The sequence below is a fragment of the Streptopelia decaocto genome (genome assembly GCF_964273445.1).
Source record: "Streptopelia decaocto genome assembly, chromosome: 2".
Classification (NCBI taxonomy): domain Eukaryota; kingdom Metazoa; phylum Chordata; class Aves; order Columbiformes; family Columbidae; genus Streptopelia; species Streptopelia decaocto.
The window spans coordinates 113,818,192-113,962,370 of NC_138655.1; the positions used below are offsets into that span (position 1 = coordinate 113,818,192).

The following is a 144,179-nucleotide window of genomic DNA, read 5'->3' on the forward strand; positions in this document are numbered from 1 at the left end:
TTTTCTAGACTGAGCTTTCCTCATTATGCTTTTAATCAATAAACCTGACAAATCTTGCTCAAAGCCAAAGCCAAAAACAGGGGCAGGTGGCCTGTTAGCATCCCTCCTCTGTGCCTTCTGCTACTGCCGGTGGCATCCTCCTTCTAGAGCCAGGAGCTAGCATGACCTAACAAAACCTTCAAGCCACCTTGCAAAGGAAAAAGGCTAGCAGGAAAAGAAGAAATGAGATGGAGGCAGCAGATAAAAGAGTGACTGAATGCCCTTGGTGGAAGGGGAAAGCAGGTCCTTGGTGAAAAGGGACACATAGACACCAGGGAGAAGCAGGCAGAGGATGAGAAACATGGGGAGAAGGCATTCACTGGAGGAAGCAAGGAGAGGGGATATATGTGTAAAATACACATCAAAACCTGGAGTTATCAATTTCATTGCTATGGCTTCAAAGCATACATAAAGTATCGTATCTAAGATAAGAATTTAGGGTCCACAGAGCAAAATCCTTGGGGAGTTGTGGTAAAATGGTACATCAGCTTCACATTGTAGCAGCCATTTATCATTTCTTCATCTGCTGTGCTGATGATTTGCAGTGTTTGAGATGATTCACTGTTTTTGTTTTCTCTAATTGCTGTGTATCACAAGCAAACTCTAACCCAGCTTTGTCTCTCTAAGTTTAAAAGTGTTTATTCAGTTCCTGCAATTTGAGATTTGGAGACAAGCCTGCAGCTTCCAGATATTACAGCATTAGCAAAGTACTTTAGAGGGTATTTTAGGTTAAACTTAGACATGTTGACAGAGTATATATCTTCTCTGATCCTCAAAGAATTCAAGTTAAAAGGGACATCATATTCATCAGCTAGGTAGAAGTGTGTTTCAGCACTAGCTCTTCATTAGCAGACTGAGAAAGATGACACCTCAGTCTTTTCATAGCTGGTCTAAAGAGTGCTTGTCTTTGACTGTGTGCGAGGGAGTACTAAATAAAATGAAAATATGTCCTTTAAACTCTTTTTTTTTTAAATTATTGGCTGTGAAGAGTGATATGAAAGCAGACAGAACTGCCTGATCAGTGTCCACTCAGTTGTATAATTGCATATGTGCAAGTGTCTAAAAGAAGGATTAATGAAGTTCAGTAACACTTTTCCAGGTAGAACACAGAAAAGGGTTCTCAGAAGCATCAACAAGTTGTGATCTGTGGACTTCCCATCCCTGCTACATGGTGATGCAGCCAGATCTCATTCCTTATAGGACAATGTCATGGAGAGACTGTACAGTGCATAGCAGATATGAATTTATTGATGGGACAGAGGGTGGCACACATTTAAATTATTCAACCAAAGCAGTTCACAACTTCCCAGCTCTCCTCTCTCTGGCAGATCGCTACATTCACACAATGTATCTTGCGCACTATTGTGCTGTTAAGTCACTTTCAAATAAATTGCTTGCTCCATTAAGTGTTGACCATTCAGAAAGGTAAATGCATTACCATGCTAAAAAGTATTCCTGTGTAATATGACTTCAGTAATGCCCTTAAATCTGCACGAAGAGTACAAAATCTTCCTACGCCATACCAACATTACACAACTGTAATTGCTACAGTAGAATAGCTTGTTCCTGTTTCATGTTTACCAGGCATTTTAAAACACGCAGATTAGATTTCAAGGAGTGAAAGGTTTCACAAGGAAAGCAACAGATTGCACAACTAAGGCAGAAGTGTGCAATATAAAGTCTGTCTTCTCAATTCCATTTATTACAACCTTCTCAATTAGTAAAACAAGTTATTGCTCCAAATTGTTGCTTTGATGCAGTTCTCCCATTCTGTTTAGGAAGAGATGATGGCTCCTTGGGGTAGAACATTCATACACCTGCTGAGCGCCCTTGTCCCATGCAGCCCTTTCTCTGACTGCCTTAGGCCCGGCAGATAATTATCAGTTATACAAATTATTATCAATTACAGCAGTGATGATAATTGATAACCACCAACGTACTGCAATGCAGTCGCTGTATTTAGTGCAAGTTATGCCCGCTAGGCTCCTGCAAAGGATGATGCTGAAAACCCGTCGATGTTGCTGGCACCTCACGCCAAGCCGTGCCGCTGTGATAAAGCGGGCTCTTTCGGCGATATTTTTGGGTGCAGCTCGGTGCCCGCCCCGCCCGGGGCCATGCCAGGACGCCAGCCGGGCCGCCCCTGTACTACAACTCCCAGAATGCAGCGCGGCCCGCACGCCCTGCCCGCGCCAGCGCTTGGGGTGCGCGAGGCCTGTCGGGACTTGTAGTCCGCAGGTCAGAGCGGGTGTTCCGCTCGCCCGGCTCCTGCCTGCCGGGCTGGGGCCAGCCGGGCTCCCTCGGCCGCGGCGGGGCCGGGCCGGCTTCGCTGAGGTGTCGAGGCCGCCACAGCCCGCGCCGCGCCCGGCGCGGTTCGCTGCCTCCCTCCCCGCCTCCCCGCCCAGGAGGCAGGAGCCCGCCGCCCGCCCCGGCCGAGCCCGCCGCGCAGCGGGAGCCGGCGGGACAGAGCACCATGCTGGAGTCCATCCGCGTCACCGGTGAGTACCGTTCCCAGCCCCAGCCGCTCCCGGGGCGGCAGCCTCAGGCAGGGCCGGGCCCCGACTGCCCCTCCGGGGCGGCTGGGGCGTTCCCGGCTCGGCCAGGGGCTGGCGGCGGCAGGAGGAGGCGCAAGGTGGGGCCGCGGTCCCCTCCGGCGCTTCCCGCAGCACCCGCGGTCCCCCCGGCGCCCACAGCTGCTCCCGCGCGGGAAACAAATCACCCGAGGGGTTTCTCTGAGCGCACCTGCTCAGTGGGGCGAGGGGACGGTGCTGCGCACCTACCGGACCTGACAGACGGCGACGCGGGGGTCCCGTCGGTGAACACGGACACCGTGTCCCCGTCCGGGGACACCGGGGCGGGCGCGACACCTGCCCGCCCGTCCGTCCGCGGGGCGAGGGGCAGGAGACGCAAACCAAAATGCTGATAAAAATACTGCTGATGGCATCGGTGTCTTTCACCCTGAAGCTCTCCTCTTTGCCGTATTTTCAGAGAACTTTACAAATCTTTATAATACACGTATGTAAAAACCTGTGCTATGACTGTATAACCATAATGTGGAATGGTTTTATGCGGTATCAAAAACTTTCACCTTGAGTGCTGAGTATGTGGCATGTAGGAAAATCTGCAATACAGTTGCTGCTGCATAACAAGTTTTTCACTCGGATGTTTTCCTTGTTTAAATTTGATGTAATTTCATGCGTCGTTTCTTCAGCTGCTTTAAGACAATGTTATTTTGTTACAGGGGAGTGTAGAAGAGATCTTAGGGTCCCATCATACAATACTGTTACAATCATAACTAAGATTTCTTGCAGTTACTCTTTCTCTGTGTAATTTATATGCTGTTCTATCTGTGTGTGGATATAAGTGCGGTGTTACTTCTGGTAATGGGAGCAGAAATAATGTTCATGGAATCAGGCGGAGCATCCCTAGAGATGTGCAACGGTAACTGTAATCTTAAAGGATTAATATTTCTTAAAAGGAGATATAGTTGTTTGGGGTCCATCCCCCTCCATCAGACATTCCTGAACACACCTGTGCTGCAGTAGAGCAACCTAGAGATCTCCTTGGATGGAAGTTTCTTCCTGGGCGGGTCTGTCTATAAATCAGTTTTGTGATTATATCTTGAGTCTATTAAATGAACAGGTGCTTGTTACTTGATTTCATTAGGGCCAAGTCTTCACTATTATTGATTATTACTGTGCTATATAATTTAATTTGAAGAATCTGAATTTGGAGTAAATTACGTAAGGTCATATTTCAGTGTAGAAACATACATGCAGAAAATTGCTCACATGTCAGTTTTTACTTTTTAAGGCAGAAAGACTACATTTTTCAATATCATTGCAATTTTAAAGACAAAAACTACAGTCTAAAATCATGCCAATGAGTCCTGTAAATGGTAGATATTTCAGAGTTATTTACAAACATTGGCAGTTAAAGAATCAGACATACAAGCTGGCTCATAGTTGAATCTTGCCCTTGGTTTTGGAGCTCAGAATAAAAGACAGATATGCTGTTGCAGGAGGAAAGCAAATAGGTGGATAATTTGGGGGGGGGAAAGATCTTAGATAAATGTCAAAGTTCCCAACATCATATGGACACAGCTGGCTGTCCTACTAACCCACCTCTAGGGTAGCAGAAACCAAACACAGCTGCTGTCTCAAAACCAGGGTCTATTCTGTGTGCAATAAGCCAAATTTAGCACAGATTACAGAGTTGTGCAAGCCTGGATGCTGGAACAAATCTGGCATGCCAGAAAGAAAAGTAACAGCTATTATATACAAAATCTTATAGCTACTCAGGGCAATCCTATAGAGCCAATTGGTTCCACATTTGCATATTGGTTACATCATCATTTTAACATATAATGAGCAATGTTCAGTTAAAGGACACTTTATCCAACAGTCTCAAGATACATGTTAAAAAAAGACTCAACTTTTCGTGCAGGTTCCAGAATGTCTAAAGCTGTGAAGTCAGTAGTCTAATCTAGTTTCTTCATTAGGTATTTTGCAAGTCACTCTTGTCTTTGTTAGAGGAGCAGACTGACTTAAAATGGAGAGGATTTATATATTTTTAGGTTCACAATTACCAACAGAATTCTTTTAAGTGGTAATGGCTACACAGCTGCAGCAAAGAGGGGTAGAGCTCTACTCCAGCCCAAGACAATCAGACTAAATTTCCACCCAACAGGAGGAAAATCCTGTCCTTTGGTACATTACTGATGCCAAAATGGAGACAAGCAGCTCTTGCCCTCTCCTCCTTTCTACATCACCACTTTCCACTCCAGACCTGGCAGATTGTTTCATTTAGTAATTCACCAGTGTCTCTAGGACCTATATTTTTATTACTGTGCTGTTGCAGAGAGGAACAAAATACCAATAACTGGAAGTAAACGTGATGGGAAACACTAGTTTTGTTGTGGTTTGTTTCAGTGGGGTTGTTTTTTGTGTTTGTTGGGTTTTTTTATTTGTTGTTTGGTTGGTTTTGGGGTTTTTCTTAGCTTTTTGAGGCTTTGTGACTGAGTGTTTGGAAGCGCAATCAATGAAGAGAACTTGTGTATTTAGATTGCACATTTTTAGGGAGGTTCTCAAAGGTAACTGGAGCCTTGGGCGCGTGTTCTTTGACTGCTTGCTGTTGCAGAAACTGAAATGCATAAAGTCAGTAAATTCAAATTTTTACATCTCGGAACGCATGTAACACATGAATGAGATTAAAAAAACCCTATATGATATGTGGGATAGAGTTATGCCATAGTGTGGTGATTTTTCAATTTGCCTTTACTAGACCTTTTAGAAGTAATCTGTTGACATCTGTCCTAAGGTATCCAGAGGTTAAAAGCTGGAAATCACTGCTAGCCAGTCTGTATAATTGATGGATGTTGAAAATCCATTCTCTGACTGGCTACTTTATAGCAGTATGATATCTCAGTACTTTTTGAAACACTGAAGTACATTTTCAGAACACAGGCTGTGCAATGAATTGGTTTTACATTCAGAATACTAGACCCCTTTTTCAATGACCAAACATTGCTAAACCTAGGAAACTCTTGGATATAGTTTAGTAAGTTGAGTTTCCTAGAAGACAGTGTATTTTTATTTTGGATGATGCTGTCTGACTTAGAGATGTGAGTTTGAAATGGACGTTACAGATTAAACAAATGTATCGGAGAAAGAACTTTAAAATTTGGTGTTTTGTGGCATGATCTTGATATCTCGGGTTTTATTTTCTAGTTTAGATTGTAAAAGAATGATGTTCACAGGACCAATCAAAAAAAAAAACTTTAGAATGGCAGTTAAATGACTTTTGTGAAAAGTAGTTACCTAATATAATCTTTCAAATCTGCTGGATTATCTATTGATTCTATGTTTTCAGCACAAATATGCATCAAAGAGTATGCTCCATTGGTCAGAAGAAAATGAAAGAGAGCCACATTAGATTGGCAGCTGAAAAAAAAAAATCACTTTACTATGAGATTGCACATATATAGCAACTACAGATTTGAGGACAACTATTTTTGACACAAACCATTTGCATATTAAACCTGCCAGTACATGTTCAGCACTCAACCACCATTTGTAACACTTGCAGGAGAATTCTGACTTGTGATGTTCAGAAATTATCTAGATATAAATGCATGTATAGCTGGCCAACTGTACTACTTAGCTCTGGAAGTCTGTCATGAGTTTTTGGTGTTGGATCAACGCAAGACCTTGGAGGGGTTTTTAAGGTCATTTTTAGTTGTTTCTTTGAATTCTGTTTCTGGCTTATTTTTTTTTTTTCTTTTCTATTTATCACTTCTTTTAAACACGTGTGGTATTAATTCAAATTATTCCCTGTGTAGTAGCAATTTGAGGCTGCTTTGCTCTTTGTGACTTTTGAGAATTGATTCACATAGAAGGTGAAGTGTTACCACCTCATTACGTTATCATCTCTCATCTGTATTTTAAGAAGCAGCTCTTTAATTTCTGAATTCAATTTTGTCTACACGAGCAAAGTGACATGTTCAGAAATGTAGTATTTCTGTATTCAGACATTCTGGAGACCTTGCTTTTCATTTATCCTTAAAAGTAAGGATTCTCATAGTGTAATACTTGGTAGGGGCCTGAAGTCAGTCTTAAATACTTGCCAAGAAAGATGTACAAGCTGTCATCTTATTCTGCAGTCCAAAAAAAAATGCCTCATTTTGTAGCTGTTGTTTGTAGATAGGTACACATAGAAATTAATGCCTCCTGCACAGTATTCTGGCTGCATATTTGATGATGTTTTCCTTATGATGGGAACTGTGGTTCCTCACCACTACAGCTCATGGTAAAGCAAGGTAAGCCAGGTAGGCAGGTTGTCACCTGTGTGATGAGAATGGTCGGGCACAATTTGAACAGGAATGGCAAGGAGCACGTTCCTGCACCAAACATCAAAAGAAGATGCGCAAACTTACCGTGAAACAAAACCAAGCTTGCATAAGAAATACATGCTTTAGTGGAAGAGAATAATCTAATGCTTCTATCTTTCTCTCTTTCCAGTGGAGGAAACACTCAGGCTGCAGATTTCCCATCATATGTTGATGCAAATAGGACCCCTGTTGTTTTGGTTTAGTGGTTTTTTTGGGTTTTGTGGTGGTTTTGTTTGTTGTTGTTGGTTTTGTTAGAACAGCATCTTCAGGAGAATCGAGGAACACAGACTGTCATGGAGCTGACAGAGGTCCAATAGCATGAAATACAAGGTCATGGTGCCTGTGTTGGGAGGAAAACCTAATTTTACTGTGAAAATAAAGCTGAAATTAAACTACTATCTTTTCCACCACCACCCCTCCCCCGGCCTTGGAGGCATTTAATGTTCTTTCGCTAATGTTCCACTCAGAGTATAATTACTATATGTAAAATAATTACAGCTTAGCTATGTATAACTGTGGGCTGAAGCTCAAATCCCTTTTGCTAGCTTTAATCAAGCTCTGGTCATATCTCCTGCGCTCTGTGAATTCTTTCATTTTAGGTGCAGAAGGAAGAAGCTTTTCTCCGTGGCAGGATTTATTTGTGCCCTTTTGGCTCACCTAATGTTCTAGGATGAGCTGGTTGGTGAGAAAAGGGGATGGTTAGAACCAGTGAAGAGAGGTCAGTTCTCTCTAACAAGCCTGCATAAACATTAAATACATTTTTAGTCCTCAGTGACTTTTCTGTGCAGCTGCTCTACACCAGGGACCCATCTCCCCTGCAGGCTATGCCAGGGGTCAGAGCAAAAAAGGAGGGCTCATTCACTAAAGGAAACTTATTTGCTTCTTGCATTTGGTTTAGTTTGCAGTGATTCTTTTCAAATGTTTCTCAAATCCAGCTGCTACTGTAGAACAACTTTGAATAGATTAAATGACAGTGTTATCTAAGGTTTCTTTGGGGTGTGTTTGTAACTAGCCAATCTCTCTTTTCCTCTTTAAATACAGCTCGCAGTCTGTGTTAAGGAGTACGTGAAACTAAAGTCTTTTAAACTTAGATTACTATTTGTATGGCGGTGTAAATTGTTCACAGTAGCGGGCCCATTCCGATGTTCTCATCCTTTCTCAGAGTAAATTCTGTGAATCAGATTTTGCAGATGAGACCACGCCAGACTGCTTATATCACAGCACAGATCCCTGTGGGACTTCACTGTAAATACTGCTCATATACTCCTGCTGTATAGTTTCCTATTTTTTTAAGGTTTGTTGGTTTTTTTTTTAATCCATAGAGAAAGCCTTGCATGATAAAGATCAATCAGATATTGCTCAAAACTAAAAACTTGTTAATGTGACAGTAAACATGCAAAAAGTCCTGCACAGAGTCTTGTTTTAAACAAGTTACAATAGTTCTTAGGTTCAAACAGTACACCTGTGCCAGGAGTTGCAAGCATAAAATACTTGTTTAGCTGGATCTTACAAGTCTAATTGTTCAAAAGTGATATACGCACACAATTCTTCTGTATGTCTAGAAGTCAGGATTAACTTGATGCGACTGCAGTTAGGTTCTGTGTTTCATTTATGTTGCAATTTTGAGTTCTTAAGATTAGTGTTGCTGTGTGAAAATCAAATTTGTCCTCAGCTTTTTTTCTATTTTTTTTTTCCCCATCAATGCAGAAAAACTTCACTGGCCTAAGACAGAGCTTTCTAAGAAAACAGTCCTGAGCCCAGAAGAACATAAGCTGAACATTAATAACGAAAACAGCCTCCAGCACCCACCTTCTGGGATCCTTAAGGACATTTTCACCACAGGAACCAGCAGCTACAATGTCCTTCTGCAGAGCAAAGAGGAGAAGAAACACCACGCTCAAAAGCAGTCAGCTGCTCACCACAAGAAACACAGAAAAACTACCAAGTGTTCTGCCACCTCGCGAAGCAACGAGCACCGCAAAATCAAAGTCCCGTTGCCCTTGCTCAGCAGCGGCTGGTACTGCACGAACAGGCAGCCGCCCGTCATCCTCACCAGCCCCGTGTCCACCAGCACAAAGTTTACAAATGGTATTTCAGTTGCAGGGTCACCGCGACCCAGAAGTAGAGCTAAGAGGCATTTTAATCTAGCAAAGCCAAAGCAATCCCAGTCCTCAAAAAGTCATGGAAAAGACAGGGAGATCTCTGGCCAAAAACTCTGTTTACTGACTGCAATCAAGCCTTCCAATGTGGAGAAAGAGAAGATGAAATTCTTCCAGTCGGATTTCACATACAATCCTCAGTTTGAATATGCAAACCCAGCTTTGCCAAATGTGTTAGCTAAGCACAGCCATGCAGATGACAGATTTCTTAAGCAGGTATTGTTACTTTTGTCCTCTCCTTTTCCACTGATTGTTGTTTCCTATGCTTGTAAAGGTGCTATTTGGCTTTGTTTGTAGCAAGTGAAAATTGTTCCTGCTTATCATCCTCCCCTGCTGTTTGAGAAATGCATCAATGATAAGAATAAAGGAGCGGAACTGAAAGAAAATCTTCTTGAGTAAAAATTAAAGCCTTCCTAATATTTACAGGGCTCTATGTAGGATAAAGGCACAGTTCATTACAAAGGGGTTTACATGAAACATAATTTGAGGCAAGAAAGCTTTTTAGTCAATGAAGCAGAGTTGAACACAGGAAACATACAATGTCTGAATATGTTTAGAAAATAGATAATAGAGGAAAAAAAGCAGTGTAAAAATCCTGCCAATCCTTTTGGTGACGCAGGCTTTTGGAGAGGTAGCAATTATTTGAGGTCATGATTATTGGATAAGCATATGTTGATGTTCCTTGTTTTAATCAAATTTGAAAGGATATTTGCATATACATTAGGCTCAATCAAGCAGCAGACAAATTCCGTTCCACAGAGAGGTAAAATTTAAAAAGACACCACCACCACCACCATAATACGCAGCCCCACTGGTAACATAGGCACAGATTTTCCCATTTTGTGTAACTACCCTGGCTTCCTACCTGTCTTTGAATTACAAAACCCCCCAAAACCAATAAGAACAACAATAACCTTTCTTTCAACTTCGACTTAAGTGACAAAAACAGTGCTTGTCTGTATAACAGAACCAGTCATCTTCCCACTCTTGCTGTTTTAAAAGTGGTTTAGAAAGACCTTATTAAGTCTGACAAGCTTTCCTAAATAGAGAATCTTACATTTCAAGTGATATGTGACCTGGAAAGAGATTCTGCTGTTCCATGAGTTTCGCTTCTTTGTGATATGAAACCCCCCCAAAATTTCTTGCGAAAGGGATATAAGAATTGAAGTACCATGGAGTCTAATAACTGATGCTTGACTTGTGAATAGTCTGACTTTAATTTTTTTTTTTTTTTTTTTTTTTAATCCTAGAGCACACACAGGTGTTACTACCTGTTAAGTCATTGTATTGTAAGGCTTGGTCTGCATTTTCACATTAAAAAGATCTGTATATTTTAAAAACTCACTAGCTGGATTTTCATTAGGAAATTGGTTTTTTTATGAGAACAGCTGTTCTGTTCTTAAAATCAGGTTCCATACTTCTAAACAACCAACTAAATCATACTGACACCAAATAAAACCACTCCTTGACTAGAGCTTTTTAGCAAGTTTTCCTTGCATTTTTATAGCAATATTAGCAGCATTAATCATAGATTACAACAAATCAACAATAACTAACTTGCCAAACTGAACTGAATACAAATTGTCCCTTTCAGTATGAGGTAGCAAAGCCTTAAAAATTATTTTTGCATGATGATTTTGTGGAGCAGGCTTGTCATTGATTTATTCTTCTTTTAATTAAAACCCCATACACACCTAAATAATCAACATTTTAAAAATGAATGATTTCTCAATATTATTCTGATTTGTAATTTTAGATTTTCCCTTTACATATAAAACATGGAAAAATAAAGGCTTTATAACAACTTTATAAAGAGCAGTGAAGGATTTAATATTCAGTGAAGTATGATATTTCTGAAACTTAGCAAGGAGGATGTAAATTGTCTCGTGACATTTAGTTTAAGTTACAGAAGTTCTTAGCCAGAAAAGCATTTCTTCAAACTTCAGCTATTAAAAATACCGAACAAGAATATCTTGCACTTCATATTAAAAAAAAAGGGCAGCTTTAACACAGCTCCAAGCCCAGCAGGTGGCACTCTCTCTTTTTTTTTTCATCTATAACTAGCTTCAGAAATTTTCATCTCCACGCAAATTTGAATTTCATTTCATGCAAATTTACTATCCAGGAAAAGCAGCATTAATCACTGTTTCAATCAGCAAATATTGGATGAGCACTTGCTCTTCCTCAGTGCTATCTTTTTTTTCCTAATGCAGGTTTTACTTATCAGAAGCAACACATAGGTATCTTATAGGAAATGTTAAGTTCAGGGCAGATTACTTCAGTTGCAAAAAAAGTACTCACAGTGTCAAGTTTTGTGTCTGCAGTAAAAACACAACCGCATGTAGTCATCCTTCTTCCTGCAATAAGGATAAATTAAATTTTGTTTATTGAAACATTTTTGGCTTTAATTTGTTGCTGTACTTATTTTAGGAAGCTTTGTTTCTGTGAACAGAAACTGAACTATTCCTATTTTATTCTGTAAAAGGTGCTTACAGCAACTTACACTTGCTTGCTCTCCTATGACTAACATCTCTGTAAAACCAGCTTTTTACTGACAGAGCTCACCAGCTTTAAAGGGGCTTTTAGGATACTTCAGTGAAATGAGCTGAAAATTTTACAGGATTTTTAATCATTTCAAAAATATTTTTATCCACAGCTGTGCATAGCCTGCTAGGACATTAAAACAGATGGTGTTTTATTGCCCTTTCTACTTTTGTGCATATCTGTGAAATTAGTTAATATAGCATTGCTGCAACACATCTGGAAAACGAATCACACCCTGCCCCATTTATTTATTTTATTTTTTAAAGGCAAAGAAAACTAGATTCGCAAGATGTTAACACAGCAGTGCTGCAATGGGGAATGCACAGGCTTGTGAGCACCCACTTCACCCCCAGGCCTCTAGTCAGATCAAAGATTTTAAACCTTGAGCACAGATAACAGTTTTATTGATTGACCTTTCACAGACAAACACTTTCGAATCATTAATATATTTGAAAAAATATTTTTAATCTCTGTCTTCTGCTGCTTTGTTCTGTTTCTTTGTTTCTGTCTTTCTACGTTATCTCATTCTCTTCATGATAAGATTCTTTCATGAGTCACACAATCTGTGTCTTTAGGGAAGAGAACTTGAGAATAAAAAATAGTATGCAGACTTGCAGCTTTTCACATTGATTGACATATCTGATATTACAAAAATTAATTCTCTTATTGCTGTGTTTCAAGGTCAGTGCAGCAACTGTGTGCTTTAAGTGCTATGAAAGTTTTCTTACTGGCACTCCTTCTGGCTCAACCTTCTTGTCCTTCATTGTTAAGTTTTCTCAACACTTAAAGTGTTTGTTATTTTTGCTCAGATGCTAGAGGTGGCAATACTGAGCTAGAAGTAATCGTCCCCAGTGTTTACAGAGCAGGTGACTTAACAGTTGCAATTTGCTGAACCAAGATCAGCAAGGAAGTTGCAGCTTCAAGTAACCTGTGTGTTAAAACCCGTTTCTTTGAATTGTATGTGAAGGCAGGAAATATATTTATATATATATATATTTTTTTTTTTTAATCATCATTTTGTTGAATTATCCCCTATGAAGGAATTATACATCTTCTTCCCTTGTACTCATAAAAATATAGCAGCTTTGAGGTAATAAATAAATCAGTTGTGCCACATTGTGTTTGTATTACACACCTCTTAAGTCATTAATACAAGTAGTCTGCAATTAGTAAAGTTATCAGATGTTGGAAAAATAGTTAGTTGGGACTGGAAGGCAAAACAACAAGGCATTTGACATGGAGTAATCCCTTGCAGTGTCCAGGTGATATCACAGCTTAGGCATGTTGAAGATTCAATGATGTGTCACTGGCTATAAAACCACTTAATTGCAAGACAACTCATTCTTCACTAGTAACAAACTCCCTCCTACGCTGAGATCCACAGATAAAGTACATTAATATATAACACAAAGCATATCAAGCTATCCAAGTAGCATAAGTTCTCAGGGTCCTACACAAACTTCCTCTTCCACTAGAAGAGACCGTAGATCACTTCTAGTGATGCCACAGTAGGACCATAGGCTTATATCAGGACAGTCTCCTACAAAAAACAAATAAGTATTCATTTTTAATTCCATGCAAAGTATTTGAAAAGTTTTTCATTAAAAATATTTCTGCCAGTTCTCTAAAACACACTCTTTATCATGCAGATAAGAAGAATGCAAAGACACTGTAAAAACTGAATAAGCCCCAAAACACTACAGCCTGAATAGACTAACCTCAAAACCCCACTCTTACCTCTTTCCATTGCACTTTACCCCAGAAAGAAGGGCAGCCACCATTTTCTGGCTGCTGATTAGACTAACAAGTTCCATCTGGTACAGTTTGTTATTACCTAAGGATGCAGCTGGGAAGTTTTTCCCCTCAGCAAATAAGCTCTGCAGGGAGGAAAGCCAAGGTGCCTGCAACCCTTGGCTTTCTCACAAATCTCAACAGACTGCAACCCTTTTGTAGCAGAGTTGCTTCTGAACGTAGGATGAGCTGACTGAACTCAGCGGGCTGACTCCGAGGTCACTGAACCCTTTTTCTAACTTGATTTGCCTTAAATAATTCGTGAGCATGTCTTACCAGCACGTATATCTACAATAACTCTCAAGTAACTAAGCCGTGTTGCTGCATGTGGGTGACTTGGAATGCAGAGACATACTTGGCTGCAAATAATTTGTTTAAAGACCACCCCCACCTGAATCTGTCTTGTTCTTGTTAGTGTTTCTGTGTCATTACTTTCTTGAGCATCAACAGGGTTTGCTGCTCAAGGGGACTTGTCTTAGGACTGCTGCTTCTTTTGACACACTTCGGTAGCAATAAGAGGGATTAAACCAGATCTTTTAGATAATAATGAAAACAATAGGAATTACTCCTACCTAGAAACCTGGTACAGCCACATAGTCCTTCTTCCATTTTTTCACCTGTTGCTGAAGAGTTTACACTTTGGCCTTGGGTACTGTGGCAATATCAGTACCTTGCTTTCTGTTGGCCCAGAGGCAGGAAAATAAGCTCACAGTTGGATGCTGGAACAGGCAAGAGCTGGCATGCTGGTCTGGATTTTCCCTTTTTCCCAGAAAGTGCTTGCAACACCCAACTTTGAGTCATCTCACCTCAGAGACAGGTGCAGAACCCCAAATGAAGGGCTCCATGTTATATTCAGTGCCTGCTATCTGAAAATAACCCCCCAAAAATTATCCCTGTGCTGCTTTCTTCATTCCTGAAAAATAAATTCAGATCTGACCAGGAGGCCCTTCTTATTTAATAATAAATATAATATAATATGGACAAATAAATGCTAAACATTAGATGCAGTATTTCGCTGGTGTTCAGATAAGTGATATTTCTCTCATCAAAGAGCTACAGAACTTTGAGATTATATCTAGCTAGTATTTGTGGCTTTCCGTAGCAGTTACTGGGAGTATTTTAGTTGCAGCTTGAAAAACAGGATTGTTAGTAGCAGTGAGAGATACAAAATGAATCCTATTTTTGTGGATAATAAGCCAATCTGACCATGTCAGAATTTCATAGCTGGAAACAACAACCACATTATCGGTTTTATGCATGGATATAAGTGTACAACATAAAAAGAGATTCAATCTGCAAGATTTCACCTTCATCATTAGTAGCATTTTTTTAGCAAGAACCTTCATTTTTAAGGCAATATCAGTAGTATTTTTTTTCTCTCTGTGAGATTCTTCATAGCTTCCATTATCATATCTATGAAAAAAGCCATTTAGTGTAGCTGGGCTTTTGCTGGACAAGTTATTCTATGCCACATGTTCTTTTAAGGGTGTGAAATGACATGTGGGGAAGTAGATTACTGGGGATGAGCATTTCACATCCCACCAGTAACATCTTCAACATGCAGAGTTGAGGTCACGTTATAAGCATCATGATCTGCTTTCCACCCACAGGGATTTCTTCTAGCAGCAATACGCAAGACAGTTGTTGGTACCACTTTATTTGTCTCATGAAACATGCCTTCTTCATTTTGGGGGATAATGAAGTATTGTGATTTAAATGAAAGATTTAAATGAAAGTTGTATAAATAAAGTTCCTGTTCTCTCTCCTCCTTTCTGAAACACAGTACACTCATAGCACAGAGGATTTCATTGTAAGGAGACATTTTTGGCAGAAATATTGTCATTAAAATTATAGTTACACATCTGCGTAGTGATGGTTCAGCATTCCTAAATCAGAAAATACCAAGAAATGACGCAAGATGACAGTAATGGTTGATCTTTGCAAAATTCTGTGGAAAACCATAAAAAGAAACAGGCTGGCAACTTAAACTGCAAATGTCCTTGTGACCTGTTATGTCTGATTTACAAGGCAGTTGTAAAAAATTCCCAAAATTAAAGAGAAAATGGGTATTGTTTTGCTAGACTGATAATCATCTTTGTCATGCTGATGGATGTGGGTCCAGAATGAGTTAATCAGAATCTTTTTTTTTCAGTACTTTGGCATTAATGTATGTCTGAAGATGGTATAAATTGATTACAGAGTGTGTCAGCCTGTATCTAATGACTACAGTTTGATAGTGACTCCCAATGAGTTAAAAAAGGAAGATTGAAAAAAGGGAGAGCAACACTAAGAGTGAAAGAATACACGTGCCAGTCTGACGGAGAGCTCTTACTGCATTCATACTTGCTATGCTTTTGTATTTTATAGTCCATTAACATTATGGAGCGGACACTGCAGAAATATGGAAGCTACGAAAAATTTGAGCAGGCCACTGGAGGCAGCTTGCTGACCAAAAGTCGCATCTGGAATCATGTCAGGAAGTATATGGTGAAAGAAGGCTGTCTTGGTGAGGTAAGTCATACACTGCATCAGGAAAGAAACATTGCATGTAGATCTTAGAAGTTACACATGGATGGACCTGGGGGGAGACCATTTTTGAGGCCTTTCCTCCATAATTACCAAAACATTCCTTACATCATATTTTTCTCATGGCCGTGCCCAGTCTCATTTTTGAACAATTGAAATGATGCAAATTCCTTGTGAATGCTTCAGCCGTCTCTCAGCCTGTTTCCTGATTCCTATATAACTGCTCTTAAATTTGCCACTTTTGGGAGTACCCAGGAATGACACCCTTCCTTCCGTCCTTTTTTCAACTACTTGAGAACTAGCACATTTCCATTTATTCACCAGTTCTGCCATCCGTTCTCTTGTATCAAATTATTTACACCAAAGGAAAGAGTTAAGAGAAGGCCAAGAAAAATAAGCACCAGTGCAAGGGATTGATTTATAAGAAGCAACACAAATGAAAGTGACATAAGTGAATAAAAATGTCTGAGAGAGGGTGGCTTGTTGAGCTGGTTTGAGTGCTGTTTTTTTCCTGACTTTAACCATCTAATTTTTAGAGCCTTGTGCAAAAAACTTATTTCCTATATGTAGGTTTTTAAAAGTCCAATATGATTGAGTTATATAGTCAGATGAAATCGAATATATAAAAAGAGAATTATTTCAAATGAAAACACCAGCTGACACAGTCCAAGACTTGGATGAGGTTACTGGCAGTGAGCAAGAGGAATCTGGAATCAGAGATCAAGAGACAAAAATTAGTTTCCCAGAAACCAGGCTTAATTAGTAAACTTAATATTATTAGGATAAAAGATTAAACGCATCACACTTTTTAGGAGACTATAATTTGATGCTGATACTAGACTTTACCTGTGTTCCTAAGAGTGGGTTATAAAACTACAGGTTAGAGCAAGCAGATAAAAAAAAACCAAAACCCCAACATTTTTGGTCTCTGCTGTGCTTTTATTTTCCTTTGCATTCATTTTTGTCTTGGTTTGCATTCATGTAAGCAGGATCCTACACCCTTATCAATTATCCCATGTCCTTCTTAATGAAATGCTTTAAATGCTTTGCTTTTTCTACAAAAATTAGGTTAATACATCATTCTTAGTATGATCTTAAATATTATGAAACTACTTCTTTCCAGTTGAAGAGATGTAATAAAACTAAGTGGTGCCCATGCCTTAAATCTAAATGCTTTGGGATTTACCTGTCTTTTCTGCATCTTAAATATGAGTTTTATGGGACTGATTACTTGCTGTTGAACTTGAAGCTGAATGGTGGGTTTTGAATACAGGGAAGTATCATGTTAATGACTTTGATCCCTGGGTCCTTTTTGTTAAATTTGTTATTAAAAAAATGCTCTCTCTTGTAGGTTCCCTCCCTTGTACTCTTCTGAGCAGTGCTGTTTCTTTAGGCATTATATGAAGAGGGAAAGGTGCTTAGTTTTCAACAAAGAGAGTTTCCCATCTCCCTCCCAGTTATTTGTTTGAGAAGTCTTTTGAAACTCAAAAACCAAAATATATCAATATGCATTAATTACCTTCTCTGGAAGTTTTTGTTTTGATTACCAATTTTCCAAGAGAAAACAGGAAAACAACTACTACTATCCTGTATAAAACAAAATAATACTGGTATTTTAATAATATTTCAAGTCTGCATCATGTGTCAGGAAACGAAGTACATAGTGCTTCCTTCTCTCATTCTTGTGGCTTTATAATTGCAACTGAAAAGGTTTCAGACATTAAAGTGCATAGATACCTAGTCCATTTATGTGTGCTTATCTAATATTTTTCAATTCTCAGTAGTACCAAGATCATTAGACACAGTTCAAAAAGTGGAATTTTGTCTAATTTACTCTGCATATGATTGCTACCCATCCCCCCAAATCCAGTCAGTGTTACCATTTTAAATTTTGCAGGCTCCTGTCTGTCTATCTTAACCCTGATGCTGAGTCCCACTGAAGTCCAAGGTTTTGTCACCAGCACAGGGGACTAGGGTAGCTCGGAGGGGTCAGAAGTGTCTCTCATAGGTGATGACTGGTAGCAAGGAGGCGTTGTAAAGGGTAAGGGACCAAAGAGAAGTTAAATAATGGAAGAGCCAATGGAAAAAAAAGCAGGAACAGAAGTGAGAAGAGAGCTCTTTACTACCCAAACTCTCTCATCTTCAGATTGTGGTACATCTCACGGAGGACCTGTTGTCTCGAGCCTCAATGACAGTAGTGAATGGCCGCCCCACTCTCACTATCAATATCTCCACTGCACGAGAGCACTGGCTGGAAGGGATGCTGAGACATGAAATTGGTATGAGTGTGACATCAGTTCTCCAGGCAAAGGGGAGTACTTGCATGTGTTCTTACTTATTTTGTGATGTACATGTAGAGAAGGAGGAAACGTGCCTGTTTAAAGAACCTGTGCTGTAGGTGTGCTAAAGGGAAGGAGAAACCTATTTATCACTCTGGCATGAAGTAAAAGGAAAAGAATCCACTTGAGGATTCCTAGGGTTCACTTACATTAGCATTTTAGGCCCACTTACTGCACGAAGGTTCATACACCAAAGGAACCTTGGAGCAGACGATGCGAGCCCAGATGTCATTCTCTAGGGCATACCTTCAGTGCTGTCACCGCTCAGGGACATTTTGCTCATGAGAGCAATTTAGAGGTAGTCTGGAGTGAAAAAAAAGGGAAGCAAAAATAGTGTGACCGTTCAGCTCCAGCCATTTCACTTTTCAAATCTGCTTCATTGCTTGCAAATGTAGGCATGCTTTAGGGATGAAGAATTTACCCAGTGAGCTCTTAACTGGTGTAAGATTGCACTGATTTTGCATTACATGAGGTTGACCCAGGCCTGTGGAAAATTTCTACAAACTTTTCAGTGAATCTGTTTTAATTAAGTACATCAAAACTGGATAAACTTGGCTGGTGCCTGAATTTCAACTGAAGAATAAGCCCTGCGGTTGCCTTGAACCACTGTTACTCACGTTGTGAGGGTTCACAGCCTCTTCCAAGGCTGCAGTACGGCTGTTTAATCACCTTCAAGAGGCAACATTTCTGCCCCTGTACTTTGATTCTCCTTCCTTCCATTCACTACAATGCCTAACCTGTGCTAGAGGCAATCAGCATGTAAGACACTTCTGCAAATTCCTTTCCACAGATTTGGGAATTCAAATACTGCTGACATTTTTATTCCTCAAGCATTTTTGGGAGTCCCACTTGTAGTCAGCAGGTGAATAATTTCATCGTGTATCCACTTCTGAAAAAATTCTCTCTTGTAGACAAGGCTAAAGTTGCCACTTTTCCCAGTGCCTAGTCATAACAGTTCAGAGTTCTGAAATGGGCATCTCCTTCCATACTTTATAATTTATTTTTTAATCATTTGATGCTACTGTTCTAAGTCCTATATTCCTTTATTTTCAGGAACTCATTATTTTAGGGGTTTTAACAACAACAGCCAGCCTTGGTGCAACCGGAACGGACGCAGAAAACATGGGTTAAAACCAATCAACCCTACAGAAGAGGGGCTGGCAAGCATTCACAGCGTCCTATTCCGCAAAGACCCTTTTCTATGGAGAGCTGCCCTGCTCTACTACACAGTGTATCAGGCTAGCCAAATGTCCTTCAGCCAGCTCTTCCAGGACGTGGGGAAATTTGTCAAAGACCCCAATACTAGGTGGGATTACTGCGTACGAGCCAAGAGAGGGTGGACTGACACATCACAACCAGGTGGGTTCCCTGTTTCTTGTCTCTATTTTTGTACTTCAGGGAGGTTTTCAGAACATTCACAGGGCTCCTTTATCCTGTCACACAGTAAAACCTTTGCAAAAGGGTGAAGTGGGGCTCTGCACTTTCTGAAATGAGGCAAGCAGGATTTCTGCTATTGAAAACAAGCAGAAAATGCACATCCATGAGACTTTGAAACTGAATCAGTAATGCATTTTTTTGTTGGAAGTGGGAATGTAAATTGCAATACTGAAGAAATTCATACTCATAGTTTCACCTCTTTTCATGTTTATTACAAGAGATGTAATGTTGCTGTGGATATTCATAGACACCATCTTCTCTCTGATTTCTTTCTCTGGCTAGTGGGTTTAGCCTTCTGGTTAGTTTTTGAGAAGGTTTTCAAAGTCTGGGTTGTAAATATCTAGTTTTTAAAAATAAAGTTGTTCTGCTCATAATGGCTTCTGAGAATATGCCTTGTACAAACCCTGATAGAGTGCAACGCATCTTGATTCCTTTTAGGCTGTTTCAACAAGGATCAGGTATACTTGGATGGAATCCTCCGAATCCTGAGATACAGGGAGTCCATTGATTTCCATCTTCTGACAGCCCTTGGAAAGGTGAGTGGACTCATTCTTACCAAAGGATACAGTTTTATCATTTCAGCAACCCTGCCTGTAAAGGGCTGTGAGTCAATGTGTCCTGTTTTACTTTGATTTAAAGATCTCTGTTCTGTATAACACCCTGTATTACACAGTGCAAGTTAGAACTATTTTGAGGTCCTAAAAATGTCTACCAGCTTTTCCTCATTCCTCACTTATCAGATTGAGATTTTATGGTCATATTTCTCAGACTTTCCTTTCCACCCTTTACAGGGTACTACCTGACTTGCAGTACAATGGACTGCCTTGGGCAAGTGGGACAGGTGCTACATAAGGTCGTGGTCCCAGTAAAAAACACAATTAACCATTTGATACTAACAACCCCTTCCACCACAAAGAGTTTTTAATCTCAAATTTCTCGCACTGATGGCACCTCTGATGTTTTTAAAAATTCAGTTGGTATTTTTTTTCCCCAGACTACATAGTATTTCTACATTCACAGAACGTATTTTATGTCCTTTCTAACCGTCATTGCTTATTTGTTCTCAAAATCATACTAAGAAGTGCAGAAACTTTGTCACACTTCCTCAACCAAATCCTTGGGTTGCTAGGTTTTCACAGTTCATAAAGCAGGATTCAAATTGATGTTGTTATGCTTGCATTAGAGCTGGTATATTGACATTTCTGCCTACTTGGCCATCAATGGGTGATAAAGGGAAGTGGCATGTTGTGATAGAGGGTTTAGGTCCACATTTAAGAAGTTTTGCCTTTAGTGTCAGAAACATCCATATTGGGTAACGTCCTGTTTAGGTAACTGAACCAAGTTAGGAAGCTCTGAAAATAAAATCACACTATCAAATAAGTCTCTGCAACTTTATTCTCTGAAACTTCCATTTGCTTTAAGCCTGTTTAACTCCACACAGCCTCTGCCCGCTAAACTACTGAGCACATGCTGTTCCTGCACTGCTTTATCCCTTCCTCTCTTCAGGGAGTCTGCAGGATTGTCAAGCCACTTCAAAAACATCATAAGGCATTCCTCACATAATTACAGAATTTCACTGTGATCCATATGGCAAAGCATTGACATTAAGGTTCTACAAGCAATTTAATTTTAGCAGTATAGTAATTTATAACTGCTTGACTTTACAACTTCTAAAATCAAGGGATCTTAAAAGCTACTCTGAATGGCTGCTGCACACGTCTTCTGCAGTCAAGCTGGAAATTGTGTGTCGGAACAGTGCCCGCTCTCAGCATCACAGATCGGCTGATATCTGCAGGAACCTCTCAAGATCATCTAATCCAACCCCCATGCATAAGCAGGGCCAGCTAGAGCAGGTTGCTCAGGACCATGCCCAGCTGGGCTGTGAATATCTCCACTGATGGAGACTCCACAACCTCTCTGTGCAGCCTGTGCCATTGTTTTACCACCCTCCCTGTAAAAAAGTGGTTTGTGTTCAGATGGAATTTTGTGCATTTTAACTGGTGCCCATTGCCTCTTGCCCTGTCAGTGGGTGCTGCCGAGAAGAGCCTGACTCCTTTGTCATTCCTTCCCATCAGGTGTTCATAGGCACTGGTAAGATCCCCCTGAACCTCCTTTTCTCCAGGCTGAACAGTTCCAGCTCTCTCAGCCTTTCCTCACAGAACTGAGTGCCTTTATCATCCTCCAGTGCCTTAATCATCTTAGTGACCCTTCACTGGACCCGTTCCAATATGTCCATATATTCTCGGGAAAAACAAGTTCTGTGAGCATAGAGAAATTTGAAACTTGCACTGAGATCTAGCCTTTGGTTAATATGAGTTTATCACCAATCTAAAGGGTGATTTATTTGTTTGTTTAGGGTGGAACAGAAACATCAGGTTGTTCCAACTGGAGTATTAAGCTCAGCTGGCATGTCTTCCAGGTTAGAAGAAAAAGCACAGGACTTAAACATAGGGAAGCCCAGCATTTAGTGGGAAAAATTACACTACCTTTTGAAGATTATCTGTGTTGTAACAAGTGAGCTCATCGTTCTCAGGATGCCTACACTGGGCATATTTTCATTGGAAATACAATAAAGGTATGAACATAATAGGAAACGAAAGCAGTCAACTATACCCTTGACAACAAATTCCTTCTGTGCTTGAATAGGCACTTAACACAGTTGTAAAACAGGAGCACTGCTTTCTCATGTGAAAGTATTTAAGACAGAGCCACGCTGAAGTTTCTGTGTCTTCTGTTCTCATCTGAGAGCTAGAGATCTGGCTGATGGAGGCAGCCGTGCCTTCCTAATGCTTCTGACGTCACTTACAGTGTAGAAGAGAGCGGTGCGTGGAAACAGAACACAAACTGTTCAGCATACCTAAAAGTGACTAAGGAAAGAGCTCAAAGCCTGAGAAAAGCTGCTTTTTAGAAGGAGCAGTTTTAAAACTTTTCAGCAAAGAACTGAATATGGGAAGCACTGCAAAACGCTCATGCAGCTCATTGCATGCAGCTAATATTAAAGAAGAGAAATAGAACACAGATATTTGGTGCAGTTCAGTATAGCCTAAGTACCAGAGTTTTAAAAAGCGAAAGCACCTGTCCCTACTGTTGTGTTTCCCAAAAATGTGAACACATTACAAGGACCCTAAGTAAGCCCATTTTAACCTTAGTCTTTTTTACCTTGTACATTGATTTTAATTGTATGTGCTAAGGAAGATAACCTGTTGACACGGTAGGATGAGGTTATGTTTTTGATCTTCCTCAGGATATCAATTTTTGTCATTTTTTAGCAATTGCAAGGACTGGGGAAATGCATCTTATGCAAACTATACCTCAGATCACAGATAGTTGTTTCTTGGTTGCAGTAGTAACAGAAACCCCTGAACATAAATAGGAGAGGGAAAAGGTCATTTTTCTTTCCTTTGTTTGGGAGGAAAAGAGGTGGAATTTCAAGCTGGGACAGGAGCGAAGGTCAGTATTTAATCTCATTTGGTGCTGTGACTCCAGGCTGAGAGGAAATGGTATGATTTTGTATAGCTCCTCTGTATCTACTTCTAAATACATTAATTGGGTGTAATGCCACACCATCTTCAAACAGCAGTATCTTATTAACTTGAGTAAGCTTGGCCGTGGGTGTACGTTCGTGGGTTTTTTTTAATCAGCATGCATCTTGTCATTGCAGCTAGAAAAGGACATGTGTACTCAGGGGAAATTCATTCTCTTTACGGACTTTGTTCCCATTATCACCAGTGAGTTACGCACCCCATGTCTGACCACCTGTAGGGATCAAGTTTAGCAATCTGGCTTACACTGTCCTGTCTTCCCAGAGAGCCCTTCCATGCCCCTTACAAATCAGTGGATCATTCACTCTCACAATAATCTTTTCCAAATAGCGACCATCACCTGCTAAGAGGGCAGGTTGTTTCCAAGAAGCCCTGACCGCACAGTGCTCAGCTTCTTAGAAGAAACGTGGGGTCACAAGGTTGGAAGGAGCAGGCTCTGCTCCCAAACCACCTGGCACAGACCTGCTGTGACGAAATAGGATGTGCCAGTTCATAAGCACAGCCAGGCTGGTGGGTTTTGCCAGCACATATGCTGCTGTCTGTAGGGTGCCCAGAACACGCAGCTTGTAGACAAAGCAGCAACCACATACATTTCATCACACTGGAGAGCTGCCCACGGAGTCCTGTTCTGTGCTTGCAACGCAGCTTCTGTAGCTATTGAACAACCAAAGCATCCATCCTTTCTGGATGCTGGATTCTCAAGACTTGAGGTCTTAGCTTGCAGAATCACAAGACTATGGAGATAAACCTCAGCTTTCATTAGAAAAAAAAAATGTAGGGCCTGTAGTAGCTTGAAAATGTTTGAGAGTGTCACACATATACGCAGACAGCTCTGATGCCCAGAGGCAAATCCAATATCCACCTTGCTACTGAATGGGAAAAAATAAAATTGGGATGCTTATGGGTTGCCCGTGCTGTAGTTAGTTACTAGAAGAGGTGCATTTTAATGTAACTTTGCATAAGCACATTTGCTAGTGAAAACGAAAACATCAGAGGTCAGGTGAGCTGGCACCAAGCCTTTCCGAAAGCTGGAGCCTGCCTGCTCCCTGTGCCAGGCCTGTCCTGCACTCCCTTTCTAGTTCTTCAGTCTTTGGCACAGTGTTTTTTCCGTTCTTATGTTAATCTTTCCATCTCTTTGAGAAGAGACTCCAAGACTCACATGTGCTCCATCCTTTCCATCTATTCCTGCAGCTGCTGTAGGTCATTCTCATTCAGGTTCCTACAAGTCTATTCAGTGACTGAATCAAAAGCAGGAAGTATGGAGGCATTTGCTAAAATTACATATTTTTTTTTGCATCTTCCACTAAAGCATCCTCACGTTTTCAAAGGATTCTCACAAGCTTTTACATACCCCTGGCACTGAATTTTTTTCTCATCTACAAAACAGAATTTAGATCCACAGCAGAGAAGTAACAGGGCTATAGTGCAAAATTAACCCATGTCCTTCCTTGCAGATCTCTTATGAGGATGTGGACCGCCTGAAAGGATTAGCTGTGATTGAGAACATGAGGGTACCACACTTTCTGCAAGACCATGCCCGGTATATGGAGCACTTGGAAAAGATCATGGAAGTCAATGAGCTAACTGATGAGGAGCTCCAGGATCTCATAAATTAACAGTATTAGCCCACCATTCACTTATTCTTTGCAACTGAGGATGTAAAACTGGACTTCCCAGATCTTACAAAAATGAACTTAGGAGGGTGGGACTGGAGGGAAGGGTGGCTGGAATTTGTGGAATTAAAAAAAAAAAGTCCCTTGATGTTCCTTTTGTATTGTGATTGTATACTGATTCTTTTTTAAAGAGTTTGTGCATTTTTAAAAATTTGGCTTAGGGATTCCTTTGCAGTGATCTGTCCAATCATCTACTCTGTTTTATATGCTAGGTATAGTGCTTGACACTGTCTTTTGTAAGATACCGCCTTTTCCCATGCAGGTTTAGAGATGGAGGAAAGGAGAAAGAGCAGAAATTCCCCCTTAGTTCACTTGTTTTAGCCCTGTCTTCAGTCATAGTTTTCACAGTTCGTAGCAGTAGAACTGCTGTAGATTTTGCTACATCACTATCTGCATAACTCTTTCCCATTTGGTCATCATTGCAATGAGAAAGGAAAATCTATAAAACACTGTGCACTGAAGCAGGTCTGTGTGCCATAGGATCAAATATCTGTAATGCTATAAAAAGATTTGTTTGGTTGGTTTTTTTACTGGGATCTGTAGCTTCTTTTTTTAAAGTTAGTTATTGCTGTTTTAATGACTGTAAGCAGGTAGCAAAGTTATCCCATTTATCCCCTAAAAAAGTTACACTGTTCCCCGTCTTTATCTGTATAGCATACGTTTCAGGAAGCTGAATTCTGGGAAGGGTCTTTCTCCTTTGAGGGCAAGCATAGCATGTCAAGGAAGTTTAACACGGCAGTGTTTTGGAAGAAGGATCGGACAGAACTGCGATTTCATGACTGACATATTTTAAATAAATTCAGGAACACAGGGACATGACTCAGCACAGCAAGCGGCACCAAGTTCATCTGTGGGTCACCTGAGCCTACAGGGGGTCAAGTCACTTTTTGAAGCAGCACCTCCATGCTACAGCAAGCTTGAGCTTGCAGAGCTTGTTGAAGAAACAAGATGTGAATGGGGGGAAACCTAGAAACACAAGTGCCCTATTCATGTGTTCCACCAGAAGTGCTGCAACACTCTGAAGCAAGCTTACCTCTATTTTAACTGCCGGTGCTATATCCAGAACCAAGAAGAGAAGGCACCTCACTGTGAACCATGGCTAGTCACATGAGAAACAGCTTACATGACGCAGGAGGGCTTCCTACATAAACTACATTTTCTGATATCAGAGTATTATGGAATTATCAAGGCAAATTGAGTTTCGCACATATTAAGTATTCTGACAAAGGGTTTGTTTTTGTTTTTTTAGTAGACAGCGTTTTACCAGGGCTTCTCCAAACTCCTGGAAAGCAGCTATGGTAGAAGAGTCTGGGCAGGAGCTAGCAAGAGCCTCAGAAAGGGCTTCAGCTGTTTCTTCCCCTTCTGCCTTGACCCACTAGTAACAGGCCCAGTATTGGATACGGAAAGTAGATGGAGCCAAGGTTTCCTCTACACCACATTCGCAAGGAACCTGGGCCCTGGTATCCCCTCCCTGCTTATCCTGTTCTTTAATGAAACTGATGGAATAACTCTCCCACCCAGGACATTATCAGCCATTGCAGCAAAGCGTTGAGGATGCGTTTTATGATCCATAGGAAAATCTGTGAGGAAAAGCTCTAAGTTGGTCGGAAGGTTTTTGAATAATCCCATGAAAGCAGCTTCTTTTTACATAGGAGTGCAGGTGCATTTGCAGTGGCTGGCTGACTGCTTCAAGAAAGAAAATGCACTCAACAAGCATAAATTTACTAAATTTGGTTACTTTCAAGGCAGGGACCAAGAACTGCTCACAGCAGCCTTAATTTTGTATTGTCAAAATTCTACATGAGCTGAAAGCCTTTCAGCCTCTGCATGCTAAAATAAAAGTAATTTTTATCTCCCTCCCCGCCTCAGGCTGTCTAGTTTGGTCACTGGTAACTTTGGCTGCCCAACTTTTAGAGCTGCCCTGTGCAGACGTGGTGTTGCAGCAGCCTGACAGGAATCATTTGCAGTCACGCACCCAGATGCTCCAGGCTTTGGTTGCTTTGCCAGAAGCAGCGAGAAAGCTACACACGGCTGAGGTTAAGTCAAAGATTGCAGTCAAAAGCTGGTTTTGGAGTAGATCAGGCGGAGATGATTTGAGCTACACCATGAAATAATCTGGCTCACTTTGCTGACCCAGGGTATGTGAAGGGCCAGTCCTTTCTGAAAGGGACAGTTTTGAACTTATTTTTTTGCCCCCCTTACAGGAGAGATACTTGCCTTCCCCCAGTGACTTCTACATAAGCAAAGTGCTTTTCCCTCCCCCCCACCCCAGTAGTAATGTCTTATAATCTAAGTGTATGTACATAATGTGTCCTTGAAACCAGGAGACAGTGCTAGTCACCCTGCTTTGCCACAAAATACAGTTCCTACAGCCCTTTGTCCATCAGCCAGTTGACTCTTTTACCACTTTGTAGCCCTAAACACTACTACAGAGATTTTTGCTTTACTCTAAGAACTGTCACATTTTCTCCAAAGCAGTGGGTGCCATTTAACTTCTTTTCTGTTCTGTTTCTGCTCTAGAAATAGATTTTTCTTGTGCAAGGTTCGAGTCTGGAAGTGGTCCATATCAAAGTAATACTGTAGCCATAGATAAAGATGTCAGCTTCTGTTTTCGGCATCAGATTTGTCATTCCTCCTTTGTAAAAGTGTTTAAAATTTTGAAGTGTAGCTTTTGTAAATTTTCCTCAATTTTTCCACTGTGAAGAGGCTGGTTACTAAGTCACGATACTGAAGTTCTGTAATGAAGCATATAGACAGCAGTGCACATGAGCTCATGTCACGCGGTTTCAGAATGTCAGTGATGTGATGACAGCCTTTACGAGCAGTCTGGCTCAGTTGATTTGCTGTGTATCCACATGTTGCTACTTCGGTGTTATTCCTATACAGAAACCTGATCAACATTGGAAAAGCCTCCCCATTTCACCAGACCAATTTTAAAAGGTGTTTTATACAATTTTCACAAATAAAGATAAATGAAAGAATGACAGAGATGGGAGTACTGAAGTCTTACATCATGGCTGTGTGTGAGAGTTACTCTCGATGGCATTGCCTCTGCAGCTAGTTGCACATCCCAAGCTGTGCATGGAAACGATGGTTTTCTGACACAGTTTTGAAAAACATCACTTGGGGTTGAAGTTATGAAGGGGCTGTTGAAGTCTTATATTGGGTACAGCTCACTCTGCTCTGTCCTTTTTCTATGATATGGTCTGCAGCAGCATTGGAGCCACTTGGCTGCGATGCATTTCTCAACAACATCCATGTGGGAAAAGGCAACTCCAAATGTTATGCTTTAACACTTTGATCCACCTCCCTCTCGCCCGCTGCTTCATTTCAGGGCTCCTGGTCTCCTCTCATATTATAAAATGTGCTTCCTTATCTCCAGGGAGTCCTCTCATCTTCTTATGGTTCAGCTGCCTCATGTGTAAGTAAGGATAACATTTAAGGTCTGTGGGTTCTTTTTTATAGCAATACTTTAAAAGTCATTAGCTAATGTGCCTTGCAAGACAGCTAAATTATTATTGCCTTGCATTCCCCCTTCCCTTGCTAGCTAGTTCGGAAAACTCAGCCTGAAATTTCTCCCCTCTGCAAGCTCCCAAATCACCACTGTTCTCCCTCACCCATTTCATCCCAGATACCCCTTCTACAGTGTCAGCATCATGAAACACAATGCTTGAGCTTTGCTGGGGAGGTATATTTCAGTACTGAATAAATGTCACATTTGTTACAGGTGATCTGCAGGATTACTGCAACTCCAAAATCCTTTCCCCTGCACTCAAGTGCCAGGTTTGTGAAGCTGGATGCCCTGCAAGCAGGTTCAGGAGCAACTCAAGCATCAAGGGTCTCAGTGACGCTCCTGCCCGCGTGGCAAGGAGGGAAAGCTGGAAATCATTTACACTAGAAACCAGGCTGGAAGCCTGACCATGCACAGAATCAGGGTGGAAGTTGAGAGAGACACTGTCCAAGCCAAAAAAAAAAAGGCAAAAGGAAACCGCCTGACCAAATTTTTTTTAAAGGAAGTGTTCATTTAAAAGTCTCTTAATAATTTTCATAGTACGTTAGCACCAAATGAAGGACTTGAGTTCTTTTCAATATGCAGTTAAAAATGAGATTATGTATCTTTAATATATAGAGGGGAGAATCCATTTTGGCTTCACTGATCAATTTTATCTAATGTAATTATGGACTTTTCACAACTGAAAGTCTATATTAGATTAAATCCGGAAAATCTAGATATTGGATTTTAAAGCCATTCATTTACAGTGATTTGATAATAAAAAATATGCCATCACAATTACCTTTCAAGGCACAGCCATGCCCTTCCCATTAAAGCTGTCTAAATGAATTCCTTATGCTGCTGCTGAAATGCTTTTTATCTTCCCTAATCACATAGTGCCTCCAAGACACTTTAAGCTCCTTTTCCCAAAGTGTCTATGGACATGGAGGGCAAAGTACAGCATTATTTTAGCTCTTTAGATAATGCAGAAACCAAGGCTGAAGTTAGAACCATGCTGGCCACCATACAAAGGAGGAAAGAACACGGATGGAGCCAGGCCTCACACAAGCGAGCAGGCCCTGGTTGGACAGACAAGATTTTAAGGAGGAAAAAACCCAATTCCTAAGAAAACACTGCGGTGAGAGAAACACGGCTGGTGTCAGGGGGGTGGCTCCAGGCCACGGAACTCCTCTGGTGCGGCAGGGTCGGAGCAGGGTGGACACCTCCCCGCAGGGACCCTCTCTGCTGGCCTGTGCAATGCTGTGGGGCTTTGGAGGAGAATCAGAGGGCACAGGCCAACACCAGCCCGCCTGCACAGCTCCTCTAAATGCAGCAGGGCTGGGATCACGTTCAGACCCTGTCACAGCAGTTCCCAGAAACCTGCACTTGGAGGGTCTCATGTATATATTATACATTAGGGCCCAATTTCCACCCCAAACAAGAGACACATCAGGCTGTCTCCTCCAGCTTACTTGCTTGTTTCTCCTGCTTGGATTTTGTCCTGGTCTCTAGCACTTCAGGCTGTGTTTATTTAATCCCAGTCCTTCGCCTTCCTTTTTACCTCAAGAATACGTTCACTACCACATCATCCATCTCTGAGCCTACAAAGTCAGTCAATTCACTCCCACCCACCAAAAAAATCCCTACGTGATCTATGAGTCAACCTCTTCTCCTTCCTCTCCCATCTAGCAATATTTTCAAGCTGAGGTCCTCTGTATTTTTGATCTTCCTTTACAGCTTTCAGAAAATAAGCTTTTCCAGGTTTGGGCAAGATTTAGCACCAGACACACGGGACGATGTGGAGAAGCCTCCATCTCTGATGGTCTTCTCCATCTAACCTCCCATCTCCATCCTCTGTCCTTTCCCAGCCCCTCTCTGCCCCACAGTCCTCCATCTCCCAGCATCCTTTCTCAGACATTTCTGCACCCTTCTCCTTAGGAACCTCTGTGTTCCAGCTATGTCCTAGACGTGCATCACTTAGAGAGCTCCTGCACCATTCCTGACTGTCCATTGGCATGCTCCCACTATCCCCCCACTCACTGTGCATTGGCCATCTCTCACACATCTCCCTCCATACTCCTGGAGTCTTTGAGGCTCATTCATAGGTATTCAACTATCCCAAGAGTAAAATAAATATTTTTCCTTCTGTTTTGAAGTAAAAGACATGGTTAGGTGTAGCTCTGGTCACACCTTCCTGATCCAGGGTCCTGCCCGTTACGTCGCTACCTTCCTGCTGCAGAAAGAAAGCTGCAATGGTAGATCCCACTAATGCTTATTTCTAAGCATAAAGCAAAACGTAGTGCTACAAGGATACTCACTATTCTCTCTGTCCCACGGGGGACAGGCAGGGAAAAGCACAGTGTGTACAAGCTGACCAGTATTGCCACCCTTCGGGTTTCCACAAACAGCTCCACACATCCCTCCAGGCACAGGGAGGAAACCTAGCACAACCGCTTCTCCTCCAGCACCTTCCTGACCCGAGGGAGCATTCCATGGAGGATAAGATTTCACTTTAAAGCAGCTGAAGATACATCACATGTAAAGGGGAAGAGTAGCATGACCACAGAATTACTAGGAAAATGAGTAATGACCTAGAGTTAAAACAATCAGGTTAAGCGAGACTAAACAAGAGTACCAAGGTGCCCAGCCTTGTGTATACTGGGAGTGATCATCAGGGGAGTGGGCTGATAACCTCAAACAATAAAAGAAGAGAGGTAAAGTAACCACCCAGCTGCAAGGCAGTCCCTCTTGTCTACCAGCATGCCCAGGGATAAACAAGGTCTGAAGGGTCAGTCTGGAGAAGCAAGAGCTTCTTTGAAGGCCACTCCCTAAAAACTGGTGGGAAACTTCAGCGAGAGCTCAGTGCTGATGCTTCTTGTGCTATCTCTTCACTCAAAGTCTGAGCAATATTGCAATTCAGGTCTGTGCACATTCCATTTTATTTTCTTTTCAAACAAGGCCTGTGCTCACAGCCAATAAAGAGGCACCTTTGGATGTCCCTCAGACTGGGAGCATCTCATCATGCAGGGTTACAAGATGGCCAGAATGATGACTCATTGAAGGGTCACGCAACCACATATTTCCTAATTGTTCACGTAACCATGGGTACTCTGGAGTAAATACTTTTAGTTACTTTGATCCTACACAGGAGCTTTTTAACTTCTAGGTATGGATGTAAAAATGACTCAAGACATAAAACCTAAACATGAAACAAACAGGCATCTCATAACCTGATGATAAAAAGGTCTGCTTGAAAGTGCATGTGCCTTTACATTATATACTGTCCTATATACATGTGGTCACTCTTAAGAGGCACCTGATTGCAGAATCACAACCTCCTCACAGTCCTTATCACCCATGCAGCAACTGGCAGCAGCCACCATGTTGCTGGGAACAATGAAAGCATTGTGGAAACACCTATGGGAGGGTACCTGCCATTCCCTCCTACAAGGCACGTTCTCAGTGGCTCCAAAGTTACAAGCTCTTAAGCTTTATTATCTCCTAAAGTGTTTTAAGGAGAGGGAGGAAACCCAGCCCAAACCCATGTGGATGAGCAGCGGCACAGGCCGGGGTGAGCAGCCAAGGGCTCCATCTGTAACTGCAGTCATGTCCTGTGCTGCGGGATGTGGGACACAGCCCGGAACTGCTGAGTGGTGACAGTGAGAGTTGTGCAGCCTGCTGGCAAGGTGCTTCTGTCATCCCTGAGAATGGCGGATTCACAGAGTCGCTACTGCACCTCTCCTGAGAACGAAGAAAGCTGCTGCAGGCTGTTTTTCCCACAAGAACCCTGCTTCATAGTTGATGTGACTCCTTACACAGGGGAGAGCTTTCTGTCTTGCTTCAGAAAAACGAAATAACACAAGCCTCCAAAGAAGTTTTTCCCCAATCTAGAAACTCTGCATGAAAGTATGAAATCTGAAAAGTTAAAGGCTGGGAATGCCTGCATGGCTTTGACTTGCTTCCTGCAGCTATGGAAAAGCTCAAACCCCAAATATGGGATACTTCCACCCAATTTCCTCAGCGCTTGAATTTACAATCTGAAGTGCCCCCAAGCAACAGCAGCTGCTGCACCAGAGGCTCTGCTTCCCATTGCATCCAGCTCCTGCTGGTGCCCAGCATGCTCCTTTGAGGCACCAGTTATAAAAACAAAAAAATAACTCATTCTCAAAAGAAGGCATTTAAATGTCTAGGAAAACCTTGAAATCCCCTGGCTGACCCTTTTCTGTCATTTTCTAAGAACACTGAGCATCAATTCCCCCAAAGGCTCAAGAGTGACTAGACCAAGGCTGGTTACCTGCTGCAATCAAGCTTCTATCTGTGCTGCTCTAGGATTCATTCAACCCCCTGCTGCCATGGCCTGGTTCTTGAAAGTTCATTTCCAGGACAGTTATTTAGTTGTGTTTAGCTCCACAGAGGTTTTTAGCAGCTCTCCATGATACTCCTCCTGCATCGTAACTCCGTTTTTTTTTAGCCCATATGCACCACCGCTTGGTATGACACTGCAAAGCCAAGTGACCAAATGGACTTTTGCCAAATAAATCCTCCTAACAATCCCACAGGATAAAGCAGAGGTTTTGCCCTGAAGCAAACAGGTCAGAGCAAATAGGAAAGGAGAATAATTTGGCTATGGATATCTTAAAAGCCTTTGCCACAGTGAGCAAAAAGGAGAAGCCAAACAGCAGATATGGCCCCCTCAGTGAGGGAGGCACAGCTTTAAGCTCTTATTCCATCAGATGCTACAAGGCAGAAACTCAACCTGAAAACTCAGTTGTGCCCCACCAGGAGCCACCTCTCAGAGGCTGCCACGATGAGAACAGAGGTCCCCTGCAGAAGCCACCGCTGCAGGGCCTCACCAGCCACAGCCACCACAGGCTGTGCATCAACTGTCAACACGTCACCTGGCTGGGAAGGTCTGGGGCTGGCACATATCAGGAGGAGACAAGAGGTAGTGCTTAGTTGTAAGAAAGCAGCCAGGCTTCACGTGCAATGGGTAGAGAATTGCTCTACCACCCTTTGCTGTGCACTGGTGAGCTGAATTGCCTTCCAGAAGTGGCTGTACTTCAGAAAAAAAAAATATACCAAATATACCAAATCAGTGTGTAACCGCTGGTGATGTTACTTATGAGGCAAGACCCAGCCTCACTAAATTTGGGCTACTGAGGGGAGCTCAAAACATGCAAGGTGTAGAGCCTATATCAGGCCTTTTGCAAGATAGACTCACTGTTTTATGCCACCTCCATCACTACTGCCTCCCTTGGCACTGCCGTTGCAGTACAGCCACAGAAAGCTGAGCTAGCCTTGCTTCTACAATAAGCATCTTGGAAATAAAATTGCTATTCAGGTTTGCTCCCACAGTCACAGGAGGAAACCAGTCGCCACTTCACTTTTGAACCAGCATAACATGACAAACAGTCTCAGGAACTCCAGAATCCATCAGGCTCACAACCACCTCATCGTCCCCCAAGGATGTCGCACACAAAAAGCAAAGCAAGCTTTTTAAAACTAGCAAAAATATCAAGGTGGTCAGGTACTGCTCCTTACCAACATGAAGTAACTGGACACATATGTTGTTCTGATGCTTCATGCAAGGCAGAACTCCACCAGTAGACATCAAACTCCTCTATACTCCTCCCTCTGACCCTGTAGGACCCATCTTACTCCAAGACATCTTTCTATTCACCAAATTATTGCCTTTTCAGAGCTCCCAGCAGGCTGGTTGGAGCAATCCCCCGGTTACAGACCAGACTCATTAATCTTTCCTACAGCTCACACCTGGGTTACAGGAATGGCTCAGCTCCTCTTCCCTGCCAGCAGCCCGTGCTAATCAGCAACTCATCAGCCAAAGCACTGCTGCTTGCAAACCACCACCCACACAGAAGACTGCAGGTGCTTCTTCAGGCTCTGGTGCTTCTGCATTTATCTGTTCCTGAAGCAGATTAAATAATGTCTGGTCCTCTCAAGCAGTTTTTCTAGACCTGTTAAGTCATTTCAGCCTTCAAGAATGTTATACTGGGAAAACATTACCAAACACTAGATGGTGCAAGACAGCAAGCAAGCATGTTCTTGGGGATTTTACTACTGCCTACCTCACGTGATATTCATTTGACTAAGGCAACTCTGTTTCATCTTCACCTATAGTTTGCAGTGGTCCAGTGAGAGTTGCTGGGATATTTGGTGTTGCACAAATTAAGGGTGGGGTGGTGGTGGTTAGCAAAATCATGCCTGCTGGAAAAGGACTACACAGCAGCAGCAAGGATCCAAAATGAAAGCTGGGGCCAAGCTCTCCTGTGGGCTTCTTTAATGGCCCAGGACAAATACTTACACCTCCCATTTTCAATGGGCAATGCTGAGTAAGCAAAGATGCATTTTTGATTTGGTACTCTGAACTCTTCATCATTTGCTTAACCACTTGAAATGCCAATGAAACCTCCCTCAGCCTGAGAGGAGAGTCACACCCAGGCTATTCCACCTTCCTCCAGGTTTGGTTTTGCATATAGTCAGAAAAAATGTTTGAATTATTCAAGTGTGTGTCTTTTCATGGGAATTTATTCAGTTGTTCCTACCTGAAATGAGACAACATTTCAGAAAGTTACGCTAATGGAAATACTATAAGAATATTAGCTTGTTTTGCTGTAACTCCCTCAGTTACATCATCTCCCTTGCTGCGTCACCTCTGTGAGGAGCAGTTTTTCTTTTAGAGCCCAATGAGTCATGCCAGAGAGCTTTCCTGTCCACCCAGCAGCAAAATGTGTGGTCATCTGCAGCCCAGAGCAGAAGGCACTGGGGTAGCGGGCTGCTCAGTGCCTTTCACACTCCTCCTCTTTCTTCTGCAGATGCTGAATTGCCTTTTTGCTGTCATTATAGGTTTCCCTTCTAGGTCAAGTATGACCTATTTCTTCTCAATGCAGAGGCCTGCTCCTAACAGACTCCTAGAGAAAGATTTAGGGCTACATCTCCTCGATCCTTCCTCCTTGCTCCAGCTGCAGTGCTAGTTACAGAGCCAGAGGATAAGGACTGCTCCTGTGAGATCCCCAATATGGTGCAAAGCATCAGGCTCTGAAGAAATGGACCAGCTTCTGCCGAGGGATGAACTGGTGGTTTCCCAGCTCCCCAGAGCCAGTATGAAGGAAAAAAACCAACACTGTGTGCTGCATACTGAACCAAGAGCAAAAGCCAAGCTTCAGGAAGTCTTTCTGGAGCAAAATACACCCTGCCAGGAGCGTAAGGAGAGAGGAAGAGGAGGACAAGAGGCACCCACCACCACATGGGGCTTTGGGGGAACAGGCCTTCTCTGGGCTGGGCTGGAGGGAGCACTCAGGCCTCATTTCAGATCACGTAGAGACCAGCTCTGGCAGCTTTTGCAAGTGCTGAACGGCATTTGCGACTTGCCAAGAATTTCCACAGTGTCTGTCTTTTTGGGGACTGTCTTATTCCCTCAGTTTACAAGGAGGCAATGGAAAATCAGCATCGCCCCCCCCACCCCCTCGACCCTCACAGAAAAGCCCTGCCTGGCTGCATTTTAGCAAAGATCCTGTACAGTATTAAAAGTACACTTTATTTTCTGTACAATTCTCATCGAAATCTCCAGGCATAGAAATGTCCACTGTGTCCCCAGAAAAAGCTGCAGATTGCTTTGCTGCCGTCAGACACCCCACAATTGTCCAGGAGGGGCACAAAGCCAGGGGCACCAAAATCAAGTGCTGATGCTTTCTAGGCATGAGGAGGAGAGTGGGAAGGAGGGAGAAGGGGAGGCAGTCCTGCTCTGTGGAGCCATGAGCAAACAGAGCCTTCGACTGCTCCATGGCGAGCAGAAAAGACACCCTCAAGTTCACGTCATCGTTCGTGCTTAGTGTGGGAGTCGTTGCGTTCGACCGTCACCCCGTTTCCATTCCTCGTCACATCCTTCTTGCTCCAGTCCTTTTCCAGGTAAAACTCAGCAAGCACAGGGCAGTGGTCCGAAGCCACCCCACCCCAGGACCAGTTATCGGGGATCCATGGGTTTGTGAGACCTTCTCGCACAACAGCCCAGTGGCCTGCGTGAAAAAGAATCACAGAGAGGATGATGAGTAATACTGCCCGCATTTGGCACACAACACTAACCTAACTAAACGTTACACGACTTCACTAAAAAGCAACTCTACCTGTGAAAACCTTTTTCAAGCTCCGACTGATCCAGATGTTATCTAGTGACTTGGACCCTTGTGGGTTCTTCGTGCTGATGTTGGTGAAGGTGCTGGAAGGGACCAGGTGATGAAACTTCTCCTTTCTCAGGATGTCATGGTCACTGCTGTCTGGGGCCTGGTTAAAATCTCCAAGTATTATTACATCTTTTTCTCCTAGAAAGCAGGAAAGATAGAAATGAATGGGAGGAATGGACATCTATTGCCTATGTACAAGAGGGTGAGAGGATAAATGGGAGGAGGAAAAATACAAATACTGAGTAGCAAAACTGACTACTCTGAACTCCTGAAAGAAATGCTGTTTAAAGCCTTTTTCACTGGTTTACTCATGACCATTCTCTTCATGACAATAAAAAAGACCCAGTACACACTTCATGCTTGTTTTTAAATATAATCTCACTTATATTGACATTCTTTGCTTGCTATTCACTGATAGTGACAAACTCAAAAACAAGCAGTTCTGGTCTTATAGGTTTTTAGAAGTCTGTGAGTTTGTAAACGTTTTGTTTTGGTTTGTTTCTGCAAGAAACATATATTAGCTTTAAGTTGTCCTAACATTGTCTTTTTATAGATTTGATGTAAGAGTCAAGGACACTTTTGTGAGGATCCAGGAAGACACAGCCTTATGCTGGCATAAGCAGAGTCCCAAAAGCATAGTGCTTGTTTTAACCCTGTGCATTTAGGAAATCCCAAAGAACAAGCCTGGGGAGCAGCCTCCAAGCCTGATGACAGAAGATGTGTTCACAAACCACACAGATACTCCCTGACTACAGAAGCTTTCCTCTGCCTGCCTGACTGAAGGGATACTACTGAACTTGCGATGTCTTGGACTTTGTTTAGGCCTGGACTTTCAAAGAAATGAAGGGAATGACTTGAAATTCTCATAAAAAAATCCTGTCTTCATGTGAATAGAATTTTATTTCTAACCCTAACGAGGTGAGAAAGGAAACTCTGGACCCTAATTTCATATCCACAATATGTGCTCTCCTAGATCCACAGCTGCAGATGGAGATATCCAAAGTTCTGCACTGGGGTAAGAGGACAATGCACATGTCCCAGTGCCCATTTAAAACCACTGCCAGAAATGTTATTAATATTATTATCTGATAAGATAATCTCAAGAATGCTGATAGCTCATCAGAGATGTTGCTGCACTGCAGCTTGGTCCTGGAGAAGGAGTAAGATGCTAAAAGGAGGCACAAAAGCACGAAAAATTATCCCAAAGCTGACTTCAGAGATGAGAACTATGCGATTCTGTAGGCTCTTTCCTTTCTGGGGCTGAAGTGTGGAAGGAGAGGGATGGACAGACAAATGGATGGATTGCTTTACCATACCTAGTGCTCACAGGTAAACCTTGTTTTGTGCTGTTGCTGTAGAAGTAGCTAGCCAGGAGAGGGAGTGCAAGTCAAGAAACAAAATCTATTCCACTCCTGTCTTGACAGACTATTGGGAAAAGGCAGGAGAGAAGTGAAATTTATAGCGTATGACTTTTACACCCAAATAATTCAAACCATGTTGCTTGCTAAGATGCAGAGAGGTGATGAAACAGTAGTGAAACTATTTGTGGTTTCTCCACCCTTTGCGGGTGACAAATCATATTGGAAATGACAGAAGGTTTAAGTATTATTCTATAAAATGTTGTGACAGTGGCCTTCCCACCTTTAAAAGAAACAAAAACCTCAAACTGAGAGAGAGGCAGGGATCTTAACAGCATTATCTTGATCCCACACAAAATCTAATCTATTCTACTCTATTCTATTCTATTCTAGTCTAGTCTAGTCTAGTCTATGCTATGCTACGCTACGCTACCCTACCCTACCTTATCTGTACCCACAATTCTTTTAGCAAATCCTCAAGCCTATTTCCCTTGCATGAAAAACTTATGAAAAAAACATAATCACAAGTGAAAATTTTAACTGACTGCTCCATTCTGGACAGTTTAGAAAAAGCACAGGCTAGAAAAGCCAGCACCCAGATGTATGCTTGGAAGGAGGTAAGAAGTCAGCCTGCTGTGTGCACAGGGAGGGAGTCACTGTATTCTTCACCCACTTAAATATTTGCATGAAGAATAACTAAGCATAAAATCAAAAGGCAGTGTAAAGTTGCCAGATGGAACAGTCTGGGGTGTGTTAAAGAAGCCGAGACCCAATTTGCCATTGAGGAAGGAAAGGATTGCTTCTGGTCCCCCTTCACAGATCCTTCTGGAGCTCCCTGTGATTGCGAATCACTGAGAAAAAGGCTGGGCAGCCCTGTGCTAAGCAGGGAAAGCAGGCAACAGCAATTTTCTAGATAACCACCAACTTAATTTTCCCTTGTGCTGGCTCGCTCTCAGCCCTGCTCCTGCCTCTGCCAGCTCCTGCGACAGCAATGCCATGCACGGTGGCTTCCTGTCTCGTCTGCCTGCTGCAGCCCTCGACAGACATCAAGCAGGGAAAGAAGCAAACCTGCCTGGATCCTCCTGGGTGTGTGACTGCACCTAATCGGTCACCCCTGGGTCCCTCAGCTGGGGCAGGGAGCAGAGCTGCCAAGCAGTAGCTGCAGCTTTCAGGGGTCTCATGGATCAGCCCCAATACCTTTTGGCCAAACTTAGAAAAAGATCTAGAAGAATTAATGCCCTTGCCCATAATGAGGGATGATAAATGACTGAAAACAGCAGTCACAATGTCCACAGTTAAAATCAGGTGGGGTGAAAAAAGAAAATGGAGACAATGCTACTGGTGTTGTGACATGATTTTCCTGCTTTGGAGGAAATGAAAGCTAGAGATTGGCAGGACTTGTTCCTCCTCCTCCTCCTCAATACCAGGTAGCAGAGGCTGCCTGAGCCAGAGGCTCCTCAGCTGATGCAATCAGTTCCTCCTTCTCCTCCTGCAGCACAGAGCAGCAACCGCTCCCTTACCAACCCATCTTTTGCTGTAAAGGTCCCCCCCCACCCCCAGACTGTTATTGCCCCACAGGCACCCAGAGCATCCATCTGGTGGGATGTGGTAGCACACAGCCTGCAGCAGACAGGAGCGTGTCCCGTCATCTGTCAGGGGTGCTCCCACACACACTCATATGCATTGAGCTCAAATGAACCCTGCCCTTGTCAATGAAGAACTCTTCAGGTGAGGAAAAAGTCTGGTCTGTTTGCAAATGCATCTGCAAATTCCCTGAAGCGCCAGCGACTTTCAGCAGTGTCTGCAGGTGGCTCTCGGCCAGAAAACCAAAGCGGTGCCTTAACTCATCCCTGTGCCGCAGTGGCTGAGCACTGTGGTGCCAACACAATTAGCTGAGGGACTTCCAGTGTCTGCAGAAGGTCTGCAGTCTTGAAATCTGCTTTCCTGCAGGAATCGGGAAACCCTCCTTTGCTTTGTGGCAGTCCAAAGAAGCACCTGTAGGACACTCTTCCTGACTTTCTCATGCCTTGAATGAGTCCACTCATGAATTAAACAGACTCTTAGACCCCAAAGTCCTTCCTGCAGAGAGTGAGAAGCAGGTGATAAGAAGGATGTGATGGTCCATCAGCTGCTAGGAGGCTCCCCACCACTGCTCAAAGGTCTTCTAAGCCTAAGGCCTGATGCTTTGGTAACCCATGGGATATGGCCAAGCTGGACAAGAGAAGAGGACAAAGCCAACACCCTGGTCTCTGGGTCCAGGCACCACCAGCACATCCAGAACAGCATCTGTGTGCTGGCCACAGTCACCACACTGACGAACTGGTGGGGTTCTTGAGAGAAGGCAGAAGGGCTGCTGCAAGGAGTTGGCTATGAGCAGCCGACAGCCACCATGTCCCTCCAGTACTGCTGGAGGGAAATAAAGTGGGGAGGAAAGGAACCAAGACCCACTGTCTGATGGGAGAAATATGGAGACTGTGGATAGTAACCACATTTCCTCAGACGCTCGCGTGCCTCTCCATAAGAATGAAAGATAACAGAGCAGGCGTACGTTAGCCAAATGGGAGCAGAAATGCAAATTCACTGCAGTACCCACAGGCAAATCAGTTCGTGTTACCCATATTTTATGGATTGATTTGGAAGAAATTGAAGGTTGGTGGTAATTTTAGGCATGACATTCATTTTGGCAGGGTAATTCAGTACTCCAAAGTAACATGTGCACACTGCTGTTTGTTTAGGAAATAAGATCTGCATCCCACAAGTTTGGAGGAATCTGAATATTTTTCTTTTGTGAAAGACTAGGCCAAGAAACAAATATGCTCCAGTAACGTGCCTACCATGTGAAAATAAAAACATGAAATAAAGAGAAGCCCTAACGCCAACAGTCTAAATTTAGACATGGTGGAAATGCAACTCGGTTGACTTCCGAAGAGCTACACATTTATTTGTGTCTCAGTTCAGCCTTTGGGGATTAAACAAATGATCCTTTTATTTACCTCCATCCTTTCCAATTTCAAGGTACGTGGACAAATACTTAAATCAGTAGCACTTAAAAATAGCTCTGACTGACTCCTTGCAGCTCAAACGGAAAAACAATAGAACACGCATAAAAACTGCAAATACCTTGTGTTATACAAGAGGGATATTAAAGCTGCCAAGTGATCAACCTTGCTAAATAGAGCCAAGCTGAAAATCATCATGCATGTAACCTTGTAACCCTTTTGCATGTTTGGTTAAGCAGTAAATAAAGGGCTAGATTTTTCTATTCCTAACACAAGACCAGCAACATTTAGAATCTGAAACATGCTGTTCTGCTTCATAGGAAATTGAATTTAATTTGCAAGCTTCAAAGTAAGAAGCAAATTCTCAGAAATGAGGTAAAGAAATTCAGCTGCCTACTTTATTGGTCAAGTTCAGATCTAAATTCTGGTGTCCCTTATACTGGTGTAAAACCAGAGCAACTTATTGGAAATCATCAGAATTATTGTGCGTATTGCACCCAGATAACAAAGCAGGATTTAATCTCTTTTCTCATTAGCATCCATCTCCTGATTTGCATTGAATTTTATAAAAAGTGCTTCCAAATGTCCAAAAAGTAAATATATAGAAACTTTTTCGTTTGGAAAAATACCATTAAGCTTTGTTCTGATATCAGGTAGGTGTTATTTCCACAAAGCACTTAAAATAGAGTCCTGACACTGGTGGTTGTTGTTGTTTTCCAGCTGAACTTGCTCTCATACTAGTGTAAAATCAGAAGGAACTTTATTTGAAAAAATGGTGTCAGAGACAGTAGGAAGCCCTGTGCTGTTTGTCTTAATTAGGGAAGACTATAAGACAATGAGCAAGGGAAAAGCACATTTGCCACACTGTGCATCATTCAGATCTGAATACCAATAAAGACAATTGCAAGGCTGATGAGGATTGCACTGGGATAGATTTCTTTTTTTTTTTTTAAATTCCTTTTGATTAGATAAACTGGTCGACATGCATGTCATAGCTGGCAGGAAAAAAATCTACCCTACCTTTCAGAGTCTCCTGCAATGTCTGTGCAAAGGCTGCCAGTTTGTGGCTGTCGTGGTTCTTCCCGATATTCTCCCCTGCTGAGGGCGACAGGGCCAGATGAAGGTTAACCAGCGTTAGATCGTTCATGCCAACCTGGAGGAGGAAGGAGGAGAAATCAATGCCATGCAGACAGGGCATGGAAGGGTACAAAGCAAAACCACACGCCTGTTCCCAGCACTTTTGGTGGCAAATCTAGGTGACTAGGACTCACTTTGCTATGTATGTGGTGTGTTTTGGTTTGTCTTGTTTTTGGGAGGAAGAGGGGAAAGGCGTTTTGCAGCTTTGTTTGCAATAACTTGCTACGCTTTCATTTCTGAGGAAACTGGTTTGCATAAGCTTTCCACCATGGTTGCAGAAAGAAGCTGGCTGCTTATGAAAATCAGTTTATGTAAAACCAGTTGTTAATAAGCTACAAAAAATGTTGTGGTCATTACATGGGCTAATTACTACTCCCTTGTGATTAGCCCTGGCCCGTCACAGAGACTAATCAAGAAACTTAATGTACCTTGAAAGGAGATGACGGCTCCCTGCAATTTTCTCTTTACCTTCTGGAACTCACTTGGCACAAGTAATACCTACTCCTAAGATTTACCTACTTACATTATTAATAAATCTTAATTAATATTAATAATTTATTTATTAATAATAATTTTATTAATGCTTCTCTGGAGGCATTATCAGAGATGTCAAGTTCCCCAACCTGGACCCCTCTACCACAGCCTGTGCAGAGATGGGCTCTCTCTGCTTGTATGTTCACTCAGGCACATGTACGAGAACAGTTTCCAAAATGCACCATGTTCTTTTAGATGGGTTCAGCCTAGTGAAAAAGCATTAAAATAGGAACGCTGCAGTATGCCTGCAACATAACATAGATCAGTCCGAGTCTCTCAGGAGCACTGTGCCTTCTACATATATATGTATCTCCATTCTGCCTACACTTATCCCTCTCCACTCACAATCTGTGGCACTGACAGGAATCACAGCCCTGTGGCTGGGTGCTGCTGGATACACACCTTGTTCACGCTGTCTTAATTCGGTAAAAGCAGAACAAGTTGACTGGTGACTTCTGTCACACTCTCAGTGGCTGTGGATGCTACCAAAGATCTACCAATCCTCAAGCGCCCAAATGCTTACTTTTGGCAGGGTTTGCTCCCACAGGAGCGAGGGAAATGACTGAATCTGGTGATCTGCCATACGTATTAAGGCTCATTAAGCACCTTTCTATAATCAAGCCATGATACAGTGCTAAAGTGATGAGATGGGTCAGAGCCTCATGCAAATTTTTACCTGTTAGAACACTGTATCTCTTTCCATCTTACCCATTTTTTTAAATAAAAGCTAAAGTCTGCAAGGGTCAGTTGGCACAACAGCAGTTACCTTGAAATGTGCGAGGTACGGGTGAGGATATGAGTGTTTCCCATTGCCATTAGTCTGTGCTGTCTCCTGAGATGAGGCATCTTTCAGTTCAATGCCTGCTGTTGTATCCCAGAGGAAGCCAAAATATTCAACTCCCTGGAATTAAAGAGAAAAGCTAGTAGTAAGAAGGCAAAACTAAAATATTCTGCCCAAATGCAGCCCTCTAGCTTAAATTTTCACTGGCCAGTTTCAGTACCACTGTTTCTGTTAGCAGGGGTGTACATCACTCCCAAAATATGCAGAGGTGGTAGAAGATGATGCAGGTTTATATCTGGACTTGGCGCCTGCTGAGGGCAGGAGGCCCAACTCGCTGTGCACAAGCATAAAGGAGAAAGAGCATCCTAGGCTATCAGTAGGTGATAAAGAGAACAGGTGGAAACACTTCTTTATCTCCCCCTGGCCAAAACCCCCACCAGATGTGGGGGTCACCTCCACTGACTTCACTGAAAAATGAATGTGCTGACCTGAAACACATGTTCCTCTACTACCTGCAGCCTCTCTCACCTGTATGCTGGCTATCAGACACCCAGGTAACTTCAGCACTGCTTGGTCCACCCCAGGATTTAATAACCTATTTTATCTTATACAGATGGAGCACGTTCAGGGCCACCGCAGGGGTGAAAGATAAAGATGCCGCCTCTTGTGCAGGTGTTTGGGCTGATACAGTCCTTGTTCCTCCTAGTCAAGGCAAGGCATCAGAGGCATCCTGTTCTTCTGAGTGTGGCCAATAATGAGGTAGTTTATTACCCATAGGAAAATATGGATGGTTTGTCTAACCCTGAACTCATGGTCTCACTGGGTGACTGCTGGGGTTGCGGTGGATGATGCTGCGCACAGTTACTCCTCCTCCCCATGCCATAAGTCATCTCATGTATTTCTGTCACCTACAAACTAAAAATATCCAGGCTCCTTAAGTCTCTCAGTGTGAAATCTGGTCTAGACATCTCAGCCGTCTCAATCTTCTCTGTCTCTTTTCCACCTGTTTCATGCTCAGCTCTCTGTTCCTTTCAGCTCTGTTCCTATCATCCTGCATGGATTTTTTTTTATTACTTCAAGACGTGATATTGGCATTTTCAGAAAGCTGCCCACCCTGGTCACACCAGCAGCACTACCTAATTGAAAGCCTGTCAGCTCCTCCTCCCATCACCCAGACACCCTTTTGCTTGGTATCATTCAAACCCTCTTCCCTTAGTGAATCGTAGCTAAATCCATTGCAAGGAAAAGGGTTTTTTACCATTTCAGCTGGAATAAACAAATGTTATCTGCTCTGCTGACTTGAAAGAAAGTATTAAGGTTGGCTAAAATCATTTGGTAGCTCCTTTAGATAACTCACCCTTAAAATAACGACAAAATTATTCCACCAGTTGGAAGTCTAAGGTCTGAAAGCTGCTACAGGAAAAGCTGTGGTAGAATAAAACTGCTGTCAACAGCTGTTTGCTATTCCCTGGCTTCAGATTCCACATCAACATGGTGGTCAAAAGTTATTGCTTGTTTGAAGGCCAAATGCCTGGGATGTGTGGAAGCACAAGCCTGAAGCACCATCCACCATTCTGCATTATTCAGCCCCGTAGAGCATCCCAAGATGAGCTTGTGCCAAAGATGCTGTATACTCAGGGTTCCACTCCCTTAACTCACTGTATCGCACTTGCATACACAATGTTCAAAGTAGATGGCCCCATTAACTAACCCAAGGCGTAGAGAAGACTTTTTGGCCCAGTGGAGGGTTCTCCACTACAGCCAGACTTCTGTTTAAGCAGCTAAAAGGAAGAGTCAGTACGTGCTTTTTCTGTTCTTAGCTTGGCAATAGACTTTGCCTGTAATTTTGAGAAGCATTCATCCTTACATCCTTACCAGTAAAACAAGGTAGACAATGATTTTTAATTACTCAGCTCATAGTCAAAACTTTCATTGCTGTCTTTGGAAATTCAGTTCAGGAAAAAATAGACTAAAGACTCTGGATTTAATGTAGAAACTCTGACACAATTATTAATAATTATTGGGGAAAAAAAGAAAAAAGCAGAGGCTCAACTTTGCACAACTTTTTAAATTCAGTGTTTCAATGATCTGGCCTAACAAGAGATCCCAAAGGAAAACTCCAGTCAGGAATAAAAACGTCCGGAAGGGGTTTTGCACTCTGCATTGGAATTAAGGGTGAATTGCTTTAAGCCTTGGACACATTAAGACTTTCTGAGTCTTCCTAGTGGTAACCAGAGTCTAATTCTTGTGCTGCTCAGGTGGTGGGTTTTGGGTTGGTTTGGTTTGTTGTTGTGGATTTGTGTTTTGTTTTTTTTTCTTTTTCCTTTTTCTCCTGTTAGTTGCCATTCTTGGGTTTGTACTCAGAAGGGCAGCAAAAGCTGCTGCACTTCCCAAAACATCAGAGTCCAACAACAGCCTCAGGAGTCAGCAGTGATACAACTTGATTTGGAAGAGCCAGATTAAGGAAACATGAATTCCAAGCAGCGTGATTATGGGACACAACTGCAGCCATGTCTTTAATAATGACAGTGCTCAGAATAGATGAAGACAGCCCAATGCACTGCTAGGCACCATTTATTACATGACAGTTCTTCGTTCCTGCTTCCACCCCACAACAACATCCACGCTGCAATAACTGCATCATGAGAATTATCTCATTCAGAACAGGTTTGAGCCCAAGGAGGACCTTGCTCTGAAATCTCATTAGTACCCTTAAAGGGAAAAAGAGATTTCCCTTGGGACACAGTGCTTTTGTGCACTGTGGTGTTTACTCCAATGTAGCTATACCTTGTATATTGTCAAGGGTAGCAGGTGTAGCTGTCACCACCTTATAAATTAGTACCCCACTGCAGTACATACATATATATACACACGGCAGAAGATACTGCTGCAGGGAAAAGCACAGTGCAGTACGGTGTGGATTTCAAATGGAGTCCACAGTATATTTTAAATAACTGTGCAGAGCACTTTGGGGAACATGTGGGATAAGCTCCTCTTCCAGATGAGGGTGGCAGGCTGCACGGCCCCTCTGCGGGGTCTTTGCTTGCAAACTAGGGAAATGGGGAGCTCTTCCAAATGCCAGCTGGTGCTGTGGTAGGGAACAAGCTCAGCTGACTAGCACAAAAAAATTCAGAAGTACTGCAATTTGCCAGGGGCAAAACCAAGGAGTGTTTCCTTTTCCTAATGTGTAGCCTTTTCTCTATATTTCTATACTGTTTTTATCTGCCATATCTCCCCCAGATGCACACAACTTCCTCCTTACAAGTGTGCCATAGGCTGAGGAAAACAATTCTCCCAAAAAATCAATGTCACAGTTGAATCAAAAGCTATAGAAAGAGACAGCTTAAAAAATCCAAGAAATGCAAACCTTGCCGAAAACGATTTGCAAAATATTTTGCCTTAAACAGATTCAAAATACGTCCTTACTTAGAGGGGAAAAAGAAAGCAAAGCCAAAGTTCAGACTTAGGGATTAATGTACCTTGTGTAGCTGGCCCGAGGGTTTTTCGGAAGCAACACCCTTCCAACATCCTCTAGGGCCCTTCCACTTGCGGATGTTTGGCAGCGTCGGCTGGTTCAGCTCCATACAAAACTAAAGAGAGAGGAAAGAGAAAAAAAAAAAAAAAAAAAGAAAAAAGATCAGCTTTGTAGGGTTTAAAAAATTTGCAAAATAAAGCATGTAGTGAGGCACTGGTAAGAGACACCATGGACCACAGGCTCTCTGCCCTCCCTGAAGGCTCACAAAGGAGGTGGTCTGGGCCACGTCCCAGGCTGACTCACCCCCGACTGGACATTATTTGGAGATAAACAAAAATCAAAATAGCTCTGTGTAAATGCTGAGAGAGAACGCTTCTCCCTCAGACTCTTTTTTTTTCCCCTCCAAAGCTACTTGTTTGACTGGAAAGGGATTCCCTCTATGCTGCCTGCAAAGATGCTGACTGCACCCTATCCCACTCCCCCATGGGGCTCCTCGAGCATCTGCCAAACCCTTCCATGGGGCAGGAAGCCCCCATAGCGGGGCTGGCTCTGCTCCAACACTGAGTCTACCGGCACAACACAAGAGGAAGGGTGTAGGCCACCTCAGTAACTGGTGTTTTGGAGTTAGGGCTCTTCTGACTTTGACTTTACGCCAGGGACACATGCTTGAGACTCCCCATGCTTGAAGGGGTGGGCTGCAGACTTGCACACAGATCCAGCCAGATCCTTGTGATGGTCCCCAGAGGTGCTTGTCTTCCTGGACAGTGCTGTGCAGCCACAGCACTCAGACATCCTTACGTGTTGAAGCATAGAGTCAGACCTATAGAGGCTGCGCCCGAATCACAGAATGGTTGGGGTTGGAAGGGACCTCTGGAGATCAACCAGTCCAACCCACCTGCTAAAGCAGGTTCACCTAGAGCAGGTTGCACAGGAACATGTCCAGGTGGGTCTTGAATGTCTCCAGAGAAGGAGACTCCACAACCTGTCTGGGCAGCCTGTTCCAGTGCTCTGGCACCCTCAAAGTAAAGAAGTTTTTCCTCATATTCAGTCCAGCAGATCATGGACGTTGGAACTGTGGACACCCTGGAAAGCCCCCAAGTCTGGCTGGGTAACATAGACTCATAGAATCATGGAATAGTTTGGGTTGGAAGTGACCTTCAGAGGTCATCTAGTCCAAGCCCCTGCAATGAGCAGGGACATCTTCAACTAGATCAGGTTGCTCAGAGCCCTGTCCAGCCTGGCCTGGAATGTTTCCAGGGACGTGCATCTACCGCCTCTCTGGGCAACCTGGGCCAGTGTTTCGCAACCCTCATTGTAAAAAAACATCTTGAGATTTTTAAAAAATCTTGTGATTTAAATTAAACAAACAAACAAAGCCAAACGCCCAGCTGCACAGAAGTGCCGGAATACAGCAGCTCTGGCTGCAGGGACAGGGGACAGTACAAAGTAATCACTGCAAAAGAGCAACAGGGACCTCCAATGCACATAATTTTGTTACAGTTGATGCTGAAGAAACTATGTTAAAATGCAGAGGTTTTCACTGTGGAGTATCTGCAGACAAAATCTTGTATCCAGAATGTCCCTCCAAATCAAGATGTAGTTTAACGAAGCAGGATTTTCAAGGCAAACAATAACCTCCTGTACACAGTGACTCTTTGCAGTGGGACACGCCAAACACAGTTCAAAGAGCTGCGGTGATAAACTGCGCAGATATAAGTGTTTCCTACATGGGTACTGGCAAAACGATGGGACAACTATTCTCATGTTTATTTTATCTTTTGTTTCAAAAATAAAAATAAACCCCTGCTCTTTTACTAACTACCTGTAAACATTGACTTTTCAGATACACGTGACCCAGCAAAACCTTTTTGCATTGGAAGGCTGAGAATTTATTTGTGCACCCAAAATAAAAACACTTGGCACGCTTTTTAAAACAGTTTTCTGAATGCTGAGATTGGCTCAGGCTTCTTATTCAAGATGCCACATTAACATACTGTGTTATTGTCCATTAGATACCTTTGGGCAGCACTAGGGCAGGGCTGATATATTAAACAGGAGGCACGCAGGGTATCTGCACGGCCAGGGAACAAAGCTCGGCTCTAAACTGTTTGCCGGGTGCTACCCTAATAAACACAATAAATCACGTCAGCAACAATTATTCATTCCTGATGTAATTCTGATGACTTTAAACAGCGTGAATGTGGTGAATGAGCTTCCTAACATTTAAATAACTTAAATCAGCAAAAAAAAAGAATTGTTGAAATTAGGAGTTCAACTGTAACCCAACAAAAGAGTTAACTTATCTCTGGGTTGCAGCTGCCTAGAAAGTCCAGCCAGCACAAAGTGTACAACAGGGCTGAATAAATCCTACAGAAACCATCACTTTATTAAAAAGAGCATCTGCCGTTGACTAGTTGAATATTTTTTTCCTCCAAGCTGATTTTTTTTAAGGCCTTGATTTAACTTTGCTCAAACAAAAATATGACAAATAAGATTACACAGTTTGTTTAGAGAAAAGCCATTAGCGCATTCTGGGTACAGTTGCAGCAATGGAGAAGTTGGCCTACAGCAGCTGACTTTAATCTGTGCCCATTTTCCAGGGCTTACAGGCACACAGATTTTGAAACTGTGACAGCATGCTTGCTTAGGTCACCCTTTTTCTGAAGTGAGAAGGGCATCTCTCAAATCATGTTGTTCTGCCCACAAACTTCCATGTCAAACAACATTATGCTTTCTCTTGTACAGTAAAAATATACCGACAAGCTCCTAGCCTACACTGGGAATTAAAAAAATGCCCTTCCTCCTTAGCAAAACTAAGATCTACATCAATTGCTTTCAGAAGCAGTTCTTCAAGTGGCAAAGAAAAATCAAAATTATAATCTCAGTCAATCAGTACAACATTTTTTCCCTAAATCTCCCTAAGAAAAAAAGTTCTATTTTTGTTTTTTTTCTAGAGCCTTTCAGGCTGTAAGTTTCATGAAATGCAATCAGCTTCTTCATTAACTCCTACACATACCAAGTCAAAATTGAAACACGCACCATAATACCAACGGCAACAGGGCTTATTTACAAGGATGCCAAGATGTATTATTACACCTTTGTCGCCACGGTCTCTCTTGCAGCTGGGTACTGTTTTTTGTGGGATAGGCAACACTTCCATGGAGCAGGAATGTGGTAGCACACAGGCTTCAGGTGTGTTCTGGGCAAAGAGCAGCCTGTGCTCTTAAGAGGTCAAATGCCTTGTGCCAAGTACCTGCCCACTGCCCTCAAGGTGACACAAGGGCCACCACCCCAGGGGGTGGCACAAGCCCTGTCGCCTTTGCTCATCAGCAACATGTCATTTTCCCAAGAAAGGAGGATCCAAAGACGTCATTACTCTTTGTCCACCCTGATAAGAAGCCTGTTGCTCCCAGACCCTCCAGAAGCAGAGATGGGTAAAGGAGTGGGGTTATGACTGACACTGGAAAAGAATGGAGGGCAGTCAGAAAAGCTGAGGAAATAGACGTTTGAGGAGGGACTGGAAAGGGGAAGGCAAAGGGTCTTAGACTAATTTGGGAGCAGGGAGAAGAACATGTGCTTGGCTGGCAAGTGCTAGAGAGCGTGAGAGAGTTATGGGCTCCCTAACCACCTACCTGTCTCCTCAAGACACTCCAGGCACCGCTAGCAAGAGTATCTAATCTGTGCATTAAATTAAATCCTTTCCAGTGCAGCAATTCTTCACACTAGGAGAGCTGCCAATGAGCACCCGGCAGGAGCCCACAAGCAAATCTCACCAACTCCTGTTCAGGATGCACTGGTTAATCTTTGTTTTCTTTTGGGGTGCTATTAGTGCAGCCAGTCCCAAACCAGCACAGCATGGGCATCTTTTCCAGATGATGACAGCACTCCATGTTGAACATCTTTGTCTGTCAAGTGTTAGTCCTATAATACCAGCACTGGGGACCACACTGAGCCAGAGACCTGCCTTGAGGTGAGCACCTTCTGCTCAAAAAGAGTTTGCGCTACTCCTAAACCCCGAGGAAACTAAATGTGACCCAGGAAAACAATGTCTTAGGGCTTAATAAATCCCACATTTCTTATTAGCCAGTGATTCCTCTTTGGAGGACGCTTTCATATCTGGAATTAGAGCAAAGGCTGTAAAGGAGGGTGAGTAGAGAAGGAAGAAGGTTGCAGAGTGAGCCTGTTGTTATGGCACAGTACATGGCAGTGCAGTAATCATCACGTGAACTTTAGAAAGGCACTCAAAGACATTAACTCTCCATTTTAGTTAATTACCACAGAGGCTTTCAGGCCAAAAAGGGCACTGCAGTGAAGGTAAACAACAACTTACTTAATTAAAGCAAGGGTGATTTTGGTTCCTCTTAACCAAGAGGAGAGATGAGAACTAGGGAATAAATATTCCATTTCTAAATGTCACGTACACACAGTTCCTTTATTTTTAACAGGCACTAGAGGGAGCAGCTTTAATGACTGCCAGAGATGCATATGAAACTTCTATCAATTCCTTATTATTTCAGCTATGTTGAGGTGTCACATTAGCAAACATTTGACATTGTCATGGTGAAAGAGACATGACATTCAAGTGTGGGACCTGGCAATAATTAAAAAGAAGACCCTGACCAGCAAAAAAAGATGTTATGCTATTTTTTTAGGTCAAAATGCACCACCTTTTTTTGACCTGTAGATCCTGGATAAATCTTGAAGAAGAAACCTGTACCTGTGCATGAAAAAATGCAAGTTTTCTGGTAGTGGGTTCACTTCCCAGTTACTTTTGAGGGACTTCTTAGTAGTAGCAGTTCATGGACTGCAGGAATCTGCCAGTCACGGGCTGGAAAACACCAAGGTAAGGGGCATCTCCCAGTGATGCATTTGGTGCTTCGGGAAAGGATAGACAGAAATGCTCTAAGATACACCTTGGAAATTGTGCAGTAGCACTTGATGAGAAGCCTCCCAACCCTCACCAATAAAACTCTCATCCTGAAACATGGTCTAATATATTTCTGATAGAAGATACAACAACATTGACAGTGGCTTCCTGAGACCATCTGGCACTGCTCTTTTTCAATCGATCCTTTAGTAGATATATATATATATATAGATATATAGATAGATATATATATATGCCTTCCCTGCTTCACCACTGGGTATTGTAGAAGCTAAAAATCACGTTCTTGGAGTTAAATGCACGTTATCCTTTCTTTATTTATCCAAGTGGACTGTACTTTTATTTCCAATTGAAAAAGCAGACTCAAATACCTGTAATCTTAGTCCAATCTACCAGATATAGGACACAGTTGCAGCTGATGCACCCCAATGAAGCCTGACCCATAAAGCCAAGAGCAGAAAAGCTATAAATATTTATGCGAACTTGAAATCAGCACCTTTGGTTTGCCAGTAAAGCATCCTGATTTGACACCGATGTTCTTGATGAAGAAGAGTGTTTTGTTAGATCACGTTTGCAAGGAGGAAGGGGTAGAGTTAGGGGGAGCAAGAGATTTGTGGGTGTTGTGTTTTACTGAACTGGCCATTGAGGTATGGGTAAGGAAAGGTCAAAGGCTTCAGGACTGTTGTCCTAGAGTGGCAGGCAAGTCAAGAGGGGCTGCAAGACATAGCAGGGCCAGGATGCTCAACACACTTCTGCAGCCAGACAACACTGGATCCACTTCCCACAGGCAGGAGCAAGTAAAGAAGGTGACATGGAGGAGCATCAGGCCCTTCAGATGCATCTGGATTCTCCTACATCCAAATGTTACAGCAGGGACGGAAGCATTATTATGGCTAAAGCCTGAAACAGAGACTCAAGGTTGGATCACATTTCCCACTGACAACAGTGCTGTCTCAGGCCTCCACTGCTTGTTTGCCTTTCTCTCAAGCATATCCCTTTCCTGTTTGCAAAAGGAGCCAAAAAAATACACACACAAGAAATAGATGCATCCACTGGCATGGTGGATGCACTCACAAATTTTATTAAAACATATAAATAACACAACGGAAAGTCAGGGTGGCCAATTTAACTAGTCCCTTCTAGGAAGACTTCATTAAAGATTGCACAATATCTATTGCTTTTGTTGTTCAAGTATTGATATTACATAAAGGCAAACAAAACTTGGCAGGCAGATGGGGGTCTGATAGACAGATAATCATGAGTGCTTTCAAAGGAGAACAACTACCCTCAGGGAATCAGCTTCTCTCTCAGCCATATCTATACATTTGTGTTGGAAAAAGTTTTCTACTTCTCCATCTTGCACATAATTCTACAATGAAGTCAGAGCTGAAGAAATAATTAAAAAAAACAAAAACAAAACCAAAGTTTAGAAGAAAAATTCTAGGATTTTAAAAAAAGGAACCAATCTACCAAAAGTGCAGCAGCCCCAGAATTACCCCTGGAAAGCCCATCTGCCCCTTCTGCCATGTTAGTGTGTGCTGCTTGCACTGGGTCATCAAGACCTAGGGCAATACTTTTCCATCCTTTATATACTGGTTTGTTGTTCCTAGAGCTAAACCAAGATATCCAGATTCATGACGGAATAAATCTTTACCATCTTCCACGTTCCTCACAAGGATTCAAGGTGTCCTTCAAAGAGCTCTATGAACTCATTGTGAGCAGCAAAACTGAGGCAGAGCCCTTTGGCACAGCCAAATCCTCAACCGGTGTCTTTCTTCAGAAATAATACAGCACCTATAGGCACAGTCATCACCTCTACATGCCTTTCCATGCAACGGACATGCAGAGCTCATTCGTTGCGATAACGTGCATGCATATTGGGATCTCAGGTCCTGGCCCATCTGATCAGATTTTCAGCTCCTAGATGGGTGCTCCAGGCACCACGTTATGGACTGGAATGCAAACATTTACTGTAATGCAGCCTTGCTGCCCTGGAGCCACGTGGTGATCTGAACTGCTGGCTTTGCTGCAGAGACCACTACTAAGCTTACTACTAAAAAAAGGAAACCTCTGGGGCTGAGCTCCTCGGAGAAGACAGGATAAGGAAGGCTAATATTTGAAGCCAAGCTATGCATATATGAGAAACCAGGTTGTCCAAGTCTGCTCTCCTTGCTTCAGGCAGGGGTAAACATGTGTCTGCAGAGAGGCACTGCTTTGCCTACCTGAGGATCGTGAAAACAAAGCATCAGGGGACTCTGTCATTTGGGCACCACTGAGGGTTAGGTGGCAGCTGAAGGATGCCTGGCAGGACTGGAAAGTTTTTCAAACTGAAGACATCGTTTCCCACATCGGGCATCTGAGCCCTTTCATGAGCTTGGCTGTGTTTTGAACCATTGTGTGGATGCAAATCCAGCTGGACACGTACCTCTCTCCTGTTGCTGCTGAGTTATTCACCATTTTTTTTTTTTCTTCGTGAATGTGCAGGAAATAATTACACTGATAAGTTTAACATTACATGCTTTTGATAATTGAGATAATGATTTGTTTCCATATACGAACCCGCTTGAATAAAATCAGATATGTTGGGTTTTTTTAAGTGAGGTTTTACAGGATCAGTTGGGGAGTGGTTGGAGCCAAAGTTTGCACTCCAAGTTATTTGCTTTCCTTTTCGAAAACTTATTTTGGAAAAAATTAGCAGTGAGTTTCTACACTGCCCTCCCAGAGGAATTATAGCTTGCTGCACTCACCCAACTGCTTAATTCTTTGTAATATACAAGAGGAAATTACATTCTTTATCTTCTAATATATGATAAAAAAACAAAACAAACAAACAAACAAAAACAACCAACACCAGATTGTAGCCAATTAAACCAGTTCTCTGCTCGCCTTTAATCATAGTGTTCCTGGGACAACAATGCAGATTGTTCACTGGCATGTTCTCCTATCTTCATCCTAAACAAAAGTGGTTATTTATATAGTGTCTTTTTATAGATCTTCCAAAGGAAGACACGGAAACCTTTGGTGCAGAGCAGTGAAACAACAACAAATGAAAGAGGCAATGTGATAACTCTCCAAACACATTTTAAGTGCTGGGGCCGCTACTGAAGAATTCCAGGATGCTCAACTACCTATTGTCAACATGGGAAATGTAACATCTTTCACCCAGTTTGCCATTTAATGGGAAGGTGTCTTCACATACGCTTTGGTGGAAATTTATGCTGCCTTTTCCCTGTGGAAGACAGCACCTGTATTTGTCAGCCTCCATGTAGGAGAAGTTTCATGGATTCTTGATTTCTAATGTTTGCATTCAGAATCTGAACTTTTTCCTTGAACTTCATGGGACAGATTCATTTTGCAGAAGACAATTCCTGACTCCTTTTTTCTTACCCTGAAGGACTTTATTTTTAAACATAATACAGGAATTAAGGCACAAGAGGCTGCCAAGGATGGTCAAAAATATTTTCAATTTATTTTTGAAGCCTTTTCAAGAAAGTGTTTAATCCTGCATAGGTAGGCAGTATAATCATTAACAGCAATAATGGCATGCCAAGGGAACTGATGTGATATAAAGAAGAATTATCTAGGTGTTCTTGCTCCGGCAGGGGGATTGGACTAGATGATCTTTCAAGGTCCCTTCCAATCCCTAACATTCTGTGATTCTGTGTGATAATTATAAGAAGGCCTCGTGACTACGAAGCTGTCTTTTTCATCAAGCTGCTTTTATGAGAGATGAGTGGTTGACTTCAAACACTTGCCCTACATAGTCTGCTTAACTGGTTAGCTGTGCTAGAATCATAGCCACCCCATGACTGAAATATTTACTTATTACTGTGTTGCCTGCTGTAAATACTCAGGTGCTTTTCCAAGTATTTTTTCCCCAACTTTTTATTTCTAAGGAAAGAAAAGTTTCATCTTGCCACCACTTCTACCACCAGAAACACACCTCTCTGGGAAGACAGGTTTATGCTTAGGGAAGGTACACTGAGATTTTTAGAGCAATGTGGTATTGGATATTTTAGAAATATTACTATATACGTATGCTTACAGCTACTGCCTCACACTGTGACCAACACTAAGGTATCCAAGTCTTGCACAGAATGAGATATTGCACTTTTTGTTTTGTTTGTTTTATCCCTGGGCCGATTCTTTTCTCATGAAACATGAAACTCAGGAATCGATTTGTGCAGTGTAAAACCACACCAGCATGTGTACAACCCTACTCACTCAGTAATCACCAGGACTACATGAGGTGAAAATCAGTTTATCAGAACCTAGCCCTTAATGTGGAATGCAAATAGAAAATCATCCTATGGGACGTGGGGCCCGAAAGCGATAAGAAATAGTTTCTTGTTCACCCATTAAAAGACAAAACAAAGAAACAAACAATCTGACCAGTGAGCTATATTGCGCTCCCAGGATTTGAATCTCCTTACCTTCACATTGCCTTCAGCCAGAGAAAAAGGGGAAGAGGGGTGGGTAGGGAAGTGCTGATACAAAAGAAGAACAAATAAACCAAAAGGGGAACAGGAAAATCACAGTTTTGAAAGTTATTAATCAAAGAAAGCTGCTTTAGCATCTTAAGATAATTAGGTCGCTCCATTCCCATGATAAAAATTTACTCATTTCCAAAGGTGTTAGCGAGTTGGGGTGGTTTTTGTTTGTTTTGTTTGGGGTTTTTGTTTAGGCTTTTTGTTGTTGCTTTTTTTTTTTCCATTTTAAATTGTGCATTACTGGCATACACACAGTAGTAAAGATGGACGGGAATGCACTGATGTACAGTGTGAGAAGGAATAAGAGCAGCGTGTTAAGAAAACTGCTGTGACACAAGGAAAAAGACACAGCCCTCATTATTACAAGGTCACAGTTTGGCCCACTCTACAGAGCCTTGCATCAAAAATAGTTATTCACTTGGCATTTTGCTTCCATCCATTTCTTTCCTACTGTTAGTATTACTGTTTTCCCCAACTGATTTACATCTCTGCTTAGAGCAAGCAGTCTTTCTCATGGTAAGAACACAAAAACAAGGAAGAGAAAAAGATAAAATATGACTCACAACCATTGCCAGTCTCAAATATTTATTCTTCCTTCAGGCATTGATTATGCCACTGTACAGAACACTGTGCCACCTCCTGTAAAACTATTTAAATCTATCTTGTATCTTTTTTTTTTTTTTTTTAAATTCTGGATGCTTAATTATTAGGAGGATCTCTTTCAGATGCCAGCACAGGACGTATCATCTCACCTTTAAAAATAAATCTCATACACGTCTATTATACATTATTATTAATACTTTTTCACATTTCTAGCCATTAATTTAAAGAGCCCAATTTGACACTGATTTCTCTCTGAAATAGCACATTCTTTATTTATAGGTTTGCATGAGTTTTCTGTCTTTACCCACTAGCATGCCCTCCAGAGAGTCTATGGGACTGTCCTCCAACCCTGACCAAGTTCTGCTCTAGCAGAGCCAATGGACTCTAGCTCCCCATAGAGAGCATATGTGTTATTTAATCCACATAAGCTACAAAAAAAAAAAAAAAATGTGGCTGACATTGAAACACTCTTGCTGCTCAGTCAATCTTTTAAAAAGAACAAACAAAAAACCAAAAACCACTCTTCCCAGAATTGCTGGCTATTCAGAACTGGTCCTGTTCTATGAACTTGCTTTGCCTTCTGTCTTCTAGAAGAAAGCCAGGAAAAAAAAGAACTAAGGACCCCTATTACTTCTACCACCCTCAAACAAAACTTAAACACGTCAGCATTTGCAAACAGGCATTTTCTGTTTCTCCTTGTTCTGCAAGTGTAGAGAATAATTTTATTAATGGATAAATTTGGCTTCAGTCCAGGGACAGTCCTAGATGCCTCACGAGGAAAGCCAAAGTTTGTATAACAAGCAATCTCCATACCACCACTTCTCAGAGAGGCACAGCCATGCTTTAGGGAAGAAGAGGGCACCTGCCAAAAGACAGCATTTTAAGAGTAACATGTGTTCTCCATAGCTCCCAATGATGTGTATTGTGTCGCTTCTAGTGATTTGTTTATTATAATCAGAAAAAAGATGGGCAATGCAACTAAAGGAAAAAAGAAGTCCAACCAAGATCAAAGTAGATGAGAGCCTGTGCTTCCAATGCTGCTGACCACTTGACAATAGTTTGCAGTGAAAGGGCCTGGAAAGACAACAGTTGTTATAGGTCCCCTGCACAGAGCTACTGGAATCATCATGGAGCTGGCCAGACCCATAAGGTCCACTGATACACCTCTTTAAACTTCTAGCCATCTAGGTCCCTCTTAGAGGACAGAAAGGAAGATAAGAATTGAAAGGCCAGAGGCAAACACTGCATAGCTGCAGGGTTCTTAAGTTAATCTAGTGGATGGCATAATCCCAAAGAAGCCTCATATCTTAAGAAATGGTGTCAACATCATTTCCAGCTCTACTCAGCCAAAAACGGTTTCTTCACAATAGCAGCTATACTTCCTTTCACCCTGAGATTTCTTGATCCCATGGGGTGAAGTCTGAAAAAAAGATTTTGCACCCCCAAATATTATCTGCACTCAGATTAAAAAGCAAGAGAAGGGAAAGAGATAGGAGGAAATATAGAAAGGGTGTGGGAGAGCAAAAACGTTAAGTGACAGGGAGTAAGGTGAGAAAAATAATTAAAATAAAATCAATTAGACAATTTGGAATAATCTCCTTTTTACTCTGAATGGCCAATCATTGACCCAATGGCTTTGAAGGAACAGGGCAGGAAGACCTGTTAATACTTCAGCTGATGAATTATGCAGAGTTCTACCCCAAGGCTGAATTAGGCAAAGGAGACAGTGAGAGACTTGACACCAACCTCTCCTCTCTAGAAATGGGGAACAGAGAAATGAGGCAGCAACAGGGTTGGAAGAGACTGATCAAAGGTCCTGAGTGAGCCAGTGGCCAAGTCTGCATCTCTTTTTCCTGTTCCCTGAAAGCGAGACTGCTGTTTACTTATCTGACTCTAGAGGACATTCAAATGTACTTAAGTTTCAAAGGGGTCAACCTCTTTCTGGAAAGGACAGTTCTAAGAGCAGACAGTTAATATAACTCATTTACAGCCCTTAATTAATTTGTTGCCAATTACCTTGTAATCTTTTTTTTAATCAACAGCTCCAGAGTGATACAAAGTTGGAAGATGGGGCTCACACTGTACAGGAGGATTATGGCATTTAAAAAAAAAACAACACACAAAGACTCAGTCCTGAACTGTGTTTCTGGGGTACATGTCTGCTGCAGTAAAAATAAAATAAAAATTTAAAAAATCACAGCAAAGAGGAAGGACTGTCTTGGCGCTAGAAGAGCGCCTGGAACTCAGGAGACTGAGGTTCACTCCCGACTCTGTTCGGATTCGGTCATCTTAGGTGGTTCTGCCAAAATTGTGTGATTTCCTTGTAACTGCATAAATGAAGGATCACTGCAATTATTCCCTACCTCCCTGGGACTGCTGCATGCTTGCACTCCCCAAAAAACTGAACAGCAGCAATGGTGCAGGCCATTTTGGCTGCGTGGGCAGCAGATACGTTCCAGGTCAGAGCTCAGACCACAGTGGTAGACTCTTGCCCTGCAGGGACAGGTATCAACAGCACTTCCCTGCTCCTCCTTCACTGATTGTAGCTCCCACACCAGTGCTGGCTTATACACAAGGAATAACATTTGCCTGCAAGGGCAGCACTGACCCCGCGTCCACGACTTGGTGCTTATACCGAGGAAATGGTGACAGGCCAGACAAACGGCCTCGGGTGACCAGCTGCTCCATGTCAAGGCACATTACAGATCGCTTTTCAGCTGTCCTAGCAAATGCACACACAAACATATTTATATCCACGCAAGCAAGAAGTGATGTGCCTCTGCTTACCCCTGCAAATGGAAAACAAGCACCTCTCTTTCAAACACCGACAAGCTCCTGGGGATAACCTTTCACAAATAAACAACCTGCTCTGCTCTGAGAGGGATTTTATAAAGAACAGAGATTACAATGGGCTTAAGCACGATTAAACACTGATCTGGCTCAATCTACTCAAAAGCAGACAAAAGATAAATAAAAACCAGCAGATGCATTTCATACTGGAAATTCTGGAACCTCAATTGACGTCATACTTTTTATGTTCAGATAATATCTGGAGGAAACAGTACACTGGATCAAGAAAACAAAAGCAAATTTCTAGTTAAAATTCTCCGTGTGCTGTGTAGAAATGAGAAGGCTACAGCAGGGAATGCACAGGGCAGCTCAGCATTTTCCAAACCTGTTTTTGACTGTAGCTGAATTTGCACTATTCGAGTGATGCCACTAGAAAAAAAACAAGCATCCCATTTTGTCCTGATCTCCTGGGTCTTACCCTGTAGAAGTAGGCAACACTACTCATTATGTTTGCCCTCAGACAAAACCCGCTTCTGATTGATGACAAGCAGGTTAATTTTCTTTTACTAAAATAATGCCACCTCCTCGGTGTCACCCGTTTTCATTTGTTCCTCAGGCACAGTACAAAAATTCTGCATGATGGGAAGGGGCTGCATCTAGCAAACATCTCCCAAATACAGACTTCTGGTCTTTCCTATGGGTGAGGAAACCCAGAAAACAGATTCCACATGATAGGAGACAACTCCAGCCGTTAGTACTGCCGAGGGAGGTGGCAAAAGTAAAAAAAAAAAAAGGGAATTATCTGGAGGAGAAGGCTGATCAGTTTTCTCATTCTATCATCCCAATTCTTCATGTCGACACCAGCAGAAATGCCCAATGGATGACCACGCAACATTTGGCCAGCAGACAGAAAAGATTCCTTCCTATACTAAGACAGCTAGAAGCTACGTGGCTGCCTCTCCTGGTGCCCAGTGAATGTATTCTGTGCTTCACAGCTACAAGACCTCTATTTCCAAACACCAGGTGAAAGACTTTCAACACCTTTTTGATTCACAACCTCCAAAACTTCTCCAGTGAAGGCGAAAATCCCCACGCAGCCAATGTGAGCCTACTGATCATTACTGTGTTCTTCTCACTTTCTTTTAACTGACCTCGTAGATCACAGCGCATAAATTTGCCATCACTGGAATAGACAGACCTTGATAGTGAAACCTACGTTAATTATCCTGATTTTCAAGCTGCAAATTATCAACTTCAAGAACACCATCCCTGAACAAAACCACAATTGTCACTTCAACTCCTACCGTGCTTCAGCCCACCCAGAGTATCTCTCATGCCAGTGCAAACAGATCACTTCCAAATTTAAGCAGAACAAGCATCACTTTGCAGAAGAACCCCACATTTTCACAAACTGCTGATCAGAGTTAAGCGATTTGCATTACCCAGGTGAGATGACAAACTGTTCTGTCTTTGGAGTCAAGTGGACAGTCCTTTCTCCTCTTGAGTAACAGCAGCTGCACTTGATTATTAATACATAAATAGGAAACTAATGGGTTACTGTTGCTTGTTCCCAAAGCAGGCTTACCTTATAAAAAGCTGTCAGGGAGTTACCTAATATAACATTGTTATACAAATTATTTATTATAATTTCCCTCAGTAACCAACCTCTGAAGGAGAAATGAGCTCAAGAGCCCGTGTTAATACCTGAAAGGCTCAGGTGGAACATTTAACAGAATATAAAGAATATTTTTATTTTTCTTACAGTATGGATGACTCTTGCTGCACATCCTACTGGCATCAAGCACCAATGAGAACAATTGTTTTGGCATAATTGCTGCCTATGGAAAAGGACTTCAGGTTTAAATGCTAAAACAGCAACCAGTGTGAAATGTCACTGGCTAGGCAGTTCAATCTGCTAATTACTTAAACAGATTTATTTTTAAACTATAAAAACAGCATGTTCCTCGGGATAATGATTCTTTCCCCTTCCCCAAATGAATACAATTAACACTTGCCAAGTAGAGTTCTTCAATTAAGGACTTCCCCAAATTAGACCAAGTAAACTACTCAAAAACACACTGGGGCAGGAGAGTCCCTGGGGGTCTCTCCCAGAGCTGTGCTTCCGGAAGAGGAAGAGATGCTTCATACAAGACATGGCGCCAACAAACCTGCATGCCTGAGATGCTTCTTTCTAAAGCATGAGTGGCCTTGAATCCTCACGGGGACAAGGCTGTCACCATCTCAAGCCCTCACTTGGCATCTCGTGTCTGTCACTGCCCCTGGCAAATGGCAGCAGCTCTTCTGAAGCAAAGGCACACCAGCAACACGAGCCCGCGGCAGCCAGGGCAAGCTCAGAGAGGAGGGAGAGGGAAATAAACAGATCGATGGGAAGGTTCAAGGTAAGCCAAAATCCGTGTAAGCACGTGCTTAGCATTAAGCTGCCAGTAAGACTGCTCACGTGCAGTTCCTGTGGGAACGTGTTGGATAGGCTACGGCCAAAACAAACACAAACAAGCCAGTCTCTGATACAGGATTTTCTTCAGGTAAAGACTCTTGTTCTTCTTACATGACCTGGCCCTATTTCACCAAGATAAACTACTGTTTTCCCATTTCTCTCAATGACAGCAAGTGGGGTCCTGCAGTCCGGGTCGTCAAGCAGCACCCCTCTTTTGCAGTGCTTATAGGTGCCCCCAGCACCCCAGAGAAGCAAACCAGCGGATGAGCTGCGTCCAAGGGTTAGATAAGCTTGCCCCAAGCCAGGATGAGCTGCAATTAAACCCAGTCAGTCATTCCGTCTCAGCAACCCGAGACATAAATGCAGTGAAGTGTAGTAGATCTTTAGTTTAAAGGGTCGTTTTGGACAAATTTGCCAAAATGCTAGGGTTTAGGAAATTAAACACAAAGCTTCTCATGGTGTGACCAATTTCTTTTCAATGGTCAATGCATGAAAAACATTTAAAGATAATAAAGTATCTGAGATAGCTGAAAGGCATTAAACCTCTTTGCTGTAAGCAATCAGTAAAGAACTGATGTGCAGCTTTTGAAGCATAGCATTGCTCTGCTACGCAAGGGCAAAGCTTTCCACGACATACCTGTGGTGGGCTGCCATCTTCTTAAGACCCCAATAGTTCAACAAGGGTTCCCAGCCTGTCAGCAAGCTGCGGGAGGCTCCAACAGCTTGCTGCTTCACGTGCCTCGCCTCTTAGGTCACCATGCCGTTTCAAAGAGGTGTCAGTAAATGGTGCTTTGCAGATAATTTTATGATACTGTGTCAAGGGCCTGGTTCTCAAGAGACTCACTACCAGTGCACATGACTTCAGTGTGATTTGATTTAACGGAGCTAGTCTGCAGCACAAAGATTCTTGTGTCCCCGTAAGTGTTCTCAGGGGACACTGCTGTTCACCAGCATGCTTCTACTCACTCCGGGTTTCCATGCAAGTATCAAAAATACCTAACAACACTTTCAACGTTGAGCACTGAATTTTAGAAATAATAAGGTTATGAAAGTTAAAAATCATCTATGACAGACTAGAAAGTGTCCTACATGAAAAACACTTTAAGGTAATCATGTCCATAGCTATCTTAAAGAAAACTTCCTTGGAAAACCAGAAAAATCAATCTTGTGATGAATATTAAAACATTATAATTTAATAATATTCTGTATTCCTGCAATATAATTGAGATAAACAGTGATTGATGGGAACAAAACACAGCACGTGTTCTCAAAACTTGACACTGCAAGCAGGCAGGACAAGGGATTTTGTTCTAGTCTACTTTTTTCCCCCTCCTGTATTTAAAAAATAAAGGCAGCAAATTTCTTTGAACTTACATAATTCCACCTTGTTATTTTCCAGAGGGCTAAACAGGCCGTTTAAATTCCTAAAGCTTGGCATTGTATGAAAGCAGATATCAAATATTCAGAGAGCTCAATTTGGAAAGATCATTTTTCTGAAGCTGAGCCTTTCTGAAGAGCTTCCTGCACAGCTCCAGACAATGCCTCAAACAGCCATTCCCACCAGGCTGAGATCACTCGCCCTTGCCAAGCCATGTTTTAGGAGGCCTTGGGCCAAAGGGAGGTGCAAGTCTGACAGAAACGTGAGAAGGGTACAGGGTATGAGTTGCCAGATAAGCGAACTGCTGCAAACAACAATTTGTGAATATTAACCTATTTTGCACAACAAGTGGTTGAGAACCGTGTCGTCTTCACATGCAGAAGAACTACAGTACCACCTTTCTAGTCCTCTGTTGCCGCCTTTTAACAAAATCCACCTCTTTGGGTCCAAGTCAGAGTTCCCTAAAGCCAATGGAGAGATGCCCGTCTTGAATTAACTGTGTTGTACACAGGACCTCTGTGAAATGCATCTCCAGTCAGTGGCAAAGCACAAAGCTGAAGCCGGTGCTGCTGAATTTCATTTTACCCAGTATTTCTAGAGTACAGATGCAGCTTTAACACAGCACTGCAGGACCTTTTCCTTTGCACAGACAGGGTGTGCTCAAAGCAGAAGAAGGTCTCCTCCTTCCTTTCCCAGCCTTGACGGGTTACTCCCAGCCACAGAGAGGCTGCTTGGGTCAGCTCAATGACTGCCATAAGGCGGCAGTTTTCTCAGCAGGGCTCTGAATCCAGTTGTTTTCTTTGCATCCTACCCAGTCTCCCATATTTCCATGCTGCCTCCCAGCTGGCTCCTTGGCCCTCTGTAGCTGAAGGAGCTGGTGTGGAACACCAAGAGAACCCACCAGTCCCAGCATGGGCACTGGGAGTTCAGTCCTAGCCTCCAGGCCAGCAAAATCATAAAACAATAAATATGACGTCTGGTTCTTCATGCAGAAGGAAATAATCCATAGGGCACTGCTGTGTTTGCAGTACCCTTGGCTGAGGAGAAACACCAGGTGTTGTTATTTACAAATTCTCGAGCCTTTTGTGGCTACTGGTTTTGCAGCTCCACAGATGGGACCTCAGGCAGCCGAGGTGCCAGCACCTTGGCTAAACTGATGGGGTCTTGCATGCTGGACCAGGGGTGTGCACCCCCTGAGCAGGACCACATTGCCATCAGCTCCACACAGCTGCTCCTCTCTGCCACCCACAACACTGAGCATGGGCTGTTTGCAAACCCCACCATCCGTGGGACAGACATGGACAGCACATCCCTCAGGTCCCTGGAAAGCCAGGCTTAACGGCAGGCCTATGCCTGCACAAGGCAGACAGAACTGCTCAGACTAACATGCACCATACACTCGGCTGGTGTTGTTAGGGCTGATGTTGAGTAGCTCGCTGCTTTGATCCTCTCATCACTAAATTAAACTGCATTTCTTCCAAGGCACTTCCTGCCATTCTCCTGAGCTGGATGCTCAAAAGTGGCCCCTCAGACACTCTTTCTGCTTCATTCATCATTGTTCGTTCGATTCATCTACTTATCCTAGCTGCCAGCAAGGAACTAATTTCAGGAAAGCTGAAGTCTGGAGACATTCAAAACCCGCCTGGACACATTCCTGTGTAGCCTCATCTAGGTGTTCCTGCTCCAGCAGGGGGATTGGACTAGATGATCTTTCGAGGTCCCTTCCAATCCCTAGCATTCTATGATTCTATGATTGTTTACCCCAAACCCTCCATGAAAATCAGAAAACACCAAAAGCATGCGCTCAGCTTGGACAAAACATCGCCCCTCTGACTTCATGTACTGTGTAGCTAGAAAGATTTCCTGGTTTATGCTGCATGATTGTCCATAAAGTTTGGAAGCTCTGCTAACGCAAAGGGCTTTAAGAGCTTAAATGCATTAGGATAGTAGTATTTGAAATATTTTTAAATACCTTTTCCAGTGCTTCTCTATCAACCAGCTCCTGCACAGCCAAAAGCTTGATACTGTAACAAAAACCAGAGAGAAAAAAGAGAATTAATCACTCCATTGCAAGCATTCCAGAAACACATGTAAGAGCAGAACTGAAACTCTCTTTTTATATCTTCATCTCACAAAAAACAAAAGTCTACAGACGTGCGGATAGAAAAAGTGCTCAGGATATAATAAACTAAAGCAAGAGAGAAGCAGTGTTACTCTATTTTCTTCAGTTTAGCTGTCCCAAACAGATTTTCTGGTTTAAGACTTGTAAGCACATCTGAACTCACCTCACAGAGAAACTGCATTAATCGTTACATTTTTAATACCCTAAATTAACAATGAAGGATCTCCTGAATGACAAACACAGAGAATGACCCTAAACGTGTCTGTCATTTTTAGTCAGCTTTGTTCTTCTAAATCAACAGGTTTCCATAAGTCCCACAATAGTCACTCCCAGAGATTTACAATATTATATATGAGGTACAATGACAACCCAGCTCAAGAAATTTGAGGAAGATAGAAATGAAACATGTGTGACTCTTGGAAAGTAGGATGAAGAGACACTAACAAATAATCCTTATTCTCCTTCAACTTCTGTTATTTGTACGTCCTCATGTAGCACAAAAGCTCAATCCTTTCCATGCTACGGAATGTCACAAAAAGATCTTGTGGCATCCTCACAGGACAGGTAGGAACCTGAAAAGTATTGGCAGAGCATTGCCAGCATGATGTTAGATGGTACGGAATATCCCTTTGGCCAGTTTGGGTCAGCTGTCCTGGCTGTGCCCCCTCCCAGCTTCTTGTGCACCTGCCACAGAGTGAGAAGCTGAAAAGTCTTTGAATACTCAGTAACAACTAAACCATCAATGTGCTATCAATGTTATTCTCATTCTAAATTGAAAACACAGCACTAGACCAGCTACTAGGAAGAAAATCAACTCTATCCCAGTTGAAACCAGGACAGCTCTCTATGGCTTCGGTGCCTAACCACAGCTATTATTTAAATTCACCATGTGATCAATGAAAGGAAAGAGGGACCTCACTTCCACAAGGCCGTTCAACCTGCCTATGCTGGCATCATCCCCTATGTCCTCCCACAAGGGCAGAAGCTGCTGTCATGCTACGCTGCTCCAAGTCAGGCTTGCAGAAAGCTGGCAGGCTTTTTAGCCATGGAGTAGACCAGTAGTACAACTCCAATTGCCCACCTTCCTTACCCTGTCTTAAAACCAGTTGTTTAATATATTGCCCTTGGACTCTAGAGGATATATTCCTTTGCCCAGAGATACAAAAACACTTGTGTGGAAGTAGAAGAATAAAACTATGCATATAAATATTGTTTAAATTACTCTCATGAGTCTAGAAAGACACAGCAAAGAGCCAGTATAGTTAAAAGCTTGTATTTAAGACTGGGCAAATAGTCATCATAGAAGTCTGCCAAAAGATATTTGCCATGTACTACAAGAAGTTTTATTAGCCTTTCAAAGCCTCAGAGCTATGTTGCATAATTCTTCATTGTCCACCAACATCTGATGCATTAATTATGTACATCCATCCTGTAACAGCAGCAGCTGGCAAAACATAGCTTTACTCCTGTCCTTCTACTGTGTTACAAGGGTTTCCACTAAAAGTACTCACAGTCTAATGCCTAAACACAAATGTGCTTTCACTTTAATGTACTTCTAGTTTTCAGATGTCTTCAAAGCATCATAAAAAGTCTATATCCAATGAACTGTAAAACAGCCCCAGACCATACATTTCTAGTCTATAGAGGGTACTCTTAACTAAGAGAGCATGGAGATGGTTCAGAAAACAACAGGATAATCAGGGATTAAAAAAAAAAGGTATTCCATTAAAGCCCAACCACTACAGTAGCAGGGCACGCATGGTTTTCTGTTACTGTTTGATAAACACACTAGGCTGCATACAAGCATCCAGCTCCACTGGAAGGAACATAGGGAAAGCACAAAGCCAATATAAAGGTATTTTTTAAACATCATTTTGATTGCAATTGTGCCAGAAAGCAAAATAAAAACAGAAGGGGAACTGAGCGAAGAAGGCACCTCTATTTAAAAACACTGCAGTGTTGTGTGCAATGCTGGAGACTGGCCTGATAATATCTTGGAGAATGAAGTATTTGAAATAACGTAGGCAGTAGCAGTGCAGCCACAAGCAAGGTCTGTCTCTGAATTCAGGGCTCGCCTCCTAGTTTTGGATGACCCACCTCTGATGCAGTACACTTTGGAGAAATGCAGGACGAGCAAGAGGCAGGTACTCTAACATGCATGAGGAGGCATCCAGGATGCTCACAGCCAGCTGGGGTTTTGCAAAGGTTGCTTCATAGTGTGTACATAGTAAAATTTAACACTTTGCTATTCCCTTCTGAAAGCTCTACAACAGTGTGGGTTTAGTTATGCAAATTACTTTTGTCGCTTTCCTTTTGAAGTCAGAGACTTTTCAATGACTTAGTCATCAAAAGGTAGCATTTATCAATCAAGTCTCCTGATGCCTCTACCAGTTGTCAGATTTATCTCTAGAATGTTAACTGTGGATTATCTGACAACAGCTGCAGAAGAAAGATGTAGAGTGTCCCAAATGCAAGTACTGTTTCCATTAGAGATCATAATCTTACTGTACAAACCCATCCTTCTTCCTCTTTACACTAGTGAAGCCCCACTAGAACTCCTTCAACTGGTATGCTTTTATTTAAAACAAAGTATACCAGGTTACACAGAAGCAAGTAATAAAACAGGGAGCAGGAATCTTTTTACTTTATCTTATCCAGGCTCTTCTCGGTGACAGCCAATGATAAGACAAGGGGCAATGGGTATAAACTGGAACACAGGAGGTTCCATTTAAATTTGAGAAGAAATGTCTTCACTGTGAGCATGACGGAGCCCTGGAACAGGCTGCCCAGGAGGTTGTGGAGTCTCCTCCTCTGGAGCAATTCAAAGCCTGTCTGGACACATTCCTGTGTAGCCTCATCTGGGTGTTCCTGCTCCGGCAGGGGGATTGGACTGGATGATCTCTTGAGGTCCCTTCCAATCCCTAACATTCTGTGATTTTGTGATATTTACAGGAAAGCTGTACTCTTGTTCAGAGGTGAAGAACCCATACAGAACATTTACTTCCTGCAGAGATACCGCATATGCAGTGCCAGAAGCAAATCTGCCTTCAATGTTGTTAGATGATTTGCAACAATGTTGGTTTCACTCTTGGTGTGAAAAATACTTCCCTCTACTGTTACAAATTCACAGAGATCAATGTTTGCTCAGTACTGCAATTTTTTTCTCCTCAGGTGACACCAGGTATTTTTTTGGAGTCAGAAGGAATCAACAAATGTAAATATCAGCCTTCATGCAACCATCTGCAAGTCACTTCTTTCCTTGGAGCACTATCACACATGGTGTCTCTGCCCATTGGATTACAGCCCACTACCTGGAAAATTGCTCTTGATAGTCAGTTATTTACTGCTATTTCTTCCAGCAATTCCAAGCAACACTTATATGTGCTACTTTATGCAATATCAGTTTGGAAATGCAGCGTCTTTCAAGGTTGCTGTTTTGGGTGGGGATTGATGCTTTGAAAAAAGAAAATCAGGCTGTTTATTTAGGCACTACATCAGCAATCCTACAAACACTGAAAGCAGCTCCTAACTATTATATGTATGCTGTTTGTAGCTTATGGATTTGCCAAGATTTCCAGGTAGAAGTGAATATAGCTACTCAGTGACTAAGAGAAAGATGCGGGGGGGGGGGAGGTGAAAGAGGGCATGCAGGGAGGAACTCTTAATAACATAGAAATGCAAAGAGAGTTACCAAAAGTCAATGCTGAAGCCCCAGGTCTTGCTGTCTACAATACAACACTTACGTACTCTCTTTATATACTACACATTTTCAACCTCACCTGTGGTATGTGAACACTAACTCATTAATATGCTGCAGAAAATTGTATTTCCTGAGGAAACCTTTTGGTTACTGAAGCACCTGCTCTAATTTACCAGCTTTAAAGTATACTGGTAAGAAACATATAATGCAAGTAACTATACAGACTTGAAGAAAATGGCCCTGTTTGTAGCTGAAACCCTATTAAAAATACTCACTGACTCGATTACTTACATGATCTATTTAAACAAAGCTATTGCACACTCAAAATACTTGAAAACATGCAGTGATCAGGATAAAGGACTCTCCTCCAGCAGTAAAAATATGCAAACATGATGTGCTGTCAAGGAAACACAACTCTCTCTTCTTTTGGCCGTAGCTGACGCACGATGTTCTCCTCTAAGGGAATTCCTTTTGATTTTCAGAAAATGAGTCAGGGTGCTGAATGAATGTCTACAGCTACAGCACATCTCTGCTCCTCAGAGTAGTGTTGCAATCCTTTCCTTGAAGTCTTCTTACTTGAAAACAGATAGTATCATGTTCCTCTCTCTAATCCCACCTACCCAGGAATAATTTAAGCCTTGTTAGCACCATTTTGTGGTACCACAAACTTGTTGATAGGTCCCTTGCTAGTTGTTGTGTTCCTATTCAACATGAGCCATTGCTGTGTTTTATTTGCACTGTGTGTCACTTCCCAGCTTGAGTTCTCATTGCCCAAAAAATCCCATCTGCTCTTGCAATAGGAGGTGTCAGGGCCTTCCTAAGAATGACTGCAGGGTCATCTGCCTGCACACCAGAGAACCTACAGTTCTGCACCAAGGCAGATGGGATAGAAAGAATCCACTATGCAAAGCAGGTCCAAGATCCCTCCATGCAGAATGCACCTGAGCTCTTCACCTGAGGGAGAGAAGCTGATTTCCCCCAAAGCAGCTTGAAGGGTGCTCTAGGATAGGACTAGAGAAGATTAAGGACTACAGCCAGTTTCTAGATCATCCTTGCACAGCACTGGACTTGCAGCCAATATGGACAGAAGCCACCTGGCTGCCACTAGCAAGGGAGAAAGTCTCCAGAAGAGAGCCCTGCATCAACGAGTGCCATGACCTGCATCTGCTGAGCTGAGCCTGGAATGGAGCTGAGGTTCTCATACAGTGCAGAACCCAGTAATCTGGGGAAAAAATGGAAAGAAGAAGAAAACGTGAAGCATTAAGTTTGGTGATCAGAGAGGCAGCAAAGTGTTTAAACAAACACTTGGCCTCTTGATGGTGTCCTGCAGAGGGGGACAGGTGCTGCAATGCAGGGCGGCTCCGAAGACAGAGTAACGAGACCCTGACTGGAGGCTGTCACTCCTGGTTCTCCACACCATATTAGCCAAGTCTTCAGGCATGCCAGCATAGCTGGATTTACTACTGCTTTGTGTTTTTCCCTCCCAGCATCCAGCCTCCCTCCTCAGCTTGGAAGAGCAGAGCTCCCCAGCCAGCACCGCCTTTGCTTTGTAAACTTATACATCTTTGCTTGGGGCCTGAGTTTTTTCCAAAACCTCATGCTTTCTATTAGTCAGTGCATAAGCCTGACTAAAGTTAACAACATGAAGAAATGCCATTTGACTTCTCTTCATTTTCTGGCTCCCTTTTCAGCATACAGCTGTACTGAATCATGCTTCAGATGGACTCACAGACATTATTATAAATAGCCTGTGCAAAAACTACTCAACTCCAAAGCGTTATTTTGAGCATTATTAAATCGTTCCCTTCTCTAACCCTTCTGGTCCTTAAACTTTTCGCCTTTGTTCTTGAGATAAGTTGCCATAGCTATGTTATGGCCCATGGCTAAGTTTTATGGATGACTTACATATCCAAGAGTAGACAATGCATACACTTAACAGAAGTGCTTGACAACAGATTAATGCTGGGGTTAGTTAACAAAAAGAACAGGACAGGACCCATTGGGCCATTAAATTTGTATGCTAAAACTTTATTTGTTTATCTACACAAACAAATCTTACTCATAAATCAGTTGTGCTCTAAGAGATGGGCATGAAACATGAGAGTTGGAAGAAAAAAGGCAACGAAAAAGAAATGCAGCTGAGCTGTGCTAATAGCCCCTGCTACCTGGGAGGGAGTACTCCCCATCAGCTGCTTGCTCTGCCCATATCTGACCTCAGTCTCCAGCTCTCCTACCGAAAGGGCACAACACTGTTTCATCACCATTCACATCGCAGCCCCTAATTTTCCTTTGGCGTTTGCCAGATGAGATGGTGAGTAACAATAAGGATGGGGAAGTGGACATCACGAGTACGTGTTCACTGTGAGGGCTGTGGTGTGCCCCCGCTGCAGCCAGCTGTCAGAGGTTAAGGGCTCTCACTAACTGTTTTCTAATTGTTTCAAGCACAGGCAGCAACTTAGGCACCAAACAGGCTGCTTCGGGAGAGTGGGGAAAGACCAGCCAAAATATGACAAACATAGAAGAATATGTATCATCTTGCTGCTTAAGCAAATGATGGTGGGGGGTACTTAGGGTGGGGTTTTTGTGTTTTTTTGTTTTGTTTTGGTTGTTTCAAATCTAGAGCTGCCGCTAATGTGTTTGGAGTTGTCCCTTGCTGCTAATGCCTAATGAGACCTGAGGCTTGGATTCTTGACTCTGCCCACTCAGTAATGATTGCCATTCTTTCGCCTGCCTTTGTGCAAGGTAATCTCCCACCCACAGCATTGCAGACCAGGCTTCACAGGCTGAGATGACTGAGGAGCAGGTCCCTGAGAACCATCAAGCTCCATTCCTAAGGAGGCTACAAAGCAACCTGCACTGCTCCCTCCTTGCGACTGCCCACACCAACTGGGGCAAATGGTCACCTAAATGGGATACCTCTACAATGAAGAAGGAACCTTTCGTACATTCATAAATGCAGGCACTGTGAAAAGCAGTCTCATTTTTGCCAGCATATCCCATTTACAAAGCTGTCTTTTCCCCCCCAGGACCCTGTTCACTCAAACGCTGGTAAAAACAAAAGCAGACGGAAGAAAGAAAGAAAGAAAAAAAAGCACACTTAACGACTTTCAGCCTCATAAACTTCCTCCGTCTTCCCCTACAAAGTCTGACAAGGAAATAAAATTGGTTTCTCCTTTTCTACTAAAAGCATCTGCGTCTTCTCAATCACTCCTTAAATGGAAGGAAAAATCGCATCCACCGCCACGTCTTAACGGCTGCTGGAAGCCACCAGAGAGCTTATGAAGCAAGCTGACAGGCTTGGATGGGATTACCAGGCCATATTGCTTTGGGACTAGCTGCCAGCTAATGACACAATAAAATCATTTGGAAGATTCTCAGGAAAAAATATATCTACGGTAAGTAGAAATTAGGATAAAACTAGGGAGATCCATTTCCCTATAAAAATATATTTCTATTTACTTTTTCTATACCTCCATATCATAGTATGTATTTATATAAATACATTAATATACTTATATATTAAAAGCTAGTCTAAGTTTTATATATAATTTATAAGCTTATAGATATATATATAAAAATCTATTTAGGGATAATACTTTGCAGTTTCCCAGTTCAGATGAAAGCAGCTGTTCTTCGATGTCTAGCCATCATTGATTTTCCTGCAGAATGCTTTGAAATCAAGAAAGCACATCAAGGCTCTGCAGCTGGGAAGGGAACCAGGAGTAAATGGAAGGAGCAAAGAAGTTGAAATCCATCAAGCAAATTGGTGGTGTAGCACAGGCTGCACAAACACTGTTCCCCCGACATTTCCATTCGCCGATGCTATCACATGATGTGAGTGAGTGGAGTATTCATCATGGGGAGAAAGCAAACTGTAATGGAACTAAAAGGGGGAAAACATGAATTATGGATGGTTACTACTGAGAGCTGAAGGGGGAAACAACAGCATTACCCAAGCTAACAGGCGGGAGGCAACTAATAAGAGTTCACTCCTTTCTTTTTCCATTTCAGCAGTCCGCTGGGTCCAAGGATGCTCTCTGAGTCCTCTGTCACACACAGTTCTCTCCTCACTGTTATCTTTCCTACATCTGCAGCAAAGCCATCATTTTACAGGACCTATGAACTTTGCATCGAGGGGCTGATTTATGTTCAACTGATGCTGTGGTTTCAGCACAGCTATGTCACTGCAGGAACAGAACCATGATTCATAAACCCTGGACTCTGTGTATTCCCAATGCATGAGTGCAAAAGGGGAGGTTGCAAGAACAGCAGACTTCTTCCTAGCACTCTGGGAGCAAGACACGCTCACCAAATGACCCAAACCACAACTACTAGCAGAAAGCATGAATGCCCACCTATAATGAGACCTGGAAGCCTTTTTGACCTCCTCCCTGGGAACAACCATCCCAAGCTCTTTCCAAAGGGATGAAAGCCATGCTGCTGTGCATATGGACATCTCCTGTGTCAGTAAGGAGAGCAAGTCATGCACAGTGAAGACAAGAGCTGCTCAAAACTCTCAGACTCTGTGACTTTAAAGCAAGATCATTCTTTTCTCGTCCATCTACGCAGAAAAGGTGTCTCCTTTGTTGTGAGGCACTGATGCTCAACTGGACACTTCTGCAAATTCTGGACATTCCTATCACAGAGAGGATTAAGAGGATAAGGGAAGCATCCTATTTACCTTCTCCTCCACATAGAGGATCACATCTCAGGCCTAATTCTTTTTCGGGGAAGGAGACTGGTCATCATCTACTCATTTCCACTTGCATAAAGTCACAATTTCTGAAGATTCCCTCAAACTTTTAAACCAGAGGAAGTACAGAAGGGGCATCCTTTTCAGTGCATGCAGCATGCATGTGCACATAAATACCCTCATTCATTATAATGTTCATTCAGATTTGCTATCCCATCTCAATTTGGGGTACAGAGTACTAAAGATACGAGCCCAGAGCTAACTGCACTTACTAGAAACGCTTTGTTTGCTAAGTTATAGGCCATCCTATGGCCTTTTCTTTTGCTGTCCTCTTATTCTTCTTTCCTATCTGTCTCCAACTCTCTCTTTGCAAACTGGTCCAATGCCAGAAGAGTGGCAGCCGTTAGAAAACTAAGCATCATGGAAGACTTCCAAGGTCCTCAGAAGAAATGCTAGTTATTAAGGGCTGAGATATATCGCACTTGATTGAACAGAACCAAAGCTGAGTCCTGAGAGGCAAAGGTTAATTAGACAAATGGCTCAAAAGGATCAATCTGTTCTAACTCATTATTTGTTGATTTTTTAATTTTTTTTTTTTTTAATTTTAAAAGAGTGTTTAAAATAGACTAGGCAGCTGAAAATAACCCCCAAATTCCCAAACGCATGACATGAAACCACAGAAGGCCTGAGACTGCCAGTAACATAACGATTACAAAGTAGTAGCCTAATGAATAAAGAAGCAGCAAATCAAATACTTACATTAAATTATACTGAATGCAGCAACGTTGTCTGCATAAGTCTACTGAGGGGGAGCAGGCACAGGCAGTGACAATGCAGCTTAACTCCCAACATAATTCAAAACTCGGGGTGACAATCCAGGAGGCTTCTCTGTCACCACTTCCACCTACTCCTTCACTGAACACTCCTGAGCCAAAGACTTCACTACATGATGATTCAGGCAGCAGAAGAGAATACTATTCCAAAGGAGCAGAGGGCAGGGGGGGCTGTTGAAATAATCTGATGACAGTTATATTTACTCACAAAAAAACACCCATGAGTTGTTTAAACTCACTTCTGACAGACAAAAAAGAAAAACCAGTTGCCTGTATTAAAAAAAGGAGGGAGCTGCCTTTTAGTTCAATTTATATCATGATAAAAGGTATTTCCCTTCTTCCATATTGCACTTTTTACTATATTTAGCGAAGAGTAATAACATCTTCCTTCAAACTGGTTCACCTTATGTCCAGTGCTTTTGAAATTGTGGAAAATGCTCTGTATAACGTCCACAATCTTAGGGGTTTGTGGGTTTTTTTGTGTTTTTTGTTTGTTTGTTTTGTTTTGTTTGGGTTTTTGTTGTTGTTGTTTTGGGGTATTGTTCTTTATTTATTTACTTTTCAAAGGACACCCGTTTCCATATAACTGCAGCAAGAGAGAGGCTCACAAAGAGTGTTGTGTTTGCAGCAACATTGATTTCTTCTGAGTCATTAAAACTGGACATGGTCAAGCTATTTAACTTGCCCTGAATTATTCAAATCTGTCCAGCAAAAGGGAGGAGACCAAGACTGAAAACTAAAATTTAGAAGCTCATAAAAATCAAAGGTGACTTACAGCTTCCAAATATAGGCATTATGCTATGGTGTAAAGGTCTCTGGCATTTGGCTCTTTTTCTGGATTTTCTGAATCATTCTCTGCTGGGGTAGAGCTTCTCAGTTCCAGAAACAGCACTTTCTCCAACTCAATCCTGCCCTACTGCAGCAATGGAAAAACTGAGTAGTCCTCAATTAAATCAAGTGGGCATGTTTGGGAAAGGGCACACCACCACACTATCATTCTGCCATGAAGAACAAAACTACCAATAAAATTGTGTGCTTGAGATGCAAAGTGATTAACAGGGACTCTACTTGAAGAATTTACTTTTGTGTCCCTGCAAAATAGACTTGAACTTGGAAAGCAATAAAATGCTATTCAAAACAGTTTCTTCATCAAGTATGTGAACCATACGCTATCAAGCTCTTACACAAAAACTCTTCAAGTCTCCCTGTTCATTCTCAGAAATTTAATGCAAGTTTACCTTGTCATACATGCACATCCTCCTCTCAGAGAAATGTGTTTGCCCAGTTAAAAACCTTATAAAGAAATACAGTGGAAGCCAGATCATTTTGATAAACACAAGCCCTAGAACAAAGCTATAATTTGGTGGCAGGAGGACCCCAATCAGCTGAACACTGGCATCTGAACACGGGTAAAATTCAGCCTGATATTACACAAAGAGTATTGAAGCTTCCTGGATAAACCTGGATACAGAACTTCAAAGTCTTTTACGGTATGCTTTTAAAGAGACTGACCCTCAAAAGTTGGCTACTAATTTGAAGACACTGGCGGAACGCCACAGCAATTGTGCGTTTCATTGGAGCATCTTCTGCAAAAGACTTCATGCCAAAGTGGAATTGTTTAAATGGTGGAAGAGGTCAAACATCAGAGATTAAAAATAGGAAAGTGTATACAAGAGGCGCTTGGAGAGATGCTATAAACTTGCTGAGGAGAGGCAGTGCAATAAGGGGAAAGGAGGACGGGAGAAATCAAGAGCAGTACTTTGGTCAAATGTACTTTCTCTATGGCTTTCCCACAAGTAGCTTATGTTGTCTTACAAATTCAAAGACATTTTGACAGAAAGGATAAAATGAAGTGCATCATTACAACAGGTAGACAACAAAGTAGAAACTGTATTAGCAGACAGCCTGTATGTTTTAAGGACTTCCCACCACCACATGGCTAAAAGCCAGCTCAACCGTGTTTCTAGAGTGGAGCTCAGGAAGCTGGTGACAAGACCTTGATGCTGCAGTGCCCTTGCAAGGGCAAGGGGCAGGTGTCTAAGGACAAAGAAGATACTTTGCCAAGGTGACTGAGGCCTTGTCACCATGAGAGGTAAAAAAAACGTGGGTTTGACCAGGTAACACTCTTGCATTACTACTTCAGCAAAAGTCTCCAGCACAGGCCTAGCCTAACGCTATCAAGTTTGCATGTCAGAGCTGAGCATGTCACTCAGCACAGCCATCTACTGCACCACAAACAAGAATGGTGGCAGGATCCACCACCACCAACTGGGTCATTCTCTTTATAGCATCTATACCATATGGTGAAGGAAAGGCCACAGCAGATGATGCTTCCTCAAAACTGTCAGTTGGCTAGCCCAATGGAAGATTACAGAAAACAGAACAATTTGGTACCTAAGCTTTGAAGGAATATGAATATCCCACCATCCTCATAAAACTGAGGTCTAGTACACATTCCAAAATGTGAAGTAATGAAATGGAAAACTGAAAAGAAGTGGGCCAGAGGGAGCAGAGGAAGAAAGCCTGAGTTTCACATATCAGTGAAGATGGTAGTTCTTCATCTTGCATGAACCTGAGCCTTTAACTGTCAGAAATGCCACTGAAGACAACTGAGTAAGGATACTCACAAGTGGATTTGATGTCAAGCCATAAAGCATCAGCCTAAACAAAGTTATACACTCTTAGGCCACCAGACATGCAAAGAATACCGTAGTCAGAAAATAACAATCAGCCAATACTGAGGTTGCATCTCCAAGAGCCCACAGAAAGTACAAATCAGATAAGAAAACTGCCTGTCACATAAGTTTAAGAAGTTAAAAGCCTCCTTTCCAAGAGCTAATTACAACAGTAACCTAATGGCTTCATCTACATCACATGATACTGCATTAGAATAGCAAATTTAGCTTATGGGGCATTTGGAGTGCCATTTATATAACTTTAACCCAAATAGCAAACCAGACAGTCTTTCTAGCAGTCCAGTTGTCTTTTTTACTCTAATAATGACTTTGAAGTGTGATAGGGACTACATGAAGCTTAAACCTCCAGTTAGCCAAAAACCACAACCTCATATACCCTTGCTCTGAGTATCAGAATAACATGGAAAGGTTTTGATTTAAACCTCCAGGGGATGCGTCACATAGCTGCAACTCTAATCCGGGAGAGAATGTAATCCTTCCTCGATTCTCAAAGTCAGAAAAACCAGTTGAGTCTGCATTCTCCGTGCCAACTCCGGCCCTCAAACCAGCCTCTGCTCTGTTTGCTGGCAGTGTTTTCCAGCAGAGCTATACTAAGCAGAAGGGACAGACCACTCAGAAAGAAAAGTATGCAGCAGACATTGCAGAACAGACTACAGCCTGCTACCATTCACTTTTCCTGCTGCATCCCAGAAAATTCCTAGAGACTGTGTGTGGTAAAGAGAAGAATCCTCCATCAACCAGATCCTGGGTGATTGTCTCCAGGAGCACAACAGAACCACAAACACAGAAACATTGGTCAAAAGAGACTGTCTGATGCAACACCCCCCTCAACATGGGACTATGGTGAGATCAGATGTGGCTTAACCCAGCTGAGTCTTGAAAACCCCCAACATACTAAGACTCAATGGCTTCGAGAAAATTTCTTCCAGTGCTGCATCAACCTCTGAGCGAGGAAGCTGCTTCTCGCATCTATTCTGAAGATCCCAAAGCAGCCAATTGCCCACTTGCACTAAAGCAAAGTGTTATTTTACCCGCAGTGCTGGACCTCTTGTTGAACTTCATAAGGCTTCTGTTGACCCAGCCATGTTTCTCCAGGATCTTATGGACTGCAGGGCTACCATCTGCCACAGCAGCCACTTTCCCAGATTATGTACTGTTACAGTGCCTAACAGCTTATTGCCCATCATAAAGGATAATTACCCTGTGTAGCAAATACACATTACCACAACAGTCTTTGTTGACATAGGAATAAGTGTATTTGACTAGATAGATGGGTCAAGTAATGTTTTCTTTTTCCTGCCCCACCAACAGCTTGTGCCAGGTTCCTCAGAGGACAGAGGGAGACACATAGTAAAGAAGCCAAACAGCTTCCCTGCTTTTCCCCCAACTCTCATCTCACTTAATGGGATGTCCCCGTTGTCCATATAATTGTCTCATGTGGTGGTTTCCAAACTTTCTGAGCTGTAAGCTGCTGTCAAGTTTGAAGCTGCTCTTCATGGAAGGTTACACATAGTTGTGAAACTTCTGACCAAAAGACACTACAGAAGTAATGTCTTGCCCACCATGAAACAACAGTCATGTCAGTCACACCTCAGGAATGGGAGAGGCAGGGCACGACTAATCCTTTATTTGAGCTTCTGCTGAGCTCCTAACCAGCGTGGCATTTTCTGGCATGGGTTTACTGATGTGCCATGTTAACAGCTCCCTTGAAGGAGGCATAGCAGAAGGTTTTCCCCTTGTTCTAACATGTACTTAGAAAATAGAGTTATTTTACATTCACTTATCACAGTAGCCTTTTTGTCTAGTATCTCATGACTTTGAGATCAGAAGAAACATTATCAGGAACATCATTAAAATGATGTTTATATCACAGAAGCTATCACTGAAAGTTTTAAATTGTGGAATAACAAGTTTCAAATCAAGTGTCATGTGGGTACATACACAGAAGCTTATGTCGCTGGCAATAATGGGTGCTGTTACAAAGGTGGATTAACTATCTTTCAGTTAATGACTGCAAAAAAAGCCTGTTTACAATGGGACACATAGTAGTGCTTCCCTGCAGCTGAGTACTGTACACAGGAGCAAGTCATGACTTTGCCCACTTATTTATGACAAATACAACCACTGCATTTGTCAGAACAATAAAAAAAAAAAATAGTGCCGCAGTGTCAGTCTCCAAGTGCTCCAATCTGATAAGGAATCATGCGGCGTGGCTGGACCTCATCAGGCAAAGCAGCATCGTGCTGAAACACAACAGCGCTACCCAGGCACCCTGCTCCCAGCGCCGGCACCACAACCATGCCAGCCACATCCACCCTCTTTGGATGGCTGCGTGACAGAGTTTCCATCTCCCTGGACAGGCAGCAGAGTCAAACAGACATCAGAGGTGACGACCTGGTGCACTTTTCCCCGTGCCATGTCCCCATCAGACAGCAGCTCTTCTGCTTGTGTATTTTAAAGTTGGGGTCTGCATATGCTATTCTCTGTGGACCTCCACATGCTTTTCAAAGGTGGCAAGTGGTGCTGCCCCAACACATGAAGCCAGGGCACAGTTTGCCTTTCTCTTGCAATTTCAGATAAAAAGGTTTGAGCAGGCACCACTCCTGTTCAGCAAGCCACATTCAGCAGCTGTTTAAGTGAAGCCAATTTACTTGGCAGACAAGAAGCTGCCAGATTAACCTGGATCAGTGCGGGGCGTTGAGAAAGAGTAAGAAGCAGCTAGTGGGAGGATCTCCTAAATGTGTGCTGCTTAAGCAGTGACAAGACCTGAAGCTGCAGAGAAGTGACAACACTTGTCCAACATCACATCAGGGAGTGACGGGACAGAGCCATGGTGGCTACAGTCCCAGGCCATAGCTTTGTTCTCTTAGACCACTTCACTTCTTAACACCTCACTTAGACATTTTACAGTGTATGAAAGCATATGCATGTGTTAATTACATAGTGTACATGGCTTCTACTTCAGATTTAAGGAAAGCATTAATGCATTATTCATTACTTCAACATTTACTCTTCGTGATTTAGATAATTGCTCTGATTTTTAAAGCAGTGCCCCCCACCACATTTTTTTTTTTTTTTTTACATGGCCAAATAGTTTCCAGCTATAATTTTGATCGCGATTTGCAAACACTGGTTTGTAGAGGATTAATTATGGTGGTGGAGGTTGAGAAAAACCTGGTGTCTGACCTGTGCCACCTTACTAACACAGGACAGCAAGAGGAAGCACCATGGTTGTCTTCTCAGCAAGACCCAGTCAAGCAGCAGAAGTTTTAGGCTGCCTCTTTCTGAAAGCATGACAAATAAATCCCCAAACACTGAAGAGCTACAGCTTATTCTTAAAAGGCTATATGCTATTTAAAAAAAAAAAAAAAAGAAAGAAACAAAACTTCAAACTCAAAGCAGAGCACCTAAGGAATTACACAGGCTGGGAAGACAGAAAGGGACATTAATTCAATTAGACAGCTTTCATTAAACACAGATGCCTGCAAACTGCCACAACTGTCACAGCATACAGCGCGCACACAGGTACATAACCAGTTACTATAGAAAGTTACAGAAATTGCCATGAGATAAATTGCAGAGTGCTGTGTCTACGGAGGAATTTTCTTTAGCCAGCCTGCTAGTATCCACTAAGCCCTAAAGCAAGGTTCAAGGTCTAAAGCAAAGAGGACTTATCGTATCTGTTTCACCGGATGTATAACAGGGGCCAACACATGATTGTGCTGTGTCAGCTCTGTTACCAAAGGTTTTCCTTTAGACAGGACACAGGTGGAAAAAAAGCAAAATCCCAAATTCTTCTAATTTTAAAAGGCTGTGAGCTTGTTGGGGATTAAAAAAAAAAAAAATCTTTAGGACCTTTCAAAGAGCCATGAAAAGGAGATTTTGTTAAACACATAATTCTCACCTTCTTCTTATTCGTGCTACACAGCGTGAGCACGGCAAATGTTTAAGGCGCTTTGCCTGCGAGTGGATGCAGACAGCCACGCGCTGCGGGCAGCGTGAACTCCCCGAACTGAAGTAACCCTGCGCAGGCAGAGATCCAGCCAGACATCTTAGGGGTTACTAGGATTCACATTCGGAGAGGAGAAGTGCTGACTCTCTAATAAAAATTAAAAATTGCCAAAGGCAGATGTCTCCACGTGCTGAAATTCAGTCGGATATTATGTGGTTGGGATTGCATTGCCACAGGATTTAGTAAGAGGAAGTTCTCTTATCTCTCTTGTTTAGGCAAAAAAGAAAAAAAAAGGTCTTTTTTGCTTTGTAGAGGAAAGAGGAAAACAGCACCCACGACACAGTCACAGCCTCTGTGCTCATGTAAGTGGGGAGAGGGGGAGGGAAGTTCCTGACTATGAAAGTCCTAGCAGTGTAAGAAAGGTTAACAGAGTTTATTCGATTTCTAATAGGGGATAACTCCAGCATTTCTTCCCAGACCATGTGCATCAAAAGGTGATTGTTTTCTTGTTTATTCCTCTATGACTAAACTCAGGACCTCTTCCTCCAAGCCCTATCTCCTTTCTAAGCCAAAGATCAATTTCCCTCACCATTCGCCTTGGCCAAGCAGAGTGGTTTTATTGCTCTTGATGGCACTGATTTTGGTTTGCAATCCAGGTGGCCAGGATATCTATGGAGAAAGCAAGCCTCCACACCTTCTCCTGATGAGGGGAAGTCCACAGAGCAGCATCTCAGAAGGTGCTTGTCCTCCCGACCAGGCTAGTTGCTCTCCCAGCATGGTGCTAACTAGGTATCTGAAGCTTTGCCCTACGACAGAGCTGCCTGTGACCCCGTGGACGCTCACCAATCTTGCAGTAGTTTAAACAATCAAATACTATTCAAATGATAATTTTACTATGGCATATACATACAACACGATGAAGAAAATCATCCCCCCCATGCCTCAAACCTCAATACTCAGGAAGACACCAGATATGTCACAGATGATGAAAAGAAAGCAGGTACAGCAGCATTCACCAGCACTTTAATGAAGAAAAAAGCCGAGTGCAAGTTTTAATTTGGTATCTCGTTCTCAACAAGGTCACCGTGAAACAGCACCATCCTCAAGGGAATCAGCTGAAGACAAGAAAAACTAACTCCTAACAGAGTGGAGAAGCGTGATGTGTCTCTGGGTGACACTGTAGAGCAAAGCCAACCTATTATCAAGTCTCCAGGGTGCTCAGGGAGGCAACGAAGCTAAGCTCCCTGGCCACACATGAACTTGGGCAATCCCACCTGAGATAGTGACGCTCATGGGAATGAGCACATAGCGACATGGGAGGATGAGGAAAGAGGCATACTTGGGGAGGGAAGGCTACAAATAAGAAAAGGTGGCAGTCACCCCTTCCTCTTTTAGGGGAGCATGACGTGACAACATACGTAATGCCTTATGACACAACCACATAGAAAAATGCGAAGGACAGCTTTCACAGAAAAGCAGAATATAAGAAATAAGCAAAAGGAGAATTTCCTTTTCCTTTCCAGAGAAAAGCACAAACGGTTCAGGCAAAACCTGTACTGTTAGGATTGAAGCACAATTTATAGTCAGGATGGACAGAAAAAGAGGTTGAGCAACCACTGGAGCAGATCCTCAGCAGATGCTCCCCCTTTCACTGCAAAGAGAGGGTCCTGGGCTGGGTTGTCTCTTCCCATAGCCCCAAAGAGCAGAGTGACAATGCCTATGAAACCTCCCACCAACACGAAGTATGGCAGATGACATGGAAGAAACGGGCACACACAGGCCATTTAGCAGTAAGTTGCGTACCTTCTGCCTACATAAAGAAACCCAAGTTATTTAATACCAGTTGCTACTTCATGAAAGAAAAAGGTAACCCAGCTTTTTCCCCAGCCTTGTAAGAAGCCATTATCCATGTGCATACACAGTAACTGCGATGGAATTTCTGCTCAGTCATATAACACCCAAATAAATGTGTGTTGCCCTGACACATAGCAAGACAGACAGAGCTGGAGAGACAACCTCTTCTGATGAGCAAGAAGGGCTGACACATGCCTGCACAGATGTGAAGACAGTGTGCAAAGGGAGTTGGGTAACACCACAAGATCAGCCAACACTTTGTTGGGATCAAACTCCCTCCCCGGCAGGAAAACACTGCTATCACCAATTAGTCAACATTGCCACAAACTACCTCACCACCAGCTCCACACCGAAGAAATCTCTCATATGGCAGGCAGACCACCTGATTTCCTAAGCCAGCAGAGCCAGGGTATTGGGCTTTTGCTTTCCTTTCTCCCCCACCCCCACAACACAATAACGCTCCAAAATGCTCTTTCAAGAAGGGGAACACCCATTTTGTCTACAGGATGTGAGATGTGAAAGGGATGTGGGTTAGCTGGAGGGGGTGCAGCAACATATGCCTCCGACTGCTGTGCCCTTCAAGTTGTACCAGGATGTGCTCCATCAACGTGGGACCTGGCTGTGAGCATCCAACCCACCTTCCATTTTAGCTTTCCTTTCTCAGGGCAGAACACAGCCTTTTCCACAGGGCATGGCTGCGAGGGATGAATGCAAAAGGTGTGAGATTATGGATCATCACAGTCTTCAAAATCTGTAAATGTAGCTCTGAATTAATCCTGTTATTTTTTGAGATACCATCTTCATCATTTTTGAACATTCAGAACAGGTGATACTTGAAGGTTTGGGCCCAGCCTGCAAAGTGGATATCTATATGCCATCAATTTCAGGATCCCAGTTGAGCTGGCTGGGACTCATGGGTAAAGCTGTTTACAGGTTGTCATAATAATTAGCAGGAGATACCTCAAAGAAAAACCAAGCTATCAAACTGCATGTATGAGCCCCTCTAGCACACCTCTGTGCACCTCAGACCACAGCTTTAATTCTACCCCAGCTTCCCTCTCCTCAAATCAACTCCTTTAGCATTCCAAACACCCACGGCTGATAATATCAGGAGGGAAGCAAAGCAAACAGAAGCACAGCTGGGTGTAGCAGGATAAGTTCACACTTCACCTGAGCTCCTGACCCACTAAAAAGCAGAAAAAGGTGAGAGAACTCAACCAGAATAAATTTCCTTTTTGTCCTTTATTTGCTCTGTCTCCTTCGGCCTGCAAATGCCTCAAGAGCTGCACGAAGTCTTCTGGAACAGCACCTTCAGGTATCAGGAGGGTTGACCTCAAAGCAACCATCTTATAAATGATGCAATCCAAACCTCCAAGGTCAAATCCCTGCATGAAAGTGTCCCTGTGAAGGCATTTGAATATATCTATATACTCAGTGCCTCATCCTCTCTCTCTCCTTATACCTTGGTTTGGGAAGAAAAAAGGCTGGTTCAGTAGAAAGCACCCTCCTCCCTGTCCCATTAACCTGCTTTTATTTCCCCTGGCTACCTGCACACAGAAAGAAACAGCAAACCAGCAGCAAATCGCTCCTCAAGCGACAGCAAGCAGGGTCGAGAGGGAGGCGGCATTTCTTCCTGCTGAAACCTGGGAGCCCTGCCGCGATGAACATTTGTGCTTCCTGACGGCAGGCCAGCAAGCAGCTAAATGAAGGGCCACCATGAGCCAGCTAAGCATCCTCACTCACACGCCGTAGAGCTGAGCGCTCGTACCACCCTCACGCCATGCAGCCACCCTCCGCCTTGGCTCATCGCTGATTCGGGGTTACGTTATTCCCATGAACCGCTGCCTGTCTTCCCGCGCAGGAAGCCAACCAGGGAACATGCTAGCCTCCCAAGAAACCATACTCTGCGAGGAGGAGGGGGATTAGGAGGGAACAATGTCAGAGTGTCTTCAGTGAGCTGGAAGCCATCCCAGCTTCCAGCTGCACAATGACATGCAGGAAGGAGTTTTGAAAGCTTCCCAGTTACAGAGTACCCCGGCGTGCCAGGCTCTGAGACGTCTGGACACAAGAATGGCCTTTAAAGCATAAGGATGCAAGAGGATGCAGAGCCCCACACACAGACCAGCCCTGGCAAAGCAGGGAATGGTGGCTCGAGTTCAGCTTGCTTTTTTTTTTGGCATTGGGTGCTAATTATGTAGTCCAGATCCTTAAACTTATTTAGGTCAGAGGATTCAACACAAAACAGTCTTAGAAACAACCATCTTCTGTGGGAATGAGAAAGCCTGCTTGGCCAGACCCAGAGCTCTCCAGTTATTGGAGCTGAAGTACAATCCTATGCAAGAAAGGGATGACAGGAGATAATTTTTGATGGGTTGTGTTGGGATCCACATAGAGGTGCAAAATTATGCCTCATGCAGCTTTATACACTGTTTGCATGTTTCATAATGAGCTCCAAGGGGGATAAAACAGCTCTCAGCAAACTACATACAGGGCATGAAACAGGATCGTGCAGATGCCCATGAAAATGCCACCCATTGGTTTGCCCTCATGCCCTGCCAGCCACCACAAGGCCATACTTTCCTCCACTCTGCCATGGATCTTCTCTGGCTTGAACAGGTGATAACCTCCAAAATAAGCAAAAAAATGGTGAAGGTGGCAAAGCAGGCACCCTAAAGGGGCAGTAGGGAGAATACTGCGTGCTGAGTCCTGGTATCTATCTTACTGGATTCAATATTGGGCTTAAAGCAAAATAGAGTAGGCTCCAGTGATTCATCTCAATGGTGCTTCTGCACCTGCAGGTCTACAAAGTCCATGGAGCAGAAATTATAACCCTTGTAAAAAAACTGGTTTCATTCTCATTTCTGGATTATTCTGAGGATAAATTAATCATTGCTCCACAGAAAGCACTTTGGATTATTTGAAGAGGTGTGCCTTGCACAAGGTTTTGTTATCTTGACTGCGTCCTAAAGTTATGCCATCGAAACAATCTATAAAAACAACCAAACCAATGATTTAATACCTATAGGCAGTAATACAACACTAAAATAGGCAGTAATACAACACTAAAATATCGAGCTTGCCATTCATTGCATCCATAAGACAAAATGACAACATGTAAAAATAGGGGGACAGGGAAACATGCAGAAGTGTTTAACTGGATGCAGCATCCAGGAGGATGGAAACAAGGAATAAGCAGACTGCCCAAAGATTAACCACCAGCTCAATGGGAACAAACTTCTGGATTTAGCAACATTTCCAGGAGCATCTCAGTTTTGAGGAACAAACGTGGGAGGTTAAACTTGAGTCAAGCACTGGGAATAATAAAGAAGCAACAATCTCTGTGCTTTCTTAGGACAGTGGATTCAAGCTGTTGTATGACGCTTGCTCCCTGATAACATGAAATTGCTCTGCAGCAGCTAAATACATGTGCAAAGTTTACTGACAACATCTGATCAAGTCTTTAGGTTATAATTACCCTGGGAAGATCCTATGAATGGGGAAAAAAAAAAAAGTCCCCGAAACCCAGACAGAGAGTACAGTCATCCGGCAAATCTCCACTCCAGAACTGAAGTTTTCAGACCATCATACTTAACATTCTTAGTGAAAAACAACTACTTACATAGTAAGAGAGGACTCACACTTAATACTGATCTGGCTGGAAATGCCAAAGAATCCCCTAAAAAGTACTTTAAAAACTGAGGCAGAAGGAGTCTTGCATGGACAACTCAGGCTTTCTGCTACAAATACCAGGGTTGAACCCAATCAAGCAATACTGAGGCACTAAAGACAAATGACACTGCCATGACAAAGCTGATATTCCTCCGGTATTTTCTATTTTAAGGAGGTTCTGAACAGCACAGTGTGTTGAAGAGCTTCTGGACAAAAAGATTCTTCTGATATAAATTCATCAGCCTCTCCTCACAGAGCTGACATCTCCAGACACTATCTTTAGGAAGATAAGATGAATATGGAAGAGGAATTGTAAACTGTCGGTGCAGCATGCACCCATACAGCATAATCAGATAGGCTTGACTGAAGATAGGAGAGAAATGCTGAATGCTTGTGCTGCTAAGCTTCTAACACACATACAAACTCCTTTCAAACAACTCTCTTGCAAGTTAAGAATAATTCCACATCCAACACATCAGGAAGTTAGCAAGGTCTTTTTCTGCAGAGCTTTAAGTACTCCCAAGGAACAGAAATCAAAAATATAAACACTTTTTTCTTCTCAAGCAATGGCACAAAAGCTCCTCTATTTGCAAGAATTCACAACACCCCCTGAAATAAAAGGCAAGGCTGCAGTTTTCAAGCAGGTTTTGCCTGAAACTTGAGATATCTTAAAAGCTACTGATTTTCAAACTGCCTGGCAAAAGGCTTCAGTGAAGGAGAAAGAAATGCTGCAGCACATCTTGGAATGAGAAGACAGTGTCAAAACCATTCTTGGGGAAATATCATGGAGGATCCAAGGAAACTGAAGTTCCTGACCTTGTAGGTGGGAGACACGACCATTCTGCCCTCATGTTATTAAAGTAAAAGCTTGATCAAAATGCACTTGCAATAACTGGAAGTACTCAAGGTGTGGCAAGGCAATTTCAAAGCCAAGTGAAACAAAGCAAAGATTTAGGTTCAGCAGGACTGGAGAGGGGACAAGTCAAGGGGTCATTTTCAGGTTATGAGAGCAAGCTTTGAAGCTCAGGTCAAAGATAGAGACAGAATTTATGATGCAATTTCCTTTCAACCTATGGACAATCAATACAAAAGAATCTGCCTATCTTCTTACTTTCAGTTTCTTTTTGCCAGATTTGCATGCACAGATGTGCAATATAGAAGGCCACCATCATCCTTACACACAGCTCCTCAAAAAAGCTGCTGTACTTTATGCACACACAAGTCAAAAATGGAAGGAGAAGTAAGTCAAACCACAGCCGCATCCAAGAGGCCTCAGTTTAATAAAGAAATCAGAAACACCACATGCTTAAAGGTGGCATTTTGCTTGTGCAGCACAACTTTTGTCTACAGGCAATATTTCCATAATTTTTACATAAACAGCTCTGAGTGGAAATTGTCCAAATATTTATTAAATCCATGAGCTTCTGACTAAGGACTGTTCAATCCCTGAACCTCTATATTGTCCTTTGAGCTATTGTTTCCTTTCCTGCAGGTGCAGAACTTTTTCGCACCACAGAACTCAGAAGCAATTAAAACAAGAAATCGTGGGCGTTGTTTTTGGTAACCAAAGGGTAAACTTTACCAAGAGATCTCTCTGAAATGTGTTGGAAATAAGGCTATCTGGCAGCAGTACCAACCCCTTCACCATCACCCAGGCCACCTGCTGCTCATTGCCCAATGCCTTGTTTTCAGGAGGGCAGCCAGTGCAGAGGACACTGGTGGCGACGTCTCCATTGATTATGAAACTGGAGTGTAAACACAGCTAGAGATAAAGGAAGGAGCTGTACAAATGACTAGCAGGAAGATATACATAGACAGATAGCCAGAAATTGCACTGCCATTTTGCTGCCAAAATTATCAGTGAACTTGGGCTGGTCAGTATAAAGGTTGCAAAGGGTAGTAAGGCACCAATGCGGCGTTTTCCTGCCAATAACATTTATTTTAACACTGAATTCAGAGGTGGCTCTGAGGTCTATACACAGTGGGGATCTCTTGCAGACACAGTGTACTTTGTCTCCTGTGTCTTGTGGTGCCGGTACATGCCTCACCACCATCAGCCCCACATGCCACAAGAAGGGAACAACTCAAAAACTTCCCTACTGTGGTCCTCATGCAGGTGGGACCCCATCACTGTCTCCAGTGGAAGAGCCACATCTGCCTGCGTTAGCTTAAGACAGTTCTTCCCAGCTAAGATTATTCTTCCTGACAGTGGTTTGCGCTTTCCATATTTTTTTACCTGCTTCGAAAAAGAGGAATAAGGTAGTCATTTTATATGCTATGAGCAGCAGGTTTGACAGAAAGCCTATGGAACTAACCTTGCATGCATAAAAGTAACAAACTTGCCGATTTTGCAGTTCGTTTTTCAATTCCAAATTAAGAGTTGCTTCTCCCACAATACCCTGCAACTCCGTGGCATTGAGCTGGAGCCACACTGGTTCTTCTTTGCTTAAACAGAATAAATAAGAGACACCAAACACAAAGTTTTTAAGTTAACATCCAGCACATACCCAGCAGCACACTGCTTCCAGTTGGGCAGAAAGCTGGCTAACCTTCATGCCAGCTGAGCTCGGGGAAGAGAGGGCACTGACCAGCAATTACCCCAAGCAAGGCTGGAGCAAGCCCTCGGCCTCCGCACCCACAGCCGGCGACCGACGAGGAAGCAGACGGGGAAAAAAAAAACAACGGAGCTATAAAGTAGTTGAAGGAAAACTCTTGACAGAAAAGGCAACAACCTCTTTATGCTGTAGCTGGGAGAGGTTTATGCTTTTCCCCTCCTCTGCCTTGTTAAGCAAAGGGGTTTTGCAGGGCTGGCAGCGTGTCAGGAGCAGGAGGGATTTAGGGCAGGAAGGCTGCAGCCCCAGTGCACGGCAAAAGCCCTGTTGATCAATTAGCTGTTCAGTAACCCACTATAAACCCGTTCAGCTGTGAGCGGCTTGGACAGCTGTTGTAGCTAAATTTGCACAGGAACTTGGGCACGTTACCTGAAACGCCTATAAAAACACAGCAAAAAATAGCCACACAGAAGGAAAAGGCTATTTTCCAGTTCCTCATCCTCATCTGTATCCATAAACCTACAGCATGAACTGCTCCTTGGAAGAGCTTTGCCCTGTGGGATGTTCCCCACAAAGAGCAGAGGGCATTACTGTGCTCTCCCTCACACTCTGTGACAGAGGGAGAGACAGGACAGACAGACAGACAGCCTGCCTACCTAGCCATGACGCTCCCTCCCAGACAGGAGGTGCCAGGTGGTGTCAGACAGAGGAACTCCAACCTGCTCTGCACAATGCAAACACAGGGTATTTAGTAACCACAGTGTTCCTCGCCATCCTTAGCAGAGATGACAATATAATTCCAAATGTATTTTTTCCATAGGACTTTTTCTTTAATTATATTTTTATACACAGTTCAGCTTCCGGAACATGCACACGCATGAGGCACAAGCAGGGTAAATGTATTTCTCTTACTCGGTGGCCTCTAATAATTTTACCACAGGCACTGAAAATAACAGCTTGGCGCTGACGCCAGGCTCCTGCCTGCACAAACCCCCCAGAAGCCAGGAGGCAAAGGAGGTCAGCATGATGATCCTCCCTGGCGGTGACCGAGTTTAAAACACTCATGCCACTTGAAAATACCACACAGCTTGACCAGGAGGCAGATGTGCTGAGGGTGAGACTAAACGGTTTCTCAACAGCAAACATCCTTTTAACCACAGCTACATATTCCCCTTCACTGCTGATCTGCTCTTGACATGATGCCCACCCTGCTCTTGGCACCTTCTGTAGAATTTCAGAACCTGCTGTCGATCACCCATCCCCGAGATAAGGGACGGGATCAGACCAAATCCTGGTGGAAAGCACATGCACACGTCCAACATCGGAGGGGAGGTCTTCAGTACGTCTCACCCTCCCCCCAGCGTAGCCACCATGCCCTTCTATTCTCCAATAAACCAGTGGGGATTGCCAGCTATTATTCAAATAAAGCAAAGTCCCTCATGTAAAATAATACATTAAAAAAAAAAAATCTGGAAATGAAGAAGCTACGGGGTTCCTATTTTTAAGCACTGTTATTAATAACGTGCCACAGTTCTTGTCTCCATCACCACACCATATAATCGTGTTGAGAAATTACTGCAGTGTACTGTAATTATTTCAGTAAGGACACTGTGCCTCTCTCTGTCAGCTTACACCTGCATTGCAATGAACAACAATGAGACTTAAAAATAAGTTACATGCAAACTGTAATCTCTGTCTTATCAACTTTCTCTGCTCATCCGGCCAAGCCTTGAAATCATTATTTGGGCAAAATTCCCAGAGAAACGCTAATTAGAGACTGAAGAAGCGGGGGCCTCCTAGCAACACAGCCATAGAAAACACACTGAAGCCCAACTCGGTCAAGAAGGGTGCAGCTAAATCTGTAAAACCAGATTCTCTCTTAAATGTCCCTGTTCAACACAGCTGGAAACCCATGTTCACAGTGAGGCAGAGCAGCACTTGGTTGCAGAGACAGTGTTTTCTTCTAGTGCAGAAGGACTGACTGATTTTCCACTCGCACCTTCTCAGGAACTTGGAGTATTTAATTCCCACATTTGTCGTCCCGTGGTCTTTCTTTCCTGGTAAGAACAGCAGTGTCTTTTGCCTTCAGGAACAATCCTATTGCTCTTTTTTAAAGCCAAAGCTGGAAAACCACCCTTCCTGCAGCTGTACTGTGAGCTCCCAAAGCACAGAAGAATCACAGAGCAATGAAGATTCCTGTTGACGCATAGGTACCTAGTCTGCCTTCTACAGTTGCGTGGCACAAGCTTTCTGAAAAGTCTGTCAGGATGAAGTTATAGGCTGGTGGCCTCTGCTCACAATTCAGGAGCAGGCAGTATTGCATCACATACCAATTTGCCAGTTTATTACCATAAATGAGCCAACCCATTTAATCTTTGCCACATGGAATGCAGCAAACCCTGCAGGAGTAAGCAAGCAGCTCCAGTTTACCAAGATACCTGCAATTTGCAACATGAATCCAGCAAAATAAAATAATGCACAGATAGCCCAGCAGGCACGGATTGAAAATATGCTGCCAGATATATCAAGTACACAAGTTCAGAAAAAATACATGAACAAATGTGTTCCCCACTGATCTGTTCCATTTAGTCAGGCTTTATGGCACAAGTAACAGTGGCAAGCAGAAAAATAAGGTTTATCTTATATGGATAAACTGGCCTTTAACTATGTAATTTTTCTAGCCACATTCTCAACTCTAAAGCAGATAAAAATGGCCTCTCAGATGTTCAAGGAGTATACTGAGGCAGTTATTCAAAGTCAACAAGATGCCCAGATCTCCTTTTAAAAGAGAAAATCTATTGGAAGGTTACTCAGGTGATTTCAAGGGTATGTCTTACATTCCTGTGTCATGTCCAAGGGAGGAAAGCTGTGGGGGCTGTGGCAAGCCCAGCAGATCCACAGCTATCGACAGAGACCGAGCCAGATCAGACAGCTCAGTGCATTCACTTCCGACATCTCCTGAAGAGCACATGGCTCCAGATGCCTTCTCCAAGAGTCTGGACATGGGGATGATGTACACCCTTCATGCAAGTCCACCCGCTACTTTTGATCTCTCCTGAAAAGACTCCAGAGTCGCAAAGTACCTCAAGGGAGCAACCCACCTCCTACAGGAAGAGCAGGTGATGCCCATGGAGGGTCTCAGTACTGCATCCATATGAAGCAGAAGCCTGGAAATGGAATTTAACTAATTAACATCACCTCTTCCCTCAGCAGCAGTCCTCAGAGGAGCTGGGATCCCTACCTAAGATAAGAGCAGTACTGCAGAGCAGCCTCAACCCCCAGGGAGACAATCGTGCTTTTTAGCACTGAGTTCCACAGCCTTCATGTGATTTGACATAGACAAAGGAATGGGCCAAATCCTGAACAGGATTAAATCAGCAGAGTTTCATTTCACTGGAAAAATGATGTCACTCAGAGTCTGATCTCAGATCTTGCTGCTTTTCCCTGCCAGATGGGATGCAGAAGGTAGTTTCAGTCTCCCACTGGTCTCCAGCAAGTGAAGTATTGTTGATCACGTATAAGTGAAAGGATAAAAACAAACAACAGCAAAAAAGCTGAGCCAAAATCCCCCCAAACAACAGCTCTTCCATCACCCCATTTTTTTTTTCCTCAGAGGTATTAGAAAGTGCAAATTAATGGTGACCTTACATGCATCTGTATTTCTATTGCTCATAAGAAACCATTGTGAAGAGCACATAGAACTTATCACCTAACAATTCCTTTTTTCTCAAGTTTTTCCCTGCAGTTGCAGGAGGCAGGATTTCCTCCCTATTACATCAGGAAGAGAGGATGTATTTGTTCTTTTGCCATTTAAGACTTATTAGCATGGTCAGGTTACTGGAGCCAGGCCCTCTTTTCCTGATCTTTTCTTGTAGGGGAATTATTCTTGGCAAGGCTCCAGCCTAGTATTAACCCGACGGAGAAAAACCAAGCGGCTGTATAGACATAAAACAGACGCACCTCAGGGCTTTGCCAGGCCACTGAAAGCTACAGCGACAGAGTAGAAATAACAAATACAAGCTGGTGCTGAGCCTCCGAAGTATGCAATTACAACCATCATTACTACTATGATACACTACTACAACTACAGTGTCCATTTGGGGGGTGGATGAGGCGGGGGGCTATCTTTTTCCTTCATCCTGATGGTTAACACAGCTACAAGCCAGCAGGAAAGGTATTATGCCACAGTGCACCCCTCCACAAACAATCAAGCCCCAGGAGTAAATACAAGATGTTTCAAAAAGATGGACCCAATTTCAAAACAGTGTATTTTCATGACGGCAACGTGTTACAGTTATACGAAAAATTACAAATGGTTTAATGAGTTATCACGTTGTAATAATTTGAAACTGTATGCCTCGCCCTTTTGAAGTGATAAGAGTTTCATTCATGGGCAATTTGAGCTTGCAGAGATATAATGGTTTCAGACTGGGTACATCTTTTGAAACACCCTGTAATTGCCCCTTGTAATGACCCCACCTCTCAGTCCAGACTGAGAGATTGGAGAGGAAAACAGAACCCCCACCCTGTTATTTAATGTAGGGGAGAGATGGGAAAGCACTTGTCCTACCTCCAGTGTGAGGACCTCAATAAGATAGCTCTTTCCTCGTCCCTTAATCAAAAGAGGCTCCTCCAGAGGAGCTTCATTTCTTTTAGGTGACAAGAGGATGCGCATTAGGGCAACTGTTCTCCTGGGGTAGGTAGGACTAGGAAGGAGAGCTCCTGAGTACAGTGGCAAAGTGAGGGTTACCCAGAGACTGCCAGTCCACCCCTGGTATCCCAGGGTGCAATTTTGGGCTGAGGTTTACCTACCCCAGCAGGAACACCAATTTGGGTCTCTGAGCCACAGAAACTGAGGTTAACTTCTTACTTTTGAGAGACCTCTAAGATCCTATCTAACCAAAGTGAAAAGAGCTCACAGGTTACAAAGCTGGGGGAGAAAGAGGGGCTGACATGTTCCTGAAGATAAGGACAGACACTTGCTGTCCACGAAACTAAGCCGAGAAGAGGGGGGGGGGGAAATCCATTGGCACTAAGTACAAACCTTATGTTGGTATTTGTATTTGTTACTCTACAGACATGTAAGAAAGAAAATTTTTGCAGTAAGAACAGAATCACTGGAACAACCTCCCCATGGATTCAGAAGAGCCCCCGACTGCTAGAGGTTTTCAAGATGAAACTGGACAGGATGCTAGATAATCTCATCTAAGCTCCTTTTCCCACCAAAGGTTGAACCAGGTAATCTTCCAAGGTCCCTTCCAACCAGGGCTCTTCTATAGTTCTGCGATTTTTGCAAGAGGCCTTAAGGTGTTAATTTTTTTGCATCTAGAAGATGTGACCACACCACAAGCAGAAGAGGGAAAGAGCAGCCTGAGCTGCTTGACAAAAGAGCTGGGCTTCACAGGCCTGAGCCTCAGCCTTGGTACCCCACCATCATCCTGCCACACACCCCACCTCCCCTTCCTACTTTTACTGAAAAGTTTTTTTGACAGAGTGCAAGTTCTGGCTTTCAGACCCTCTATGAATTTGCATTTACTCAACTGCAAAGTGTGCTTACAGGAAAAAAAAAAAAAAAAAAAAAAGTCTTCACATCTTCACAAAGTTACCGTTCAGGATTATAAAGCATAATGAAAACTAGTTGGAAAACCTCTGATGCAGCCTGTGCTGGGAAAGATGCACAACTGATCACTGCCCTCAGCTATTAGCAAACTTTCAAGCAAACAATCCAAGTAGAGGAGGCACCTTCAGCACACTCTGTGTATCGGCTGGTGATGCACACGCCTGCATCAAACTTCTTGATGTGGTCACCCAGTGGGTGCCTCAGCACCTTATAGCCAGAGAGAGCTGTCACAGGGTGTCGTGGAAGTCATGAGCTCAGTTTACATCCCAGAGGGTCAGGTCTGAGGCATGTGTGGATGAGGAGTGGAAAAAGTGCCCTTCCATATGGACCCAGGGTACAGGACAGCTCTGAGGTACATCTACCGACCTCGGCCAGAAGAAACATTTCCACTGGGGCTTCTTATCCTTCCCATGAAAAGACTTGCTGCCTTTGACCTGAACTTGCTTGCATTTTTGATCATGCTACCCTAACTCTTTTTTTTTGTGAGAAGCAGCTGTTGGTTTCTTCATCCCCCTGAGAAAATGGAGGACAATGGAGGTCAGCTGGAGGGGATGACTTGCATCCCCAGAAACAAGCCAGTTCTGATCCCCTGTCAACAAATCCCAGATTTGCCAAACCACATCTGTGAGAAATGTCACAGGTTTGGGCAAATTCACCCCACATCTGATACTTCAATCCAATTACATGTCATGCTCACCTCCACATTCATCATGTTAATCTCTTCTAAAATTACCCTCTAGTCCTCTGAATGAAAATACCTCCTTCCTCCACTTCAAACACTGTGATAAACATAGATCCTTGTAATATGAGAAAGAGGGTGAGGACCTTGCTGCATTTCATTATTTTTGTACTGCAGCGATGAATTTCAAAATAGCTTAGCAGTAGTAGTCATGCTTACTGATTTGGTATACATTCCCTTTGGTGCTCTTCAGAAATTTAGCACTTCTGGGCATGAGTGTGAATGTTTTGCATCGTGTTTTCCCTCCCCCATCCTTCAGCAGATTACATGATGACATTTTCTTGCTTTTTGTTTGTTTTGAATGAAGGCACAACCCTCTTCCCTTCCTGCACAACTGCTCCCTCAGTGCAAAGGCTGTGCAGGGCTGGAAGGCAGGAGGACTTTCAGCTTTAAACCTCACCTGGAAACAAGCAGTAATTTTCCCTGTTGTTAATGCCTGAAAGAACAAGCCCAAGAGGTCTCAAAGCTACTTGCTGTGAACTCGTCATGAAAACAAACAAACAAAATCAAACCCCAAAGCAAACACCGAACCAGCTTCAACTGGCATGAAAGTCTCCGAGATCTCAAATTAATACGCTTTACTGCTCTTTTACACAGTTTCAGTACAGTCTTCTTGACTTGCTGTGCATTATTCCTGGATTTTAAAAGCCAGGTTAGGCAGGGCCTACAACAGGAGTACCGCAACAAGGCAGTACTCCAGCTCCTGAGACCACTCCAGACTACCCAATATCACTCTGGGCGATGAGGGACAGGCATGAAGGAGCAGCTTACATACACGAGGGTGGCTGTGCACAAAGTAGATCAGCAAGCAGGTGCCCATCAGTGTAGCTCTTCAGAGCATCCACCTACTGTCAGACTAAATAGATCACAGAACAGTTTGAGTTGGAAGGGACCTTCAAAGCTCTTCTAGTCCAACCCCCCTGCAATGAGCAGGGACATCTTCAACTAGATCAGGTTGCTCAGAGCACTGTCCAGCCTGGCCTTGAATGTCTCCAGGGATGGGGCATCTACCACCTCTCTGGGCAACCTGTGGCAGTGTTTCACCACCCTCATTGTATTACAAAAAATTTCTTCCTCATATCTAGCCTGGATCTCCCCTCTTTTATTTTAAAACAATCACCCCTTGTCCTATCACAACAGGCCCTGCTCAAAAGTCTGTCCCCATCTGTCTTATAGGCCCCTTTTAAGTACTGAAAGGCTGCAATAAGGTCCCCCCAGAACCTTCTCTTCTCCAGGCTGAACAACCCAAACCCTCTCAGCCTGTCCTCACAGGAGACATGTTCCAGATCTCTGATCACCAGGCAAGAGTTTGGGTCATAGCTGGAGACTTCAGCAACATGTGTGCAACATCCACCGAGCACGCAGAGCACCCTGAAAATACACCCCATGGATTTAATGAGGCTCAAGTGCTGGTGGGCCCCGTGCAGTGATGTATTCTTGCTTGTAGAAGCAAGAGATTCATTTATCTAACTGATTTATCAACTAAAGTTGATTCACCTGGGCAAAGATTGGTTTGCAAGGCATTTTATCAGTTCCCAGGGTACACAACCAGAGCCAAGAGGGAGACCACGGAGTTCAGACAAAGAAGGCGGCAGTTTCTGGACCTAGCTGAGGCCATTTTACAGCTGCAAAACTCCACCAACCTCAGCAATGCTAGCACAAGCAAGAGGAAATTCCTCCCTGAGATGCTGAGTATGACTTTTCCCAATGTATACTTTTTTCCTGCATCATGTTGATTTTTTTCTGTTCCCATATTCTGCGCCCCCTCCCCAGGAAAGCTTAGTAGGCTTGTCTGTGGATGCACATTACTCTCATTTCTTTCCAGCTTCTCACATTATCACAAATAGGATCAAGTACAGAAAACAATTGCATCGTACTTGCCCAGTGTGATTGATGGCACATATACATGCAATAAAACAGAACAAAACCAAATACTTACATCAGGCTCTTTTTAAACTTCAAAGAATCAGAGTAACCTTTCACAGCACCCAGCACAACTGAGTATCTGTTTGCTAAAGTGCATGGAAACAAAGCACCATGCAGCTTAAGAGCAAAAATAAAACTGCCTGTGCCATGCTCTGCATACACAGTGGCCAGCTTGGGCTAATGCAGGCTTATTTCCTAAGTCACTTTCTCTGCCTAGCTTGTTTAATAAGCCAACTGTTTGTTTGCCAAATGCTGAAGATGCAGAAGTGACAGAGAATTAACACTTTACTGGTCGAGATAAAATAAAACAATAAAAAAATTTTAAACCGAAACAAACCCAACACATTTTATATATATGTAAATAAATAAAAACTACCAAAGTCACTTTTCTTCCAAAACTCGATTATTAGAATAATCCTGAGGCTAGTGATAATCAATGTTGTCTCTTTCCTCAGCAGGTCTGTCTGCCTCTGCCCCCTACTCCAATGCCGAATCCCACCAGACTTCACCCTAAGACGCGCTCCAGCCATCCAGCTGCTCACAAAAGAAGAAGAGTGGTGGCGAAAAGGGAAGTGCACGATACCTGAACTAGTGAAGCAGTCGAGGAATACTGAGAGATGTTAGGCTGAAGCCATCAGTTTAACATCTGAATACCCCCGCTGGGCTACCCCTCTGTTTTGGCTATCAAACAGCAATGGCTGTGAGATGACAGATGTTTCCCATGCAGGAGCATCAGGCTCCGAGCAGCCCACAGCAGAGGTATCCTCCACCGCAAACACCATACTGCAGCACAGGACACCACATCACTGCCACCGTCTGCCTTGTGTGCCTGACCTTCGCAACCACACCGACAAGAGCCATTATTCAGCATATTACTGGAAAAGAACAGAGCTCTCAGCACTGCCAGAAATAATGGTTCATCAGCACTTCCCTCCCCACGATACCCCTTTTGCAAAAGTCAAAGTCCCCTGCCCCTATTCATTTCCAGCTGGAAGTCTGAATAGAAACCAGAGGGAAAAGTTAGTTTTCCAATGCAGTAAACTAAATGCCAGACCAGCTGGAATAGATTTCATATGTAGAGAGGAAAGGGTGAGCGTTATTAAACCCTTATTGCATTCTTACATTTCTGGATCAAGCAGAAAGTTAAGCAAGAGAGACATCCCCATCACCGTTGCCCAATTACCTTACTAAACAAACGAATGCAAAACCAAAACCACAACATCAAAAAACCTCTCACCTTCTCAGCCATTAACACCAGAAGCACCATCCCACCTGACCACACCACAAACAGACCTTGCTCCATGCCCACTAACTCAGTGAAATGAGGGACCCACCAGGTGCAGGGACAGCACAGCCTCCCCAGGCAGCTGCCCTATGTCTCATGCCCCCAAGGATGAGTGGTTCCTCTGGCTCAGCAGATGCCCTGTGACTGCTTCTTAATGAGCTGTATCACCCTCGTGGGACAAGCCATGACATACCACTCTCCTTACACAGCCCAAATCATCCTGACTGTACTCTTCAGCATTTTTGATGAGCGGATCTGAGGGAGAACGGACTACAGCCCAATCAAGACTTTCTAGAGAAGAGGCGCTGGCAGATCTCTACTTGCAGCTCTGAGAAAACAGATGCAGCACTGTATCTTGCCTTCCAAAGTGGCAAGAAGATGCTCTGGGAAACACCATAAGAAACTGGGTACATACAGAGCCACCCTTACCTGCTACTTCTCCTCTGCTTCTGACGGGAAAGGCAGTTCACTGAGATTTGTTCAAAAGGCTCTTGACAGAGAAACAACCTTTGACCAACCATTAACAGAACCAACATGACTGACCATAACATCTCAGTCTTCCCTGCACAGCTGTGTGTGTCCTCATACCTCCTTAGGAGGTCCACCACCTTTCAAGATCTACAGTGACTTTATCAAGGGACGCTCACTACAGTCCTAGCATTAAGATTCAAGCAGGGTTCCCTGCAAGAAACTGGAAACATTTAATAATCCTGGGAAGGAGCCTGTCCCCACTAGGATCACAACAGGACTCTAGAGTGCCCAAACCCCAAAAGCATTAATCTACCACCCCACATAAAGCTGGGCCTACAGGTCAGGTGCTGCTTCTTACCTGTTCTCCAGCAGCGTCATGCACACAACCTCCCGCACGCCTGGGTTGTTGGCTTTCTCAATGGAGCAGCTTTGCAGGTTCCAGGTAGCCACCCTCAGGACGGGTCTGCCATCTCTCACCCCCACAAACATCTCCACAGAGGGGCGAGTGGATATGATCTGGGTTGGACCCCCAGGCGGAAAGTCCAGGTCTTCGCTCTGGAGGCTCAGGGAAGTGGGGCTGGGGTGAGGCTTGGCTGTGAAGTTGAGGCCACCGTTGGTGTTTGTCGAAGGGGGACGGGACCGCTCTGCAAAAATCTGATGTCTGATTTTGTCCAGAAAGGAGGAATTGATGCAGTCCATTCTCACCAGGTCCTCGATACTTTTGAAGGGCCCATGCTCTTTACGGTAGTCCACAATGCTGTTGGCGATCTTCTCAGTGATGCCACGGATGCTCATGAGTTGGGCTGGGGTGGCAGTATTAATGTTGATCTTGGTGGCAGAGAGGTGATGCTCAGAGGCCAGATCCTTGCGCAGGGAGCTGGGCGAGTGCTGTGCTGAGCTGCCCTTGCTGCTCACACAGATCTCAAACTTTACCTGCTCCAGCTTGGCTGCCCCCACTCCACTCACCAGCGCTAGGTCCTCCACTTTCTTGAAGCCGCCGATGTACTCCCGGTACTCCACGATGTTCTGGGCCACCACCCGGGTGACCCCAGGGAGGGTCATCAGCTCCTCCTCCGTGGCCGTGTTGATGTTGAGCCTCTCCTGGTTGACGAGGATGTTGCTGAAGTTGCACGCCGCGCTGAACTTGCGGCTGTGGCACAGGTCCGCCGGGTCGCGGGGGATGGAGCGGTGGCAGCCCAGGCTGCCCCCCATCTCACCGCCTCCGGCGCCGCCGCGCCGGGCCGCCGCCGGAGCCGGGGAAGCGGGCGAGGGGCGCTGCCGGGGCTGCCCGCCCGCGACTCATGGACCCCCGCGGGAGGCCGGCGAAACCCCGCGGCTCCGCGCCAGGGGACGACGGACCGCGGCGGCTGCAGACACTCTGCGGACAGACCCGATACAAGCCCGGTCAGTTGGACCCCGGTAGCCCCGCGGAGGGGCCCCAAGTCCTTTCCTTCTCCTCCTCCGGGGGACACCACCCCGCCCTCGGACCGCAGGCGCAACCGCTCCGCTGCAGCTCCCGACTACCGCTGCCCCGCGCCCCGCCGGCGGTAGTAGTAGCTCGGCGGGAGCTCCCGCCCCCTCGGCCGGGCGAGGCGGGGCCGGGCGCCGCCGCCACCGCCTCCCGGGGGGGTGTCACCCGCGCCGTGCCCGCCCCCGCCCGGCGGCAGCGGAGTCCGGCCGGCGCTGCGGTGGGGGTGGCCGCCCCCGCGGGACTCACTCCGGCATCCTGGCCCCGGCTCCGTCCCGAGCGCCTCCCTGGGGTGGGGGAGGATGAGGAGGGGCGACCTCCGCCTTCCCCGCACGGGCAGTCACCCGCGAAAGGTGGGGTCAGGCACGTAGGGCCCAGGGCGACCCAAAATGGCCCTACGGCTGTCACCTTGCGTTAAGGGCGGGCTTTTCTCTTCCTCCAGGTGCATGGGACGCCGGGGTCTCAGGTGCTCAGACGCTCTTTGCAGCATTCCCATCCTTGAAGTTTCTTGAGCTCGCCTGCCTGCAGCTGGCAGGGCATAAGTGTGTTTTCAAACCTCATGAGAGCCTCATCAGTCATCTCCACTGTTTTTTTGTTTGTTTGTTTGTTTTGGGTTTTTTTTGTTGTTGTTTGGGGGTTTTGTTTGTTTGTTTTTTGCTGGTGCAGTCACTATGCTTTCGTACATCTGAGTAAAGTCTGCTTCTTTTCATTTTATGTTTTTCTTTTTCACATCTCAAGCAATCGTGAAAGTGCTCAACAATCTCAAACTCCCCACTGAACGATGCTTTTGAACATATTAGATCTGCGTACTAGGTCTGCCTCAGCCCGTTGCCCCTGGTTTGCTGTATGCCTAGCCTTTCCCTGACACACAGTATCACCATTCTGCACCAAGATCATGGTTATGTATCACCCATGTGCCTGAGTTCACTTTAACATAGTTCACTCCTGCCCTGAGAGCTGCAGCAGCCCACCACAGTCTGTGTTGATAAAGCTGCTGAAGTATTTACACGGCTTCTACTGCATTGAGTCCCATGCTGCGCTGTCTGCAATGCTACCTGTAGCCAAATTAGCTCATTTGAAATTAGCTTAACTGTGCCCACACAGGAGTGACTGCAGTGTCAATGAATCCAAAATGTAATCGGTGGGTGTAATTGAAAGGAAGAGGGAGGAAAGCTGAAAGAAAGAGCAACATGCAGTTACAGATGCCAGCTGTGCACCCTGGTGCTTCCTGATGCTGACAGTATACATGTTTCTTTTAGCCAGATAGAATATGGTGCACACATGTATTTTCAACATCAAGACTCTTGGTTTGCCCTCTAACAAAAATTAAACAGCTTGTAATAGCAGCTTATACATTTATTTTTCATGGCAAGTTAATGGGAATTATTTGTTTCACCTGAACTAAAAGGTTGAATTTGTTCAGCTTCTTGGAGAAGCAGAATGCGATGTGCATAGGGGAGTGCAGGCTGTACCCAGCTTTGAGATTGCACAGGGGCACTGCTGCTTTAACATTTGCACTAGATATTCTGCTGCACTTCACACATTTCTCTTCTGTTCGCCTGAGCAATAGAGTTAGTAAATTATCATTACGGGAATGGGTATTGGCTGCATTAGTCTATTGGCTCTTTGCTGACTGTTGGAGTGGAGAAAGTGCTCGCTTAGGTGATTAAATGCTTCCATGTCTACTGGAAAGTGCTCTGTGCACTGCGATAACAGCAGCCAATGCAGCAGAAGTCATGCTGGGCCTAATCCTGCTGGGATCATACCAGCACAGAGCTGAAAACAATTAACCATTGAAACTAGTATTCTTTGTGAGGCAATATGATTACGGTAATAGCTCCACAAGCTGTTATCTCAATGGAGATACTCTTCTGCTTTCTACAGCAGGTTGTTTCTAATTGATCCAGGCTCATTAAATAAGTTTTGAAGCTAAAAAACACCAAAATCCATCTGAGGCATCATCTACGTTGCAGGCAGCGCTAGGTTTTCTGTGTTTCAGAGAGAAGGCAGGAACATCTCCAGAAAGAAAATAACAGATGTCCCTCTCATCCAGCACTTTCTGTTGTCAGTAGCTACTCAACATTTTTTGAATCTGCAGCACCAAGATTACTTGCAAGGCTGGTTGCAGCTGAGAGAGTGGAACTCAGAGGGATGCAATGAGTTTCCCATCACCTAAACCAGAATATGACCCATGCTAATGTGAGCTGCAGGGACAAGAAGGGCTCTTATCATTCCGTTAACCCCTTACCCTTATTTATGTTGTCAACACTATGAAAATAACAGTTGCAGGGAGTTTACTGAGCTCTGAGTCAATTTTTGACACATCTTGGTATTTTTGGGAAGTGCCAAAAGATGTGAAAAGGTACAGGTTTGGTTTATGTGTAAAAAAAAAAAAAAGATGAATCAACTGGCTTGACATCAATGTTAGGCAATCCATTAACACGAGAAAGCTAAAAATAGGGTGCAGTCAGTAAATTATTGAAAAAACAATGGCGAAATTATTGACAACCAGCGTAGGCAGCAGAAGGTAAATCTTGTGTAACCCATGTAGACACTAGATTTTATCTTTGATCCAATCCCAAGCTCACTGTATTTAAATTTATTCAAGAAGTGATTGATCATGGTCTACTGGTAGGCGTTGGCTGGCAGGTAGCCTGCCTGCCTGCTTGGCTCCTAAGGTGGCAAGTGGCCACAAATCCAGGATTCCTGGATCTCCTTCAGCACCAACAGGATAGAAGGCTCCAAGACACTGTGGGTGGCTTATTCCTCAGGATCCGCAGCTCGCTGCCTGCCGAGCAGCTGGCTGCCTGCCAGGCCTGGCTTAAAATCCTCTCAGTAGAGGCAAATTTGAGTTTTGCTGCTTTGAGGATGCGAATCTGGAAAGGGCCTTACAGGGCCAGGCAGGCTTCCATGGTGAGAGGGAAGGGGAGGACGCCTGCAAAAGGCCCTCAGGAGTAGCCATCACCCATCATGCAGAGTGTTTTCTGTATCACTGTAAAGTGTTGCAAAAAAGGGCAACAAGGGAGCAATGGTTTTATCACCACCAAGCATTCCAGGGATGGGACACCTCTGCTGTGAGGACAGGCTGAGAGAGTTGGGGTTGTTCAGCCTGAAGAAGAGAAGGCTCCAGGGAGACCTTATTGTGGCCTTTCAGTACTTAAAAGGAGCCTGTAAGAAAGATGGGGACAGACTTTTGAGCAGGGCCTATTGTCATAGGACAAGGGGTGTTGGTTTTAAACTAAAGGAGGGGAGATCCAGGCTGGAGGAAGAAATTTTTTATAATACAATGAGGGTGGTGAAACACTGGCCCAGGTTTCCCAGAGAGGTGGTAGATGCCCCATCCCTGGAGACATTCAAGGCCAGGCTGGACGGGCCTTTGAGCAACCTGATCTAGCTGAAGATGTCCCTACGCATGGTAGGGGGCTTGGACTAGATTACCTTTGAAGGTCCCTTCCAACCCACACTATTCTATGATTCTATGATCTTGGGCTTGCTTTGCCACTTCCTAGAGCCCTCTGAGGCTGAACAACTTGTACCCTGTCCCCACAAGCATCTAGTAAAACAGGTTCCTGGACAGCTCAGTGGCATGGGAACAAGCAGCCGGCTACGCAAGTAACCCATGGATATGGTAGTATGATCTGCTTGCCAGATCTGAAGTCCTCAAATTAGTCTTCCCTGCAGGAATTGTTCAAAGTGGAAAGAAGAAAACTAAACTTTTCCACACAAAGGAGGTTCTCCACTGTGTAAAGCCTTTAAATGCAATGTTTAAGGAGTACATGGAATTGCTTGAACCTATAACGATGCAGTGGATGCAGATATTGCTGAGCAATGTCTTTTGACTTATGTCAGGCAAAGAATCAGCCTAGAGGACAGTATATTTTAAAGGCTTAATTTCTCAGCATTTTAAGATGGTCTTAAAAAGATCTATTAATCTATTTTCACATTTCGCCAAATGCATTATCGACATTGCAGAGACTCTAAACAAATAAGCTCTGTTTCATGAGGAGGGCTAGAAGGAGCCAGGAGATGTTGCTCAACAGAATAACACAGTTTGCCTCCAGTTTGCCTTTGCAATTGCAATTCCTACCAGCCCACCACGTGACAGCAGAGCCTTTTCCAGCTCTCGCTGACACGGCCTTTGGGAGCTAGGGGCTTGGTGCTGAGGAGAGTCACCCTCCTAGGGACTGTGTTTTCAGACCTGCCTCACTGGGGTCTTAACGGGCAAGAACTGAAAAATGCAGCTGGTTAACTGTAATTCCCGTATTTTTATTTAAAGGAGATATTAAAATAATTGTTTCCCTTCTGAGAGGACATATTCAGTAACACTTGTAACAGATGCCCAAGGCAGAAGGCAGACAGTGTTTTCAGGAAGACAAGTAATAACATGGAGGAGTCAGCAACTTCATGACCAGTGGGACTTATGAGGTCAGATATCTGATGGCTCTTTCCTCTGTTGATTTTCTGATGTATAATAATAATAATGCTGAGTATCCATCCATTTCTCAGAGGGGTCACTAATTTGGATGTCTCTGTTCTACATGGCCACCAAATTTTGTGGTACTCCTAGGAACCCTGTATTTTTTGAAACATTTAACCTCTCTGTCAAATTTGCTTGAAATTAGCCCACACGCTAATAAAATCCCTGGGGAGGGATGATGAGCAGAATAGCAGAGCACACAACCACGTGAGTTCTTTCTTAGGAATCCAATGTCTATGTCATGAGCTCCTTTTCCTGTAAGGCATTTTACATATGGCTGCCAAACTTGTTGCAAAAAGATGAAGTGATGTCACCGGTGCTGGGTTGCCAAGTGACGAGTGTCACATCCTACAGAGAAAAACAGTCAGAAGGGTGAGCAGAAGTGACTCATCCTTATACCTTGATTAGTGTTAGGAAATCCATGCCTGAGCCTCTGCTATGGGAAGCCTAAGGAAAAGGAACTTCTCTAACAGTTAGGGCTTCATCTTGGTTGGTGTTGGGTCTGAAACCCAGGCCTCTCCCTGCCCCAGAAGATCCCAAGCAATGGCTCTCCATTCTGTCTTGTCAGTGCATGGTGGGACAGCTCATCCTGGAGGGAAAAGGGAGGAACCCATCTTAGAGATATTTTCCAGCAGAGCTCTGCATGTGATTTCCTGCTTCTACAGACAGCAGTGGGATTTGATTCTCATCCCCCACATCTGAGGTGACACTGTTAATTACTAAGGTATCCCTTGGGACATAGGGGTGGAAAGAAATCCACCTTCACCCCAGGCAGGGTCACCAGGGCCATGCATGCAGAAGTTTGCCTGCTCCAGGCCTTCACTGGTGGCATCTCTTGAAATTCCCAGATGAGAGACGTGTGACACAATAGACCTGTGTCACAACTAATGTTTTCTTTGAGGCCCGGTATGGCAAGACCCTTGTAAAAATGCCCACAAATGACTACTTTGTGATTTTGGCAGGGGAGAAAGTCAGAATTTTTCACTTGTGAGCTAGGTGTCTAAGCTCTCACCCTGGGCAAGCTTTCAGAGGTTCCACCCAGAAGCAAGCATCAAGTGGATTTTTGTGAACAAGACAAGGACAATGAGACTTTAGGCACCTCGAGAGCCAAGAGGAGAAGATAGGTAAGTCAACATGCTGCAAAGGGATTTCCAGTATAGTGTTCAGCTCTTCACGCAGCACTTTGTTTATCAACAGTTGGACAGCCAACCTCTTGAATACTGCCTTTTCATATAGACCTCTGACCCTTCAAATGTCTTTAGGTGATGTCTTTTCGTGGTAGAGAGGGGTTTAAAATGCAAGGAAGTGAGCTCGCTAATTTGTACTAAGCCATGGACTTCACGAGAAGTGTAAATTAGTCCTTTTTAAACATTTGCATTTCAAAACTAGAATAACCTATTGAGGTTGAGGTTTAGTGCCAGAAATAATGCTAAATACTGAGGCCTACCTCCTGATCATTCTGTTGTTTCATTGGGTAAATTATTATTTTGCATTATTTGTCATTTATAACTTACTTTTAGTTACTAGGTTACCTTCTACTACATGAAGAACTAAAACATAATTAATTTTCTTGTTGAAAATGTTAAAGAAATGTTAAGTAGTCCATGTCATGTTTACTTTTTTCAAAGAGTTTCATGAACATTAATTACTTAACTCATTCAGAAAGGTTTTAAACTCAAAGCAATTCTGCAGTTACTTTAGCAGCCAATGCAATTCTACCCAGAATTAAATATTACTTATAACTTCTGCTATTTGGGGGGTTTGGTTTGTGTTCTTTTTATCATGAAAACTTATGAAGTCAATCTCTACTCCTCATTCATGTGAACAGTTGAGCTTCAGACACTGAAATTATTCAGAGAAACAAAACCTGGACTCTTCTCCTAATTTTCTCAGATGTAAGGAAAAGTCAGCCGGGTCATGGAATCATAGAACAGTTTGGGTTGGAAGGGACCTTCAAAGGTCATCTAGTCCAAGCCCCCTGCAATGAGCAGGGACATCTTCAACTAGATCAGGTTGCTCAGAGCCCGATCCAGCCTGGCCCGGAACGTCTCCAGGGATGGGGCATCTACCGCCTCTCTGGGAAACCTCTTCCAATATTTATGACCCTCATTGTATTACAAAAAATTTCTTCCTCATGTCCAGCCCAAATCTCCCCTCCTTTAGTTTAAAACCAACAGGCCCTGCTCAAAAGTCTGTCCCCATCTTTCTTCTGGGCCCCTTTTAAGTACTGAAAGACTGCAATAAGGTCTTCGTGTTGTTCACTTATGCTGACATTTGTTTCCTGTCTCTGCCTCTTCATGTGTAAACATGTTTCTTATGAAGAAAACAAACCACAATTTTGCCTTAGCCCCATATTCTCAGAGGAGATCTGCAGAGGACAGAGCTTCAGTATAAAGCCATAGCTCTGCTGAGGATGAGATCACTGGTTTATTAAACAGTAACTGTTTTATTTAAGACTTTTCACACAAAACATAGCATCTTGCATAAATGAACATCTCTGCACTACTCTCTTAAGAAAATCTCTCTCTCACATTTCAAGTCCTGCACCAGCAATTAAAATGGTTTCATGACCTCAACCACTCCTAGCAGACTTTTAACTTCTATGAGGAACCTCCCAGACAAGTGACACCTAGCTGCCTAATAATTACAACATCTTCTGTGAAGGTTTGATTCAGTTCCTGTAAAGATAGAGGAAGGATGCCCAGAATGATTCAAAAGGGTGCTCTGCTGATTTACGTGAGCAGGCAGACCTGCCCTGTTGGTGGAGTTCACTCGTATGGTTCTCCACCTGAAAGTCAGGTTTGTTCCAATGACAGCATAAAGGTAGGAAAGCAGGACGGGATAAAAGTCTTCCTCTAGAACCAGGTCCTGTAGGATGGCTGCTTAGAGAAGACATTGAGTTCAGGTCAATAGCATCAGGAGGGATTGGCTGCAGAGCATCTGAGTAACACTGGAGGACAAACATGTCCCTAAGCACCTGTAGATGGACACCACTGAGCTATTTAAAACAACAAATGAAGGATCCATTAAACTGAACTTGGACCCTGGCATAAATAAGGATTTTAAGTACTTGGAAGATAATTAGGTGTTAAAACAAAAAAACAAAACAAAACAAACCCCACAAACAAACAAAACCCAGAAATGAACAAAACCAAAACCACCAGCATAGCTTTACCAAGCTCGCTTTGTCTTCAACATGGCAACTAGCATGAATGACAGGACAGAAAGAGCAGATTAATGACAGAGGGGGTAGAAGAGAGTGTACTTACAAAGCTTGTGGGTGGCACTGAGCTGGAGGACCTGCAAGGATTTTGGTGGGTGAGATCAAAATTCAAAATAGCCTTCACAGATTAGAGGGATGTTCCAAAACTGACAAGATGGGGTTTGGTAGAGACCTAGGGAGAAGAAATCCACAGCATACATTCAAACTGAGGAGTAACTGAGCCACAGATGAGACAGGAAAAGCTCAACAATGTAAACAGGAATCATCAGAATGGCCCATTAGGTAGAGAACAAAGGCTATTTCTAGCTGATCTCATGAATCCTAACAACATGATTACAAAGATAGCTATGCAGTGACATAATTACTGTCAAGAACATGATGCTAAGAGCCACCATACCAAAGTATTGAAGAATTAATGGCAGATGTTGTACAAGTTGCAAACCCCATACAGTTCTCTCAAAACAAAACCCACAACTCTGAAATGTTTTCTGTTTTAAGCCTGTTTGGCTTATACCAAACAATATATACTCTGATAAATGGCCTAATTGGAATCACATGGACTACAGAGTATTGCTGGACAGGAATAAAGCTTGTGTAGCCCGGGGCAAAGAGTTTGCTTCCTAAATAAGGTCTTAAATTACGTAAGATGTCACAGTGTTCTTTTTATTATATGTGCCGTTATGGCTGAGGTCACATCCACAGCTCCAAACCTTGTTCCAGCCAAGCATCAGTGGCTTTGGAGAGGCTTTTCCAAAGTTTGAAGAGTCATGAGGAAAAATAGCTATCTCCATCTTACACAAGCTTTTGCATTATGTCAGCAGCATGGGCTCGCCACATTCTGCAGGATATTGATTCCTATTCACCTGGTGTATTTTTTAGTGTGACTTAACATGAAAACAACATAGCAGAAATTGGTTGGCTATAATTTCCATGCAAACTTTGTTCTGAATATTGTGGAACTTCTGGTTTTCATGTGATGGATTCCTTGCTGTGGTTCAGGAACAGCTCCCAGCACCTCCTGCTACAAAAATAATTGCACTACATATCCCGAAATCAGGTTTTAATCCTTCTTCCAAGTGTCCCGAAGCATGCAATTGATTAATTCTGATTCCACGCTGCAGATAGCTGTGTCACACACACATAGCCTTGCCAACCAGTACATGAGTCACATTCTTCCTGGGTTAGTCATGGAGCACGTCTGCCTTTAACCTAGGCAGTGGCAGACAATTATGGGACACGAGGTGCTCCTCCCATGAGTCAGGAGACATTCTTGTCTCCTGATGCTGCAAGGTGCTGGGTGTCCCTATCCTGCCACCTATCAACTGACGTCAGGGGATGCTGGTATCTCCCCAGCATGACTCCTAAGATAGGGCAGAAGGAAGATGGGACACTCAGTGTGGACAATAAGCTCAAATGAAGGGTTGGGTGAATGTCTTGCTTTAGCTGATTCAGGACTCATCCCAAAGGTGTCAGTTGCTGAATCTGGCTGTTTCTCATGTACACAAACCACAAGCAGTGGCAGTTAAACACCTCTGGGAAGACAAATGCTGCTCCTTCAGTATAGATACCATACTGGCATCCCAAACTGCACACTTAATATAGGGCTGACTGCACAGTGACCTTCGTGCCTTAAGCTTCAAGATGTCAGGTACCTCTTTTGGATATACCGATTCCCTTGGCTGGCCTGACATCCAGCACTTGTGGGCAAAGTCGCCAGGATGCCCACAGTTTACCTCTCAGCCAGTTTTGCCAGGTATGACTTACCAAAACTGAGCAAACAGTTGCTGTTAGGTGCACTACAGACTTCATGGTGCACAGGGATGAGGAGACTGATTTTCAGCAAACGAAAGCATCCCTTTCACTATTATTTTCCCCCTGCAGCATTTTCCATTGCATTTCACTGCTTGCAGGTATTACTGCTAGCAGTATGAGACAAGAAGATTTACGAAAGGTGGGTTAAAAGAGAATGATCTCCATTTATTTTTGAGAACTTCATTATAGAAATTATCTATCATATCAATAGGGATCTACAGGTTTCTCATGGCTGCTGGCCCAGCTCTGTAGAGGTCTTTGGACCTGGGCCTGCCACCACATGCTGTGCATGAGGATCTGCCATCTGCACTGCCCTCACTGAATCCAGCTTTCTCCAGCATGATTATGACCAGCAGGAGAGTAGAGGATTGTCCAACATGAGGAGGGGTATCAGCACGTGGCCTTCACAGTGAGTGTTTGAAATAGGCAACCAGGCACACTAACGGCTGGCAGGGATTCTAAATTGCTTTCACATCAATTGATCTTGATACTATCTGGTTTTGAAAGGGCTAATTCTGCCCAAGACAAACACTCAATGGTTCTCGCCTTCCTTGCAGAAAAGAAAAAGAGTTTTGCACCATCTGTATTATTTTATTCTCACTGGTTTTAGATAAGGTGACACAAATGTGCAGATTCCCTTTGGATTTAAGCTGGTGATTGTTTAAGGTGCAATGAAGACTCTGTATCATGAGAATAAATGATGAAAGAAATATTGTTACAGAAGAAATCCCTTGAATCAAGGAAGGCACTGTTTGTCTCTCCTTTGTTAAGCACTGCATTTCATTTTCTTCTGAAAGGCAGAGTCATTACACCTGCTGGCAGGTGAAATGTGTAGTGTACTACCCAACAGAAACGTTCCACCAACTTAGTGAAGAATCATTAAACAAAGTAAAAACACAGAGACAAGTTCACCAAGGTGTTTGCAAGTCCCTCAGAAGCGCCAGGGACATACTCCCATTTGGAGTACAGGTAGGGATAGAGATTCTCAGGAAGTCAGGCTGGGCACTGAGCATGAAAACCACAAAGCAAGACAAAAACTGATCTTACCTTAAATCAAGTAGAGAAAAAAAGAAAGAAAAGAGAAGAGAGGAAAAAAGCATGAGAAGAAGAGGAGAGTAGAAGAAAGAGGAGAGGAGATGGGATGGGAGAGGAAGAGAAAGGAGTGGAGGAGGCTGGGCTGACAACAAATGCAGACTCTATTTTTGCAAAAAAGGGACATGGTTAGGTTGATGGCTCCCCTGTCTTGTAGGTACAGTGAGTGATTTGGGGCCAGCACCTAAAGAGCTTCCTCCAAAGGGTGCTGGGCAGAGGGGGGATGGGCGGGGCTGCACATGGGGGCTCTGTCACCCCCACGTCACAATGCCAGCACCCGGCAACGCTGAGGTCACAATGCCCCGGCGCACTATAAAAGGGAGCAGCCTCCCGTGCCCACCGCCAGAGCTGGCCCGGGGGCAGCCCCAACACCTCCCCGAGGAAGCACTGGAGCAGCTGGTGGAATCACAGGGCAGGGGCTGAGGGAGGAAGACCTTGCATGAGGCTGCTGGAGGTTCTCCGCTGCAAGACAACCTGCTGACAGAGCCACCTTCCAAACTCGTCGGACGCGTGGAAATCCTTCTCAACCGGATAGCAGTGGCAAGAGCAAAGGAGTGTTGCCGTCTTGAGAAGCATGGCAGAGCTCATCATCCTCATTGCCTACAGAAGCAGGCTCAGGAGCCGTAAGAGAGAGGATGTAGAGGGGTTGCAGTGCTTTGGACAGTGTCCTGAGAGGCACAGGAAGGATTCTTGTCCCCAAAGTGCATGAGCTCAGAGGCATTTGGGCACTCTCGGAAGTCCGGGAGATGGCTCCAGGTGGAGGGAGGATAGGATAGGACAGGATAGGGTTTGGGCAGGTCCTGGGAGGGCGTGAGCAGCCTGTGGGACAAGGAGCCAGGTCTGTCTCACATGCTCAGGGAACAGCCGATCGCCAGCACTGGGGTCAGGAAGGAATTTTTTCCCCCGGGGCAGATTGGCCCTGGTCCCCGGGGGTTTTTTGCCTTCCTCTGCAGCATGGAGCATGACCACTTTGCAGAGCTCCACTGGGCCCTTTTGGCTCGGTTCCTACCCGCTGCTCAAGCACCAGGAAGATGGCCTCTCGTGCCCTGCAGCTGGGGGGAGGAAGGCTTTTTTTTCCCCCCATGTGGGACACCAAGCGTCTCTGGGGGTTTTTTGCTTTCCTCTGCAGCATTGAGCATGGCCCGCTTGCCACGGCTTCTTTGGGCCATTTGGGCTGGGTGCCTGCTGCTCCACGAGGTGGCCCTAAACTTAGCTAGAAGAGCCTACCTAAACCAGCATAGAACAACTCACCTCAACCAACCTTCAACAACTGGAAACAACCAACCTTGAAGAAGCTAAAGCTTCTTCAAGCTACCTTCCAAATCTTCAAAGAACCGGCCCTGAACAACCAAACAAGAACCTGAAACAATCTATACCATGCCACCTGCAACAAGGTAAATCAAGGTAAAGCAAGCAACCTAAAGCAAAACCAAACTAGCAGCCTTCCATGATGTGAAAGAAGCAAGCTTAAACAACATGAAAGCTCTGCCAAAGGGCCAGCCTCCAAAGACACAAGCAGGCTGATAGAGCATAAGACCTGTGAAAGAACACGCCACAAAAAGAACCAAGCAAGCTAAAGCAAGGAAAGGAGGGGCAAGGTAAGGAGCGGAAAAGAAAAGGAAGAATCTAACTGAAAGAGAAGACAAAAGAGAAGAGGAGGAGGAGGAAGAGGAGGAGGAGGAAGAGGAGGAGGAGGAGGAGGAAGAGGAAGAGGAGGAGGAGGAGGGAGAGGAGGAGGGAGAGGAGGAGGAGAGGAGAGGAGAGGGAAGAGAAAGAAGGAAAGGAAAGGAAGAAACTAACTGAAAGAGAAGAGAGAAGAGAGAAGAGAGAAGAGAGAAGAGAGAAGAGAGAAGAGAGAAGAGAGAAGAGAGAAGAGAGAAGAGAGAAGAGGAGGAAGAGGAGGAGGAAGAGGAGGAGGAAGAGGAGGAGGAAGAGGAGGAGGAAGAGGAGGAGGAAGAGGAGGAGGAAGAGGAGGAGGAAGAGGAGGAGGAAGAGGAGGAGGAAGAGGAGGGGAGAAGATGAAATAGAAAAAGAAAGTAGTAAAGAAAGTGAAAGGAAAGGAGAGGAAAAGAAAGGAAAGGGGCGGAAAAATGGTAAGGAAAGGAATGGTGAGGTAAGGAAAGGAAAAAGAAAAGAAAGACAACAGAAGAAAGAGAAGAGAGGAGAAGAGAGGAGAGGGCAACAAACCAAACCAAACTAAAAAATAAATAAGACTACATAAAATGAAATAAAATAAATTAAAAAATGAAACAGTTGTATCCATTGTGGTATGTGTCCTTGAAAGTGGTTTTGGAGCTGAAATTCCCCTGTCCTTTCAGGCAAATAGTCTTTTTGTTATTTGACTCACTATGGGGAGAGAGGAAAAGGGAAAAAGAAGAGCGGGGAGGAGGGAGGAGAGGAGAGGAAATAAGGCTGCACTGACAACAAATGCAGACTCCATTTTTGCAAAAAAGGGACATGGTTAGGTTGATGACTCCCCTGTCTTGTAGGTACAGTGAGTGATTTGGGGCCAGCACCTAAAGAGCTTCCTCCAAAGGGTGCTGGGCAGAGGGGGGATGGGCGGGGCTGCACATGGGGGCTCTGTCACCCCCACGTCACAATGCCAGCACCCGGCAACGCTGAGGTCACAATGCCCCGGCGCACTATAAAAGGGAGCAGCCTCCCGTGCCCACCGCCAGAGCTGGCCCGGGGGCAGCCCCAACACCTCCCCGAGGAAGCACTGGAGCAGCTGGTGGAATCACAGGGCAGGGGCTGAGGGAGGAAGACCTTGCATGAGGCTGCTGGAGGTTCTCCGCTGCAAGACAACCTGCTGACAGAGCCACCTTCCAAACTCGTCGGACGCGTGGAAATCCTTCTCAACCGGATAGCAGTGGCAAGAGCAAAGGAGTGTTGCCTTCTTGAGAAGCATGGCAGAGCTCATCATCCTCATTGCCTACAGAAGCAGGCTCAGGAGCCGTAAGAGAGAGGATGTAGAGGGGTTGCAGTGCTTTGGACAGTGTCCTGAGAGGCACAGGAAGGATTCTTGTCCCCAAAGTGCATGAGCTCAGAGGCATTTGGGCACTCTCGGAAGTCCGGGAGATGGCTCCAGGTGGAGGGAGGATAGGATAGGACAGGATAGGGTTTGGGCAGGTCCTGGGAGGCGTGAGCAGCCTGTGGGACAAGGAGCCAGGTCTGGCTCACATGCTCAGGGAACAGCCGATCGCCAGCACTGGGGTCAGGAAGGAATTTTTTCCCCCAGGGCAGATTGGCATTGGTCCCCGGGGGTTTTTTGCCTTCCTCTGCAGCATGGAGCATGACCACTTTGCAGAGCTCCACTGGGCCCTTTTGGCTCGGTTCCTGCCTGCTGCTCAAGCACCAGGAAGATGGCCTCTCGTGCCCTGCAGCTGGGGGGAGGAAGGCTTTTTTTTCCCCCCATGTGGGACACCAGGCGTCTCTGGGGGTTTTTTGCCTTCCTCTGCAGCATTGAGCATGGCCCGCTTGCCACGGCTTCTTTGGGCCATTTGGGCTGGGTGCCTGCTGCTCCACGAGGTGGCCTTAACTTAGCTAGAAGAGCCTACCTAAACCAGCATAGAACAACTCACCTCAACCAACCTTCAACAACTGGAAACAACCAACCTTGAAGAAGCTAAAGCTTCTTCAAGCTACCTTCCAAATCTTCAAAGAACCGGCCCTGAACAACCAAACAAGAACCTGAAACAATCTATACCATACCACCTGCAACAAGGTAAATCAAGGTGAAGCAAGCAACCTACAGCAAAACCAAACTAGCAGCCTTCCATGATGTGAAAGAAGCAAGCTTAAACAACATGAAAGCTCTGCCAAAGGGCCAGCCTCCAAAGACACAAGCAGCCTGATAGAGAATAACACCCGTGAAAGAACACGCCACAAAAAGAACCAAGCAAGCTAAAGCAAGGAAAGGAGGGGCAAGGTAAGGAGCGGAAAAGAAAAGGAAGAATCTAACTGAAAGAGAAGACAAAAGAGAAGAGGAGGAGGGAGAGGAGGAGGAGGGAGAGGAGGAGGAGGGAGAGGAGGAGGAGGGAGAGGAGGAGGAGGAAGAGGAGGAGGGAGAGGAGGAGGAGAGGAGAGGAGAGGGAAGAGAAAGAAGGAAAGGAAAGGAAGAAACTAACTGAAAGAGAAGAGAGAAGAGAGAAGAGAGAAGAGAGAAGAGAGAAGAGAGAAGAGAGAAGAGAGAAGAGAGAAGAGAGAAGAGAGAAGAGAGAAGAGAGAAGAGAGAAGAGAGAAGAGAGAAGAGAGAAGAGAGAAGAGGAGGAGGAAGAGGAGGAGGAAGAGGAGGGGAGGGGACGGGAGAAGATGAAATAGAAAAAGAAAGTAGTAAAGAAAGTGAAAGGAAAGGAGAGGAAAAGAAAGGAAAGGGGCGGAAAAATGGTAAGGAAAGGAATGATGAGGTAAGGAAAGGAAAAAGAAAAGAAAGACAACAGAAGAAAGAGAAGAGAGGAGAAGAGAGGAGAGGGCAACAAACCAAACCAAACTAAAAAACAAATAAGACTACATAAAATGAAATAAAATAAATTAAAAAATGAAACAGTTGTATCCATTGTGGTATGTGTCCTTGAAAGTGGTTTTGGAGCTGAAATTCCCCTGTCCTTTCAGGCAAATAGTCTTTTTGTTATTTGACTCACTATGGGGAGAGAGGAAAAGGGAAAAAGAAGAGCGGGGAGGAGGGAGGAGAGGAAATAAGGCTGGACTGACAACAAATGCAGACTCTATTTTTGCAAAAAAGGGACATGGTTAGGTTGATGACTCCCCTGTCTTGTAGGTACAGTGAGTGATTTGGGGCCAGCACCTAAAGAGCTTCCTCCAAAGGGTGCTGGGCAGAGGGGGGATGGGCGGGGCTGCACATGGGGGCTCTGTCACCCCCACGTCACAATGCCAGCACCCGGCAACGCTGAGGTCACAATGCCCCGGCGCACTATAAAAGGGAGCAGCCTCCCGTGCCCACCGCCAGAGCTGGCCCGGGGGCAGCCCCAACACCTCCCTGAGGAAGCACTGGAGCAGCTGGTGGAATCACAGGGCAGGGGCTGAGGGAGGAAGACCTTGCATGAGGCTGCTGGAGGCTCTCCGCTGCAAGACAACCTGCTGACAGAGCCACCTTCCAAACTCGTCGGACGCGTGGAAATCCTTCTCCACTGGATAGCAGTGGCAAGAGCAAAGGAGTGTTGCCTTCTTGAGAAGCATGGCAGAGCTCATCATCCTCATTGCCTACAGAAGCAGGCTCAGGAGCCGTAAGAGAGAGGATGTAGAGGGGTTGCAGTGCTTTGGACAGTGTCCTGAGAGGCACAGGAAGGATTCTTGTCCCCAAAGTGCATGAGCTCAGAGGCATTTGGGCACTCTCGGAAGTCCGGGAGATGGCTCCAGGTGGAGGGAGGATAGGATAGGACAGGATAGGGTTTGGGCAGGTCCTGGGAGGCGTGAGCAGCCTGTGGGACAAGGAGCCAGGTCTGGCTCACATGCTCAGGGAACAGCCGATCGCCAGCACTGGGGTCAGGAAGGAATTTTTTCCCCCGGGGCAGATTGGCCCTGGTCCCCGGGGGTTTTTTGCCTTCCTCTGCAGCATGGAGCATGACCACTTTGCAGAGCTCCTCTGGGCCCTTTTGGCTCGGTTCCTACCTGCTGCTCAAGCACCAGGAAGATGGCCTCTCGTGCCCTGCAGCTGGGGGGAGGAAGGCTTTTTTTTCCCCCCATGTGGGACACCAAGCGTCTCTGGGGGTTTTTTGCCTTCCTCTGCAGCATTGAGCATGGCCCGCTTGCCACGGCTTCTTTGGGCCATTTGGGCTGGGTGCCTGCTGCTCCACGAGGTGGCCTTAACTTAGCTAGAAGAGCCTACCTAAACCAGCATAGAACAACTCACCTCAACCAACCTTCAACAACTGGAAACAACCAACCTTGAAGAAGCTAAAGCTTCTTCAAGCTACCTTCCAAATCTTCAAAGAACCGGCCCTGAACAACCAAACAAGAACCTGAAACAATCTATACCATACCACCTGCAACAAGGTAAATCAAGGTGAAGCAAGCAACCTACAGCAAAACCAAACTAGCAGCCTTCCATGATGTGAAAGAAGCAAGCTTAAACAACATGAAAGCTCTGCCAAAGGGCCAGCCTCCAAAGACACAAGCAGCCTGATAGAGAATAACACCCGTGAAAGAACACGCCACAAAAAGAACCAAGCAAGCTAAAGCAAGGCAAGGAGGGGCAAGGTAAGGAGCGGAAAGGAAAGGAAGAAACTAACTGAAAGAGAAGAGAGAAGAGGAGGAAGAGGAGGAAGAGGAGGAAGAGGAGGAAGAGGAGGAAGAGGAGGAAGAGGAGGAAGAGGAGGAAGAGGAGGAAGAGGAGGAAGAGGAGGAAGAGGAGGAAGAGGAGGAAGAGGAGGAAGAGGAGGAAGAGGAGGAAGAGGAGGAAGAGGAGGAAGAGGAGGAAGAGGAGGAAGAGGAGGAGGAGGGAGAGGAGGAAGAGGGAGAGGAGGAAGAGGGAGAGGAGGAAGAGGGAGAGGAGGAGGAGAGGAGGAGGAGGAGAGGAGAGGGAAGATGAAATAGAAAAAGAAAGTAGTAAAGAAAGTGAAAGGAAAGGAGAGGAAAAGAAAGGAAAGGGGCGGAAAAATGGTAAGGAAAGGAATGGTGAGGTAAGGAAAGGAAAAAGAAAAGAAAGACAACAGAAGAAAGAGAAGAGAGGAGAAGAGAGGAGAGGGCAACAAACCAAACCAAACTAAAAAATAAATAAGACTACATAAAATGAAATAAAATAAATTAAAAAATGAAACAGTTGTATCCATTGTGGTATGTGTCCTTGAAAGTGGTTTTGGAGCTCAAATTCCCCTGTCCTTTCAGGCAAATAGTCTTTTTGTTATTTGACTCACTATGGGGAGAGAGGAAAAGGGAAAAAGAAGAGCGGGGAGGAGGGAGGAGAGGAGAGGAAATAAGGCTGGACTGACAACAAATGCAGACTCTATTTTTGCAAAAAAGGGACATGGTTAGGTTGATGGCTCCCCTGTCTTGTAGGTACAGTGAGTGATTTGGGGCCAGCACCTAAAGAGCTTCCTCCAAAGGGTGCTGGGCAGAGGGGGGATGGGCGGGGCTGCACATGGGGGCTCTGTCACCCCCACGTCACAATGCCAGCACCCGGCAACGCTGAGGTCACAATGCCCCGGCGCACTATAAAAGGGAGCAGCCTCCCGTGCCCACCGCCAGAGCTGGCCCGGGGGCAGCCCCAACACCTCCCCGAGGAAGCACTGGAGCAGCTGGTGGAATCACAGGGCAGGGGCTGAGGGAGGAAGACCTTGCATGAGGCTGCTGGAGGTTCTCCGCTGCAAGACAACCTGCTGACAGAGCCACCTTCCAAACTCGTCGGACGCGTGGAAATCCTTCTCAACCGGATAGCAGTGGCAAGAGCAAAGGAGTGTTGCCTTCTTGAGAAGCATGGCAGAGCTCATCATCCTCATTGCCTACAGAAGCAGGCTCAGGAGCCGTAAGAGAGAGGATGTAGAGGGGTTGCAGTGCTTTGGAACACCAACTGGTGTCCTGAGAGGCACAGGAAGGATTCTTGTCCCCAAAGTGCATGAGCTCAGAGGCATTTGGGCACTCTCGGAAGTCCGGGAGATGGCTCCAGGTGGAGGGAGGATAGGATAGGACAGGATAGGGTTTGGGCAGGTCCTGGGAGGCGTGAGCAGCCTGTGGGACAAGGAGCCAGGTCTGGCTCACATGCTCAGGGAACAGCCGATCGCCAGCACTGGGGTCAGGAAGGAATTTTTTCCCCCGGGGCAGATTGGCCCTGGTCCCCGGGGGTTTTTTGCCTTCCTCTGCAGCATGGAGCATGACCACTTTGCAGAGCTCCACTGGGCCCTTTTGGCTCGGTTCCTACCTGCTGCTCAAGCACCAGGAAGATGGCCTCTCGTGCCCTGCAGCTGGGGGGAGGAAGGCTTTTTTTTCCCCCCATGTGGGACACCAAGCGTCTCTGGGGGTTTTTTGCCTTCCTCTGCAGCATTGAGCATGGCCCGCTTGCCACGGCTTCTTTGGGCCATTTGGGCTGGGTGCCTGCTGCTCCACGAGGTGGCCCTAAACTTAGCTAGAAGAGCCTACCTAAACCAGCATAGAACAACTCACCTCAACCAACCTTCAAACACTGGAAACAACCAACCTTGAAGAAGCTAAAGCTTCTTCAAGCTACCTTCCAAATCTTCAAAGAACCGGCCCTGAACAACCAAACAAGAACCTGAAACAATCTATACCATACCACCTGCAACAAGGTAAATCAAGGTGAAGCAAGCAACCTAAAGCAAAACCAAACTAGCAGCCTTCCATGAAGTGAAGGAAGCAAGCTTAAACAACATGAAAGCTCTGCCAAAGGGCCAGCCTCCAAAGACACAAGCAGGCTGATAGAGCATAAGACCTGTGAAAGAACACGCCACAAAAAGAACCAAGCAAGCTAAAGCAAGGAAAGGAGGGGCAAGGTAAGGAGCGGAAAGGAAAGGAAGAAACTAACTGAAAGAGGAGAGGAGAGGAGAGGAGAGGAGAGGAGAGGAGAGGAGAGGAGAGGAGAGGAGAGGAGAGGAGAGGAGAGGAGAGGAGAGGAGAGGAGAGGAGAGGAGAGGAGAGAAGAGAAGAGAAGAGAAGAGAAGAGAAGAGAAGAGAAGAGAAGAGAAGAGAAGAGAAGAGAAGAGAAGAGAAGAGAAGAGAAGAGAAGAGAAGAGAAGAGAAGAGAAGAGAAGAGAAGAGAAGAGAAGAGAAGAGGAGAGAAGAGAAGATGAAATAGAAAAAGAAAGTAGTAAAGAAAGTGAAAGGAAAGGAGAGGAAAAGAAAGGAAAGGGGCGGAAAAAATGGTAAGGAAAGGAATGGTGAGGTAAGGAAAGAAAAAAAAAAAGAAAGACAACAAAAGAAAGAGAAGAGAGGAGAAGAGAGGAGAGGGCAACAAAACAAACCAAACTAAAAAATAAATAAGACTACATAAAATGAAATAAAATAAATTAAAAAATGAAACAGTTGTATCCTTTGTGGTATGTGTCCTTGAAAGTGGTTTTGGAGCTGAAATTCCTCTGTCCTTTGAGGTATATATTCTCTTTGTTATTTTGTTCACTGTGTGGGAAGGGAAAGGAGAATGGAAAGAGAAAGGGAAAGGAAAAGGAAGAGGGAAAGCGATAGGGAGAGGAAAAGGAGAGGAGGAGAAAGGGGAGGGAAGGAGAAAAAATAAAAATGGGACGGGAAGGGGTAAAAATATTAAAACAAAATAAGAGAAGAGGAAAAGGAAAAGGAGAAAAACGGAAAATATTAAACACCAACACTCACATTTCAAAGAGAAAACATTCAAAAATATTGTATCAAGTAGTTTCACTTTCTAGAACTAGAACATTCTATAAAAAGTCAACTGTAATTTCCTTGATAAGATTAAAACCTCTTGCTAAAAGTATGAGACATTAGTCTTGTTGAAGAATTTTTCCAGTCTCACTGTTAAGAAACCAAAACAGCACAAAATTTTAAGAAATTTTTTTTCAAATAGGCTTGAAAAGTCTGTAATATTTGACTGATCTATGTTGTTAAAGGAACCATCTGCAAAGGGGTTCCCCTCATCATACTGTGTCACTTTGTACGGCCAGATATTTACATATTTTAATCTTTGCAGAAAGCGTAGGGTCTGCCCAAGGAGAAGATATCCAACACTCTACACACTTGCTTCTCCATTGCCTACAGCTTCACTTAACAGCTCCCTGACTCATATGATGACATCCCAAGAGGCATTTAAGAACCAGGTGCAAATTATCCAGGAGAAGCTATTTTCTTTGCTTCCCACCTCCTGTGCCACCTACTTGCCTTCCTCTTGGCATCCAATCCTGCTCCTTGCAGCTGGGAGAGGCAGAGGAGCACCAGCAAAGGCTGAGCTGGGTGAGGAAGCACCAGACAACACAAGGGTTTCCCTCAGCACCCAGTTGCCTCAGTTTTATGTTCTCTTCACAGCTCTGTGCAGAAGGCTCTGCCAACCTATTACTGTGCGGTTTCTTTCTTGCTGTCAACCAACACATCCTTCCCCATGTCTCTGAATTGTTGAAGCTGTGTTAAGATTCAAACTCAGTGTTAGGATTGCTGACTTATGAGGGGAGCTCTCATTTCTGCATGCAAGAAAAGAAAATCTGTCACTCCTAACCATGGGCTAGTTATTAAGACTAATAAATGTAATATTATTAAAGTCTGTAAATCTATCCAATTTCAGCAGAAAATTCTGAGAAATCTTTCCCCCTCAAATATCCCCATGAGAGTGGTGCAAGAGTCCTGAGAAGCCGAGGAATCACCATCCTTGAAGATGATGATCCTGAGCAACTTTGACCAGGAGGTTAGATTAGATCATCTCCCTTCCAACTCCAATTATTCTGCAGTTTTGTAGACAGTGGTGGTCTTGGACTTGTTGCCTTAGTAAATGGGAGCTGGAGGAGGATTTAGTGAGCTGCAGGCAGCATGCCTATGAGATGGAGAGGAAGGGAATAGAGGATGGGTAGCACAGGACTGGTAGTTTCATATCCATTCTTGGCAGATCTGGGGGGATAACCATCCCATTTTGCACTGCTGAACTAGCTTACAGTTGTATGTTATTTCTGATAGTTAAAGAGGATATGTGATTCAAACTGGATCAAAAAAATCCTCATCCATCTTCTTTCAAATAATTAAGATTTTTTTTTTCTGATTCTACAGGAATGAAGATAGTAGGTTGTTATTACTGTACAAGTAAATCCATGAGTCCTGAGTTTGCAGTAGGGAGACTCCCTTGTCAAGGAGAGGTGTCTTCTCAGGGGAAGCAGAAACAAGGCAGCCTTCAAACAGCAACATCACAGAGCTTTTATTCTGCTGTCACTCTGCATGATATATGGGGTTAATCTTCTGACAGAAAAAAAATGATGGTCTTTTTATTGCCAAATAGGGAGAAGTTCTATCACTTCAGAACAACGGAAGCAAAAAGAACTCAAGTGAATTATTCATCTTGTAAATGGAATTTGATCTTATAATGCAAATAGCAGGTTTTAATTGCAGCAAAATGAAACAATACAACATTTCCTTACTAAAAAGTTGGAGGGTTTCTTTTGTTGCTATGATTACTGTGCAAAGGGGATGTGTGTGCTTAGGAGACAATTATAGGAGCAATTATAATAGGGTTTAACTTCAGCCAACTCTTTTGTAAAAACTACCATAATGTACAATAGGAATGTTTTCCTTTAACTTATTTATCTTAAGGCCCAAACACAGATACCATGATATGCACATACTCCTTGTGCAATAAACTACATCTGCACAGGAGGGATAGTCACCTCCGGAAAGGGACCCCTTCTTCATTTGAAAGAACGGCCCAGAAGAAAAGTAACACAGATGGATCTCCATCTCCCACAATAAATAGGATCTGCTGTCCCTCAGAAGTCAGACAGCAGATACTGAAGTCACATTAAGATACCGCTCAATACTGGATGAAAGAGTCTTTCCTAGCTTGCAGTCATTATATTTAGTAGCATCTCTAATAAATAATCAGATTATGACTAATTGCATTAATAAGATCAACGCACATGATATGATATATCGCTCTGGCCAGGTTTTTAGGTTTAGTTGTCCACAGTTCATTCCACATGTACTGGTTCCTGGTATCTCTTTTGGAAATAGACATTCCAAAACCTGAGGAAACTGAAGGAAGTAAACTCCCACATTCCTGTGAAGCTTTCTGATTATGCAAAAAATGCATGCTGTCTTTGTTAGAGGCTGAAGTCAAATTAGCATTTAATTACATTAACATTTAATGCTTAAAAATGTCAGGAAAGGACTAAGGGGAAAAATAATAAATCAGAACTCAATATAGAGACAGATAAGACGCACATAAGTTTAAATGTCTGATTTGGATTCCCAATGAAGAACCGTCTCCATTTTTCTTGCCTCATGCCATCCTGTAAACAACAATTTTGTGTGTTCAATCTTAAAATGCCTCCAGCTTTCTAAACTAGTTGAAGCTAATAAAATCTAACTACCGCATCCAATTAATTTTGTTCCCTGGAATGTTTTTTGAGAATGGAAGTCACGAAGAGGATAAAACAGATCACGCTCTCCTGAGGTCTCAGGACTATCAACCATGCTCCATTTAACCTTAGCACTCAACTGAGCAAGAGTTTCAATCTTTTGTGGGGAGCAGATTCTGATGTAGTAACTAGCACTGTGTCTGCACAACAAGGAGCAACTCTAGAGAGCTGCTGCTCATGTTCAGCGCTTTGTTTCATAGAATCATAGAATGTCCTGAGTTGGAAGGGACCCACAAGGATCATTGAGTGCAACCCCTGTCCTTGCATAGGACCACACCAGAATTCACACCATGTGTCTGAGGGCATTGTCCAGTCTCTTCTTGAACACTGTCGGGCTTGGGGCCGTGACACGTCCCTGGGGAACCGGTTCCAGTGCTCCACCAGCCTCTGGGTGAAGAACCTTTTCCTAATGTACAACCTAAACATTCCCTGGCACATCTTCCTGCCATTCCCTCAGGTCCTATCATTGGTTGCAAGAAAGAAGAGATCAGCGCCTGACCTTCCTCCTCTTTTGAGGAAGCTGTAGCCATGATGAGGTCTCCCTTCAGTTTCCTCCTCTCCAGGCTGAACAAATCAAGTGACTTTAGCTGCTCCTCATATGGCTTCCCCTCCAAACCCTTCACCAACATAGTGACCCTGAAGTTTGCACCTTTTGGGATACCAGTGACATGTCAGGCTGAGAAGAGACTAGACATGTAGCCAGTGCATCCAGCTGAGACAACACAGAAGCTGGGCACATGGAAAGTTCCTGCTAATGGAAGAAGTTCTATGTTGTCATCCTTTTAGTTATGACATTTCTCCAAGCAGCAGCTGCACAGAAGACTCTGGTTCTGGTTATCTCCTACATAAAAGTCAGATGGAGTATTTTTCAAAGCTCTTCTTGAGGATGTGTTAAAAAAAAAAAAATAAAATAAAATAAAATTATTATCCACTCAAATCTCAGTGGGGCTTCCTACAAAATATAAGCTGTGCAGTCCTAGGCCCAGTAAAAACCTGTGGCTTTGTGTTGTTTGGGAAATGATATGCCAGTGGGATCACATTGCCGAGAACTTGGGATGTCATAGCAAAGTGAAATTCTACACAGAAGAGAACATTCATAAAATACATTCATTTTTAATGAAGGCATTAAACACTCAGAGATTTGCCTCTTCACTTCTGTGCCCAGCCTACTGTCCCTATAATGAGCCCCTCAGCCTTGGAAGAGCAGAGATGCCTCATTGTCTCTCTGCTAGAGAAATTTCAGGTTTTTGGTCTCTTGATCTAAGAAATTATTTGACGATAATGGATAATAATGGAACTAAACTGCTTGGAAGATTTGAGAATAAACATTTTTCTGAGTGGGGCTAAGGGCTGTATGGCTTTGATGAGTCTTCGCACCATATAGAAAGCCCCAAGAAGGATCTCTCGCAGACTGTGGCAAGCAGGGCACTGGGTCAGGGGGATGAGGCAAATGAAGCAGCAGATGACAGATCTCTGAGAATGGCCAGAGGCTGATATAGCATCACACAAAGCATTTCATCTCCTTTCTCTTAACAGCAAGGTTCAGATCTACTACATACGCCTCCTGTACTTCCAGGGTAGGACATGCAGGGAAGAAACCCTTTGGAGAACAGCAGTGAAGGTATTTCCCTGGAGACTTCTGGTGATCCTAGGTCACAGAAGAAAAACCTCAGAGGCACTTGCTCTGCTACACTTTAAAAGGAGCGGGTCTGAAAAATGAAAACCTAATGATGTGGGATTGGAAGTCACCTGCTAAGGTCCTTTCCCCAGTCTTTCTAATCAAAGTGCCTCCAGAACACCACCGAAATCTTTCTTCATAGCATCTCTGCTACAGCTGGAAATGCCATTAACCTCTTTTTACATTTGAAAAACTAGGGAATAAAATGAAATGCTTGAAATCGCAGACCCCCATCTGTCCCAGGCTTTCTCCTTGCCCCTGGAGCTACTCATCACATATGTGACATAGAGAGGATTCTGTAAACTCAAGCCAGACAGAATAGGAAACTGGGAGAGCAATTTGTTTTAAGAAACATCATCCAGATGCTGCATTTATCCTGCATGTGTCCAAGCAAATATTTTCTTCCTTCAATACCCTCTCCTGCCAGCTCCCCAATTTTATAAGGCATTATCCATAGGCTGGAATTTCTGTATGGACATAAAAAGGAAACATGACTGTACTGCAATGGCTTTTGGCATGGACATGCATTGCATTTGAATCATTGCTCATGATGTTTTTATTTCTGAACTGTGAAATCTTGGCCACCTGACTCCTAGATTAATATATTAACAAGATAAAACTATATACCATAAGGTTTCTCAGATAAAAAGCTTAGCTATGCCAGCATTTCCTATTATCCTTTTTATCCTTCACTATGTCAGAGCAAAATATAGCATCTAATTCTTCAGCTAAAACCCCCATTCAATACTTAATGATCAACAATAGGGTAACATTTATTTTAGTTTGGAGTTCAATTTTAGATGAGGTGACATGCAACAAAATGGAACACAGACTGGAAAGTGGTCTCCTGCAGTGTGATAAATGAGAGACTACAACTGAGTAACATAGTGGCAATTAAAAAGGGAATACACCCCTTCAACTTGGCATCCTATAACCCCATGACTAGGTAGCCAAGCAACCAAGTGAATGCCAACATCCTCAGCTATGTTTATGCAGTATGCTGCTCACAGATAACTGTACTGCAGAGCAGGAGGGGGAGTAGTCCCAACGAAGAGAACTTTGGTCTAGTTCTCTGGCAGCAGTTATTTTTCTGTACCATGCAAAGGGACCCTCTATACACCAGCCCTCCTTTTCTGTGTGATTATCCACAAAGTCATTCAATATCATGCAGTGCAGCTGAATAAGTTGGAAGACCTTGTCTTAGATGAGACATCACTCTCAATGCAATAAAGCTTTCAAGCAGCTGTTCCTCTTACAGCACGGCACTGTCCCATTGGCTTTCCTGGCTTAGTGGTCCTGCATGTCCCCTTGTGCTTCTTCTGCTGCAAGAAGTCCTCTTCGGAGGTCTTCATTTGCCTGGCTTTTAAGAGGCTGCATGGCCTCAGCAACATGACCTACCGAATTACAGGAGCTGGGACTTTCACCAGCATACTTTAAACCCAGCAATGCATGCAACAGTTGTTGGCACTGTCCTCTGGGACAGATGGTCTACACTGCAGCTATGAAAGGCAGTGAGAGCTGGGAAACAGATGGATTTAAATAAATAAATAAATAATAATTTGTAAATGGCCACGATGATAGAGCAGGGAAAATGTTAAATCTCCTCCTAGCTTAGACTACAGGGTGGAAAAGACATTGGGCAAAGTCCATTTCAGGAACACAAGAAGAGCGAGGACAGACCTAACTCTGAGTTTCAAATCTGTTACTAAGTTATTGTATAGTCTTAACTGTGACAGCACCTAAGTTACCACAACCAAGCACTGAAATCAGTCAAAACAGAGCACTATAATTAATACTATCAAAGCTATTTTTGTTCCCTTGAAGCTGTTTTTACAGGCTGACATAATTGGACAACAGGTATGACAAGACTTTAGCATGATGTTACCTTCACAGAGCTAGAGACCTTGTTGTAGGAGAGGATAAAAAATAGGGCTCTGCCAAACAACACAACACAGTGAAAGCCTACCTAACCTGGGGAAATCAGGAGGCTGCATTTTTCTTTTACTCTGAAGCTAATACCAGTCCCACCAAAGCTACCTCATTGTAAGACTCAAGAACTGTATTGGTGTTTCATGCTGGTCATTTGCTAAAAACCAGTTCTAAACAGAAGACATGAGCAACAGGGGAGAGGAGAGAAGAAAAAAGGAAAGGTAAAGGAATATATTTCTGATCTAAATAGACACCTTTTAGCAAGCTCCTGCCCTAGACAGATGGGCTTTTTTTCCACATTCCCCCGCACAATCTCACATGCAGACCTGACCATACACAGCTGCACATCTCCAGAGCACATGAGGCATTAAGTGTCAGCATAATGGAATACATTCATCCATTTAGCTTGTTACCCAAGGAGAACGTATGTGATAGCCCACACAGCTCATCTTCAGTGAGCCAAGCAATACCTCAGAAGAACGAGAACTTGTCTGTACTTCATCGTTATTAGTATGTTTCAGTTGTAATTTTTCATAGTGCTTTCCACCTTCCAAATAGACTGGCTTCTTGTATTGCTCTCATAATGTAAATAGACAATATTCAGCTTCATCTCACCAAATGGGCAGTTCTGGCAGAGAAACTAAACTAGAGCTCTGAGACCACACAAGGCCACAAACTCTGCTGCTTGGCCCACTAGACTCTGTCTCAGCAAAGTAACACCTACAGAGGCACAAGACAACCAAAACAAAATATTTACCTCCTCCTGACTCAAAACTGCTCTGTGCAGAAAACAAACAAACAAACAAAAAAACCCCTTTACAAACCCCTCCCAGCTGTGCTCTCAGAGGATCTGCACAAAAGCGGCTGACAGTGAGGCTTAAAAACTACATTTATTAGAGATGGCTTGTGCTGAGAAAACCTGGTGCTTAAAAAAAGGCAGCAAGTAGTTAGCATCCCACATCATTAGGGGATGCTTTTCCCTAATGAGCTGGCACAGAATTGGCCTTCAGTGGGAGCTCCTCATCTTGCTGAGATTGGCTGACAAGCTTCCTCAAGCACAGGCTACTTTGTCATCCTTCCTGGGGTGTTTAGCCCTGGCTAGAAATAACAGAGGCTGCTATAATATGAATAAGAAAAAAAAATCCCACTGTGCAGCTGACACAGGGAGAGCTCATTGCCTTGTGGCAAACAAGATAGTAATAACCCTTCCAGTTCTGATGGGGATCACTGAACATCAGGGCTGGTAGTTGCCCTTTCCCTTCTGACAGGATAGTTAGCCCCTGGGAAGGAAATAAATTACCGAGCCACTTAACACCTCACTAGGAGTTAAAACTCTACGTTCAGCATCTCCAACTAGATTTTTAAAGCAGCTTGGGTTAAACAGCAAGTTGTGAAGTTAGCGCTGATGGTATACAGCACCATTTCCTTAAGGGAAGCTTTTCCTTTAAAGGACTCAAAATTCCAGTCAAATAATTGTTTCCATTCTCCCTGCTTAGCCGTCCTGTTTTGGGTTGTATAGTCTGTCTGTATTTATAAATAACCTACTTTGTTTACAATTATTTTAAGTATTTTCAGGAAAGGGAAGGAAGAAAACTCTGGGAATATGGCAATTGCCTGTCTGCCCTCATTAGCCCAGTAATTATTTCACTGTAATTCAATTGTTTCTTGTACTCAGTTCAAGATAAGAAGACTGCAGCAGCAATAATAGCTCAAGAAGTTTGTTTTTTTTTTTTGGTTTTTTGTGCTTCTTTCTCTAAAGCTGTTAATTCCTACCCCTGCATCACTCCTCCCTCTTATCCCTCTTAGTTATGGTATACAGCAGGCTTGCCACTGCGCATTGAATCAGAGCTAAAAATATTTATCTTTCTTTTTTTGCAGGTTTTGATTGGTTTTGAACCCAGATTAGTTGGCATTTGCATGGTGGGCACATTGTGAAAGCTAAATAAGGTTTTATTCAAGTTAGTAAAATCTGCAAACATGGTGTGAGCTGTAACTGAAAAATAAGGTACTTTAATCCATGCAGAATCAAAACTGCATCAAAGCAAATGCTTTGAATGATACACAAGCCTTTGATGCTCTTTACTGTAGCAACGGAAGTAAGAAGCAGAAATGTAGATCCTGTGTTAATAAGTTGTCCTATCAGAGGTATGAATGGCACAAAATATTCACCAAAGTCTGGAGTTTCTGGGTAGGACCAGATTTCTTCCACTTGAGGCTTGGACTTGCTGGGGGAGATGAACAGACAAGCTGGACTGCTCTACATTTTAGGTTGAACACAAGTTGCTGTCTTCGTGGATTTAATACAACCAGAGGTACAATCAGTGTGACCTCTGAGGAAGAGGGTGCAGAGCTCTTCTTCACTGTGGGTTCACTGTGATGCTTCAGCCATCCTCTCCTGTAACCCCAAGGCTTTGGCTCGATCGTGAAAACACAGTTGTCATCCACAACAGGGTGTTTTTCTGTCACCCACAGCATTCCCCAGCTCAAGAGGGTGTCATTTGCTCTCCGCTTCACTGGCAATTGGATCATCTCCAAAGACTGAGTGCCACCCTCCTCTTTTGCTAAAGGAGTCTCCTTTTGCTGACAGATCCAAGAACAGACGTGGGTGGAAGACAGGTGACTTTATCCTGCTACTAGGAAGGGTGGTGGTGGTGTGTGTTTAAATACAGCTCCTCCTTTTTTAAAAAGCAAGCCTCAGTCAATGCGATTTCCTCAGCTAGTGTATGTGGACCAAACTGGTTTAGAATTGTATCTTAGCTCGGTTGTAAAGCTAAAATGAATAATCCTTCCACTACTTGATCCAGAACTGCATTTCAGAGCTTAAGGAGCTTTCCTTACATGGGGGAGACTTGTATATTCCTCCTCCTGACACCTGCCGTCCCACTTATACCTGATCAAAGCAACAGTGTGCCATGTCAGAATCTTGCTTTTTCAACCAAATGGCAGCCACTATCCTTCCTCTGCTCGATGTTCAAGTCTGTGTCAATTAAGTTACCCTTTGACAAGCTCCAGTGACCTCCATGTGTGCCTGAGCCTACCACAACAACAGGTGCCAAAATATAACCTGAAATGGGCGATGCACCATAGCAAATAAGAGCTTCAGGGTCTGCAAATCAGTTCCAAAATGAGGAAAATAGCTCTGGCTTCACCCAGACTTGCTGCATGTAAGGCGTTGTGAACTTTGCTTGAGTTTCTCAAAACATCCGTGCACTTATCTTGTTCATCAGTGTGGCCCTTCTCAGAGAAGCCAGGATATTTTGGAAACTGTGCAAGAAGAGAAAACCTTCCTATCTGATCTCACTGCTGTCTCCTGGACGGGAACGACATGCATTTTGCTGGCCCATCAAGGCTTTCTGATTTGCCAGATGGTGACTGCCTTACTTCTCCTAAACAATCCAGATGCAAAGGGGTGGAGGAAAAATAAGAAGAGGAAAAGATAAGAGAAGATCGGGAGCAAAAAAAGACCGGGAGGCCTCTCCAGCTCCCAAGAGTGACTAAGAACTGGTTCATGAAAATCAGTCTCAGTGACAAATCTTCCATTAGCCTCCCTTTCCCCAGAGGCTTCTCTAGGGGGCTATTTTTAACTCCCATCATTGTTATGAACAGGTAACACATGTCCTCGCAACCAGTGTTACCAGCCCCACTGAGAGGACATAAGGGAAGTATAACCCAGAAGAGGAAGGGGGGATGGTGGCTTCAGCTGAGCCTGGCTTAAGCAGGCTGGGAAACTAGGAGGCACATTGAAAGGGGATAGAAATGTCTCCTTAAGAGAGTATTTGGAAACTACCAGGACTCTCTGAGGCGGCCTCAGCCCTAACTCTGTGCACCTGCATCCAACTTCAAGGTCTATTCCAACCAGTGCACGTGTCTTATTGCTGCATTGCTTTGGGTGCAACATGAAGCTCTCCTCAGCACTACGTATTTTCTTAAGGGAAGCACTGGACATTGGTAACATATTGCAATTGTTCTTTGATACCGTATTTCTAGAAGGGGTTAATATCCAATAGTAGAAACAAAAATGGCTTATCTTGCAAAGGTACAAGAGGGACAAGTGCCTGCTGCCATCCCCGGCTGGAGGGAATCAGTGCTGTTCAGCTCCTTGCCTTTGGTCCTGCCTTGGCAACGGTGAAGGAAATTATTCTTCATGTTCTGAAACAGCAAATATTGAGTTAGGTTGCAGATTTTCCTTCACGCTTGGTGGCAAGCACACAGGCCCAGCATGGAGAAGAGAAACCAGCTCCAATGGCAGTAGCCTGTGCCTGCAAAGCAAGGAGAGCTGCTTTTCCCCATCTGTCACCAGTGACTTTCTGAATGACCTTGGCATGCAGCAGTGTGACAACCATTAAGACCTGGCTGATTGGTTTGCTACAGCGGTGTCACTTCCCAATGTACTGCAAGGAAAGCAGAGAAGTCCAACATGGTGTCCTTTCCAAGAGAGGGGATAGCTAAAGTGCAGCCCCCTCCCCCAGCAGCAGGACTGCTGCCGATTTCCCCATGCTTGGACTGTCTCTGTTTACAATTATAGAATAGTTTGGGTTGGAAGACATCTTCAGAGCTCATCTAGTCCAACCCCCCTGCAATGAGCATCTTCAACTAGATCAGGTTGCTCAGGGCCCCGTCCAGCCTGACCTGGAATGTTTCCAGGGATGGGGCATTTATCACCTTTCTGGGGCAATCTGGGCCAGTGTTTTACCACCCTCATTGTAAAACATTTCTTCCTCATGCCTAGCCTGGATCTCCCCTCCTTTAGTTTAAAGCCATTACCCCTTGTCCTGTTGTAACAAGTCCTGCTCAAAAGTCTGTCCCCATCTTTCTTCTGGGCCCCTTTTAAATACTGAAAGGCTGCAATAAGGTCTTCTTGGAGCCTTCTCTTCCCCAGGCTGAACAACCCAACTCTCACAGCCTGTCCTCATAGGAGAGGTGTTCCATCCCTCTGATGATCTTGGTGACCTCCTCTGCACCCTCTCCAACAGAGATAAAGGTATGCCCCTAGTCCTTTTTTCAGTCCTGCAAACATGCATCCTTTCTAACAGCAGCCTGTAGATCTGCAGCCTGTCCAGCAGTGTTGTAGAGTGGCAGGATTATCCTGCAGGAATGGGTGAGCCTGTTCTGACCTAATTTTGGATCCCTTCAGGTAGTGATAGATTGGAAAATTCAGCTTGGATTTGTGCATTTCTAGGTGCAGAGTACAAAAAGTAAAAATGGAGAAAATAATACAGAAGAAAATGGTACTCAGCCTGTGAAGCAAACAATATAAAAATGATTGCAAAATTGAGAGCCAAGAGGGGAAAGAGAAACAGTCTAATAAAACCCTAACAACCTGTGCCTTGTGGAGAACAGGTATTGGCTCTCAGAAGGGAAAAGGAAGATTATTTCATCATCTGTCCTCTAACTAGAGCCTGCTCTCATCCTAGATGAATGGACCACCACAGAAACCACAAAACACAACATTTTGAAAGGTTCTAGGTTTGCAAACGACTTCAAAAAGCATTTTGAGCAGTTTGTAAAGCCTTATGTTCCTAAATATCTACTTTCAGTACCCAAATTCTGGTGATGAAACCATGCTGTCACTGTAGATGGCTTGCTCCTTTCCTTTTACATTATTTTTTTAATCAGTCTTCCTGAGAATATTCTCCAGCAACATTTTCAGACCAAGGCCAGACATGGTATGCTGTGTCAGAGCAGTGCTGGCTGCTTTCTCTCTCTCCAGTCACAGATGACTTCCGGGCAATTCTTCACCCTCACTAGGGGATGTAAAACTCTGTCAGGTAGGGTTTTGCTGGTGGAAAACTGAGTTATGGATAGGTGAAACCACTTGCTTAAAACTACACAGCTGGTCAGGGGTGGAACTGGATGCCAAATCCAGGGCTTTTCAAGTCCAGGTCGGTGCTTTCTCCTCTGAAATGGAACTTACTTCAGGTAAGCCATCAGTGCACATCCCTCTGCTTGGGACCCTTTGGAGGGGAATCCACGGGAAGGCAGCCCTTGCCATCTCACACCAACCCCAGGGCTGGACAGCTCACATGGGGATGAAGAGGTACCTCAGAGCTGCTTCTCTCTCCCAAAGCCATGATCTAGCCTCTGGTGATACATTGGCATGAAGACCCTCTCAGAGAATCGTAGAATAATTTTGGTTGGAAGAGACCCTCAAGACCATAGAGTCCAACCATAACCTAAATCTAGCACTAAGCCATGTCCCTAAGAGCCTCATCTATGCGTTTTTTAAACACCTCCAGGAATGGTGACTCCACCACTTTCCTGGGCAGCCTGTTCCAATGCTTCACAACCCCATTGAAGAAGTTTTACCCTCATATCCAATCTAAACCTCCCTTGGTGCAACTTGAGGCCGTTTCCTCTCGCCCCATCACTTGCTACTTGGGAGAGGAGACCAACACCCTCCATGCTGCAACCTCCTTTCAGGTAGTTGTAGACAGCAATAAGGTCTCCCCTCAGCCTCCTTTTCTCCAGGCCATACAGCTCCAGTTCCCTCAGATGCTCCTCATCAGACTTGTGCTCCAGACCTCTCATCTGCTAAAGCGGAAAAGAAAAATGCTATTTTACATTCCTGGATAGTGGGAAATTCACACGCTGCCAAAGTCACTTGTGTGGCACCGCACCGGCTAAGTAGGCAGACAGCTTCTGTTACAGGAGATGCTCTGTGGCCGTAGCATGATCTGCTGCTTAAGACTGCAGAGTGGCTTTCGGTGAGGCTACAACCATGGGCTTTAGCAGTTCCCCAAAGCTCCTCCTCTGAGGACTGAACCTGAGGAGAAGAAACCTGCTTGTTCTGTTCAAAAATATCCTTTAAATTCCAATTTAAGAATTTCTTCTGAGGTAATTCAGCATTACCTGTAAACGTGGATTACTGACTTTGTGAATATTTCATGATTTCTATTAGTCATTTATATTTTTAGAAACATGTGCCATAAAAATTGAAGTAATTTTGTCTCAGTTCTGCCATGCTGGAGATCTTTTGTCTCCAAAATATATTTTGTTACAGCCTTGTATGTCTGATAAAAGAAATCAGGGTGAAGTTAAAAGGGAGATCTGTCTCATCTCTAACATTTCCCTGAAATATGAGTGGATGGCAGTGTATAAAGTTTCATTAGGCAGCTAGGAAATTCTCCTCTCCAGATCCCTTCCCAGAACTGACTGTCCTAAGTGCTTCCCTTTTCACCCAGTTAATTTCCCCAGGGTTTACTCTTTTCCTAGATAAAAACTTACCCTTCAGTTTTAAAGCCATATATTTGTGATTCTTTATATTCAAAGTCCTCTTAGCTTTCTTAGTAGCTCACAGTGCTCTGATGATTAAATGTGTCCTCCTGCAACAACCTGTAGCCTGGTGCTTGGCCCATGGGCTCCTAATGCTGGTCCAGCCCCAGGAATGGAGTAGGATCACAGACTGCCTTCCTCCTACATGGATACAGTGCCTATGGGAAGTCCAAAAAGCCAACCTGCCCAGGGCTACAGGCTCTGAAGGCCTGTAGGAGCTGGGTTGTGGCTTGGGCTGCTCAGCAAGGATCTGAAGGGCAGGACTAGGCTCTCTGGGGCCAGGATGAGCTGTTAGTACATCTCTCTCCCACACCTGATCACCCAGATTTTGGTGATGACAAGCTCTGAGTAAAAAAATGACCTGCAGCTGTCAGCATTTGGATCAGCTGTGGCTTTCTGCAGACAGTGAGGTCCAAAAAGTGCAAGCAGCATTAATGACAGAGGCTGAGGGCACAGCATCCTGCTGTGCAAGCTCTGGGGTGAACTGTATTTGGGCTCTCTTTAACATCCTCAATGCCAGAAATATTCACTTCACACAAAATAAAGCCCTGCATTATCTATGGCTGGCAGCAGACAGGAAACAGGGTTTGGAATGACAGGGCCCATCACTTGCCATGACAGGAGTGGGGAGGCAGGAGAGCACGAAAGCTGGAGCAGATGATGTTGCTGTGCAGGGCTGTGGGTTTGCTTCCTGCCTTCAGGCAAACCAGACAGGTTCCTACTCATATACAATCCATCACATTTTAAAAGATTTCTTTTAGTGAGGAGTTATAAAATTAAACTCTGACTTTTGTTGCAGCTGGTGATTTACTAGATGGGGACCTTTTAATTTATTTCCCCCTCAACCTAGAGCCATTCCCTCGTAACGAGGGTTTCGCTGCTCAGAGGTCTTTGGCATCCCAGTACTCACAGTCATCTCAGGCATGATGTCATGAGATCACCACAGACCTGGCCCCACTAAGTGCACCCCAACGTGCCAGATTGACATCCTCACCCTCTTTCCTCCCTCCCTCCCCCCAAATACACATTGCTCCTTTTCTTGTTAGTTTTTTACTTCCTGAACTTTTAAGGTATGGCAGGTCGAATGGGAATAGAAAACTTGCCTTCCAAGCGAGGAAAAACAAAAAACAAAACAAAACCAACAACAAACAAACACACACAACAAAAAAAAAAAACCCAAACACTAAAGTTGTCCTAAAATTCATTAACTGGAGATGTGAGAAAGAGCTCAGCACAGAACCACAGCAGCAGCAAACACTGTTCCTGCTCCAGAGGCAAATGGAGACTGCACGACAGTGACTCATTAAGGAGGCCATGGACACTTTTGGCAGCGTGTGGCTGTATGTTATCGGTACATTCTGCAAATTTCCAGCTGACCTCTGGGCTGTAAATAATATTTTGGAGCCACCATGATTCATACCCTGGCTGTTCAAAAGCGCTGTGCAGCCACAGGCAGACTGGAACCCATTAGGTAAGGTTGGTTTTTTTTTTTTTCCTTATAATTACTGACAGCTGCTGGAGGTGCACATACTCTGATTTCCAAATAGAGAAAGCTGGGTGGCTTCCACCTCACTCCTGTTTTTCCACAGCTTGCTTTATGTCTTCCAGATCCGCATTCTTATTTGAGCTTTACACAAGTTTCTAAACCCAACTGAAAGACCCAGGAGGCCCAAGATGGAAAGTCACCACTTCTTAAGCTCAGCACATGTGAGGTGGAGGAAGACTCAAACCACTGCCGGTTCTTCCCCTGGAGCACTCCTATTCCTTTGGTTTGGCACTGGTAGTCCAGTGAAAGTGTCTGGAAGGGAAAATATTTAACACAAGAACAAAAGGAAATTTTTAAAAAGTCACTGGGTTATAAATCTTTGCTGGCTTTGCCTGATTTGGCAGATTCTCTTCCTTTTCTAAACGCTTTCTGGCTTATGCTGTTTTAAAGGGAACCTAATCTACAAACCACAAAATTGCAGCTGATTTTAAGACTCATATTCAGCATATAGACCTTAACCTCATGGCACAACATGAAGGTATCAAAGACAGCACAGAGATATGAGCAGGTTAAGATTTCCAGCCACACATCTCTCCCTGCTCCACGTCTAAGGACCAGACTCAGAGATGTTCCAAAAGGTGGAAAGCCCTACACCACTGATGTCTTCACAGTCCATTTTCTATGAAGCCACATCAAGTGACTTCCCAAGGCAGATATTGGTCCTGTTGTACAACTGCTGCTGCAAGGCAAGAAGCAGGGAAAGTAATTTGGCCATTTGACGTCAACACTATGGGGTAGATGCTGTGGGACCATGCCCACAGCCCTGGGTACATTTTTCAGCTCTGTCCCTGCTCTCCTTTTAATATTTTTGTAGTCACAACAGCCAGAGGGCAAGAAAACTACTCTGTTGTTTGTTCTTTTTTTCATTTTCACTCTCTCAAGTACTGCCTCATGCATCCATGAACTAGATTTTACAAATTTTCTTACATTTGACAGAAACTACACACAAATATCCTTGCACTTAATGAGACATCTAAATGCTGCTTTCCCATCAAGGAGTTGCAAAATATCTGCTGGCTTCCCTGTGCTCAAATTTATACCCATAATTTGTGCCAAAAAAATCCAGTTTCAAGCTATTGAGGTTAGCTGGTCAAAGACATGGGGTCAGTCCTTCCAGCCTCTGTCACCCAGAGTCTCTGCCAGGAGAGTTCAGTCTGATAACAGAGTTTCTTCTTTTCATCATAGTCTCACTGGTGGCCCAAAACATTCGTGTGTCAGCTTTGAACTAAAAAAGGAAAACAACTGAAAGGCAGCCTCAGGGAGGAATACACCAAGTGCTCAGCTCTCTGGGAAAGTTTTGCCACTTACATTAAATATGTTTAATTTTATGGATAAAAGTTATCTTCATATAGCTGTGGAAGAATATTTAATCTTTATGTTTTAGAGCAGCTTAGTTATGGTTTAACTTAAACCCCTTCCAAAACACCACAGACTGGAAAAAAACAGTCTCAATTACATACCAAAGTAAGCCTACATAACTATATAAGCATGCACATCACTTCCCTCTAAAGACAAAACCTGAGAAATGTACTAAAGTAAGTCCAGGAAGAAAGTGCAAAGCTTGTGGAATATGAATGGATGAAAAGGTTTGGATCATATAGGACTTGGGACAAAAGGACACAATAATCACGCTTTAGGCCCAATTCATTGCTTACGTAAAGTGACAAAACTCCCCTGGAGCTGAAGCAGTAGTTGCTGGATAAACAAGAGATTTGATCCAGTGGGTCAGCTGGGTAAATTTTGACAGTAATTTTCTAGTTGCAAAAACAAATGTGTATTTCATGATTCAGCTGGCCATAAAGGCATCCCAGACCTGGTGCTGGGGCATCTTTCCCTCCCTCTCAGGCTGAAGAAGACTCAGTCTCCTATGGTTGTGGGTTTGGTGCTGCCCAAGGCTGCAGGGAAACATGCACTAGGGGTCTTTCTCCTTAGGGCATGCTCACCTTACCCACCTCACACTCATCTGTTGATTTGCTTTGTTTTGTTTTTTAAAGGAAAACCAAAGATCTTTGCCATTTTTATCCAATGTTTATTAATTCATTGAATATTTAGTTTTAATTCTCCTTGTTGCTTTGTTTTTCATTGGGACATTTCTTTAACTCTTCAAAGATTTTGAAAAAAAAAAAAAGGCAGAAAGCAGCTCATTTTATTTTTTTTGTTTTTAGTTAAGCTGACAGCTTAATTAAACTGGTCACTTTCTACCCTAGCAAACCCAAATCCTTCTCTTCAACCACAGTCCACCACAGCTGTCACAGATCACTGCATGTGAGTTGATGGAGTGCTCCTTCTCCCTGGACTTTGGCAACAAAACGATTTCACCAGAAACTTTCAGCTCCTTGAAGTTACTGGAAAGTTCAAGGACCAAGTCTGTGATGTGGCAAACTGCTGGTGTTGCCAGGCTGAAATATCTGAGCTTTTATTTCAGAATCTGTCTATCAGAGTATTTTGGTGTATGCTGGATGCACCCCACAACCCCAGCCCCTGTGTACTACATAGGAACCCATGTCCTGCCTGGCAGGAAGCTTTGTCCCAAGGTTATATTTTCCAGATGCCTGTGCTAACTGTTTTTGTGCCCATGGGGCTGTCCTTACTCTCACCTTTCCTTTCAGAGTCCCAGAAAGATGCACAATGGGAGGGGAAAGCATTTAACTGAGCTGGAGCTGCTGTCTTGGCTCCACTGAAACCATCTGGAACTCCTTGATCAAAATTCATTGCCTTGCCCTGCTTCAAAGGAGGAAGGATCAAAGAAACCACCTCTGTTCCCAGTTCCTACATCTGTTCAATGACCTTAGCAAAGGCATTTCACCTTTTTACTGCCTCAATGTCCACATCTGCAAAGATAAATGATTAAAAAAAAAAAAAAAAATGTATGGTGTATGAATGCAGAGTGCCATAGTGAACTTAAATATTGTATCAGGGATACACTAATATCAATAAGCAAATGAAGGCTGAACAAGAAGTGCCTGTCTCTGCAGGACCGTTACATTTTGCAATGTTGTTATGCTATTTTTCTTCTCTTCTCTCTGCATTTTCATCTCGCAAGTGGTTGTGCTTCTAGCAGGGAAGTTTGCAGCCTTCCCCCAGCCCCCACCCTCACTTTTTACAGGGAGAAATGTCACATCTCCAACAGCAGCCTGGAGATGCAACAGGCAGGATGCTCGTATTTCACTCTCTGCTTGTGTGACCTCTAAAAATATAACCTGCCAGTGATGAGAAAACAGGTAAAGGAGAAACACATTGGACTCAAAGCACAGGTTTTCATAGCCCCACAACTTTTGTGGGATGCATGTGGCGGTGACCAAGCATCAAGGTGCTATCAAGACAAGTGATAAGAACAGCTGTGCTGCATGCCCACAGCTGGAGAGACACCCCAACACAGGCTCTAAGAGTACAGGGTACAAACACCCTTGCTGCCTTCCCCATCATGTAGGTCACCAGTCAGATCTGCCTTGATTGACAGCCCGTTATAAAAGAGGATCAGCAAGGCGGGGGGGGGGGTGGCATTAGTCAAAAATTACCAAATGGGAAGAGGGAACATCCAATCACACACCAAAGTGGGGCCAGCCTGGGAACCTGGATTTACAGCTAATAACATCACCTATTATTAATCCCCTGGCTGCACAGGAGAGGATTTCAGAGAGAAATCCACCACTTTCATCCGATAGCTTCTCTGCTGTGAACAACAGCAGTGGGTAAAAATAGGAAGGCGGTGTGAGAGAGATAATTAGCACTGTTAACTTCTGCTACAGTTAATTAGGATGAGTTATGACTGCTTCATTTGTTTAAAACAAAATCTTTTAAGAAAGAAACTTAACCCAAAGCCTAAGGAGGAAAACCAGAAGGATAAGCAAGCCATAATCCTTCTGATGTCCTCCAAGCTCAAGGAATTGCGATAAAGAGTTATGTGGCCCAATGCATGATTCCCAGTGGTATTATCTATTTCAGTAGAAGTTCTAATGCTTTTCAGAATCCCATCAGCTGCTTTTTTTGCAAGTGAAAAATCTTCAAGCCTTGAAAAGCCATCCTTTAATCCTGTGCTCCTTGTTTTCTTTCTTCACCTTTGGGTTTTATGAGAATTAATTTAGGAAAGTATCTGTCCGGACAGTGCTCAAGCTGCAATGAACAGAGCTGCTTGATACTGACTGGCTATTTTATTCCAATGCTCTAGAGAAGGATATTAAGAAATTAATACAATTTTGCTCTGGCTCAGTACAGACACATTTAACCAGAAACACTGGAGATGTTTTAATCCAACAAGAACATTTTCCACTTACCAAAAAAATCCAATTTCACACTACATGAAAAATTGTGGAAGAAAACTTCAAACACCTTAAGTGTTTTCACAAATTATTTTGGGGGTTTTGATTTTGAAGGGACACACTTTTAAGAAGTAAGAAATTGAGTGAAAAATTTAAATCATCTGCAGTTATTGAATCTAGCTTTGGGTCTGATACAAAATCCAGGAAAGAGCCTACCAAATATTTGTATCCTATTATATTTTCAATTTATTGCTAGCACATTTTAGAAATGGAAAGCAAGCAATTACTACAGTTGTATTTGGCAAACAATACTTGTGAGATGTAAATTAAGAAAGCCCATTTCTGGGATCTGCATCCTTCTTATACAATTTCATAATGCAGGGGAACCATGGTTTGTGCAATGCTGGCAATGAAATATTAAGACGCACCCGGTGGCAAATTGACTCGTCTCATCTTTCAGCTTTGGCTCTGGATTAGATGCTAGCAGGAGAAGCTAATTTTGCTGTCAGGGCCAGCCTGGAGAGCAAAACTCAGTCACTGACAGGAAGAAAGCATTGCTTGAAAATCTCTTGAGCCATGTGACACATGTAGCCCCTTTGCTACTTTTTTTCCTGGATGTTAAGTGAAGATGACAAGTTTAAAGCGAAGTAAAAGAAGCAGCCCTTCAGAGGGTCATAGAATGGTTTGGGTTGGAAGTGACCTCTGGAGATCATCTTGTCCAACCTGCCTGCTAAAGCAGGTTCACCCAGAGCAGATCACACAGGAATGTGTTTGGGCAGGTTTTTAATGTCTCCAGAGAAGGAGACTCCACAACCTCTCTGGGCAGCCTGTTCCAGTGCTCTGGCACACTCGAAGTAAAGTAGTTTTTCCTCATATTCAGATGGAACCTCCTGTGCTTCAGTCTGTGCCTGTTGCCCCTCATCCTGTCATTGGGCACCACTGGAAGGAGTCTGGTCCTTTCCTCTTGACATCCATCCTTGAGAAATTTATAAGCATAAATAAGATCCTCTCTCAGCCTTCTCTTCTCCAGGCTGAACAGACCCCACTCTCTCAGTCTCTCCTCATAAGAAAGATGCTCCACACCCCTAATCATCTTTGTAGCTCTCCACTGGACTCCCTCCAGTAATTCCTTGTCCTACTTAAACTGAGGAGCCCAGAACTGGATGCAGTACTCCACATGCGACCACACCAGGGCAAAGTAGAGGGGAGGATAACCTCCCTCAACCCGCCGGACACACTTTTCCTCATGCACCCCAGACTTCACGCAAAGTGTCATCAAGCTACGTCACCTTTTGGTGCCTAATGGTACAGACCCCATCAGTTGACAAGGACTCGAGGGATGGCCAGAGAGCCCACAAGACACATCAGGTGAGAGCCATGAACTACTCCAGAGATGGTACAGTGTAGCCCCAAATGGGGATCATGCCTGCTGCCAGCCAGCCACACAGGCAGAGCAAGGCAAGCCCACCACCCGAACCCACGCAACAAGACAAAAATGGTGAAATGGATCTCAAAACTGTGTGCAGATCAGTCTTGAGCTTATCCGGGGAGCAAGAGATGCCAGGCAGCTGTGGCTCCAGGGGCTGTTAAGGCCAGAGTGACACTGACCGAAAAGACATTTGATTTAATTTTGCCTCAGTGACCTGATTACCTGGGCTGCAGCCCAGCTTTTGAGGTCTTATCAGCCTTTGTTGAACCAGGAGGGAAAATGCTGACCCATGGCCAAAAAGCAAAACCAGGGTGACAGATTGTTTTGGACATGTATTGAAAAGTATATATTTTAGAAATACATATTTTAGATATAGAAATAAAAAGAGTCATAAGCTACTGGATTAAAGAGACCAGGGGGCTTTCATATTTAAGTGAAGCACTTCCATATTATCTTAGTGACAAGCAGGCAGATGCTGGGTCAGGATTACCCTGTGATTTCCAGTCTAATTTCAATGTTTTACTGCTACCTTCAGCTGGTAGAGAAATAAAGGCATCAGCCAGGCATTCTAATTCTTCTCTGCAGAAGTAGGTATAGGATCAGAACATAGGTTTGTAACAACAAAGTCCTCAATTGGAGGGTTTCTCCATAAAGAGATAAAGCCCACAAAGCAAACCCAATTTGAATCGTAGTCCACACTCTGCTGCAGATGGTACCTGTGCCCCGGTATATGCTTCTCTGTCTGCGAGGGAGCCTGGCATGGGGCATCCCCTGAGCCCCAGTGCCTGCTTCAGGCACTGCTGTGAAACCATTTGGTCAAAATCAAGAATTCACGTCCCTGGGGCACATCATTTCCATAGCCCAGAAAGAGGGAGTTAGCAAAAACACCTTTCCACTTCCTATAACATCTTACTCTGCACACACATGGATTAAACTTCTCTATGGGTTTGTGGCTCTCTGCAGGTAATATTGCGTATACCAGTACGTGTTTATCCCCAGATAAGCTCTTGGAGGTACAAGTCATCTTCTTATTTTCCTTGCTTAGAGCTCTGACAAAGTTCATATATCCTACTGTGACACATGCAATAAATAATAAACCTTCAAATTTGAGTAGTAATTTAGTACTGGCTTGGGAGTTTCCTTGGATCCTGTGAAAAGAACTCAAATCCCACTGAATTTGCTGTCCTTATTTACAAATGGCTGTCTGCTCCAGCACAGGGCATCCCCACAATGAGGGATGGCTTCACCACCGTTGCAGGGATCTCTTTGTAGAGTACATGCCCCGCACTGGTATTTGAGCCCCTTGTTTCACCTTTTTCTAGTGTAAGTGCTCATCAGCAAACAGCAGAGGACATCTGAAAAGTGTGTTCAGCCTAGGCTAGTGCTTCAGAGCTTTTTTCTTTGCTTAGCTATTTTTCCCCCCCAATGATTTTAATTTCTCTAATTTCTGGGGGCACTCAAGTGAACAAGGTGTGCTGCCAGAGAACTGACCTCAGTGGGAAGATGAAAGTACCCAGCAAATTTCCTAAATAGGTCCTTCCCTCACAAAGTGTTTAATGTGATTAGAGACCTGATCTTCAGAGTGTCCAGAGATGAAGAGTTGCAAGTACTGAGTGTCCTCCAGCATGTGCCCTGTAGCGCTTCATTCATCCTGGTTCCTATGCAATTTACTTCACTTACCTATGTTACATTTCTGCCTCCTGATTTTCGTGGATCAAAATAACAGGCTGTGAGAACAATGGACCTGTTGTGCTAGATGTATAGATCAGTACTGACATGAGTGCTGACAAGTACCGATTTCAGAAGTCATTTGTTGTTAGATGATGTGCACGTATATAGATGCTCATTTTGCTCATATTATTTATAACCTCTTAAGAGACACATTTATCTGTATGTGTCTGTAGGTGTGTCTATATATAGCTCTCCATCTACTTGGCACCCCCATTAGCCTCTTAAAAAATGTGGTATTCAGCTCTGAGGTACCAATTTATCCTTCCACCCACATCTCCTTCCTTTTCTCTTCACCTACCTTATTCCCCAGTTTCATCCCCTTCATTCCTGTCTAGACTCTCATCTATCACCTCTTGCACCCCCTTTAAACAACCCCTCAGTGATGTTGTATGTCCAAAAGTAGCTCCCTACACCTGTGGCAGAGGTGGCAGCCACAGAAGGAAGGGAAAATAAAGATATTGCCTCCTGCCAGTTTGATGCAGCAGCTGACACACAACATGGGGTCTTCTCTCAGGTCAGGTCAGAGGCTCTCCCACCTGGTTCAGAAACCCTAAGGAAAACTACATTTTGCTACTAATTCTTCCCCCAC

At 43.9% G+C, this 144,179-nt stretch overlaps 2 protein-coding genes across 2 annotated transcripts; one reads left to right on the forward strand and one right to left on the reverse strand.

The window, feature by feature from the left end:
- Positions 1 to 2,288: 2,288 nt before the first annotated feature.
- Positions 2,289 to 28,292, forward strand: MATCAP2 (microtubule associated tyrosine carboxypeptidase 2). Its single transcript, XM_082046636.1, has 7 exons — positions 2,289 to 2,534; positions 8,633 to 9,300; positions 15,787 to 15,930; positions 18,092 to 18,224; positions 19,338 to 19,643; positions 20,160 to 20,257; positions 24,718 to 28,292. Exons 1-7 carry the CDS (start codon positions 2,510 to 2,512, stop codon positions 24,877 to 24,879), a joined length of 1,536 nt encoding a protein of 511 aa, XP_081902762.1. The 5' UTR covers positions 2,289 to 2,509; the 3' UTR covers positions 24,880 to 28,292.
- Positions 28,293 to 35,965: 7,673 nt separating this feature from the next.
- On the reverse strand, positions 35,966 to 101,159 carry EEPD1 (endonuclease/exonuclease/phosphatase family domain containing 1). Its single transcript, XM_082044472.1, has 7 exons — positions 99,983 to 101,159; positions 65,485 to 65,536; positions 46,916 to 47,026; positions 43,422 to 43,556; positions 42,005 to 42,137; positions 36,571 to 36,765; positions 35,966 to 36,462 (listed from the first exon to the last, which is right to left on the reverse strand). The coding sequence occupies exons 1-7, from the start codon at positions 100,834 to 100,836 to the stop codon at positions 36,263 to 36,265; spliced, it is 1,680 nt and encodes a 559-aa protein (XP_081900598.1). The 5' UTR covers positions 100,837 to 101,159; the 3' UTR covers positions 35,966 to 36,262.
- Positions 101,160 to 144,179: the final 43,020 nt, after the last annotated feature.

Bases quoted from the DNA above. Each gene is read 5' to 3' on its own strand.
- MATCAP2 (XM_082046636.1), top strand. From the start codon at position 2,510: ATGCTGGAGTCCATCCGCGTCACCG. The intron at 9,301-15,786 runs GTATTGTTACTT...TGTATTTTATAG, and splicing joins ATGACAGATTTCTTAAGCAG to TCCATTAACATTATGGAGCG. The intron at 20,258-24,717 runs GTGAGTGGACTC...CCTTCCTTGCAG, and splicing joins TTCTGACAGCCCTTGGAAAG to ATCTCTTATGAGGATGTGGA.
- EEPD1 (XM_082044472.1), bottom strand. From the start codon at position 100,836: ATGGGGGGCAGCCTGGGCTGCCACCGCTCCATCCCCCGCGACCCGGCG. The intron at 65,537-99,982 runs GTAAGAAGCAGC...TTTTTGTTACAG, and splicing joins ATGACGCTGCTGGAGAACAG to TATCAAGCTTTTGGCTGTGC. The intron at 42,138-43,421 runs GTAACTGCTGTT...TTCCTCCTCCAG, and splicing joins CGTACCTCGCACATTTCAAG to GTTGGCATGAACGATCTAAC.